This window comes from Castanea sativa, chromosome 6 (assembly GCF_040712315.1).
Source record: "Castanea sativa cultivar Marrone di Chiusa Pesio chromosome 6, ASM4071231v1".
In the NCBI taxonomy this organism is placed as follows: domain Eukaryota; kingdom Viridiplantae; phylum Streptophyta; class Magnoliopsida; order Fagales; family Fagaceae; genus Castanea; species Castanea sativa.
Window position 1 is genome coordinate 60,400,975 of NC_134018.1, and position 144,179 is coordinate 60,545,153.

A 144,179-nucleotide genomic window follows, 5' to 3' on the forward strand; every position below is an offset into this window, starting at 1 on the left:
TTTCACGTGCAAAATAATAATAAATGAAAAAAAAATTACTAAATTTAAAATACTCAAAAATAGAAGTTAAGTAATATTAATACTAGATACTTAAGTTTACACAAATCAAAGTTCACAAATGATATTATTACCGTAAAGATTAGATGATTTGCCGTTAAATACCAAAAAATGATGTAGTTTTAGTTTCCAAAAAATTAAAAAATTCATAAAATATTTAAATATATATATTTACTTTTTTATTATTTTTTTTAAATTACAACAATAAGTGGCCATAAGGCCCATAGCTTGTGGCATTCTCAAGCAACAACAATGCATTTCTTCAACTCCTATCATCTTGTATAATAGTAAGTTTTTTTTTGGTTAGAAAATCTAAATTGGTTTTAAATGAATTGAAAGTAGTTTCAAATGATATTTAAATAGAATAGTTAGAAGTAGTTTTAAATTCATTTAAAATGGTTCTTAAAAAGATTGAGAATAAAATAGTTTTAAAATTGGTTGAAAGTATTACATAAATATAATTGCTTGTGGGCTGGGGCCAGGGTTTGAGTTCAAATCTTTAAGTGAAAGTTTCACAAGCATATACACTTAGATTATGTTAGAATAAAATTTCTATCTTGTATAAAAATAAAAAAGTATAATAAATTCTATTTGAGATTTAAAAAAAAAATGTTTTACAAGTTTAGATTCATTCATTTTCATGCAAAGACACCTAACATAACATTAAAAACGAAGGAAAATATTAGAACCACAACTTTTTCCACAACTACAACGTGACAAGTTATGAGTGGTAGAGAAAAAATGTTGGGTTCATCACGTAGGCCCACACCTCTATCACTCACAACTCACCACATGGTAAGTTGTGGCAAAAATCGTGGTTCTAGCATTGCTCAAAGATAAAATGACACTTGTATAAAATTAAAATCAATTTAAAATCTAAAGACACTTGAAATCAAATTAGAATGCAATTAGGACACTTAGACTAATTAGTAGAATCTAATTTGGATTTTTGAATGAATTTTCTCTTTATTATATTACTATATATAACATGAGGTAATCCCACATTGGAAATGGTGAAATTGACTTAAAAAGACAAAGTTACAATTATCTGATTTCAAAAGTTTGCTGGATTGATTCTCCAATTTGATGACAACTCGAGCAATTATCAACCAAAAATCTATCAAACTTTTTGGTTTGAGGAAGGTAAGGGTTTGCACAAGTTTAAGCCAGTTGAAGTGTAAGCAAGGTCAATCAAAGTTTTTGTTTTCTGTAAAATTATGCAAAAAAATGTGCCTTAACTTGGATTTGATTGTCATTACTATCTAATAGCTGTTTTAAACCCTATTTTGAAAGTAATGGCTCTTCAATTGTTCCAATTCATTTTCTATATATGCATGTTTGTCCATATTCAGAATTCTAATTAACAAAAAACACAAGAAAATCTTGAGAATTCTCTAGAATTGCTATTTATAGAATTCGTAGGCTTTATTGTATCTTAGAGGTGATTTACCAGTAACCAATTAGTAAACTCTCTTCGAATGAAAGCAAACATCATCTCAATAAAAACGGCAACATAGCCAGACAAATGCTACAAGACCATTAATAGTAAATAGCTAACTTCATAATGCTTAAATTCAAAGGGGCAAACAAAATTAAGAACGATTCTGAACCAAAGAGCCATTGATGCAGAGGATTTCCATTACTTATGTACATTACAAGCAGCTCCCATGCTGCTGAAAAGTCTATAACCACAAAAATAAGATTTCCAGAACCAGCACAATGAATCAATGGCCGGATACAAAACCAATACCCTTGTTCAGTTCAACGATGTAAACTTCAATTCGGGTTTTAGAAGTCACTACTAATTGGCAGTATATTGGCTGCAAACCAAACTCACAACACAATGGAGAAACGTCACCACCATCTTTCATCAGAATGAAACTACTGACTTGGGATGGGTTGAAGATTGCAACTGAGAAAGAGCCGTATCACTTTCCTCGTTCTCATCAAAAGCTATTGGTTTTCCGTAAACAGGCTTCCTGTAAATTGTACTGTTATATAATCAGACTGTCTATGAAGCAAATTTAAGATATTAAAAAAAATGTTTTAAAAACTTCTGAACTTTTTAAACAGGAAACCAGAAAAGGAAGCTGATGAAAGCTTTGGTAACTGTTAAGCTCTCAGCTCTTAACTTAGTCTGTTTTAAATGTTCGGGAATCTTTCATTTATTTTTTTTGCATTCACAGAAGCTTCCCATAATTATTTTACATTATATACAAATGACATTGAATATACTTATTGTTAGTGGTGAAATTAACTTCTGACTTACTACTACTTTGAAATTAACATGCATATATAGAAAATGTAACAAGTAAAGATTTTTAATAACATCAGCTAACAAGAAAACGAATATTCTTTTAAGTTAAGCCAAATTCTTGGCATAATAGTGGTATGTACAGTCTTTAAGTAAAAGGCCAACAACATAAACATCAGTGTTATCATACAAAACCTACATTTAAGAATGGGAAACTTTACGATGATTTATACATAGAATATGGAGTTACCATAATGCAAAAATAGGAATTGGTATGCCCTCCCCATACATATCACAATTTACCATGGTAGTCAAAAGCAAACCAAACAGTCACCTAGCGGCAGCACTAAGGCTATAAGGTGAGGCGTATTTCGAGCACTGAGGCAAGCAAGGCACATGCCTTAAACAATGTTTAGGGCGGTAAGGAAAAAGTTCAACCGCAACAAAACAAAGTATGTAAGTAACAGAACAATAAGGCTTTTATTTGATCAAAAAAATTAAACACAGCTTTTAAGACCATAACAAACAAAACATTGGTATTATCTTTCTTTCATTATTCTATTCTCTCTCTCTCTCTTTGATTTACAATTGGTAGAAGCTTGTTGCAGAACCTATTGTTGGATTATTAATTTATAGAAGCTTGTTGTAAAACATACAGTTAGATTAATTAATTATTGAAGTTTTTGTAAAACCTACGGTCATATTACTTAATAGAGCCTAAGTTGTGCCCTACTTTCAAATTAATTAATAGACCTAAGTACTTCATGCAAGATGCAACACATGTTAGAGACTTGATTGTAATATTTCTATACATTAGATAAATAAGTGTATCGAAATAAGTATATTCTATACATAGATAAATATGATTTAAGTTCTACATATATATTAACAATATTTAGAATTTGGCAGCTCACATCAATAGAGTTAATGCTATTTTGACACCTTACACCCCAGATGATACAAGGCCTAAGCAACTTAAGGTCACCTTTTGCCTATGACTACGTTGCAATTTACGTTCAAAAGCTACCAGCAGTATACTTTAAATTACAGTCACACAGTACACATCAAAGAAGGAAGCTAGCATATCTTTGAGTGATAACACTCTCTTCAGACAAAGCCTTTTCTAACCTCTCCTCAAATGGCGTAGCGTGCCAACTCACTTTCTGATCCTGCAAAAACAACCAGCATAATGGGATCCCAAATTCGACCAATAAATACAAGGAGGTATGTCTTGTGGCTTCTTTACTTTCAGCTTGAGGCCTTTGAAATGAAAAGTCAGAATGGAGATCATAGATAACAATATTACCTTCAAGATGCCTGCCAAGAGATTTGTAGCTTAGTGGCATAGCCTGCTCTCCTCATTAGATAACAATATTACCTTCAGGATACCTTACAAAAATACAGATCAATCTCTAAAGTATAGAGAAAAGAACCTGTACCATCAGTTCCATCTCAACCCACTGAAGCAGCCATGTCAGAAAGGTCCTCAGAGCCAGATGTGCCCACAAATGGATCATTTTCCATATAACCTTTTAACAGCAATAAGCTCTCACCATCTACTTTCAGACCTGGCACATGTTCTTCAGACAAAGGGGCACAGATTGCCTTAGCTGGTTTCAACCCAAGATCTCTCATCTCGATTAAGAGATTAACAGCTGAATTAGAATTGTGTGATCTACAAAAAAAATTACATAACCTAAAGTAATTATTGCAGCTCAGTTCTACCCTTGCATCAATCATCTCTTGTAGCAACTGTATCACCATTTTAAGATCTCTTTCTCTACAAGAAATATAGAGTATTTCATTATATGTAGATGCATTGGGAATTATAATGGCCTCCTTCATCTGGTTATACAGGGTGCAAGCCTCTCCAGTTCTACCACTCTTAAGAAGTCCATGGATAGCAACTGTGTTTGATACAGCATCGAGTGGATACTTCTCTATAACTGCTTTCCTAAATACTCTAATGGCTTTATAAAGTTTACCAGCCTTTATAAGTCCATCTGTAATTACAGTATGGATGTAAGCATCCTGACCAGGATAATTCACAATGATCCCGTGGTAAACATTAATTGCTTCATCAATTCTTCTGGCTCCACATAGTCCACTTAGTAATCCAAAAAAACCATATTTATCTGGTGTAAAACCTCTATCAAGCATATCATTATATAACTCAACAGCAAGTTTCGGAAACCCCGCTTTACAAAAATAACTTAGAAGTGCATTACCAACTACTAAGTCTGCTTCTGTGATAAGTCCATGGAATAATTTGGGTAAGAGAGAAAATCTCTTAGACAAACATATGGTAGATAACAAAGAATAGAATGTATAAGAATCAGGTGCCAATTTTTTGTTTCTAAAATTTACAAAAACATCAAGCGCATCATCATACCTTCCAATCTTGGAGAAACAATCTATTAATACGTTACAAAGAACCAAGTCAGGGGCATACCCTTTGGATTTCATGATATTTAAAACGTGGAATGCATCACCAACCATTTTTGTTTCCATAAGTCCCTTAATTAAAGTAGTATATGTTACAACATTAGGAGGACAACCAGTCTTACTCATCTTCTCCAACAAACTACATGCAATATCAATTCTATGCAACCGGCAAAACCCATCAATGAGTATACTCCAAACATTCACAGATATTGGAATGCCCAAAGTAACCATTCGACCCAACACTTGATATGCCTCCCCTAGCTTACTCAACTTGCAAAAACAATTCAACACAATCTCAAATGCCTCAACATTCGGATAATACCCCATTCCCAACATCATTGTAAAAACCTGCCGAACGCGAACCAAATCATTCAACTTACACATATTACACAATGCAATATTAAATGTCAAAAAATTAGGCAACTGGGTTTCCTTCAAAACCTTAATGGCTACATCGACACGCCCAATCTTGAACAATACATCCATAATTACATTACGTGCAAACGTGTTAGGCTTAAAACCAAAGTAACCCATTTGCTCAAAAGCCTCAAAAACCATGTCATACATTCCTCCACGCCAATAAATCCTCAACAAAAGCAAAAAAGTTTGTGCCTTTGTAACACACCCAATACTCTCTAATCCCCTAACAACCCCTCCAATAGTTTCACACCGTTGCATAAGGCGGTTAACCACACCAACCATGTGGTCAAACGCAGTCGTATTATGAAAGTAGTTGGGTTGCTTAGCACACCATAAAAAGAAGCTCAATGCAATCAAATCAGAAGTGCAGTTCAGTAAGGTGGAATGTACAATCTGATGAGTGAGAGTGATAAAGGGATTGTTTTTCTCGGGAAAATGTTGATATTCCCGGAATTTTTTACTCTGGGTAGTTGGGTTAGTTACACATACCGTTGCGGAGGAGAGAAACCGAAGTGGCAGAACTGAAGTGATGAAAAGGCGATTTGGGGTTGAGTGTAGCGAACTCCACCTATAAAATCTCTACAACATTTCCAGGAAAATTTAATTTTTCCAGAAACCAAACGCGGAATAGGAAGCGAGTAGAGTAGAGAGCTGTGAAGGGTTTTTGAAAATCTCTGTAAAACTAAAACCCTACAGAAAAAAGAGAGAGATGATGGATCGGGTTACCAAAGTGTGTATTTGGTTCCGGGTCTATGGATTGTCCTAATGGTGAATTCTACTGGGCCTCAATGAGGTGAATTTTAGGCTGGGCCTAGTGGGTTGTGTGGGCTTTCAACTAATGCACACGAACCCACAATTGCATATGGTCTACGCAAGTACGCAAATGCATATATTAATTTTCATTCCATTCTCTCTTCCCAAAGGGCAAGGGGCAAGTGTGGTCTCCCCATCTCTGCTTCAACAACAACCACTCTTCTTCTTCTTCACTTTAAAAATTGCTGAACAAGTAATGATAGATTTGTCAAAATTCACATTCAACAAAAATATATTGAGTGAAGCTGTAGTTATTGATTGTCAAAAAAGTTTGTAGCCAAAATTTTTCCTTAAAAAAAAAGAATAATGACTCTTTAACTTTATTTATCGCCCTTATTATTATTTCACCATTTCTTTTTCTTTTTCTTTTTTCCAACAAGGGAAAAAATAAAATAAAAATATTACCATTTTTTATTTGTTATGAATAAATTCTAAATGACTTGCCCGTAAAATAATTATTTTATTATTAAATTGATCTTACTCACTTAATAGGGTTCGATAAAATTTCAAGCATGCATGAATACCTTACACCCACCCATATAATGTACATGACCCTCCAAATTTATCTTTTCTGAAGTATAGACCAATTTATCTTAACAAAGGTTCATTCCAAAATTCTTTAGCAAAGACACGACCTAGGTTAAGTTTCAATCATGTCTGCAATGCAAACCACCAATGAAAATGAATATGAGAGATATATGGGGGTATCAGCTATGGTGAGACGTAGTCAAAAATCTTGTACCGCAATGGCATGACATGATCTCTCTTTTTTAAAGATAATTGGGATTCAAATCACTCTCTCATATTATTGTAACTATCGAATTATTAATGTAAAAAAATGGAGCTATGATGGGATGTAGTAAAATATACTGGCAATTTTTGCAACAACCAAGACTTGATTGGTTATCACTTAAGACAGCAGTGTTATAATGTTTTAAAGAACTTGTCATTAGGGTTCATGTTATAATCCGTAATTGTTAATGTAACTTGCACTAGGATTATGAAAGAGAAAAACAACCATTGTATTGTATTGTCCTCCGTTTAATGAATTTTTCCCCCTCTTGATCTGCTGATCCCCTGGGCAAAGCAAATCAAACACAAACTCGCTGTTGACAAACTCGAGTCTTTTTGTTTTGTTTGGGTTAGGAGATTTGCAACTCAGCTGCTCGTACAGCAGCAAAAATAGCAATGAACTCCAACTCTTCCTTCTATTTTAACAAAGACAATCTGCCAGTGGTCTTAGTCTCTGTTCTGTTCTTCTTCTATGAATGACATTGAAGCTCATCAATATATATATTGGCAGCTACAAACCAGTTGTATGCGCCTGTGATTATTTTTGTTAGATGATTCCTACAGTAGCTTTTACATAAATACCTTCAAACAAGAAAATGCATGTAGCATGCATTTAATGATTCTCACTATACTAGTTTATTTTTCCATTGTTTTGGCTTATTCATAGGAAAAAAATTCAGCCAAAAAATGTAATGACTTGGTGAAGCTATCAAAGGCTCATTACAAACTATACCACTAGCAAAGTTTTGAAAATCACTGGTTGCATTTTAAAATTTTTTATTTTGATTTCCATTTTTGGGTTGGGATTATCTATCTTATTGAAACTTAGGGTCCGTTTGGATACAGCTGAAAACTGAAAACTAAAAACTGAAAATATTGTAGCAAACTAATTTTTAAATGTGTGAATAATGTGGGACCTATTTTTAACAAAAAAGTGTGTAAACAGTACATAAACAGTACGTAAACAATATTGTCAATGGGTGAAGAGTAACTTTTGTCCCCTTAAAAGCTATAACGTTGCAAAAAAAAAAAAAAAAATTCACAAAACATGGATGCATTCAGCCTTATCCAAACATTCACTTAGAAGGCAAATTGTAAAAAAGAGAAATGAAAATGTATCTCATGTATTTGATATATACATCTTCATAGGAGGCTAGCTATATGTTATGAAAAAGGTAATACATGTATTGGATCTAAGGGACAATTATTGGAGAGGGAGAAGGAGAAAGGGGTACTTTTTTTGACAATCCAATCAACAACCACAATGAGCGCTTCTTCAGCCATATAGCCTATAGGTGAGGAATCATCAGTAAATGGAATAATAGATTAAAATTGGTTCCTTAACTGAAAGTTGAGAGTTCAAACAAACGATTAAATTGTAAGTAGTTTCTTCTACACGCCAGAAATATGACAAGATTTGAAAATGATTAATTGTTTTTATCCAAATTAATAATATCCTCCACTAGCAAGTAATTAATAAAAAAGTGTGTGAACATTACAACAAAGAGTATTATTCTTTCCAAAGAATCTGCGTGGAAGAAAATGTTTTCCTACGTACTTTTGCAACTTTCCACAAGCATGGGCTTACCAAACGTGTACTCTATATACATGCATGCATCAATTATAACTCAGATTCAGATGTTCATGCTATCAGGACAATACATAGACTAGAATTAAAGACACACCATCCGTATATATGTATACATGTCTAGCTGCAATCGATTTTTGGGACAAAAGTCGAAATTATATAAAACCACACCTTCATGAATGGGGCCATGGTGCTTTGAACATCCAAATGAATTATTGAAATCATTTTTATGAAGAAAAGGCATATATTGTGGAAAAGTGTGGAGTCCCACAAACTTGGCTCTTAAATTATAGGGCCTACTTTTGAAGGCAAATTAAAGAAGAAATTGACCAAACGAATGAGTTATTTTGGACTTCTCAGCCAAGTTCTATTACAACAATCTGACCAATTGAGATTTTCTCTGTTGCCACTTTGGAGCTCTAGATAGAACTGCCAATAATGTTGGTCTAATGCCATTGGGAATTAATTCAATATGGTTTGAAATTCTATACTCTGGAAAAGATTACTTAACTAAGATATATAGCCAGGTAGGCATTGCGAATTTAATTAAGAGAAAGATTGACAAAATTAGAATACAAAATGTGAAGTAGAACTTATCTCCTTTGATTCCAAAAAAATTACATGTGAACAAGAACCATGGAAAAGCACAGGGGAAGGAATTAATGTAAAAGCCCTTTTCAGTGTGGCATTTTGTCACCAAATATGACACATTGCTTAAAGATTGAGAGTGAAAGGTTAGACTTTAACAGTAGATATTTATCTTTAAAGTCATTGTATAATAATGATGTTTTTGTTCGTATGCAAGAGAGAGAGACATGGAAGCACTTTCGACTTTATAAAAATCTTCTTACCTAGTTTGGCCAGCCACACTAATATTGTGAGATGCCTCCCCATTTCAATGGTTTGGTTATTTTGCACATACGGGGAATTCTTGCTATGCGCGTAAAACATTTATCATGTATGCAATTATATATGATGCACGTAGTTCCTCCATCTCCATCTCTTTGCCTGGTATTTTCCCACATGAAATGAGACCATTTTTTATTTAATTACAGTCAAAGTGGAGTAACGCACCAATATATATATGTATATATATAGCGACATAATTCTTCTTATGATGACCTCAACAACTTATGAATTTTCTCCTGCTATTATGATCTGTTTTTCTTTCACATGGCCCTCAAGTTCCACGCGTGCTTCCTTACATAATACTTGTAGTTTTTTTTTTTTAATAATGTAATTAAGTCAAGTTTTTTAATAAAAGATAGTCACTCGTGTACGGAGAGCGATTTTTAAAGTTTAGGGTTTATTTTATTTTATTTTTTGAGAAAGAAATACACACGCAGGCCCGAGATAGAATGAGTGAAATTCTAATTCCAAACTAGTTTAATGCTAAACTTTTTCCATATGTATAATTTGATAGATACAATGAAAGAAAAGAGATCGGTGAAACTACAATATTGGTCTCTCAAGTTTACCATGTGTGCGCAATTAGTCTCTCAAGTTTGAAACGTGCACAATTGATCCCTCAATTTTTCAAAATGAGCAATATAAGCTATTTTACTAACTATCATTAATGGTGTTATTATGTGGCTAATAGAACAATGACTTGACATTTTATTTTAATGATGTGGAATATTTTTAATTAAAAAATTACAAATTAAAATTACACGCCAGAAACATTATTTGCCAAATTAAAAAAAAAAAAAATTCTACCAATTGTAAACACCCAGTCACGAGACAGAGAAGGGAAGAGAGGGAAGAACAAGCCCTAGCAGCCGCAATCATAGATTAGTTTTTTCCAGTTATGCAGGTGGTAGTGCAGTAAATAGCCCGAGTCAGATTCCAAGAAGACAGCCTGTGATTGTGTGAACTTTCTGATGGAGTCGAAGTCAAAGATGGTCACTGGGAATCCTATGGAGTAGTCGACACCTGAGTCGGTTTGGATGTTGGAGATGGCTTGGAAGAGAGTGCATCTGTTTGTGGAGAAGTTCAGGACTTGGCCTGGTGGACATGTGCAGAGGGTGGTGTTGTAAACAATGGAGCTTGGAGGACATGACATGTTTGTTTGTTCAGATGAGATATTTGGGTCAGATTGGAGAGAAAGTGTGAAGTGAACATGTTATGCTATTCACCGGGCTGGGTGTTTTTTTGTTTTTTTTTTAAGTCGTGGCTGGGTGTTTACAATTGGTAGAAAATAGTTTTTTAATTTGGTAAATAATTTTTCTCACGTGTAATTTTAGTTTGTAATATTTTAATTAAAAATATGTCATATCATTAAAACAAAATGTCAAATCATTGTTCCGTTAGTCACATAAGTAACACTGTTAATGGCAGTTAGTAAAAAGACTTATATTGCTCATTTTGAAAACTTGAAGGACCAATTGCGCAAGCTTTAAACTTGAGGGACTAACTATGACACAGGGTAAACTTGAGGGACCAATATTGTAGTTTCGCCAAAGAGATTTGAACCTAGTAAGTCTTCATTGAAAACCCTAAATGGTAACTACTTGACGTACAAGGTTCTTAATTCCAAAAAAAAAAAATCTTGACCATGAAATAGATATGATCTCTATTTCCCTTAAACTAAGGAGGATATCCCATCTCTAAGATATAGGGTGTCAAGATTTCATTTGAGCTCGGAATATAACAACAAAAGTTTAAAGCTTGACATAAGCTGTAGCCTGATGGCTAGCTTCAGAGTAACCTTATCTTGCAATATAATTCAGTACTTGAGCTAAACATGACAAAGCTTTGTTGTACTGCTGCGAGAGAGCTGCCGAGCTAGAAAAATTGGGTGCTATCATATGGATTTTTATCGACTAAGTTCAAATCTCAGGATTCGATTCTGGACAAGTGGTGGAAACTACTAATTAAGCTGGAGTACAGTAGGGGTAAAGGGAATTTCTGGTGGACTAGTGACTCGATGATAGAGAGGTTGCCAAAGAGAGAGATGAATGTAAAATTAATTATAACTGATCATTTGTTAATGAATAGTGTCTCAATAAGGGTAGACTTAGAGGTACTACAAGTTGTTAAGCCTGATACAAACCGAGTAGGTGATATTAACTATATTTGTTGTAAAATTTTGATTTGTTAAGCTTGATGTTGAAGTTTTAACATTGTTAAAGTTGTGGAAGAATAACAATATGAACAAAAAAATTGAATTCAATATAACTATATGGATAAAATAAAATTTGAAGCCCTGAAAAACTAGCAAAGAGAATAATAGCCATGAATATGTTGTTCACATGAGAGGGAGAGAGAGAGAGAGAGAGGATCTTTTCCAAAATAGGCTGGAAAGAAGCTATAGTGCATCAGACCTTTTATTTTATTATATTATTTTTTTAAGCTATTACATAGCTTGATGAATGACTATTAAGATCCTTTTGGTAAGGAATAGTTTTTAAGTTATTTTTTTTTTCTAATTTTGAAGAATATATATTTTGAATAAATAGCTATTACTTGTAATAAGAATACTGTGGGGGGTAAAAAGATCCTGATGGGAATGTGGGTCTTTTGGGCCGTGTTAAGGAAGGCCGATCTGCTCCTGGGTTTAGAATTTGTTAGTACTATGGGTCGGCCCATACGCCGAGGATCCAGCCGAGGGTGAACTTACCCTCGGATGGACACCGAAGAACTCGAGATCTCATAGTAAAGATTAGGGGATGACACGGTTAAGGCCAATGGTTAAAAGGGGTGAACCCTAGAATGCCCCAGAAGCACCGGTGTTGGAGAAATGTCAAGGATAAAGGCTGCCACATCCGCATTAAAGACCCTGCACCTACTACCCTGGCCGCATTAATGGGGAAGTGACACCTGAACAGTGGAAGGGAAACTTCTGGTTACTATTCAAAGGCACTGAGAAAAGAAATATCTAGGTTAAGGGGGAGATGGGACAACACGTGTACAAAGTATCAAAGGGAGGAGTATTTAAGGGGCAACCTAGAACACAAAAGGGGGGACGGACTTTTTGTAACCTAAAAAGAAAAGAAACAAAGATAGAGATAATATAAGAACAACTCTCGGCTTATGTCCGAGGAAGCTGATTTACTATATTCCTTGTTGTTTCCAAGTATTTGCAATCTTTAGTTTGTCATTTAATCCTCACACGCTTCTAACCTGGGTTTCAAGCCCACACTCTACAAATTCATGTTGTTTAAGGCTCATTGGGCCTGAGCCCATAACTGTTCTTGGGACCAGGTGCAATTGTGCACTTACAAATACGACCAAATAATTATTTCTAAAGAGTAGTTATTCAATTTTGATTATATTCAACGGTGAAGTGGTGAACTTATAATGTTTCATTAAGACACGTGCATATATATTTTCAGACAGTGCATCTAGCCTATGTTGAAGACTTTGTTTGGGACTCATAAATATATTCAAACTAGTTTCAAAAAAGTTTTCTTTTTATATATAATGCACTTTCTTTTCTTTGAGAAAAACATAACAAAAGTAAAAATTGAAGAAAAACCTTAATATATTGTTCATAGATGACAAATGTAATAGGGATATCTAATTTTTAACCCTGAAATCTGCAATTGTCATTTGGTCTATATTTCTAATCCTCCAAATGCAAAATAAAAAATAAAAAATAAATGTTTTGTTATTGAAAAATAAAGAATGCTTCTGTTAGAGAGATTCACTTAGGGCACGTTTGGTAGATTATAATAGACATTGTAATGTAATAGATATTCCAATGGTATAAGTACTGTTCAATTATTTGGTTATGTTTTTAAAACTAATATAAGTTTTAACTTTTGATATGTATGACTTCTTAACCATACACGTGATTAGTCTCTTGGAATTGGAGTAAGCACTAAAAGACTTTTTAGATATTGAAATCTATAGAGCATTTATCAAACTACTTGATCAAATACAGAGAAAAACTAAGAAAACAAAGAAAAGAAAAACTAAGAAAACAAAGAAGGGAAAAAGAAAGATAGAGAAAATGAGGAAAGAATTACATATATAGATACAAATCTGTTAGTTGTAGTAGTTGTGTACCTTTTTGTTGATGAAAAAGAAAAGTACAGGAAAAAAACAACTTTATTTTGCTATCACTAGAAAAGTAAGCCAAAGTGTTGTGACCCAAATCTATGAGACATGAATTTAGATGCATGACTAACTTGCTAAACTTATATAACTCAATAAATATAATTAATTCAAAATAAATTAAAACTCCAAAGAAACAATACCCTTAAAACAAACCTCTTACAAAAATCTAAACTCCACAAATTGGGAATAATATCCACTATATAAAACATGAATTACAAAATAAAGGTAACTAAAATTCTATAAGTCTTCAAGCAATACTAAAGTTGCCTACAATTTCCACACTTTACCTTGCACCTTACAAAGCGATCCAAAGTGATCCAAAGGTTCTATATTCCCAACTACACTTTAATCTAAAAACAATAATTGATGGAGTGAGCCACACATCTAGTAAATAATTATACACAATACACAACAAGATAGAGTCAAGTAATGCACGATTATTTTAATTTTCACAAACTCACTCAATGATATCAAATATAATTATTCCAAAATATATAATGAATCACTTAATCCATATGTAATCACATCTTAAAATCATTCGAAAACACATACATATAATTGATTAAAGCACAGTGTCACATATACACATCATAAATTCTCACATATAATCCTATGAGCGGATGCAACATCTAACCCCTGCTGGTGAGAAATCAACACATATTCTCACATACAATCCTGTGTGCGGATTTACACATATATCTGATCAATTCTAAAAATACTCATTTTGAGTCACATATCACAAAAAAATATATATACAAAATAGAATAATTTTCTTAATATTAACAATTATTTCAGATATAGAGATATATCGAATATCACAATATTGAATTGAAACATAATCAAAGTATGTTTTACTCTCTTAGGAAATGAATAGGAACTGAAGAGTTTATATAAATATTTTTATAATTCTTGAGTAAGTTTGAAAACCCAATTTGCTAAAAGAAACATCTTAAATACTATTTGAAAAATAAGAATATGACTTTGAAATCACTTAGTTTTAAACAAGCTTAAAGAACAAGAACCTTTATAGAAAACTTACTTTGAAACTCAATTATTTTCTGAAAATAGTTTAGTTTAGAAATCATCTTTTAAATGAGATTTAGATGTTCAAAACTTTATTTAAAATCCAATTTTTCTCTTTAAAACACTATTTAAAAGTCGAAGTTTCAATGACACAAAAAATGCTTTTGATAAACTTTAGAAAACGTAAGCTTAAAAACATAACTTTTGAAAACTTTTGACTTCTAAGAACCTAAAGCCTCAAAACACTCTTAAATAGGACCTATAATCAATCATGGAAATTACTTAATATCCTCCACAAATTATAAAACTTATCGAATAATTCAAACTGACTCATTAGGAAAATATTCTGCTGAACTAATAACACTTTTAACACTAAATTAAAGTTTCTCTACCCAATAATATTCTAACCAATAATACATCCTTGCATTAATTGAAACTCATTTTACCATGAGGAAGGCAGTAGCCAAAATATCATTGACCTATATTTTAATATAAAACTCCAAAGAAAAAGTTAAACCATCCTAATATATATAACCAAAGAAAATGCTAATTCGCCCTCATATATATATAATCAAAGAAAACATGGCAAATCTATAGGACCTAATATTCACAAATCCGAAAGAAGACATGATGGCAACATTCACTTGTTCTAGGGATCCACAAAGGACAATGTGAGAGCCATACCCACATAAGCCAATTCCAAGATTTAACATATAATCTCAATGGGTTTAACAACATAACCTCAATAAAAACGGTGGCAAAATCATTGACTTGTTATGTGTGTGTGTGTGTGTGTGTGTGGAGGGTAAAAGTGCTTGAATATGCGTTTGGGCTTTGGGCCTAATTAGTTGGTACAAAACCTGTTCAATCAGGGTCTCTAGGCCCACAGATTAGTCCGCACTATAGTGATCCGAGGAGTTGTCCGAGGAGGAGTATTTTCTCGGATGGGCCCAGCAAAGGCCCTGAGACTTGCTAAACAGTTTAAAGGCAGAATTCTAGAAGATTTATTGGATAAAGGTGTGATCCAAGCACCCATTAGAAGCAAGAATGTGTGAGAAATATCTGAGGAAAAAGCTGCTACCACTGCATTAAAGGCCCTGCATCTACCTCCCTGACCACATTAATGAAGAAATGACCTCCGAACAGTAAAATTCAGTCTTCCAGCTATTACTTAAAGACTTTAAGAAGGTGGTAGATGAGACAAGTGTCTAGGAGGAAGATTTGTATTACACGTGAATGAAACAGAGAAGAAGAAGGATATAAGAAGATGAAAGGGGAAAGAAGAGGGGGATCTCTCTTCTTCTTGGAAAAAGAACTAAAAATTATAATCTCTTGCTTAGAAAAAGAAATACTATACCGATTGTCCTCGGCTCACGTCCGATGAGGGTTTTTTTGTTACGTCCATCTATTACTTGCATAGACAGCGGCATTCTAGCCTGTTGTTCAATCTTCCAACATCCCAAACCTAGGTTTCAAACCCATACTCTACAAATTTCATTGTATAAGGCTTTTTGGGCCTGAGCCCATCACTTGTTTTTGGGTCCGGGAACAAATTGTACACTTACATAAATTCTTGAAATTATTTGGCTCCAATCTAGGATTATATATATGTATATATCCCAATGAAAATGTAACAGGCACACGAGTTAAGATTTGATCCATGACTTTGTTCATGGATACACAGTGGCCAAATCAAATCATAAAAGTATAATTAAAATTTTAGGACCGAATCTAACCTTTTGAACAATCTAACATCACAAACTAATTCCAAGATAAAATTATAACATTTTAATTCTTTGTTTTTAACAGTGAGAAATCATACTTTGAATAATTTGATTGCCTCTTCAATTGTAAATGCTCTAAACTCCAAAGAAAAACACCACGTAGCCTATTTAGTGATGAAACTCTTCTTATTAAAACCCTAATTTATCTTTTCCTCCACCTTACATTTTAACGCATCAGAAATGTGGGCTTGGTGGGATAGTGGGCTAGAGTTTAAAACCCACTTGAGCTTATCTCTTAAGTCTCCAAGAAGCCCATAAAACATCTTCCTCTTTTATTTATTTATTTATTAATTTAATTGCCGCACTAAATTGTATACACTAAAACTTTAATTTTCTCACCTATTTGGTAACACCACAAAATTGTCTACTCCCATCTTACTATTCACACACATATAGTACCTCAACTCTATATTAATAATGACAATGACAGTGATGATCATAAAATCAAATCGAGGTATTACACAAAGTCTTGGAAATTTTTTTTTTTTTTTTTTTTTACGAATGAGCAAAAATTTGAAACTTTTTTTTTCTTTTTTATAAAATTAAATCTGTTAAGAGTAGTGTTATTGACACAACACTTTCACAACAAAACCTAAGTGGCAAGTTGTAAGTTGTTAAAGGTAAGAAAAAAGTGATGTTAGTTGTGTATCCTCATAAAAACCAATTACAAATTGTCACTTAATCTTTATTGTGAAAGTAGTATTAAAATGATCATATTCAAACTTATATCAACTGAGTTTAAACAAAATTTAAAGTGAAGAGGTTGAAAATTTTATTTGAGGGACAAAAAGAATTATTTAAAATTATATATATATATATATATATAATATTATGGCCAGGTCAAGGGATTCATTTGAACCCCTGGCCTTAAGGTAAAACTACCCCTAGCTAGAGTAGAATTCTATCCGAGATCAAAAAAAATTATTAAAAAAAACTAAAGCAATAATCTCTCCCTCTCAAACAAAAACCAAAAAATTAAAAATAAATTTCTCCCTCTCTAACACCTTAGTAGTTATTATTTTCGTCAAACTGAAAAGTTGACATTTTACATTTCTTGTACGGTGACATTATCCCTCTCCACCGTAATTTTGATTTACCTAACATTTGTTTCATTTCAAACTAAGACGTTGTCCTCTACTAATGACAAGCTCAACAACTATTTGAAAATGGACACGCGAAAATACTTTCTTTGTCATGGTTTTTATTTATTTATTTATTATATATGTATTGATTTAAAGTAGACAATGATGTTAACTTTAAAAATATTCAAGTTTTATGATAATTGAGTTCTATAACAAATGTAAATATAATTGTATAAATAAGATATTCTAAAAAAAAATTTTGAAATACAAAATTTTTTTTATTCAAATTCTATAACCAAGTGAATGAACAAAACTAGATATCATATTATAAGATCTATTATTTCCAATAATATAAGTATTTTTTTCTTGGCAATATTAACATACCAAACGTTACCTCTTACACTCAAGTATGTATTATATGAAACAGTTTCATAAGACCTATGTTTCAATGACATGCGGGTTCCACGCTGATAGGACCCACATGTCCTTGTGGGATCCACATGTCATTGAGACATAGGTCTCTTGAGACCGTTGTATTCAAGAATTTTCCCTTACACTCAATGGTTCAAGTCTCTCAACAACAGCAACAACAAAAAACTCAATGGTTCAATGGCATGATTGTAAATTTTAGTTACTAACAAAATAATGCCTATATGACATCACACAAAAAAAAAAAAAAAAATGTATGTATTTTCTGCGAGTCAAGTACCATTGCACATCGCTACTATGGTTAAAACTTCAAACAAAAATTAGTGGGTTTTATTTAACTTAACTACTAAAGTCTCTCATCATCAAACAAAATATCTGAGGTTTGATCACCGTCTACATAAAAAACTAATATTGTCTTGGCTTGATAATAAAAAGCAATCATCATAGAGCAGACACAGTTTGTTTAAAATACTATTGTATCTATAAAATAAAAAATAAAAAAATCATATATACTTTTCATACATTAATGATAAGAAAGATGATCTTCAAGTCTTCAACCGCTATCTCATGAGTGTTTACTTGAATCCTTCTCTAATAAAATACCATCCAATAGAATTTGTAGATATAAATTATTGTGTAGACCAAAGGGTGGAAGCATTTTCAAAAATTAGTTAAATAATAGGGATAGATTATGAAATGCCAATTAACGAATGACACAAAAGTTTGAATATTCTGTAATCCCTTACTGAGATTTATTGGATTAATTAGTAATATAATGAATCAAGTTGTTTACGAAGGACTCAATGTGAGGAAGAAAACTTATCTATAATTTTTTATTTAATAAGGACAGATTGAGAAGTGCCAAGTTGCAAAGGACACAAACGTTTGAATATTTTGTACTCCTCTATTGAAAATTTTGGGATTAGATGAGATTGTAAACGAATCAAGCAATTTATGATGACTCCACTCGTGAAAAAGTTTGTTTATTTAGTAAACTAGCTACACTCAAGTTCAATTTAGGCTTGGCTATTATATGAATCAAGCACAAATAAAATAATTTAAAAAATGAATATAAAACTTAATTTGAGTATGTCTAATATTATATGTTTATATATGTGCACACATATAAAATATATTTATATAAATTTGAGATTTGATGCCTAAATTTGTAAATAAGTTCATAAGATATTAAATTATTTGTTCCATCTCATTTTGTCTAGAAAATCCAACTTTTTAAGCAATATAATCTAATGTGTTATTTTTAAATAAATAGGTACAAGTTTCCAAATTATTACTGTTAATTTAAATTTGAGTGAAAGAAGATTATTAACTTTTTAATTAGATAAAAAAAAGGGTAATTAAGAAAGTTAGCAATAATTTATTCAATGACTTTTCAAGAGGACACCCCAATATGAATGGAAAAGAAGATCTAAAACAATTATTGAAATTTATTGATATTTAACACAAAGGTCATTTGAGTCCGGAATGGACCCAAGAGACGGGCCCAAAGGGACTCATGTCCCCCCGGGCCTTATGAAAAAAAAATTAGGTATATTTTATGCCCCAAAAAAAAAAAAAAAAATATATATATATATATATATATATATATATATATATTCCCTTCTTCTAAGTAGATTCCCCCAACCCTCTAAATCATCAGCCCCAACCCATGTAAATCCTCAACCCAAAACATAACGAATTTTATTTAAAATAAAGTAAATAAAAGCCAATGGCGTTTTGTGTTTTTTTGTTTTTGTTGGTAGATAAATGTATTTTAATGTATTGAGAAACAATGATTTTGCGTATTTATTTTGGTTGATAATTTTTTTTTTTTTTTTTTTGGATACAAGATAAAATTCTACTCTAGCCTAATCTAAGTGTATATGTGTGTGAAACTCCATCCTGGAGACTTGAACCCCGACCTTTGCCCCCCACACCCCACAAACACTTGTACTTATGGAGTGACCATCATACCAAAGGTGTGCGGTGGTGTTGATAAATGCTTATTTGGAATTAATTACTCCGGCACATATAGCTTGAAGTTCTAGATCCGTCCTTGATTTGAGTAGATATTTGTTCATGTATCCTGGATGGAGAAGTATCTAAAACAATTTTGGTAAGCATCCTTATTTATATAATCCTCTTTAGAAATCATAAGACTTATTATTTGGTTTTATTCAAAATTTACCCTTAAAGAAAAACTTGAAGTCAAATTTAAGTCCTTTTATTGCAAAGGGGAAAAAAATTACTTAGGAAAATAACATCATAAAAAAAAAAAAGTTAAAATGACAAATTTTAAATTTATATATGATTAAAATGACAAGTCACAAAATTTAAATGACATAAATTGTATTTTTATCCAATAGTAATAATAATAATTCGCCAGCACTCATGAGATAAGATTACATCAAGGTGAGAATAGACAATTTCATGACCAAAACTGATTCTTTTGTTGGGTTCGCACAATTGCAGAGGAAGAGAAGCTGATTCTTTTGTTTGTCTATGAGAAGAAGGTTCTCACGGGCTAAAACAAAAATTTTCCAATATCAAATCAATGACTTAGACTTTTTCTTCAATTATTTATTTGTTTAATAAAGTAAGATCCTTTTCCTTGTATTGTTGACTTGAAATTTGGGATTCATAATTATCTCCTCTACAAAGGCCTACATTCTTCTGTTTTCTGGGCCACGTTTGAATACTTGGGTTTGACAGCATTTATTATTTTTGAAAAAAAGAAAACCCATAAGATTCGTTACAGGAATAGATAACAAATATGATAATGAAATTGATTTAGAAAATACTTTTTCTTTAAATATAAAGAAAGAAAAAAGTAATTTTTTTTTTTTTGATAGTTTCATGGAAGTTGTGCTACAAATTTCTTAAAATGTTTTATAAACAATTATTTTAAAGACCCTCATTAACAAGCTCTTTATTATTATAAAAAAATATTTTTTTCTAAAACACCCACCACCGAATTTTTTTACATGCCGTATGTGTTGATACAGTACTCACTGTTCCTGAAAACATTTGCTAGTGTGACTGCTTTTACTGTAAAATAAAAAATACTGCACAATATGCCATAATGAAAGAACTATTTTCTTTTTTTTTGAAATATTGCTAATAACTTTAGCAGTTGGACTGATAAGTTGTACTAAATTGATTAGAAAATCAGGACAATGTTTTTCCATCTCAAGCCACAACTTTTTTACTTCGAAAATTCTGGTCATGGAGTTAGGCTCAACTTTGTTTTGGAAATTTTGGTGGTGGAAAATTGAAATGAAAAATTTTCCATGTTTTTTCTCTTGTGTCTGGAAAATTATTGTTACCTTAGTTAGACCAAATCCAGCCTAATTTCTTATGTATTAGTATGATGTTAATGAAAATGAATTAATATGCAAATTGGGTCTAAAGTGTCTGATTAAGCTGGGTAGCTGACTCAGTCTTACTTTTAATTAAAAAGTGCCAAAGGTTTACAATAAAATTATAGCCAGTCAAGAAACCCAGCTGCTGTTTTAAAGGTTTCACTGTTTTTCTCTGAAATTCTTTTTTCTATTGTCATTATTATTATTATCATTATTTGGTTGAATATGAGTTCTTCTTTATACCAGAAAGCAGTACAATGTTTAAAACAAACAAGAACAATTAATCTAGAACTACCAATTACTTAATTATTTTTTCTAAATCCAATGAAGCTTAATTTCTTGTTTTCACATATTGATTTTAGTATTTTTGGATCTTAGTACAGCTACTTAGTCTCAACCTCACATCATGGAAATTAAATAGCTTTCAGGGCTCCTTTAACTCTTTCTTGGAATTTTGTTTTGATGGAAAATGTCCTTACAATTTACTCACAATCAAAAACAGTCGTGTCTAATATGGTGGCATCGCTGGCGTGTTGATCTTGATCTTCTTGAGAATAGAACGTTTGTCCATTCAAAGCTACTTATTTATTTCTATTTTTGGGTGTTTGTGTATGTATATTTTTTATATAAAATATAAATTCTACTTTAACTTAATTTAAGTGTGTATAGGTATGAAACTCTCTTCTGAAAACTTGAACTCCGACCCTTTCACCCTCCCCACACCACAAGCATTTATGCTTGCGTTTGTGTATGTATTTTGAATGAGAGATGCTATGTCAACAACATTTTCATAACAAATCACAGGTGGTTAGTTGTTATTGGTTCAAATTTGAATTTAACGCTAAGATGATTTTTTTGCCCCAACAATAACAACCAGTAACAACCTGCCACTTAGAATTTGTTGTAAAAATATTGTAAAAATATTGTGGACATATTATTTCTCATTTTGAATAGGACATATGACTATAAATCCAACTAAAAAAACAGATGTTTCTTCGCAACAAATTAAGAGCCTTTAAGTAAATTAATTACTAAAAAAAAGTATAATTAATTTCTAATTTTATCAGTGTATCATGCCTATTTTTATCTCAATCTTACCAAACTAAAATCCTATTTACTACTTTAATTATTTTCTATTTCTTCAGGAGTATTATTATCACATTATGGACGTTATATAAGTGTTCGCCTATTTTATTGAAGACATCTGGATAATTTTGGAGAGCTTGTTCTTTAAAAATTAGCTAGATCTACTGATCAATTATTACCCCTTTGATGAACTCAAATCATTCTTTAATTCACTGCACTATATGATATATCATAGTAACTAAGAGTCTAAGACTAATGAGAGTTCAGAACAAATCTGGTAGCCTAAACATGTAATTATGTTGCAATAAAATTTGCAAGCCAACCCTTTCTCTAAGTGTTTTCCAATCAAGCTATATTTGTAAGTTGTGACAAATCTCTCCTATAAATACATTACTATTTATTGGATGGAAGTATTTGAGAAGAAAGGTTTTAGAATTTATTTTTTGGTTTAAATTACTTGAATATAGTATCAAAACTACCATTTTTTCTATTTATAAAATTCGTAGATGAATTTAAACTAATTAATATGTGAATTTAAAATGATTTAAGTGTAACATGTTATTTCAAAATTCATAACACTTTTTTTTTTTTGGTTGAACATAAACCTATAGAACCCCAAATCTATGTATGTTGTTAAAATTCATATCAAGTAATAAAACTATTCATTTTAAATCCTCAAAACCAAAAGTCAATACAATTTCTTTGCATTGAGTTTGTATGCATGATTACTTTATGCTTTTTCCAAGCACATAATTTGCGGACCAGGTGCATTTTTGTCTTTGATTATTTGTGCATTCAACCAACTCTGAAAAAGAAAACTCGAAGAGTGCATTATTATTATAGAAAGAAAACAATCCCTGGAAAAGGCATGGTTGAATTAGGATCAATAAGCAGACTTATGATTTGTTACAATGTATTCTAACAAAGAAGTAATCATGTTTGTTTTTGGGTCTTTGTTGGGAGTCTCTGAAGTGTTTAGTGAAGTAACCGTGTTAGATTGCCTAACTTGTTTTATGCTTTTATTTTTCCTGGGGTAGGTAACTATCTATTTTTCATTTTGGTCATAGTAATACTTTTTTTTTTTTAAATTTCTTTTGTAGATAGGTCATAGTGCTACTAGGCTTCAAATTTTGCACCATTGTACAATTAGAATTAGATGTACCGTACGGATGTACTTGGTAATGTGAGTACTCTTTTTTCATCCTCGTATGACCTCATATAGGTGTCAAAATTAGAAGAGAATTTTCCAAAGAGGGAAAAAAAACTCTAGAAATTAGAAAACGTAAACCAAATGAGAATTGACCATATTCATTATTCACGTTCAAACTTCAAACCCATGTGGGTCAGAAATAATATTTTTACAATAATTTTATAAAAGAACTTAAATATATGTGTTTAGCAAAAATAAAAAGTCAACTTATTTTACTATTTAATTTATTTTTGTTATTATTTATAGTCCTATTGCATTTTTTGGTACTATTTATAAATCCTACTATACTATTTCAGTTAACTTTTACTTTTATTTATAATATTTTCAGTAAAAAAAATTTAATTTCAACAAAATAAACCAATCATAAACAAGTCCTAAGTTGTTAAGGATAAAATAATTATATTATTGATAAACTTGAAATGATAGTAAGCAACAAGTAACCATCTAGGCATTGTTATCACTTAGACTTATTGTAAAATTGTTGTGACCCGCCTTACAAATTTCCATGTATTAGATTACTTTTTGTTGCCTTCCGTATATAAACGTGTCAATAAAGTCATGAGCTATGGTAATGACTATTATGTCAGTATGTATCTTTGTCACGTCACTCACGTCACAATGATGTAGAAAATACGCATATTGCACGATAATCTTGAAAAGATAGGAACACCTGTTTCTGTGATGTGAATTGGTTAAAATTATGCCTAACGAGCGCATTGACAAATGACAATCAATATTCAATATGGCAGAATCCAAGAAAAACCTCTTTCTATTATGGTCACTAAAATTTACAAGAATTTTTTTTTTTTTTTTTTTTTGGTTAACTATGAATATCGCATAAAACTAAAATTAACCAATCATACATATTAGCTTTATTATAAGCTATGATTCTTTTCACCACAGGTGGTGAATTTAAAAATACAACAAAAGATGATAAACAGCTTCTTTTCAACTTGGTCATGCATTAGCGCATTAGTTAGCTTCTCAATAGGTATGGATTATTTACTTGTTGGGTATCGTCTTCAACAGGTTCCTGCAATTAATTAACAAAGGCTCTATTAACAAATTAGCAGTGTTATTGTTCATGAGCGGCACAACGCTTAACGCATCAAGTTTAACAATAAGATTATTTACAAGAACTAATTAAGTAATTACTAACTTGTGCTCTCAACAAAAACAATATGTGTGTGTATATATACATATATATATATATATATAATAGTTGGAAGAAAAAGAATTTAAACTAATATTTTAATGAATTATTTAAAAATGAAATGATATTTGATTTCAATTAAAATATATATTTTAGACTAATGATATGTAAAATTATAAAGAGTCAAAAATTTATGTGATGAAATCAACTAAAAGTTAAACATTTTCGGTTTTATATGCATATATAGGTGCATCCAATTAATTGGTGCCTACGTTAGTTAATTGATTATTTTAAGAAAATTTTGATACTAATTTTATAAAAAATATAAAAAATTATTAATAAAGTTTTTAAAAATACTTTTTAAACCAATGCTCTTATGGCATATATCCAATTTGATTCCTAATATTCAGAAAGTCAAGTTTATGAATTAATTATTGTAAGTTTGTAATATGACTAAGAGTTTTGTAATTTAGTAATATAATATGTTCTTTTTATTAAGAGAATTAGGGTTAAATTCCCTTTTCTTATTACTATAATTATTGAATTATGAAAAAACTGCCTAATAACATCCTTTCTCTCTACTCGATCAGTACTAAGTAACACGAATGAGTAATGTGTAGTTTTCTATTTTATTTTTTATAGGATAAGATCCTTGAAGTTTATGTATGATAATTATTTTTTATAATTGAATAGTTGAGTTAAACCCGTGTGTAATGTGTATCATATAAATTTTTTTTTTGCTGTTGATAATTTGATGATTTTAATGAGGGTGAGAGATTTAAACACTAATTGAAAATATCAAAATGTATCAATTGAGTTAGATGCTCTTGACTAACATTATATAACTTTTTTTTTTTGGGATGAATAGCTAATATTAAATAAATAAAGTGGTATAACATTATGAATTAATAATGATGAGAATACCTCTTAGTGTTTTCAACGGAAACATCTAGTATTTACAGCTCGCTCCTCCAACTAATGAATTATAAAATGAAAAGGAAATGACGAGAGTAATCAAAGTTAATTTTACGTATGGTTTTAAAAAAGAAAAAAGAAAGAGGTTCACACTTCACATAAACCTACTCACAAGTCACACCCACTACACAAGGTATCATCCAGGTTCAAAACCCACTCCCTAAACTATCAAATCATTACTCTATTTGGATATACGTTTTGAGTTTCACGTTTACTTTTTTCTTTTTTTTGCACGACAACTTTTTCATTGTTATGGTTACTGTTTATGAACAGTAACTAGTATTGTTCAGCATTGTGCAGGGACAAAGTTAATGTTCTGCACTGTTCACACACTGTTCGTGGGACCCACAAGCACTTTATTCAAAAAAAATATTAAAAATAGGTCCCACAGCACTATTTACACAATTAAAAATTATTTTACTACAGTGTTTTCAGTTTTCAGTAATAAGTTCTATCCAAACGGACCCTATAAGTACAAAGTTCTTGTGGGGTGATGAGGGGTAAGGGTTGGAATTTAATTCTTTAAAAGAGAGTTTCACACACATATACACTTAAATTATACCAAAGTATTTTTGTATAATATATATATATATATATATATATATATATATATATATATATATTGACGAGGGCAATCGAAGTTTTACATTTAGTTAAAAAAAAGGAGGGGGGGGGTGGAAGACAAAGAAAAAGAAGAAAAATGGTTCACATAAAGTTGCTCACACCCACCGCACGAGGTTATGACCATGTTGGTCACCACCCGATCCCATTAATGCATACGTAGCAGGTTTGAAGTCTGAACAGGTTTATAAGGATATAGTGATTTACTGTTGCCAAATTAGCGTTAGATACTTAGATTGTTACATTTAACTAACATGACACTTATTTTTTGAGAACCAATTAACATGACACTTGAACTTGATCTATTGGTGTTAGTGGGGCACGGGAATAATTAATTACGATAAATTAAATAATTCAACGACTTGATTTCGATTTTTTTTTTTTTTTTTAATGCTGGTGAGTAGTGACCAAGTCAAAATGAGAGTAATTTGTCCATTATTAAAACAACCATACATATATATTATTTATGTTGGAATATAAAAGAATTAGTACAAATGTACAATTTGTTAAGTGGTCAAACCCTACATCAGGTAATAATAAAAGCTCAGCAAGCGATTGATTTGACATTGTGAATTAATTTGCTCAAATCCACCAATTTGAAATCTTCTATTAATGTTATATTCAACCTATATATATTGTGAGATGGCGTGTTCTGTTGATCAAAAAAATCTCACAGTCCAAGATCTAAGTTTCTAACTGTTCGTACAACTTCAAGGAGAAAATTAGGCTGTCATTAAATCAGGGAATGTATAATGCCATTATTTAGTAAGACGATCAAATAAAGAATAGGTTGTACCTTTCACCTTTCTCTTTCTTGCACGCCAAATAGGTGTTACAAAGAGACCAGCTTAAAAAAAATTGATAGGGCACTTGGGTTTAGATCTTAGTTTTGAAAGTATGCATGTCTTGTGTGGCTTTAGGAGAGAAGAAGTGATACTAGACATATCATACACATTTTTACATAAGTTTTGTAAATTGATGTGTTTATTATTATTATTATTATTATCATTATATATGACATATATTTCATAATGATTGTTTTTTATCATTAAGCCAAAACAATAATAGATTCTTGAGGTAAACAGGATTTGAGCATGGGCCGCTCTAGTTATTGTTCAGGGGGTTCAAATAAACCCCCTAAGCTGGGCAAAAAAAAAAATTATATAATTTCCTAAATTTTTTTATTTGGCCCTTTTAATATAAAACTTTGAACCCTCTAAATTTAAATATTTTTTTAAAGCATATCTGAAATAAACTTGAATATAATCATCTTGACAATATCTTGGTCTCTTTAAAAAAAATAAATAAATAAAAACTCCAATGACAAACAAATTTGATCTAAAATATGGGGGAAAAAATAGTAAACCTAACAATGAAAGTATAAATTTGTTCACCTTAAATCTTTAAAAAAAAAATACTCATTTAGATCCGAACAAATTTGAAATAAACTAAAAAAATAAAAGTTTAGTGTATTTAGATCTCGTTTGGAGTTCACTTAAGAACAATAATTAATAGGTTTATTGTATTTAAAACAATAGATGATTTCAAAGATCCAATTTTAACAAGAATAATTAGTATGTTCATTGTATTAAGTAACAATATGCAATGAACTTATAGTCTATCTTATATGAAAAATGCTATGTTCACAACACTTTCACAATAAATCTGAAGTAGCAGATTGTTACTGATTGACAAAAAAGTAATTTTAGTAGTAGGTTTAAATTAAAAATAATAACAGCTTATCACCTAAGATTTATTAGGAAAGTGTTGCAAAAATGTTGTGGTATTTCTCATATTTTATTCTCTCGCTATTATGGACAAATTTGTAATAACAAAATCATGACGACCGCAAGATTCATTTTTTATTAAAAAAAAAAAAACATCTTACTGGCCCCTCTAAAAATATATCCTGAAGCCACTATTGGATTTGAGACAAGATCTCATATTTGATAACAAAAAACTTTGGATTCAGATCCTCTAGAGTTCCTAGGGTACTCTACCAAGTAGAGTTCATTAAATCCTAACCACTCTTTAATGATTTAATGGTCTAGATTTTGCCATGTCAGCATTTCATTAACAATCATCTTAATTGTTTTGTTTACAACATTATTTTATTATTTCAAGAATATTATTAATGAAATGCTGACACGGCAGAATCTAAACCATTAAATCATTAAAGAGTGGTTAGGATTTAATGAACTCTACTGGTAGAGTTCCCTAAGAACTCTAGAGGATCTCAATCCAAAAACTTTATATGTTAAACTAATCAAAACCCATAATATGTCAATTTTTATCTGCAATAAAAATTTATAAGATATTTATTTACTATATTATTTGATGTGATGCTAATCATATATACTATCATATCAGTTATAAGTTTTTTTTTTCTTCTAAAATAGTACTATTATCTTTTACACACCTGTGGAGAAATAAGATTCTCCACAGACAACGTGGAGTAAGAACAGAAAAAACACCCCTTTTCCTCAATAAGAACAATGGTGTTTCCAAGTTAGACAGCCCTTTTATTTTTCCAAGTTTGACAACCTAGTCGATAAAGGAGAGCCAACGTTTACGTTTGATGACGTAGTAGCCTTGATATTAATGAGAAATTGGTCAATGTGTCTTCTAGACATGATTTTAGACTAATGGTATAGCTATCAAATATTTTTCCAGCACTAATCTGTTTATGAAAGCTGAACTTTGAATTTTTCTCTATGCTAGTGTAAGTTAGCCTGCCTAAGTCAAAAATATGATGCCCACTCAGGTTGACTTTCCCACTTCTTAATTCCAAATTTCAAGGCCAATGTCTCATGATTTTTTACCTTCCACATCAAACCAATTAAACTATGAAACATTTTTAGTTTATTTTATTTTATAAATTCTAAAAGATCACATAAGAAAAAAAATATCTAAAAATCAAACATTTACTTTGTTAATTAATTCATTTAGTCATGAATTATCAGCAGACCAAAGACTTCTTCCAGACGGTACACCTTATAAGAAGCTTCTACTTCGACACTAAATGAAATCACAGCCCACAGGTAGAACTTAGAAGTACCAGAGAGATATGGAGGTGGCAAAAGTGAGTTCTACAGAAAACAATAACAATGAAGACAATGAAGTTATGCTTCCAGGGTTTCGATTTCATCCAACTGATGAAGAGCTTGTTGGGTTTTATTTGAGAAGAAAGGTGCAGAAGAAACCAATCAGTATTGAACTCATCAAACAAATTGATATCTACAAATATGATCCATGGGATCTTCCAAGTAAGATCTGCTAGCTAGCTATAGCTCTTATTATCAATTTTTTTGTATCGATTCATATACTACGTATAGTCTTCTTCTTTTTCTTTTTCTTTTTTAAAAAGTTTCAACTGTAATTTAAACTCAGGGCAGTTGATGAAGTTAACTGGATACTGCTGACAGTAATTTTCATCTCTTACACATGAACGTGTATATATATAACATAATATAACTCATCATCAAAGAAAGAAAGCAAGTACAACCATTGCTTTCATTTATTCTCTTCCCACTCTTTCACATCAAATGAACCAATGAAACCATAGGGTTTACATTCTCTATCTGTCACAAATTCCATAAAAGTATATTGTAAAACTAATTAATATTGTTATGTAATAATTTCAAAACCTTTATTTCAAAACACACATACAAACATATATATATATATATAGAGAGAGAGAGAGAGAGAGAGCACGATCATGAATGTTTAGAAGGCTCAGTAGGATTATCATTCAACTGTATATAAGATGTCTAGTTTTTAAGGGAAATATTTCAGATTTTGATATTACCCAATTCTGTTTTTGCGAAGATATTTGTATTTCCCTTTTCTCACTTTTTTTTTTTTTTTAAGATAATTATAATATACTACTAACCCAACCCTTTTTTCCTTTTTGAAGTCCCTAAGTATTTTATGCATGATAAGGTGTCAATTAAATTATAAGATTCTTGACTCTTTTCACTTGTAGTAAGAGGAAAAAAAAACATACTGAGTAGTAAGACATTGATAATATAAAGGGAAATATTGTTTTGCACTTGTTTATATCTACAATTTAAATTTACATAATACACATAATTAAAGTGTTCATGTGCAAATTTTAAAGGTGAAAAGAAAATCTCCTTCATTAAAATATGAAAGTGATATATAAAATTTTATTTAGAAGCTGCTTAAAGGAGTTAGCAACTTAAGTATATGCAATCACCATGATATATGAATATATATGTTCCATTTGTTTTTACTCTAGAATAAGCATAGGATCTAGGGGACTTAAGTAGTCTCTAAACACAACATATATTAAAGATCTCTACCTTATCGACCACAATGTAAGGTTCATGGAAAGCAAGCACCTGAGGCCACAACATTCTCCTAATGTTCTTTTGATTCATTTTAGTTTCAAGATGAGACAAAACTGCACGGTTTCTTTGCATTTTCCTGTTCTTGACATCAGTGCCACATGAAAGAGATGAAGAAATATTCCCTTTTCTTTCATATGCTAATAATGTCAATGTTATTTATCTTGATTCTACATGACCTACCACATTTTACTATCCAAGACCCAATAAATTTAGTATTTGTTTCAAGTTGAATTTGCTAGCATCTACAACTAACCTCATAGTTTAAATCTGTTGGCTGGCCATGACTAAACTAATATTTATTGCTTCCTATACATATTAATTTTAAATGTATCATGGACTGGCTTCTTATTGATCTTCTTTTGTTAAAATATGAAGAAGTTAGCACTGTGGGGGACAGGGAATGGTATTTCTTCTGCATAAGAGGGAGGAAGTACAGGAACAGCATAAGACCAAACAGAGTCACAGGATCAGGGTTTTGGAAAGCCACAGGCATAGACAAGCCCATATATTCAGTCCAAGAACCTCATGAATGCATTGGCCTCAAGAAGTCCTTAGTCTACTACCGTGGAAGTGCTGGCAAAGGCACCAAAACTGATTGGATGATGCATGAGTTTCGTCTTCCACCAAATGGGAAATGTAGCAACCTCACTAATGCCGATAGTGCTCAAGAAGCTGTAAGAATATTCTTCTCATTTATCTTATTACCCTTAAGTTTTGTTCTAAATTAGCTGCGCCACTTTCGCATTTTGTTAATGTTTTCACACCAAGGTATGCTTAAAAAGTAAAAAAAGTAGTTGATGTGTACCTTTTCCTAGTCGACAAGGAACAATATCCATGATTCGGGCGGGAAATATTTTACCATTTCAGAACTCATAAGTGATTATATATAGACATTTTGTTTTATTGTATTACGTCAACATAGATTTTAGTTTAAAATACATATACTTTTCAATCCTGGAATTTGACTAAGTTTGATTTTAACATCTCAAATTTAAAAATTGCAATTTAATCTAAGAAAAAAATTAGTAGGTGTTAACATCATCCTTACATTCATTTGCTGTTAAAAGAAATTGAATATGCGATAAAATGGGTGCTAAAGTCAACATAAATTGCATATATGATAATAATAAAAAAAAGGTTCTAATTTGGTTTTTGATTGAAGACAGGACAGTTGATTGTTTTTTATTATCAAATCAAGATACTAAATGATTCTTTATATAAGTGGGATTCAAATCTTATATCTCTTATTTGACAACAACATATTATACTAATTAGCTTAATATCTGCGACTATGTCAGTATGTCCATTTAAATTTGCCACATCCATGGACTCTTTTGTGAAATACAGTCAAACCGTTGAACCCATGAATCAAGGAAGAAACGTCTAACGTGTACAACTATTTTGATAAAATATTTGTCAGTTTCTGATTCTAAAGCAAACAAACACAGCTAATTTAAAAAAAATATCTCTTTAACTGTTTTGCAGGAAGTTTGGACACTTTGCCGAATATTCAAACGAATCCCATCTTACAAGAAGTATGCACCAAATTGGAAAGAGACCAGCACCAAACAAAATCCAACTGATTCAAGTCCTAAAACATGCAGTTTGGACTCTGACAACAGTGAACCATACATAAGTTTTGAAGACTCTGTTTTTCAACAACATAATGAATGCAAGCCGTATGTCCAACAAGTTGATGAAAGGAACCATTATTTTGTGGGTCATTTGAATACTCTAAATCAAGCTCCATTTACACCATCTTATTCAAGCTTTTGGAACCCAAGTGGTGATGATTTCTTTACAAAAGAAAACTGGGACGAGCTCAGACCAGTGGTTCAGCTAGCTAGTGATCCATCCTACGTGTACAACTGTAGATAAGTAGATGAGGAGGGCATTCTTACTTGTCTCCCTCTTTTTATTTTCTTTGTTTTTTTTTTTTTATAGTTTTTGGGGTGGAGGGGAGGGTGGGGGTTTGGTTTGGTTAACAGTAGTTATGAACTTTAATAAATGTCATGTTTCATGAGTCAGGTTAATTATTTAGTATTTATAGAGTACAATGGCATGATTCTTCCTCATATCACATCATAGTGTATCTTACTAATTAAATTCATAGTATGATCCACTATTCAAGTGAGAGAATGAAGTATTACGTTGTTGTATTCTAGGAATACATAATAATTTTCCTGTGATCAAGTTACATACATTTTAACTATACTTTCACAGCATTAATAACTTTATAGGAGAATATGTTTTTTTTTTTTTGTATTATAAAATAAAGAATATTGTGATAATTATATATTTCTATATGTGGTTTGGAATGGTTGTACTTTGCTCACCTGTAAAAATTATCACTTTACAGACTAGAGGTTAACTCCATAATACAACCATTACCCAATTTGTGTCCACAGTTAAAAGACACAACAAAACATTAGGATACACCATTTACACTAGTTGTAATTTACCATTATGCCAGAACACTTGTTATTCAGCAATAGCTTCTTAGAGAAATATATAAATCCAAGAGGCTAGATCAGATTTGTCATACTGCAGATAAATATAATCTTCACAAGAATTTTTATAAGGTAGCTAGTAGGTTAGGGATCTCACGAGCACCAAACTGTTGATAGAAAGGGAGTAAACTATTGGGTTAAGATAGCCTAACTAAACCCGGTGTACCCAAGTTGATTAATTAAGTTAAACTAGCTGATATCTCGTGCACGGTGCATTTTGATAAATTTTTTAAGAAGTTATTTATGACTCATTCATGAATACTATTATTATTAGTCATAGTTAATCTTTGAAATTTTGTAGTAAAACTAAATTCAAACTAAATACATTGGGGAAAAAATTTCCTCCAATTCATGCAACCAATAAATGTCATTAGATCACAGTTCACATTATCACCTACAAACTATTGATTCCTAGGTGTCTCTCTTGTATGATTTATGCTTTATATATAGATTCTATAGTGTTAATTTCTACATTTCTTACGCCACTAAAGTCTCTATATCAACACCTACAATTTTTACGTCAATGAAAGTAGCTTTTCATTGATTTCAAAATTGGCATGAGAGATAAAATTAAGGCACATTAACATTTTAATTTAAGAAAAATTTGATTTTCAAAGATCGTAATTATAATAGAGAGAAAATTGATAGAAGGATATCTTAATAAATTAGCTATAAAAATTGCTAGAATTTTCATGATACAATAATAGAAAAAAAAAATGCCATAGTGATACAATAACATCACAATTTAACCTCCAAATTTTAATTGAACTAAAAGTAACGAAATACCAAAAATACTACAAACCCTTTCTGTAAGGGCTAAATTTGGTTCCCAAGCCTACAGGGAAATAGGATCTTGGCCCAAAGAGCACAATACAGTAAATTTATAGAGAGTAAGCTGAAAAACTAGGTTATAATGAATCAAATAGCAGTGGTGAGCCCAAGTGAAAAGAAAATAAGAATGAAATTGCTTTGCACCAAGTAAATCGTCCTCGACACGTTCCGAGGAGACTAAATCTTATATATCTCTCCTATTCTTTTGAGTTTTGGTTACAAGTCTTGCTCCTGGTGCTACAATATTTTTCTCTCTCTCCTTTTTTCGATCCCCTATCCCTAGAGGTTTTCTTACATTATATAGCCCTCCCTAAACGATCTTGGCCATCCATTTATTAACCATCTAGGCCACTACTTGAGTGCTTGTCCCATCAACCACCTTTCCAATCCTCTTGTGAGTCGCAGTAGCTAAGGTGGCACTGTTCAGGAGTCTTCTCCACATAAATGCAGCTAGGAGGTTTGATGGGATGCATTAAATGTGGTGATAGCCACCAGCTCTTCAATCATGTCAGTGCTAGTGTAACGTCTCAGCTGTATTAAAAAAAGAAAAAAAAGAAGAAGAAGGTATTGGTCAAATTTTTTGGAGAACTTGTATACATTTATAACTTTAAATGCTTTTGGTAGATACGAATGGATCTAAAAAGTTATGGGAAAAGTACGAATTAAGAAAACTTTTCAATTTTCTGCATAAGCTAACTTCAATGCAAAATTGCAAGAGTCAGATCCAACGAATTTGGTAATATGATTATTTGTCTTCACATTTGTCCAATATAAATCTCCATTTCCTTTGGACTTAAAAATTAAACTTGTATAATTTCTATTTCAATATCTTTGGTTCCCTTTTTGAAAGGTATGTTAATTTCCAATATATTAAGTTCTTCTTATATATTTTGTTTATATTTTATGTATACATTTTTACTGATGTAGCATTCTAATGTATTTAGGCTGCTTTTTTCATATTATGTGCCAATTGAGATTTTTGGTTTTCCATATGATGCATATACTTGGTAAGTGTGGGGTACAAGAATTCCAAGTAAGGTAACTATGCCACGTGTCATACCATGGCCAAGAAGGACAATTACTTTGCCGAGAAGGCCACGCCTTCGGATTTTAGGATCACGTCATTAATACGTCTAAAGGAGGCCTTACTGTACAGAAAGAACTTTGAAGAAGGGGCTAGCTGTCACGCCCCAAACCCCAAAGGGTCCAAAGCGTGAGAAAGACATCTCAAGTACATGTAAATTTTTTACTTTTTGACAATTCATTCCACATAAATCCTATCAAGTATCAACATCAAGAATTATCATGATAATTCCATTGAATATACTCTCAAAGTAAGTCAAATCTCTAAGTATTAATTACAAGGACCATTGGCCACAAAAGAATAGAGGTCTGAATAACAATTACATATCAACTTGTCCCGTCAGTGGGAATACAGTCACAACCACTATAATATACAAAAAAATGAGTCAAGCCTATTCTAAGATGCACAACATCAAATAACTCAATTACAAAAGTTCAGTCTCCATCAAAAGTTAGTCTAGCTACTATTAGCCACCAAAAAGCTGTCTCAAAATATTGTTGCCTATTCTGAAAAGTTTATAAAAAAATAATAGGATGAGATAAAGCCCAGTAAGTAGCATAATTAATGGGGGTGGAGGAAATGCAAGTTTCATCTTCAATAATAATAATATGACAAGAATGATTAAATAATGAAATACAAAATTTCTCTAAGTAACTACCTTGAAACTATATACTATAATCTGTGAGCATCAACAATATAATTTTCAAAGCCATAATATCCAACATAAGATAAATTATCACATTAATATACCACACTATCATATAGACCTGTCAAAGGATCCACCCATTCACAACTGGCATAATATTGTCATCTTTGGTATGCAGACTCTTGGCCCCATGGATAGCAGCCTCACCCATACCCTCAAGGTTTTTCTCTCCCCCCATGGGTAGCAGAGATAGCTTGTCAAATAAGCCTCTCTTGCATGTGGTCTCTTGGCCCCATGGACAGCAGCCTCACCCACACACAATCGAGGAACATCTTCCCCCTATGGGCAGCAAGGAAGAACGCATCATCCAAAGTGAAAGGGCACTGACCTAGATTTGATTCCGTTATCACAAAGACTACTGAAACCAAATCGGGTGATCACCGAAAAATCACACATGACGTGGTGTTAAAACCACATAAAGCTCACAGGTTACATTACTTCCAAATACATAGTTTATATCTAGGTAATTTCAAGAAAATCTTAAATAATCTAACTTCCACAAGGTTTGTAAGGTTTTCAACTTCATTCTTGTCAAAAAGATTTTATATCAATTTCTTAATAACAAGACAAGATAAGCATCTTTAGATTTTCTAATATACCATAAAATTCATAATTTCCTTATCAAAGATTAAATAAAAGATGCTCATATTTTCCATGCCAACAATTCATGCCCTTCCCTAAATGCAATGCCAAATATGATGCATTTTCATATATAATAATATATAATAGGGTCACAACACAACACAACACTTTTAAGAAAACATATATCCATATATAATTTTTCAAAATGTGTTTGACCCAAAAACATCATTTATGAAATATGGTTATTTTTCAAAAATATTCCATTAAGAAGCTACTTACCTCACAACCACAAAAGCCTAACTCTTCAAACTCCAAGGAGATTAACTAGAACCTAAACAATATCAAGTAAACCTATCACAATAAATATAGAGCTTGAAATTGTATCTAGCCACAATTTAGGAATTGCCAAATAAACACTTAATTAGGCAGGCCTAGTATTTAACCTCATTAATAATATATACCACTTCCAAAGTTTCTCAACAAATTGATTCACAAGGCATCAACTCTAATTTATAAAGTTAACCCATTTAATATCATCTCCAACATTATGACTAGTTTCCATAAAATTTACACTACCTCATTAATAGACCCATGAAAGCAAAAATCAACATATCCTCCAAGAAAAGAAATTTAGAACTTCAACTAACTCCAAATAACCCAATAGTAATGGAAAAATTAGATTTACCAACCATCACATATTATAACTCAAAACCCCTAAATTTCCACCATAAATAACCCTTAGTCTCTGCTTTTATATATATATATATTGATGATTACATGCAAATCATGGAGACATCAACAAATCACCAAAAATACCAAATGCAGCAGAAAATAAATTTGACACGGTAATTTGTTGACAAATGGGAAAAACCTCTCACAAGGCAAAAACCCCATCGAGTGATTTTAGGGTCACCACTCCTAAGAATCTACTAATCAACAATCAAACGATTACAAATATAAGGAATCTTACCACTACCCTAGTTTATCCCGAAATACCAACCTATAGTAGAACCCTTACTCTAATACTCAATTGGACTTGATCTTGTAACAGCTTTCTTTCTCTTGATGCACAAATCCTTAATCTGTGACTAACCTTTTTGCACAGATCCCAATACGTGACTAACTCCAGCAACTTGAATGGATGTTATTGGTTGCAAAGTTCTTCACTTCATTAACAATGAAGATCAAGAAGCACTTGGTTAAAAAACCTTATGGCATACAAACGCAGTAGCTTCTCACAGAAAAATAAACTCTTTGGTCTCTGTATTCGTGTGTGACGGCTCTTAAAATATGCCTTATATATGTCTAAGGTTGTGAGTAAAGAAACCCTAAACAAATATATAAGTTTGAACCAAATTTCAGAATTGAAAATCTGAAAATTGTAATTCTCAATAGATCAAGCTTCTATCAAGCTTCTCATTTAGTCTCGATAGCGATATCTATCGAGTTATCTGTCGAGACTTAATGAAATAAATTTTCCTCACTCGTTTCTTCAATCAATCTTCATGTCTTTAATACGAACACTTGATATGCTTAAACAATATATTTCTTGACATATTAAACCCAATTTAAATCTATCCAATTACAAGTAAAGTGCATTTTGTCAAACAATTAGCCAATTACATAAAATATGACCCTAACACACACTATTCAGTTAACCATTATTAATAGATAAGGTGTCAATCTTCTCAACCAGCAACCCCTCCGCACATGCATAAAGAATGAGGAAAATGTAAGAGTCTTTGAAATTCCAACCGAGTAGTAGATTAAAGGAAGTGATCAATCAAATGGAGCTCCTCAAGGCTCAAGATATGACATGACAGAATGCCAGTACTCTCATAAAGCATTATTGGAGTGCATCTTAGTGCATTCATACATTGGCAAACCATTTATGGTGCACTATGTATACCATTGTTTATTGGCATAAATACACTTTTAGTCCCTATATTTTGACCCGATTTCTATTTTAGTCCCTAAATTTTATTTTTACCACTTTTAGTTCCTAAACCAATTAACGTTTAACATTTAAGTCCTTACCGTCACCCAACTAATAGAAAATGCTGATGTGGTAAATGGAAGGTACTGTTTACACAGTAAATAATGACGTGGCAAATAAATTTATAATAAAAAATTATATTTATTATTTAATAAATGCCCAGTCAGCATAAATAATAATCAAAAAAGATATTTTCATGTTTTTTTCTAAATTCTTTTAAAATAAAATAAGATAATTAAATTTAAAAAATTTAAACAAAAAATCAAATCTACAGAACGATATGGGTTTAGAGAGAGAAAGAGTGATCTGGATATGGGTTTAGAGAGAGAGAGAGTGTGTGTGATCTAGGACCAAAAAGGAGAGAAGAGAGAATAAACGATTTTGGGTTTAGAGAGAATCGCCTAGGGGCTGACCAAAATTGCAGTGGATGAGGGAATTGCCTGGGCTCTAACCAAAAAGGAAAGGAGAGAATAAACAACGATCTAGGTTTAGAGAGAGAGAGGCTGAGATGTGGCTGACGGTGGTTCGGTTTCTCCCTTGTCGACCAACTGCGAGCATGGATCAGAGAAAACAATGCTTGTTGGAGGCTTCGGTGCTTGGTGGGCAGCATGGATCGGAGAAAACAGTGGGCAACATGGCATCTTCCCCCTTGTGTGTGTTGTGAAACTCAATTCAGTGGTGGTGGCTGTGGTTTCCTTCCTCACCATTCACCGCCACCAGCCACCATCAAGGTAGCCTCCTTAATCTCTCCCTCTATCTCTTCTTTTCTTGGACTCACCCACTCGGTGCCTCTTTCTTTGTTTCATGATGGTGTAGGGGGTTTGGGTTGTTCAATGGTTCAAAATATGTTTGAGTTGTGATTGAAATTTGATTGTAGGATTTGGTGGTGATGGATCTAGTAGTGGTGGTGCTAGAGATTCGGGTTTGGTGTTGGTGGATATGGGTTAGTGTGGCGGATTGTGGTGGTGGTCATTGGGTTTGATGGTTTAGGTTTTGATTTTTGTGGAAGAACATAGCACCCATTTTTTATTTAATTTACAATTGATTTTTGGTGGAAGAATGTATACAAATTTTGAAATAGAAATTCTTTAAGTACTGTTTTTGTTATCTTGGTTTGTGTTCTTGTTATATGAGTTTGTGTTCTTGTGTTCTTGTGTTCTTATGATCTGGGGAAGTTTTTATTCTAATTGTGTGAATTTTTTCTGGATTTGTAATAAAGTTTAACTCTTATTGATCTAAGAATATGATTCATGTTCTGGGGATGAATGAACATGTTCTTTAGAAAAAATAATGAAAGAAATAAATTTTTTTAATTTAATTATCTTATGCTATTTTAAAAGAATTTAGAAAAAAAAACATGAAAATGTCTTTTTTAATTATTATTTATGCTGACTGGGCATTTATTAAATAATAAATATAATTTTTTATTATTATTTTATTCGTCACGTCATCATTTACTGTGTAAATAGTACCCTCCGTTTGCTACGTCAGTATTTTCTATTAGTTGGGTGACGGTAAGGACTTAAATATCACGCGTTAATTGGTTTAGGGACTAAAAGTGGTAAAAATAAAATGTAGGGACTAAAATAGAAATCAGGTCAAAATATAGGGACTAAAAGTGCATTTACGCCTTATTTATTTTGGGATGACTTTTTTGCTAGTCCAAAAATTTATATATATATATATAAGTTGAAACATAATATTTATTGTTACTTTACTTCTATTAAGCCTGAGTGTGTCATTTTTTCAGTCAATTTTGGTTATTCAGTCTAGTTAGGTTCCTTTGGTCCACTTGGTCAATTCCGGTCTAGTTTGGTCCATACGATCTAGTTCAGTTCATATAGTTCACTTTGGTCCATTCAGTTTATTTTGGTCTATTCGGTCAATTTGGCTATGATATCATTGACATGTTGCTCTTCAATCCATGATATTCCTTAAATATACAAAAATATGATAGAAATAACATAAAAAATAAAATTGGAAAACAATTAGGTCATATTGTTCTATTCTATATAAAATGATTGAGATGCTCGGTGTAATGTATATTTATTTTGTACTTTTTTCATATATTCATCTACATAAGCTTTTTACAAGTACTAAAAGTTCTTGAAATGGTTATGTTAAGTTGTGATTTTTTTTTTTTTTGTCCTTATTAAAATTCAGTAGGGGTGTTGGGGGGTCTTTCTCTTGGAGAGTTTAATTTAGACATGGCAAAACGGGCGGGTCGGGTCGAGTCAATTGGGTTTGCGGGTCAATCGAGTCACGGGTCAAAATGGGTCATTTTTAAATGGGTCAATCAGGTCACAAGTCGAGTCGAGTCGCGGGACGAGTCGAGTTGACCCATATTTTTCAAACAAGTTTATAAAAAATAAAAATAAAATAGATGCAATCTGTCAATTTTTTCTGAGTTCCTTAACTGTGATTAGATTTTCACTTGTGATAATATTACCACTTACCAATTACCACTAAACACTTGATACCCAAATTTGGTGCAACTCTTGTTTCAGCTTTCTAGAAGCTAATCTTGGTATAATCTTCGATCTGTTTAAAGTAGGAAGAGAAAATGAAGGTGGCAGATAAAGAATGACAAACTACAATGAAATACATAACATATTAAGTAAAAAAGAATAAGAAAATATTTTATAAGAATTACACCTCAATCTCAATTACTCAACGTTGGTAGACGTGGCAAAACGGTCGGGTCGAGTCGGGTCAAATGGGTTGCAAGTCAATTGGGTTGTCTGACCTGTTTTGCCATGTCTAGTTTAACTACACATTCATTACCCGTAACACAAAGAAACGACTTGCAAACAACTTTGACCAATTTCACCCTATAAACTTATGCAATGTTGTGCATAAAATCATATCCAAGACACTGCCAAACTAAATAAAACCAAATTAGCATTTGTCCTTGGTGGACAAATCTTAGAGAATTTGGTCATGGATTGGTGTAGGAAATCATCCATAGCTTCAAGGCAAAAAAAAGGAAATGAACGATTGTTGGGCATCAAATTGGACATGAGGCAAGTATATAACCTAATGTAATAGGATTTTTTTTTTTATCAAGGTAATAAATTTTTTTGGATTATGTGATAAATTCACAGCGTGGATTTACCAGTGCATATCAACTTCTCTATCTTGATCAATGGCTCTCCCCAAGGTAGAATTGATTCAAGCAAAAGTTTGTGAATATGCACTTTTAACTAAGAAATTTACATCCTTTGTCTAAGTCCATAACACCCTATCACCATGCTTGAGAACCCGAGTGGAATTCTCGGTATCATATCATATGTATCTTATGCAGCTGGAACTTTTGATTTAGAATATCTGGAGAAAATAGGCATTTGCCCCTTTTGCCAAAACTTTTCAGCAAAATGCCTCATATCTGAAACTAATTAGGAAAATGCCTCTGTTTCGAAACTTGATTTTCTAAAAATTAAGTTTTAATTTAAAACTCAATTTTTGGACAATCGAGCTATAACAAACTAAAAAAATTGGTACTCGAGTTCACCATGTGAAGTACTCGAGTTCATGGAACTCGAGTTCCTTGAAAAAATTCAAGTGGAACTCGACTTCCATGAACTCGAGTACTTTACATGGTACTTGAGTTCATGGAACTCAAGTACCAAAAAAAAAATTTCTAAGTCCACGTTCGCTATAACTTGATGTTCCAAAAATCGAGTTTTACATTTGAAACTCGATTTTTAAATAATTGAGTTTCAAAACAGGGGTATCTCCCTAATTAGTTTTAGACGTGGAACATTTTGCTAGATTTTTTAAAAAGAAAGGGCAAAAGCCCATTTTGGCCTAGAATATCTATTGTAATAACTTAATGTGTGTGCGCAAGGGAAGACTACACACTCAAAAAAATAGATAGGTTCTTGAAAGGTTCTGGATGCACTCATTAATAAAAATAATATTAAAAAAAAAACATAAAGATGTGGCATGTCGCAAATAAACAATTGAATTCTTGGAAAATGAACCAAAAATACAATTACTTGTCTTTGCTTGTCCAAGGTTCCAGTTTTGGGTATGATTCAGAACAAAAAATGTTCCAATTTACGTGAAGATGTTTTTCAATTGTCCAAAGAATATCGAACATCAACATGTTTGAGCGGTATTAGTAAATAATAATGAGATCGGTAACCTTCTATTGACGCATTTGGATGAATGGGGTGTGGTTAACCAATGTCTCTATAGAAGTTGGCATTGTATACAACTTCCATATACAATGTTGAGATGTTAACGAGTGTATCCAAAACTCTTCAAGAGCCTACCTATTTTTTTGAGTGTGTGTAGTCTCTCCTCGTGCACACACACACTAAGTAATTACAATAGATATTCTAAATCAAAATTTCCCGCTGCATGAGATATATATGATACTAAGAATTCCGCTCAGGGGGTCTCAAGCGTGATGATAGGGTGTTATGCACTCAGGCAAAGGATGTTAATTTCTTAGTTAAAAGTAAATATTCCCAGGCCTCTCCTTGAATATCCATTGAAACTTCCTCGCCGCATTCAGTGTAAGGCGTTTTGGTCATTCCACAAATGCCTCGCAAAGAAAAGAAAATCAAAGTTTGGATTCCAAAGGAAACTAAACTAACTCAGCAAGACTCAAAATGAAGATACTATCTGGTCAAAGGTCTTGCTTGAACGGATGTCAGTGGATGCACAAATGTTCAGTCATGAAACGGTTCACAGTAAGTCTAGTGTCCTCATAGTTCCTCCAAAAGCAAAGGATCTAAAGTTTATGTAGTGAAAGTTGTAAGGCCTGGGAGTGGAAATAAACAAATAGATGGTATTAGCTACTGTAACAGGAGATGAGAATGCTCAGAGAAGGGGAAGACATGCAAAATCTGGATGATTTCTTGGATGTCAATATTACTTTACAACATTCCATTGATGCTGCTTTGGTCACCAGGCAGTACTTTTAATAAGAAGAAAAAGAGGAATCAGAGACGAGCCAAAGGTAAGCAAACTATTACAATGTCATGCAAAGAACACTTCAAGTAGGCTGTTTGTACAAATATCAAAAAATGGTTTATTGAGAAGCTCTAGAAGTACACTTTATAATAACTGTCCTCCACTGGGAAGGAATCGAATACCATTACATAGATATCAGTTTACCCTGTTCATAGCTCAATCATGAAAGAAATAAAAGGAAAAGAAATAGGTCGGGAAAGTTCACATTTTCCTGTAACTGAATGTGTGCCAATCCCTACATTTGAAAATTTTTGTTTATGTAATTGTGGATATTTAATATCAAGGCTGATGAAAAGAGTTTGCTCCTTGTTCATGGTGGTTATTAACTGGTTGGCTAACAACAGGAATATCCAAGCTGCTTCCTTCAATCTCAGGAGCAACTTCTCTTACATCAGCTATCCTTGCCTCTGTTGCCTGAATATCACTCCATTCACCATCTCCAATTGGCCGGAGGTTGACCTGATCTGCTGCCACGTGGACTACACTCTCCCCAGGAACTGGGACTGCCCTAGAAACACTGAGACATGCTTTATCCACATTCTCGTCCGACAAGTCTACATGCTTTGTCAGTGGAAGAGTGTTATCAATACTTGAGCAAGACTCGGTCTTCTCCTCAAAAACTTGCTTAGTATCAATATGATGTCTGTTGAGAAAAAAATAAAAATAAATTTTGATTATTAATCCCGAAAAAGTAACAAACAATTTTTTCATTACTTTTTATACTATAGATTAACTACTGATGTAACTTTAATGGAAAATTTTGGAATCAGGAGTGGTCTACATGTAGGCCAAACATGCTGAGCCTTGACATGTCAAAAACAAGGGGGGAAAATGACTAAACTATAGCAATAGTTCCTCATATCAGCAACAAATGACATAATTGTCACACTATGTGAACTGTAGAGAATAATAACAATACAGGAGAAATGCATTATCTAGAGAGACACAGGTTATTGCTTGAACATGAGAAAAAAATAACATCTTGCATAACTGTTCACATTAACTATCATTTTGACATGATCATGCTTGGGAAATTCTTTGGGTGGAAGTAAAACTCGAATATCATATCCCAAAGTACTTGGTGAGACATATACACAAAATAAAAAATTTGAAAATGAAAATCATTATAAACTCCTTTTTTTTTCCATACTTTGTGTTTTGGTAAAACTTTATCCTTTTTCTTACCTATTAGTTCCACTTTTACATGGATGAGAACTCACATCATTTTCAATTTAGTTTACTTTAATTTTTAGTTGGGTTTTTTTCCTCTCCCTCTTTCTCCGGTTCTATTGCTTGATTAGTTGTTTTACATCAGTGTCATTAGTACTTTATCAAGTCTTTTTCCTGTAACAAGGGGCCTTATGTTAAGCAGAATACAAATGGGGTTGATCCAGAATGATCCTGAGTACTACGTGTATTGGATAAAAGGGTTAAGATGCTAAACCTTTGGAGTTGTGTTTGTAACTTATTTACATATGCCAGAAGCTCTTGCTTTTCCTTCACAGCAGCTGACTCTTTCTCTACTGCCTCCTTTATTCTAGCTTCAGCACCTGCCTCTGCAACCCTGACCTTTTCCTCTGCTCTCACAACAGCTGCTTCTAATATAACAACACGCTCTCTAGCTTTTGCAAGCTCAGAACGCCACATATGAGCCTCCTGATTAGCAGAGTCTCTCTGCTTGATCAATTGATCCTTTTCTCTACTCAAGGTCATAACCTTTTGTTCGTACTCTTTTAGCTACAAGTCAAATGAAAGCCAATATATAGAGAGACAATTAAAAAGTGACATCTAAAATCACAACAGCATTTTGTGCGAGTAGAATTAAATAATAGGGAGGTTAGGAGATATACATGGCCATTGGCACAGGATTCTTTTTAAGCTGTTTACTCCATATCAGGTTTTATCAATACTATGAAATGAGCAGTCAACAAAGTACCTTTGCCACACATGAGTCCTGCTGCTTCTCGGAATCTCTTTTAAGACGCTCAATTTCTGCACATGCAATTCTTCTTTGTTCATCCATTGTATGCGCTGCAGATGCAGCAGACTCAGCAGCTTCAGCTGTCTCAGATAATTTCTCAGCTATTTCTCTTATTGTTGAATCCCGTGCACGAAGGTCCTGAGCCAAATTGTGCAGTTCCTCATCCTTAACTCGTAGTGTCTCCTGCAAGATGTACTCACACAGTTAAAGAATCAAATCTAGGTTAAATTAAAGACCAAATAGACTTGCAGGATTAGCGATGACTTTAAAGGAATAAGCTTGGCAAGAAAACAAAAACAAAAGCAATATATATACATATAAGAAAGACTTAAAAGGGATAAGAACCCCAAGATGGTGGCAACATGCCAAGCAAGGCCAGGCTCAAACAGGACCATAACAACATCAACCACTAAACCTTGGTCCCAAAACTTTGGGTTTGGATATGGATCTTCAAAAGACTAGGGTCAGTCACATTTATTCTTTTTTGACATTCTATCCCACCCAAAATATCACTCTGTTACATCCAATATTTAGTACCATAGAGTATAAGTGGTCTCAGTATAAAAGGCACCTTTAAGGAGCCAAGCCAGCTTGACTTACACGACAACTCAAAATTATGGGACCCAAACACCTATTCGTTTATTCAATGACTATGCAAGACCAGCTTAAATTGAGGCGAGGGCATATCCACAAACGAGAAAATACACAGAAGGCCCATCACAAGGACATTCTTCATCAAACTGTTCATAAATTCCTTAGCCAAGGAAAATCAACATTAATTGCAGCCATAAAATATAGGATGACTCTACAGGATGCTTATATGCCTTTATCCAAACCCCCAAATTTTGCCTAGTCATCAAATAGCACCTAGCAATTATGCATATTTTTCCATTGCTTCTACTTTCCAAAGTTCAATAATAATAATAATATGAAAACAAAGAGTTCTCTACCACTATTCTACTAGAAGCTATTGCTATTTCTTGCTAAAGTTGTCTGCCTAGTATCATGCTTTCGGTGCACTTAATTGCTTCTTAACTGTACAACAAGAGAAACAAGGCTCTACATATTTTTTTTAATTTGTCTTCTAGATCAGATTTTATGTCTCGGTTTCAAGAAACTGGGTTTCTCAAGATAATCAATTTTTAGATTTTAATGAACATAAATTGTCAGATAGATTGAAAACACTATACACAACATAGAACTTCTTTTTTAGTGAATGAGCAGTATGTTCCTCTGTACTTTCATTTGTACCAATTTTGATAGTCCTAGATCGATCAATGTCTAATTCTATGTAACTTCATAAACTTAAAGTAAATCATCTGAAAATACTGAGAATATGAAGGCATTTATTAGGATAAAAATAATTTAAAGGCTGAGCCTGAGCACTCTTGATTTTGAAACCAATATTTCAAAAAATATTAATCTGAATACAACCCTTTTTTTTCCTTGTTTTGTTTCGGGCAAAGAGAAGGGGGGGGGGGGGATGTTAAAGTTTTTGTAACTCATGACTCATAAGCCTTGCAATGTCCAGGATCCTATGTCCTTCCAACCCTTCTTCTTCTTCTCAAGGAAAATAAAATTGCCACAAAGCCAGAACCAGTCAATTAGGTAATTTATTGGCACAAATAAAAAATAAATATTTGCAGTAACTCTATATCCCTTGAACCAATACAAAGGCATATACTGGCACGTCTTAAGTCTTAACTATTACAAATTAAATATTCCTTGTAGAAACATGAGAGAGGACATTCCCGCTATGCCTCCTAGATTTTTCCATCTATCTACTCAATGATCAGAGGCAGTCAAACAACAGCAAATGCATTTACAAGTGAATAGGAATGTACATTTCCAAGGAGGTTTTTTTTTTTTTTTTTTAATTACAAACTTGCATTTTCAAGTTTGTCAAACAATTAAAGAGAAATTGCAGGATATAAATCTAGCGTAACTGCAGAAATGACAAAATTATATTTCATCCTATGCACCTGAATACCAAATGAAGGCATTAATCACCATAAATATGTTATTGATGAAGTACAAAAGCAATAAGAGTCTGATCTTTATGTAAATACTATTGGATATGCAATCCATAACTGAAGTTAGGACATAGTATCACTACTATAAAATTGAAAGTGGAAAGTACAGGCAGAGTACCCTCATGATTGCTACATCGTCCATTGGACCATCAGTCGTTTTATTTGTCACCATTCCTAGAGCATTTCTTAAAGAAATCTGCATTGCTGATTCAATTTCTTTAGATGATTCGAGGGCAGTTGAATTGGCAGCAGCAACTACTGCTGCGACTGTTCCTAATTTTGCAGAACCATTTCCACTTAAGGAATTCACAGCCTCTTTATGGGCCTTAAGAACCAATTGTGTTGCGCTGAATGTCAGAAGGCAATGGGAAAACGAAAAATAAGTAGAGAAATAAACTGCAATATATGTATTTGATAATTCAAGCAAGAAGACAAGAACTCAAACCTAGCGAAGACAAACCTCATCAGCAGATGCTCATTTTATGAAAAGAAATTTAAAGAATAAAATTCAACTGTAAGAATTGTTCATTCATTAAATTAACCCACCTTATTATGTTACTTTCATTTTTATTAGGTTACTTTAGAACAGAAGAATAAATTTCAAGAAGCTTTAAGTAGCCAACATGATGTAAAGAAGAAAGAAGAACTCTCAAGGGAAAGCTCTAATAAAATATAGAATAAGATAACAGTAGAATCAAAAGACAACATTTCTTTTTCTTTTTCTTTTTCTTTTTTAATAAGTAAATCAAAGATAACATTTAAGTTGCAAGAAGGATCAAAGAATGTCGTAAATTAGGGGAAAAACTCAAATATAAAAAATTCAGTATCATTCTGAGCATGAAAATAGTATGATTGTGGATGCAAATGAGAATACATGTGGTGAACCCAATTAGTCTCTGAGAATTCATAGCCAATCACAAAGTTTTGAGATTAAGTCTTTGTTGTTGTATCATTATGAGCATGAAAAGTAAAGTACTCATAAATGCTCTAAATTTTCTCCAAGATGTTCCTAGTTGTACATTTAAGGATAAGAAACAATACAATAAAGAAAAGTGATCTTTTAAAAAAGTATCAATCACCTAATTCTCTCCTAAAACCTAACTTTGGCACCCAACCCAAATCTTGATCTTTTTTTAGGAGAAAAATTAACCTGGAAGGCTGTTGCTAGTTCCACACTTCATGAGTTCAGTGGAGGAAGGATCATAACATCATACAAGAGATAGAAATCAATCATGTCACTCCACTCGCACAACAAACATACGGAAGCGTGGACATATGAAAGGTCAAGGCACCTTCGGCGTGTTTCTTTCTTTGTGTGGACCACAGCTTGGGATAAGATTCTTATGGGTGATAATTTGCGGAATAGGAGTTTTAATTTTGTTGATTGGTGCACTATGGGTTGTTGTTGTGGGGAGACCGTAGACCATTTGTTGCTACATTGTGAGAGGGCTCATCGATTGTGGAGCTTTGTCTTTAGATCTTTTAGGATTTATTCGATTGTGGAGCTTTGTCTTTAGACCTTTTGGGATTTGTGGATTTTACCAAAATCGGTTGCAGATTTACTGTTTGATTGGTGGAATTGGTTGGGAAGTACTCATCTAATATTTGGAATTTAATTTGACTGTATTTAATGTGGTGTATTTGGAAGGAATGATGTCGGTGGACTTTTGAGCACATGGACAGATTTGATGACCAGTTGATTGCTTCATTTAGCAGTTCTCTTTTTGACTGGTCTATGGCTTAGGAACTCACATCTAGTGATTCTATCCATGTATTCCTTATTTCTCTCCTTTGTAATTAATTTTCTTTTTTCTTTTTTGTTTTTCTCTTTTTTGTCTCTTTGGTTTGCTTTATGCTTTTTTCTGCATAAAGCAGTTTTTTGAATATGTATCTTTCTTACTTACAAAAAAAGAGATAAACAAGTTGCAATCAAATCCAGACCATAATCTTACCAATAAGTCCGCTCACAACGTCCCCTATTGCTAATGTTTTTTTTTTTTTGATGAGTATCCCCTATTGCTAATGTTAGAAACCGCATTCCACTCAAATAGTTATCTGTTCCTTTGTTTAATAGTAAGAGAGGAGATGGGAGCAAGTATCCCTTCCCTTCTTTGGTTGTAGGGTGGAAAGGCAAGAATAAAGTAAATTACCAGCAAACTATGATTAATGATAGGAATCTGTTTATACATTGTTGAACATATCCCCCAAAATAAAAATTTTTAAAAAAAATTGTTTAAGACATTGTTGAGATTTTAAGAAATTGATAGGGTCAATAGGGAAGTAAAGAGAAACTCATTACAGTCGGTATCCTCTCCTTTCTATTTCCCCAGTTTGAGAGAACTGGAAAAAAGGGCTTTGATAGGGTACATTAAATCCCTTTAAATCATCTCCCTATCCGTCAAATACATCAAACAAGGGGAAGGGTAATATCCCAACCCCTAACCTTCTCCTTTCCTTCCCTTTCCTTTTTGTTCATCCAAATACACCTTTCAATTTGAAGAGTCGCTCAGCCTGAACCCTCATGGTTGTCTGCCTACTTTCTATTGAGGTTCTAAAACAAACTTAGGTTTTCACCACTAACCAAACAACAAAGCTGGAAGAAGTGATGCATCTCTTTCCAAATTCTCCCTAAATGACTGTATCCTTTCTTTTCAAAAACAATTGGGCAATTACAAATAAAAACCATCAAATATGTCAGACTCTCTCTCCCATAGTCTAACTTAATAATAATTTCATGGGACCAAATGATCAATGATGTTGGTTAATCTCTTTACTAGGGAGGCAACTTTGCATACCAACTATCCATCAATTTGCTAATATACATCTGCAAACTAAGAAATTATAGGATAAATCATCATAGAGTCCCTTGAACTGTGAACCCAACCTCACAAAAGCAAACCATCTGAAATCTGAACCAAAAAAATAAAAAATGTTCCCTGGTTTCGACTTAGAAGACAACTTCTCACAAAAATAAATTGTTGAGAAATTTCTTGTTGGATGGGGGGGTGGGGGGTGGTGAGGAGTTCAAATATTATTTGGTTGGGTGGAATGCGGTTTGCTCTCCTATTGCTAATGGTGGTTTGGGTGTAAGGAAGATAAGTACTTTCAATCAATCTTTATAAAATGGCTTTGGTGCTTTGATTTGGAAGACACTCATTTATGGAGATGAGTAATTGCTAAAAAGAATGGGGAGGATGGATTTTAAAACTGACTCAAGGGACACAGGGAAGTAGCTTGTGAAAAAGCATTCGGACAGGATGGGATGCGCTGCTACAACAATATGTAGGTTTTGATGTAGGGGATGGTCATCGCATGTGGCTTTGGCATGACACCTGCTGTGGGGATCATCCTTTGAAGGGTTTGTTTCCCGCTTTGTTGTCATGTTCCACAAGCAGAGGTGATTCATTACGAGGTATTTTGATTGGAAAAATGGCAGGGGAAATGAGAAGTTAGATTGTCAGTTTTCAAAGAGCTTTTAATGATTGGGAGTAGGATTCGATGAGTGCTTTTCTTACTCTGCTTCAATCTAGTACCCCTAGGAGAGATGGTTGCGATAAATGTATATGTGAGACTCTCCAAATAAATAACAGATGCACACAGGAATCATGACATGCTCATAATTATTTATACAATCATAGAAAATCATTACAACAGGCTCAGACCCCGTAAGAGGCTGCAAAAGGAAAGATCCAGAGAACTTACTTCAAGGTTGATACCCAAGCTCTAGCTGCACCAGGAGTCTCTGCACAAAGGAAGTAGTCTTTTTTCTGTGGGGTCCCAATATCTAATCACTCAAGTTAAGAAGCACATACATTTAGAAATTTCAAACAAACCCCAAAACGATCCTTTCACTTGAACTCCAAAATATTTTCCACATTGTTTAGAAAGAAAAAAAGAAGGAACGATAAATCAGGATACAGAAACAGCAGCCATCGTACTTTGGTAGTCCACTAAATCACATTAAAAAAACAAAAAGCATTAGTAATCTTTAAAGCTAAAACCCACTTGCACAAAGAAGTAGTTAAGAGTTCAATAAAGCAAAGTCATTCAGAAAACCATTAATCTTACTGGAAGTTGACAGGAGACACCGTAATCGTGCTATTTGCATCAAATATAATGGTTCCCTTGACAGTTGGCTCATTTCTCCTAATCCTAATGCAACCAAACAACCCGAAATATCAAAGATCAAAAAAATTGCTCCATATTTAAAGTAAAAAAAAAAAATGAAATGCAAGCAAAACAAATACTAACTTGTACTCCATTCTCCCAGTAGTTGGGTCCAAAATCACCCACCGCTCATTCCATTTCCTCAACTGTTGTAATGCACACAACTTAATTAGTTACGCAAACAACGAATCTTAAAGTGGCAATTCAAACATAAAATCATTCTTGTGTCAGTTCAGAATAAGCAAACAGCTGTGTAGTCAAGTAGCTGAACTCTTATTTACCCACTACACCCAACCAAAAATTTTTTTTTTTTCTTTTCAAGTAATATTTCGGTTAATTTACCTCAAACCTGAAGAAATTAGAGCTAATTACTAATTATAGATTCCAATAGAACATTTCTCAATTGACCCCAATTTTTTTTTTTTTTTTTTTTTTGAAAACTACGATTTAGCAAGCTAAAATTTAAAACAATAACAACAACAGGAAACAATCAAAAATTGAAGAGAGAGAGAGAGAGAGAGGATTGTACGGTCTCAGATCGTTTGAGAAGAGGGCCCTGCAACAAATTCCTACCGGACCCGGAAGCTAACTGGCGTTTGATCTTCTCCAAACTGTTCTCTGCATCGCCAGGTCTCTGCTCCATCCCCAAATTCTTCAAGTTAATACAAATACTCCAATAACATTATTATTTTGTGCATATATAATCTGAGAGAGAGAGAAGAGAGAGAGGGACTAACCGGAAGAGCAGCAGCATTGGAGGCCATGGAAGAAGTGGACTTTTAGAGAAGAGGGATCAGGATGTCAAATTATGGTAAAATGGAAGGGGCTATTTGCTATAAAACTCTCTTTCACTCACTTTCGATGATATTTCGGAAAAGCTAGCAAAACAATGCAGTGCAAGGCTGTTAGGTTTGTTTCATGGACTTGCAGGTGGTAGTTTTGGTTGTCTTTTCTATATTTATTATAATTCTTATTCTTATTCTTATTTAGCCCAAAAATGAAAAATCCTCTTCTTCTTTTTTATTTTTTATTTTTTATTTTTTATTTTTTGGAGCTGTTCTGTTGCGTTCGAAGATTTACCTTTGACTCGAGCGACACGAGCGATGCTGTACTTGTTAACGTCAATGCAACGGACCGTGTCCGAGTGTGAACTCTACCACGTGTACCATACCATATTCCGTTGGGTGAGTACTATTGGTTGAAAAATAGTATACTCTCTCCTTCTTCTTTTTTTTTTTTTTTTTTTATTCAATAGCTCAGTGTGAAGGTTTGAATATTAAATATATCCGATTAGAAATATTAGGAAGCTCAGCTAATTAGATTTTGTTTAAAAACAGCTTATTCAGTTCAAACTATAAAAAATTTTGTTAAAAATATTATAGATAAAACTAAAAAATAGCTGAAATAGTATTGTAAAACTCATGAATAGTATGAAAGAGTATAATAAGACTCATAAATAGTAGAAAAATAAGTTGAATAGTAAAAAAAAATCTAAATAGTAAAAAAAAACTGACTTTTTAAATATTGTAGGTGTTATTTTTGTAAATAAATAAAAGGTAGGAATAATTGCGGCTTTGTATTTACCGTCTTTCTACATATATATGTTTAGTTGAAAAGAAACCGAGGTAAGAGAATAAAATATATTAAGAACAATATATATATATATATATATTAGAAATATATAAAAGTAAGAGAAGAATAAATATTTGTATTTTCCAACATTTGTAGTAATGAGACAAAAAAAAGGAGGAATAGAAAATAAAATACATTTATACCTTATTATTGAAGATAGAAAGATACTATGTGACGAACTGGATAATTTGTGTGTCAAATTTTGGTGGGGTCAAGTAGGCAATGAAAGGAAAATTCATTGGAAGAATTAGGATAAGCTATCAACTTGAAAGATTGAGGGTGGTATGGGATTTTGAGATTTGAGAGATTTTAATTTAGCTATGTTGGCTTTACAGGGTTGGAGAATTATCCAAGGTGATGATTCATTTGTTATACAAGTTTTTAAAGCAAGGTGCTTTCCTTGGTCCTCTTTTCTTGATGCTAAAGAATCACCTGAATGTTTTTATGTGTGGAGAGGCTTGATGGTTGCACTACCTATCCTTTGATCGGGCTACTGTTGGAGAGTTGGAAACGGGTCTTCAATAAGTGTATTAGGGGATAAATGGATCCCCAATCACCCCACAAACAAAGTTCTTCATCCAATCCATGAGCTGATTAATGAGATGGTTGTCTAAGAATTAATTAATCCGGAGTTGTATGTATGAAGAAGTGATATGATCATGTCACTGTTTCATAGAGAAGATGCTGAAGCAATATGCAAAATTCCACTTAACCGAAAGGCTGTCTCAGATTCAATCATCTGGATGTACAACAAAAATGGGAAGTTCTTTGTCAAATCAGTATATAAGATAGCAAGAAGGATTCAAGGTAATGGAAATAGGGTAGAGTCTTCAAGGGGCTGTACTGGGAAAATTATTTGGCCGGTGTTGTGGAAACTTTGTATACCAAATAAAATCAAAGTTTTCGAGTGGAGGGCATGTAATGATATTTTGCCTACAAGGTTCAATCTAGCAAGGAGAACGATCATTAATGATGACAAATGCCCAATCTATACCAGGGATTTGGAGTCATCCATTCATGCCTTATGGGAGTGTGTTGTGGTGCAAGACGTGTGGGCAGGTAGCATTTTGAAACTGCAGAAGGATTGTTCAAGTTTTCGAGATATCTTACAGCTGATGGACCATTTGGTGGACAGGCTTTCGACAAAAGAAATGGAGTTGTTTTGGGTTCAATGTTGGTTTATTTGGAACCAACGTAATTATGTAATGTATGGAGGGAAGTTGAAGGACCCGACCAGCCTTAACAAGAGAGCAAGGGAGTATTTAGAGGAGTTTAAACAAGCTCAGATGCACCTAACTGTGAGTCCGATGGAGCAAACCAGCAGTGGAGTATGGCAGTCACCTCCACCTACGGTATACAAGTTAAATTTTGATGCAGCAATATTTTCAGGGATGGAGAAATCTGAAATAGGAGCAATAATTCGTAATGAAAAGGGCGAGGTTATGGCGGGAATGACTACTATTGGGCCGAAGGTTGATACAAGTGATGAAGCTGAACTTCTTGCGCGCAAAAGGTCTCTAGAGTTTGTTATGGATGTTGGATTCACTAGACTGATGATAGAGGGAGATAATGTCAATGTCATCCAAGCCATCTCTTCATCTGTGGCTAACTTTTCTTTCATAGGCAATGTGGTGGATGATGTTTGTCATTTGATCTATGATTTACAGTGGGCTGCTACTAGTAGGATTAGGAGGGGAGGTAATAAGGTAGCACATGTTCTTACTCAACATGCTAGAAATTTAGATGATGATTTGTATTGGACGGAGGATTCTCCTCTACCAGCATTGGAAGCCTTGTATCAGGATGCTTTATTATTAGGATTAAATGAATGAATGTTTCTTCCTCAAAAAAAGAAAAGAAAAGATAGAAAGATGAAAAAAGTGGTGATTGTATACTTTTATTCTCAATAGTTTTTTTTCCCAATTTGGAAGAAAAAAAATTTGTGAACACACTACGTGCTCACGACATTGCTGGCATGGATCATGTCTTTGTACAACTACTACTTGGGTTCGATATGATTTTTGTATATTATAACAAAATCTTACAATATTTTTTACAAATTGTCTTGTACACAACTTTAACTCAACCATACATTATATTGTTATAATTTTGTAGTTTTGTATTTTAGTCTCCTAGATAGCTTATGTGTAGATATAACTTTTGCTATTGCTCCAAAATGATAGCATCTCTTTTCTTCCTATTTGTGTCTCCTACCAGGTCGGCAATTATTAAAGATGGCTTTGCCTTTCTCTTTTGTCTTGATGTATAATATCTTTATTTATATATATTAAATTTTTTTATTTATTATTAGTACTTAATAAGGGTAAATAAATTTAATAAAATTAGCTGATATTTATAATCAATTTAATCTCTATTATTTTTAATTTACCATCATCATCGGTCAAAATTTAGGTTTGTTTTAGTTGTTGAGTTAATAGGTGTGTCTATCAAAGTTAGTAATTGATAAATTGAATTTATTTTGTGTTTGATAGCCAAGAAAGTGCAAGAAAATTAGTGATTTACCTTAAGGTGGCGTTTGGTATGGGGTAATATTTTAGGATTCCCATGAATGTTTAAAGATTCCCATGTTTGGTTGCAAATTACGCTAGGGAATCAGATGCCAGGGGAATCCTTAAACCCCTCTCAGTAGGAATGTGGATTCTCTTTAAAACAGGTGGGAATCCAGATTTTCAAACTTAAAAGAAATTGTATTTTTTATAAATTGACAATTTTAACCATTTTTCCTTATCATTTAAGCAATTAAGATAAACTATGAAACAAATTATCAATATCTTATCTCTTGTCTTTATCTTTTCCCGCCAAAACAACATAAACAGGATAAATAACTTTGCTAATAGTTATTTTTGTATTATTCTTGTCATTTTGAAATGTTAGATCACAGTTTTAATGAATGTGTTGCTAATTGATAGTTTATATAATGTTTTTTATCTATCTATTTAGAATAAGATATTTTTTTAAAGGACTAATTAATAGTTTATATATATTTTTTCATTATTTATTTAAAGGAATATTTTTTTTAATGGGCTTGGTACTTCACATTCAAATCTAAGGACAAAATGGGAAAAAAAAATAATTCATTTAAGATTCCTGGAAATACACCAAACATTATCATCTCACATTCCTGGGAATCTCCCAATGAAACCAAACATAAGACTAGCTACATTCCTAGGAATGTGATTCCTAGGAATCACATTCCTGAGAATCTAGATGCCAGGAGTAATGTGTATTCCCTGTACCAAACGCCACATAAGAGACCAAATTGACTACAAATTAAAAATAATAATGGCGAAAATGGAAGGAAGCCAAAACTGTAGGGATGAAAACGTTAAAATTTGCCTGAAAAGTTAAAAAAGAGAGAAGAAAAGAAATTAGCTAATAGACTCCCTATAATTTATAGCTACTTGAAGATAAAAAGGAAATAGCTCCACTCCGGCACATCAATTTTCCCGGTTCTTTTTAAAAACCCCAAATTTTCTTCCCCCATAAACCCTAACCAAATCCATTTGCCATTATCGACCACCTTTATTTCTCTCATCACTCACTCACTGTACAAACGCATAGAGAGTGAGAGAGAGAGAGAGAGAGTGAGTCTCAAAATTCAAAAAAAATGGCAGGGATTGTGAAACCGCCAGGCGAGTTCTCAATCACGCCACACAAAGTTTCGGTTTGCATTCTCCTTCAGATCTACGCTCCTTCCGTCCAAATCTCGTTGCCTTTTCCCTTCGCCTCCGTCGCTCAGCACAACCGCCTCGGCTTGTTCCTCTTAGCTCTCACCAAGGTAAAACCAAACCACCTTCACTTCAATCTCTCTCTCTCTCTCTCTCTCTCTCACTGTCCTTCAATTTCTCTTTGTTTTTTCTCAGTCGTGTGATGATATTTTGGAGCCGAAACTCGACGAGCTAATCAGTCAATTGAGGGAAGTTTTTGGCGTATTGAACCCTCGTTTCGTTGATCATTTAACAACTAGGCTTTCGGCTCTTTCGTCACCTGATGACTTGTTTAACTTCTTTACTGAAATGCGAGGTGAGTTGGTCCCAATTTTAAAAAAAGCAATGTGACTCATTTTTTTCAGTGTCTTCGATTTTGTGTACCAAATCACTCGTTAATTTTGTGTATAATGTTGTTTTAGGGATTCTTGGCGGCCCTGAATCCGGTGCTTTGGAAGATGAGCAGGTTATTTTGGACCCTGCTAGCAACCTAGGGATGTTTCTCCGTCGTTGTATACTTGCCTTCAATTTGTTAGCATTTGAGGTATTATGTTTTCCAATATTTTCTCCAGCTTCATTATTGTTTGGCCGTGAACGAAAGGTTTATATATATATATATATTTTGTAAAGGTTCTATCTTTAATTATCTACTGTGGTTCTTCTATATTGTTAGATAATCTGATGTGTCCTTATCGACTACAATTGAAGCTCAATGTCATATTTACTGTTCACATTGAGATATTCAGAGAAGGAACCTTCCAACTTCCACTACCTCTTTAACCAAAGATGGCACCTATGTGAAAGTGAATCTTGGCTATTAAAACTTAAATCACCATAAATTTCAAATATAATTACTATCTTGAAGACCGCTTATATTGGATTGTTGGATTAACGTATTAAAAAAAAAAAAAAACTATTGTTGGATTAATTAATTTACAAAAGCTTATTTTAAAACTTATTGTTAGATTTATTAATTTATAGAAGTTAATTGCAAAATCTATTGTGAAAATGATAAATAGAGCTTAAACCATGTTAAGCATGTTTTGAAATCAATTAATATATTTCTTTGTGCAACAAATGATTATAATATTTCAATACATTAGATGCATATGATTTTAAGTCCTATATGTATAAAAAGTGTATTTAGAATTTGGTGCTTTTATTTAATCAGGCTAGTGCCTTTTTGTGGCCTCACGCCTTGTGTGATACAAGGCCTTGGAGCCTTAAGGTTGCCTTTTGCCTTTGGCAACCTGAGTTTGCCAATGTATTTTGTTCCCTATCAATTTGTGTGCTTGTTGTAGGTAGTCTTTCAGAGTGATGCAAGGTCATATAACAACAGATAAATTTAAAGGGAAGGATTATTAATTATTTACATGAATTATGGCAAGATATTCACCAAATAGTTTTGTTGGCTGACCAATATTTAGGTTATTTGAAAAGATATTATCCTTTCTTAGGGTTCTTTTAATCCAAACCCAATTTAATTTTGAAAAATTGAGGCCAAGTTTATCCATAGATAGGGTTGAATTCTGATTCTTCCTTCTGAGTTGAGGTCAAATTGTGAGGACTTGTTCTGTCAAGTGCCTGTCAATTTCTAACTTGTCTTGTTAACTCTTCACAATAGTTTTTTTTTTTTTGATAAGTAATAAGTTTTATTGGTATCAAAAAGGAAACACCCTAGTACACAGGGAGTGTACAAGGGGACAACAAATCAAATACAAAAATTGCATGAATCTAAGAAATCAATAAAAGAAGGGAATGATTGTTTTTGCAAAACAAACAACCAATCTAATAAAGTTCTAAAAAAGAATAGCTTGAGGTCCGGAATAGATCTCTCAATATCTTCAAAACATCTACTATTTCTCTCCCTCCAAAGACACCACATTAAGCAATGAGGAACAATGGACCATATATAACCATTTTGATGACGACCAAAGCTGCCTTGCCAACATCCTAACAGCCCCAAAACAGTATGCGACATAACCTAAGTTACTCAAAATAAACCCAAAACCATAGACCATAGATCCATAGCAACGAGACAATGAAGGAAGAGATGGTCAACCGATTCACCATTACTCTTGCATATGTAGCACCAATCCAATATCCACACCTTCCTTTTTCGTAAATTATCAATCGTCAAGCATTTCCTTAAGGCAGCAGTCCATACAAAAAAAGCTACTCTAGAGGGAATCTTCTGCTTCCAAATACTTCTCCAAGGAAAACCATAGATAGTAGGGCCAACTAAAATTCTATAATAATCATTCACCATGAACCCCTTATCTTTGCTAGGTATCCAACACATCTTATCCTCACCAAACCCCCTTATTGAAGAACCATATATGGTTTCCATGAAGCTTGACATAGCCTCTAATTCTCGAACATGCACACCCCTAAAGAAACTCACATCCCAAAAAAGGATTCCATTGGAGGACTTCATAAGCTCAGCCACACTAGCCTCCTTATTCCTGCAAAATCTGAACAAGTCAGGATAGCTAACTACAAGAGATGTCTCTCCACACCAATGTTTTTGTCAAAAATTCACCCTAGACCCATCGCCAATATCATACAGAATATGGCGTGAGAAAGAAGGCCATTATTGACTGATACTCTTCCATAAACCATCACCGTAAGGACCATTAACAGATCTGGTACACCCCCCCCCCCCCCCCCCCCCCCCACGCACACGCATCCATATTTCATCTCTATCATTTGTCTCCAAAGGGCATCCTTCTCAATCCCAAATCTCCATAACCACTTCCCAAGTAGAGCTTTATTGAAAAGTTTTATCTTCCTTATCCCTAATCCACCCGAAGAAATAGGAGCACATACAATAGCCCATTTAACCAAATGAATTTTAGGTTCATCACCAAAACCGCCCCATAAGAAATTCCGCTGAAGTATCTCAATTCGGTAGCCACACTAGCAAGTATAGGAAATAGAGATAGAAAGTAAGTTGGTAAATTAGATAGGGTGCTTTTGATTAGAGTGACCCTACCTCCCTTTGATAAATACAAGCGTTTCCAACCTGCTAATTTTTTTTCCATTTTCTTCAGAATTGGATTTCATATGGTCTTATCCTTGAATTTAGCACCCAAAGGAAGACCCAGGCATTTCATTGGAAGAGAGCCCTGCTTGCAGCCAAGAACATTTAGCAATAAGTCAATATTATGCATTACTCCAACCGGAACCTATTCAGACTTGCCCAAATTTATCTTTAGTCCCGACACCGCCTCTCATATTGGCAGATCACTTGCCCAGATTTCTCCATTTCATTTAGGGGAAATACCTTCTTGTCCATTTATCTGGTAAACTATGGTCTCTCGTATTTCATTTACTCTTTCCAGAATATGCTGAGATTGGAGGCTTGAGGTGCTTTTGAAAATCAAAGCTTTTTCCTGATCAAATGCCTAGAAAAGTAAATCCTGGTGATCTGCCACAAGAGACCCTTAAAAGGCATTTTTTTTTTTTCCAAGCATAGGCATCATATGCAAGAGTTACCTTAAATGGCTAAGTTTCTTACTGTTGAAGCAGAATCTTGTGATAAAATGCCATTGCATTTAATTTAAGAAATGGGGTCGGCTACCTCTTGTTTGATAGCCATAGGTCCATCTCGCCTCCAATGGATTAAAAAAATCCCCCTCCCAAGTCCCAGCTTTCTACGCCAATGTATATCGTGCAAAGCTTTAGCCAGGTTCTGCCCTCATTTACCTTTTCAGGTTCTTTTCTTCTTCAAACATGGACACAAAAACATGTATACTACACCCACCCAAAAAAAATGGAGTTGAACTTGTTATATGCAAATTACTTTTTCTTGTCAGTGACAAGTGGTAAGCATTCTGCCCTTTCAGTTGAATTGACAGGTATCTTAGATTGCAGTTGGTCAACTTTTTGACTTTTAACAGTCATGTTAGAAACATTTCTGAAACATGTACATGCTAACAAATCTCAGTATCAGCATGAAACAACTTTAAATTTCACTTTTTGCTCTAGAAATCTGCCATTCCCAATTCATAATTGTATCACTTCTTATGATTGCTTAGACGGTGGCAATAAATGCATAGAGATGACAGTCAATTCCTCTTCCTCCATGCTTTATTCAAATTAAAGGTGGTCACTTGTTTTCCTTCTATCACAAGATTACTTATCTGTTACCGTACATCTCTTGAAAAGATGTCTAACTGCCATCTGCATCAAATGCTTCAAGCTAAGTTGGTGTTTTTTCTGGATAATAATTTTATGGCCCTAAAGACCTCTTCTATCCAAAGTTAAAAAATTATGCCAAAAAAGCAATAATGTATTCTGTTAGAATAGCTGAATTCTTGATCAGCTGATAGTACTGCTACTGATGTTAAAGTATGGTTGAGGTTTGCAAAAAAAAAAAAAAAGGTTGCAAAAGAGGCAGACAGGAAGGCAAAAAGAAGAAGAAGAAAGGAATGATGTGCATTGTAAAAAAAAGGTTGCTTCTAAAAAATTCTTAAAAGAAAATATGATTCATTGTTTAACAAAATACAATAAATTTGTATATGGTAATAACTTTGTGTATTTCTTATTAATTTAAGTTGTATCAATTGCCTCTTTTAGATACATCAGTCTTAATGCTAAATTGTATACTTATTTATTTATTTTGGACAGTTGGGATTCTTCAATAATCTTTCCTTTATCTCTCTCTCCTCTCTTTATTTTTGATCTTTTGTTTTTTTAAGAGCAAGGTGGAGAGTGAGGTTGTGGGTTTAAGGCCTACTGAGTGTGTGTGTAATACTATTAAAAAATATTGTTGTTACGTTTTTCATATCTGCTTCCCACTGGTTCACTTTTTGTATTAATTTAATATCGGATGCAAACTGGAAAAGCAATGGAAAGGATTAAGAGCTAGAGCTATCAATAGTTGACATTAACTTTTGCACACATCATACCATCCTTGGTATTATTCTTTTCCTGCTCTCTAAGTTATTCAAATATTATTTCAAAAAAATCTATGTACTTACTTTTTCTCCTTTTTTTTTTCACTTTATTTTTTCTACTTCGTAGTTGTGTTGTAATTTAAGCCTTTATGGGACAAATAGAATGTTGGATATGTGCTTTACTTCTCTCTTTCCACTTTTAGGATAACATCCTTGGTTTTTATTTTGAAGTGCAGGGTGTGTGCCATCTTTTGACAAATATAGTGGTATATTGTAAAGAAGCCCTCTCAAGTTGTGCTTCTTATGAGACAACGTGTTTTGAAGATTCCAGTAGTAATTTGGAGGCCTTTCCAGAATATGAAAACATGGACTTGGAAAATTTTGTCTTCAAGAAAGTTACTGAAGAAATTGAAGCAAGAAAAAGGGCTAGTGAGAGAGTATCGTTTCATCTTCATGCGCCAAAAGCACTTTTTGATTTGGTTGAAGGTATAAACACTTAACTTTTTACTAGTAAAGCCTGTACAGATGTTATAAAAGCATAGGCCATAGAGCCCCTTGCCCCTTTTGTTTGATAGCAAACTAGTAAGAAAGTGAGCTTGTGATGATAATAGAGAATCAAGTAGTTAATTTTCCTAAGATTGCTTTCAGAACGTATGCTATGATTGAATTATTGCATAGTTAAGCTAGTAAGACCCTAAAACCCTAAACCCTAAATTCTAACCCTGTGCATAAGAGTCATTGCTTTTCACTATTTTGGTGCCTTGATCTTTGCCTTTTGGTGGTATTTTGATTAAACCATGTTTTTTGTTTTGATCATTGCTAGCATAGTTGTATATATTTTGTAAAGCACTACAGAGTTGTATAAAATATAATGTTTAAATTTTTTATGTTATTAGTTGATTATCTTGTTGCCAATTGATAATTTTGTTCAAAATAGCAATGTAGAAAATGTAAAGAAATTGGAATAGCCTATGTAGAATTTGAAATTTTGAACATACAACTTTTGTGCAATTGCATGATACTCTAACCATTTGAGCTAATGGGACTTTTTTGATTATTTGTGATGAATCTTTCTATTAGAAGCCCTTATACGTTATATTCAAAAACTGTGTGCTTTACTTCAGTTAGGCATGCACTTATGCTTTGTGTCGAGGTTCTAAAGGGCCTTTGTTTTTTAGTGTGCCTAATGTTTTCAACAACTTTGTTTATAATTGTTTGAAGTTGATCGTGTTAGAGTTGATTACATGAAAGAACCTGCTATGACATACTTGCTAGATTACATTTTTTTTTTGATAGGTAACGAAAAATTTTATTAAAAAAGAAGCCAACCTGAGTACATTGGGGATTATTGTGGGGGAAAAAATCAAAAATCAAAAATCAAGAACCAAGGTTATAATGATCAAGTAAAACAAGAATGGAAAAACAAGAAAAATGCAATAGAACCACACTCCAAGTCTCCAAACAAGGAGAGTATGGCAGAAGAAAGATTTAATCTCTAGCAAGGATTGTTCACATCCCTCAAAACATCTAGCATTTCTCTTACTCCAAATACACCACATCAAACAATGTGGCACAAGTCTCCAAAAGCCTATATTGCGATGACGCCCAAACTTACCTTGCCAAGACTCAAACAACTCAATTACCTCATGTGGCATAACCCAATGAATTCCAAACAAACAAAAGACCAAAGACCACAACTCAAATGCTATGGGGGCAATGAAGAAGAAGATGATCCATCGACTCCCTGCACCTCTTACACATATAGCACCAATCAAGAACAATAATACACTTTTTGTGAAGGCTATCAGTTGTAAAAATCTTCCCTAAGGAAGCAAACCATGTGAAAAAAGCTACCTTTGGAGGAACCTTCGCTTGCAACACCATTATCCAAGGGAAAGAAGTAACTTGGAGGGTAGAAAGAAGCATAAAATCCTCTAACCTCAAAACCTCCACTCCAAACTGGTTTCCAAAAAACCTTATCAGGGCCAACCTCCCTCATAGTCGAAGAGTAGACAATGCCCATAAACCGATCAAAAGATTCTTGCTCCCAATCTTGAGGTGGACGACGAAATTGAACATCCCAATGAATCCTTTCACTAGACTACCCCATAACCTCCACCATTGAAGCATCCCTTGCCCTAATAAGACAGTAAAGTTCTAGAAAGCCTCTTTGAGCATTCAATCCGCACACCACACATGCTTTCAAAAATCCACTCTAGTACCATCACCCACCTCATACCGTAGGAGTTTAGAAAAGTTCAACTAGCCACCTCTAATAAACTGCCTGAGGCTAATACCATACGTACTTGTCACCTTTTTCGTGCACCAACCACCTCAAACATTTCCATATTTTGCCTCTATAACCTTCCTTCATAAAGCATTTGTTTCTATGCCATACCTCCACAACCACTTGCCTAACAAGGCAGAGTAAATCTTCTCAACCGTCTTGTACCTAGCCCCCCAACTTGCACAAGCCTACAAACTTTAGCCCATTTCACTAGATGTAATATAGAATCACCACTAATACTACTCCAAAGAAAATCTCTTTGTAATTTCTCCATGCGATTAGCCACCTTCTCATGAATTGGAAGAATGAAGAGAAAATAAGTAGGTAAGAAGGATAAAGTACTTTTAATAAGAGTTACTTTACCCCTTTTAGACAAATAAAGCCTCTTCCAACTTGCTAGTCTCCGCTCCATCTTCTCTATAATAGGATTCCATATTGAGAGCTCCTTGAACTTAGCACCTAAAGGAAGACTCAAATATTTCAAAGGAAGGGAAGAATGCCTACAACCCAACAACCCCACCAGATCATCCAGATTGTGCACGTCTCCAACTGGAACCAATTCTGATTTCTCCAAATTAATTCTTAGATCAGGGTCAACATCACAAAAATAAGAGTGTCATTCGCAAATAACAAATGAGACACCATCATCGAAGTACCAGCCATATTGCATACACAGAATCTTAAAAACTGACCGGTAGTTGCAGCCACCCCCAACATACGGCTCAATGCTTCCATAACAACATCAAATAGCAACGAAGATAGCGGTTCCCCTTGTCGAATCCCCCTAGAGCTTCCAAAGAAATCCGAAGGACTACCATTAATCAGAATGGAAAACGTAACAGTAGAAATGCAGCACACAATCCATTTCCTCCACTTCTTTGAAAACCCACAGCGCTGGAGCATATACATTAGAAAACTTCAATTCATGTGATTATATGCCTTGTCCGCATCCAACTTACACAACACCCCTAGAATCCTTGTCTTTAGTCTACTATCAATACATTTAGTAGCAATATTTAGAGAAAGAGAGATAAGATATCAATTTGGTGTTTTCTACTCTCTTGCTGAAATCATCCCAAAGTTGTTTAGCCATGAAATAGGATGCCTATTGTTAAAATATCCCCCCCACCCAAAAAAAAAGCCCTGAAAGAAGTCATTAAAAACAACCAAAGATGACAGTGTCCCTGATGCAGGTCAGACCAGAACTTTGCAACAAAAAAGAAAATAAAAAACAAGAAAATAAAGGATAGAACCTGGGAGTCAACATCTAGGCTTGCTTGGAGTTGGCACCAAGCGGCAGAAAACCACTAGGAGTCGGCATCAAACCAAAAAAACCAAAAGGATCTTTCATTCATCAAAATAATCTCCCCTTTGACTGGAGTACAATACTTGCTTATATAGAGATACTAGACCCTAATTTTGTGGTGCAGGAAACCCTAATTGTCTTGTCATAAAATAACCCTAACTTAAAAAAAAAGTACAAATAAACCTAGTCAAAATTCTAGGGCCTAAAATAAAATACAATTGACTAGCAAAATGAAATAATACTAAACTAAAGTAAATATCTCTTTCTGTCTCCCTCATCACTTTCTGATGCCAAGATTGTCTGCCAATGGTTGCACCTCCCTCCACCTTAGTATTTTGGATTACGTACATCATGCCTGTTCTTTAAAATTTGATGTCTTATGTCTAGAGGCAAGGAAATGGTAATAGTGCATTTAGCAATCTAAACGTGCAGATATTGAAGCTCCTGCTGACCCAAAATCCAAGCACAGTGACAAAGTTGGAGAGGCTTCTCCATATGTGCATCCTCCGAATTATGCATTAAAAGAATTTGAGCCCAATAGTGGAATATTCCTACGAACAAACTGGCAGATACAAGGGTACTTACAAGAGCAGGCTGATGCACTTGAAAAGTAAGTGATATTCCTAAATTAAAGTTTTGTTTGTGAACTTATGAAGTTGCACTTTAGGTTGTACTGAATCTCAGTTCTCAATCCTTATTCTTGTGGCAGGAATGGAAGCTCTTTCTCTTTGAATGCTTTTGAACTTATTTTAAGGCAGCTCCATAAATTGGCACCAGAGCTTCATCGTGTAAATTAATTTTCATTCTTTAGTAATGCTTTTCTTTTTGGTAATTTTCTCCTACTCTCTTTTGTTTCTTGCACTTTTAATATGGTGCTGCTGCTTTTTTTTTTTGCTGGATTATGATGTAGGTTCACTTCTTGCGTTACTTGAATAGCCTTTGTCATGATGATTATTTTGCTGCTTTGGAGAACCTTCACCGTTATTTTGATTACAGGTAAATCTGGATTTTAGCTTGCTATTTAATTTGTGAATGTTATACTAGGTAAAATGCCTCTATCATGGCTAAAATTTTCATGTTTTAATCTAAATATCTATAATTTCAAACTGAAAATGGAGAGCTGAGGTCTGGCTGCCTGGTGTACCTGTATTGAAAACAAGCTTCTGCAAAATAAGTTGTTGTCAGATTGATTTTTAGTGTTTCCATAACTATTTGTATGTAAGTTTTAGTGGCATGGCTACTATGGCATGGCTACTATAAAAAAAAATCAATCTGACAACTTATTTTGCATACAAATAGTTATGGAAACACTAACTAAAAATAAATTATCTAAAATGTAGTCTATATTTGAAATTCTATATTGCAGCAAAGAATACATCTCTAAGAATTTTTTTATTTTATCAATTTTAACTTTTTTTTCCTTGTCTTCTTGTTATAAATTCAGGTTTAAGAAAAATGAACTAATCTGAAAAAATGTTGGCACAAAAGTGCAGGGACAGAAGGAATTGATTTTGTTCCTCCTGCATCTGGTAGCAATAGTTTTGGAAGATATGAAATTGCTTTATTGTTTCTAGGGATGATGCATTTTCAGTTTGGGCATCCAAAGCAAGCTTTGGAGGTGAGCATGTGGAATTCATTTCCCTTCCAAAATAACCCTCTTGCCCATTTTCTGTACCATTTATGAAAGTAGTCTTGTAGCATTCTACTTTAAACCCCTGCAATTGGTTGACAATTGTTTTTCTTGGTTCTGTTTAGGTTTTAACTGAAGCAGTTCGTGTTTCTCAACAGGTAATCTCCTTATTTATGTAATTAACTTTATTTTCTAGATTGTAGCCAATGAGCTCTAGCTCAATGGTATGTTCTTTCCTTGTAAGAACCGGATGGAGGTTAAGATTGTGGGTTCAAGACCTGCTGGGTGCATGTACTACTGACCAATAAAAAAAAATTACCAGATTGTAATTTATTGGACTCTTGCATGAGTATATCCCATCTGCTTTTAGCTTTTAGAGACTTTTTGTTGATAGTTTGGATCAGTTGATTGTTAAATTAGCTTTTGAGAATGGTTTAATATTATAACAAATCTCAAACAATGATAAAGCATATAAAATCCTAATCTTTTTAGTGAAAAAATGGAGAAATAATATAGCTTTAAGTTTCAAAGATTCATACTCATTTATTCAAAAAATTGGGAATCAGTTGAATTTTGTTAATTTTAAATTAAGCGGCTCAGCTAAAGTAGAATTATAGCTTCTGGTTTTATGTGAATATTGCGGTATGTATATAGTAATAAGGGAATTGGCTTTCCTCTTGGTAATGTGGTAGATGCAAGATCAATTCGATGTCAGACTGTGATTTTCTAGTGTTTAAATTAATGTTAAATATGTAATGTTCGTTTAAAAGATGCGGAAAATAGCTTTTACCTGAGCATATGAAACAAGGGAGCGGGTTCATCCCCATGGATTGTAACTTGAAGCTCAATTTGTGCATTCTATTTACAATATGATGGGGGATTATTTGTCGCAAAGCACTAGGCAATTGTATTCTTTCTTATTTCAGTTATTTGTTGCACAATGAGGGCTGATTTATCTCAATTTGTGCAGCTAAGTAACGATACTTGTCTTGCATACACTTTAGCAGCTATCTGCAACTTGTTGTCTGAAATTGGGGTCTCAAATACAGCTGGGATACTGGGGTCATCATTCTCACCTTTGACCAGTATAGGCATTTCGCTTTCTGTCCAGCAACAATTGTTTGTCCTCCTGAGAGGGTCTCTAAAGAGAGCAGAAAGTCTAAAATTGAAACGATTGGTGGCTTCCAATCATCTTGCAATGGCTAAATTTGATTTAACGGTAAGAATTGGAGTTACTATACTTTGTGGATTATCTCATTGTAAGCTTTCTTTGTATCTCTTCCCCTGAAATTGGTAGTGATAATGTATTTCTATTATGAATTATGTCCTCGTGAAAATAAAAAACTATGCATGAGTTACAGCTGCCACTTAATCCACTTTGTGTTAGTGCTATAAATTACCTGTTTATCCATCATTTCCTTTCTTCAATGGCAATCACCTAATCCACTTAATGTACAAGTTCCCACTTCTATGGGCTCTGGGATGGGTGGTTGGTGGTAAGCAGCCTGCCTTACTGCAATTTTGGAGAGACTAATTCTCATACTTGAACCTGCAACACATTGGTTGGGCAGAAGGCTCTTGCCATCACACTAAGGCGTCAATAGCAATTACTTGAGCACCTACAAAAGGCTTTCATATATAAGAAATATGGGACATGATATTTCCCCTATGATTTAGATTGTTCACAACTCTTTCTCCCAGCTCTGACCTTTGCTTGCCAAGAGAATTGTCTCTTTATAATTAAATAAATTATGGAGAAAGTGGTCCTTCTCAGGTTCAAATAAAATTACTTTTGAAGAGTCAAATGATTGAATAGTTTTGCTCTATGTGATGTCCATAAGGAGCGGTAATTGATTATTTTTATAAATAGATTCCTGCAATATTGAGATATTACTAGTATGTATTTTTTTGTCCTCTATAAAAATAAAATACTATGCATGAGTTACTGTAGCAACTTAATCCACTTTGTGGTGATGCTTTAAACTTAAAGTAAATGTTCATCTGTCATCTCCTTTGATCAATAGGAATCACCCAAAATGGTTCTACTCAATGCACAAGACTTGTTTTTACGAGGTCTGGTAGATATGGTTGCTAGGTAGCATTGCCCCAAGTTGGAGAGTTTGATTCTCGAACTCAAACCTACAACAAATTTCTGGGTAGAGGGAACTTGCCATCGCACGAAGGTCTATCCTTTGATTGATAGCAATCACCTAACTGCCCAAAATAAGAAAAAAAAAGAAAAAGATTACAAGTAAGGCATTTCAGCAGACCATCCTATCCTCCTCTTCACATTGAATCTTTACTATAAACTATTCATACAAGAAAATTCCTTGGATTCTAACTCCTTTGAAATGCCAAAAGAAAAGATGGATTCCACAGTATTGCACCAGTAGAAACATCCAGTAATCTGCCTGATGCAGGAGGCAGTGAGAAAGATTTATTATAATATATGTATCAAGGGCAATTTTTTAATTTCTTAATATTCTAGAATGGGCTGTGGCTATTAGTCCATTGGGTCTTATTGAATTCTTAAGACTAATTTGAATTCCAAAAGGACATATGCAACAATATATTTCTGTTTCTTGTTGGAGCAGTGTAAAGTGTAAACCACCCCTGTGATTTTCTAGAAGTTACCAAATATGGTAGCTTACAGGCTAATTGAAATTAGCCAAATGTGGATTAATTAATATGAGATAATGTTCAGGGAACAGAAATTAAATAGAAAGGAAGCATTAATGTTTTCTATGATTTTTTCCAAATATTTCCTTATATTCATAAATGCCCAATTGGAAGGGAATGCTCAGCTCACCAAATACTGGCATTTGCCACTATGTTTGCATGTGTATGTGCACATGCCCATTATGCACATATACATAAATACATACTCTATTATCTAAATGCAAGATATGAGGGATGCGTGAAGAGAATATATGTATCATATACTGGGAACAGCTTCATGCAAGAATGTAAATAAAATGTTAGGGTTATTTTATTTTATTTATTTTATAATTTTTTTTTTGTAAAAATTCTTGTGCATAAATGAATGGGTTCCATGGTTTTGCACTGGATTAACTGTTTCGTGTACTTAAACATGTTTGTACACTTAAAAACGTTAAAATCAATAGCTTTTATGGTTTTGATTTATTTTCAATTTAAGCATGGGGAATGTTTTTGGGAAGTGCTACTGAATCATTGCTAGATTAATAATTCCATTGAACTTTGATAAATTTTAGGATTAGGAATGTTGTGATATCCATTCAAAATGTGTGCCTCAAATTACTGTGACACATTACTTCATGTCATGTATATATACTCTTTCTGAAGCTATATTTGAAAGAAAACCCATATTTTTGGATCCTTGTGACTTGATGAGTTACATGTTAGAGAGATTTAGGGAGTAGAATGGAATCTTATTTCTAATGGTTTTATATTATTGCATCTAGTAAATTGAAAATGTTCTACCATCATGTGCAGCATGTGCAAAGGCCTCTAGTATCATTTGGTCCTAAAGCTTCCATGAAGCTCAGCACATGCCCCACTAATGTTTGCAAGGTAACATGAGGCATTTCATGATTATCATTTGTCTTTTGTCCATTTCAGATAAAATTCCAAATAATTTGATTTCTTAGTGCTGTTGCTTTCTTTTTCTTATTATGTGTGATGTTTGCAGGAATTGAGGCTAAGTTCTCATCTGATTAGTGAATTTGGCTTTGAAAGTTCAACAATGACAACTGATGGTGCTTTTAGTACTGCCTGGCTTAAGAATTTACAAAAGCCATTGGGTTCAGCAATTTTGTCCCAAGAGAATGGATCTGGAAGCAATGAAAATGCTTTCCAGTTTTGTGTGCAACCCAGTGCAATTCCTGGATCTGTATTGCAATTAATAGGTTCTTCATACTTACTTCGAGCCACTGCCTGGGAGTTATATGGCAGGTGATCTTTACTCTAGACCCTGTTAGTTCTTGTTCGTTTTTGTGCTTATTTAAATTTAAAGGCTTTTGATAATTATTAGAGAAATAGGAAAACATGGAATCCTACCCTGATTTTTAGTTGATTTCTTAGCTGCAATTATCAGATTGATATACTTCCTTGCATGCAAGCCCTCCCGTGCTTGTGCATGCACAGCCACACTTCCACATATTACAGGAACATAGGAGGCATCTCTATTTTCTTGGGGAAATCCTTAGAGTCACCATTTCTTAGATAATAAAGACTGGACATTGCGGGTAGAATGTGGCATTTGATAGAAACTAGTGAAAAATTCATTTTAAATCCTATAGTTTAAAGGGTGTAACAAATTAAACCCTATAGTTTTGAAATGTAACAAATAAAACCTCAAAGTTTTAAGAAGTAACAAATTAAATCTTGAGGTTTCAAAAAATAACAAAATAAACCCTATCCTATGTTAAACCCCAAACACAATCTACTTCAATGGGGTGAGGTTAAATTTGTTACCTTTTGAAACCTTAGGGGTTAATTTGTTACTTTTTGAAACCTTAGGGTTTAATTTGTTAATTTTTGAAATTTCAAGGTTTAATTTGTTCTTTTCAAATTATCATTTAATTCTACTTATCAAAAAAAAAAATTTTGTTCTTTTCAAACTACAAGGTTTAATTTGTTACACTCCTAAACTATAGCTTTAAAAACATAATTTTCTCTAAAAACAATGTAAACATACTTGCAGCTTATAATGATAACATTTTGAAACCTTGAAACCCGCATCTATTTCTAAGTTTTGATTAATCCCAACAAGTCCTCTAAGGGTGTGTTCTTTATGCAAGAGTTTGGAATGAGAATTATAAAATCTTGGGAAGTTGTGAAAATTTGGTTGTTCCTTTGACATAATTTTTTAGAATTACAATTCCCATGACGCGCAAGATTTCAAGTCCCACCTTTTATGTAGGAAATTTTAGTTCGTACAATATTTTGTACTTGTGAGAATTACTAATATGATACTTAAATTCATCTTTTCACTCTTTCCCTATAAAACTATGTAGAGTAAATTTTAGATTTTTTTTTTTTCACCCAAATAGAATGTTCCTCAATGTTCAAGGGTATTTTGGTTATTTACAAAACTATCCATAATGGTCCAACATTATTTTTTAGTTACTAAGTGTGCGTTTGGCATGATGAAATTTGCCATCTTATTTTACTATTTAGTTTTTTTTTACTATTATTCATGGCCCTGTTGCATTTTTTGGTACTATTCATGGGTTCTACTGTACTGTTTCAGCTAACTTTTACCTTTATCTATAGTATTTTCAACAAAAAAATTTCAGTTTCAGCAAAATAAGCAAATCTCAAACAGACCCTAAATGAGTGTGTACAAGATTATTTTAAATGATTGAAATATACTTTTTTTTTTTTTAACAATTCAATAGGGTGAGTGGATTTGAACCCTAGATGTTTTTGTTAGAAACATTAGAATGTGTCAATTGAGCTATAAGGCCTTGGCAGTTGAAATATAATTTTTTTTAAAAATTTTTTGTTACTTAAAATATGGAATAATTTAAATTCCTAGTGTTTTTGGACAATATAAATGTCAACTCTAAGGAATTCTAATTCCTGGATTTTAAACTCAAAAATATATAGCTCTCAATATTTGATATTCTCAGTGACTATACAAGTTGTAATAAATTCAAAGTGATGCTGTGTTTGTGTTCTTAATTTTGTGGTTATAGGTTTGGGAATTCTTGGATCCTTGATATTATTTCTGATATCCTTTTTTTTTCCCCTGTTGTTATCAGTGCCCCTCTTGCTCGAATAAATGCACTGGTTTATGCAACTTGCTTTACTGATGCTTCAAGGTAATCTTTAACAGAAAGTATCACTTGGTCATCCTGTTCCCATTTTTTTGCCGTTTCTCTCCTAAATTGTAGTACCTCTTTTTTTCAACACAAATGTTATTGGACATGAGGTTTTCCCTTTTTTGGGCTGAATGTTTTTAACACGGGTTTACCTTACCTTTTCTTATGTATCCTCAGCTCATCTGATGCAGCATTAGCATATGTGAAGCTTATTCAACATTTAGCAGTTTTTAGAGGATACAAAGGTCAGATTGAAAGCTTATCCAACATTTAACATGAGATTGCATTTTCTTGGGATAGTGTTCTTTGTTGATAGACTATTTTTTGTGAGAGATTGTTAACATTCAGAATCAGTTACCTTGTGAAATCCGTATTGTATAGTTACTTGTTTGGAATCTTTGGATAAGTAAACAATTCTCATTAAATGAGTGCAACTGGGTGCAACCAATGTCCACGTGGGTATACAAGAGAAAATTTAGTAAAGTTCTTTTAATTCCTTTGAAAAGCATATTTTATGGTTTTCTAAAGCTCTAATCTGAAGGGTCTGTGAAAAAGCCAAATTTTAGCTCATGTAAGAAGCTGAATCAGATTTGATGAAATCTATATATATATATATAAAAGTTGAGGAAGCACGAGGTTTTGCCAAGTGGTGCATTCTATGCAAAGAGAATTGAAATATTTTCAAATTCCATATTAGAGATAAGAACAAATTAAATGTTGACCTTTTGTTTTATTTAATTCAATGTTTCAAGACTTTTCCTCCCTCACACATACACACAAAACTATTTGTATTTTAACTCATCATTTTCACCTCTTGCACTTCTACCTCTTTATATATATCTACACAGAACCTTTCATGCCATCCTATATCAAATACATGTAGACCGAAAACAATGTCATTTACCTTCAATCATTCAACGACACCCACCTAGCTCTAACATTGTGTCTCATCTAATTTTAACCCGTATGAGTTGGCTACAACCAAGGAATGGGAGCTTGCATTTTATATCGAGTGACAATGACAATTACGATTTTGATGTTAAGGTTGAACATTGTGGATTTGTGGGTTTTGTAAATGATGTAATTGACTGTGAATATTGGGGATGTGTATTTTGTTTTAGAATTAAGGAGAAAGAAAAAGACACAATCTATATAAACTTTTATTCTATCATATACCTCCAAAGTTGTTGTTGTTGTTGTTTGTTTGTTTGTTTGTTTTTTTTTTTTTTTTTTTCACAATTGAATAATTATAATGGATATGTGTGTGCAGTTTAGAATTGTTGCTTTTTATGATGAACTCATTAGTAATAAAGTTTTATAACAATTATGCTATAGTACATTTACAACATTCTCCAAAACCATTTTACATAAAATATTACAACATTATTCGTGCATCGCACAAGTAACTTACTAGTTATAAAATGGCTCAATTGCCCTAGCTATTTTCAATAAATGCCACACCTGCCTCTCTATATGCGAAAACTTACTCCCACTTTGCTTCTTTCTATTGAAGAGAGGGGGAGATCCTTGTTTCATGTTGTGATCGTGGACTGATCAGGTTTGTTGTGGGGAGGTTCTTGGAGGGAAGAAGAGGTTGCAGAGATGGTGGTGTTGTGTGCCAGTGTAACAGTGATGGATGCTGACAAAGGCCAAATGAGATATATCCCAATCTTGAAGTCCTCCCTCACCCATCATAAGTTGTGTTTGAACATTACAGACCCTAATGTTGGGTTAAGTGACATGCCTGGGTTGCTTTTGACCTCCATTGTCACTTGAGTTTTGGGTTGTTTTCTTTGAGTGCACAAATCATGTGCAGGTGAGAGTATATATTAACTGAATTTTATCAGTTGGTTGGTGACTTTGAGTAAGCCTTTTTATTTATTGGTAAGTTGCACGTGCACTGGGTGGTTTTTTACAAGGGGAGGAAGTGCTATTGGAGGTAAGAGTCCATTAGCACCTTGACGCAGGACAAAATTGAGGAATTTGCGTACGTGTGCTTGTGGTGGGTTTAGGGTTAGGAGAATTTGTAGGTTTTCATTTATAGTTGTTGAGGAGAAGGTTATGGGGTTCTGTTAGGAATTAAAAGATAGTTTGATGAGTTTCTTGATGGCTATTTGGTAGAAGAAAGTTAGGGTTTTGATAGGTAACAGGAAGGACTTAATTTGGGGTTTGTAAGAAAGAAAAAAAAAGAGACAATTTATGGTGTTTAGGGGCTGTATAAACAGTACCCTTGAACAACTTATTAAAAAAATAATGTACCCATGAACAGTACCACAAGAAGAGAAAAAGAAAAGAGAGAAGAGAAAGGGAGGAGAATAGGAGAAGAACAATAGGGTTAATGTGCCCTATACTCTATCACTCATTTTATTTAATTCCATTTCCTTGCAGTATTTATGCTATATTTATATACTCTTTTGTGTACTAACGGTAGGACTTCTATTTGACTATAAACTAAAATCCTAATAAAAGACTTAAATTGGACTCTGAGAAAATAAAGCCTAAGACATGGATGGGACAATATTAAGTGATATAGCAGGTGTGAGGTTGGAGATGGCACTAAAGTTAGTTTTTGGCTTAATGTATGGCTGGGGAAGAATACTTTCAAAGAGAGATATCCTGACTTGTTTTTATTAACAAGAGATACTGAAGCCACGGTGGCAGACTATGTTGAGCTCACACATGAGCAATGTTATTGGAATCCAGTGTTCATTCGTGCAGAGTAGGATTGGGAAGCAGATTTAGTGACACATTTGTTAGAAGATCTTTACATAAATAAGATCTGTCCTGGGAATGAAGTTAGTGTGGATCCCTTCGCCAACTAAAGGATTCTAAGTGAAGAATTATTATAAGGATCTGAGGGGGAGTGGTGGAGATTTCCTGTGGAATAGCATCTGGAAAGTTCAGGTTCCCCCAAAGGTGTCTTTCTTTTGTGGTGAGTGGCGTTAGGGACGGTTTTGACAATTGACAATCTAAGGAAGACACGCATTATCACTCTAAAGTGGTGTTTCATGTGCAAGAAACATGGGGAGGATGTAAGTAAATTGTTCTTACATTGTGTGGTGGCTTGAGGGATGTGGTCTATGAATTTGAGTCTTTTTAAAGATTCTTGGGTAATGCCAAAGTCAGTGCATGATTTGCTAGCCTAGCATGTTGGAAGAAGCGGTTTGGAAGAAAGGTAGTGGAAGGGTTTGGCAAACTGCTCCTTTGTGTATCATGTGGACTATTTGGAGAGTGAAATTCTAGGTGCTTTGAGGGGCAAAAATCAAGTGAGGCGAAGCTGAGGTATCTATTGCTGAAGACTTTATACGAATAGGAATTCGTAATCTCTGACCTATACTGTTGAGGGGTTTCCTTGAATTCCTTGATTCTTAGAGTCTTTGTTTACTTTTTCTTTTTCTTTTTCTGTAGTGCCAGCAGTATACTTCTTGTGTGCTTGTGTAGCTCCTCTCTCTTAATTTTTTTTTTGTCAATAAATAAATTGATTGGAATTACATATTTGCCCCTGACTACAAAATTGATCATAAGTAATAAAATAAAGACTCAAATAAAACCCTGTTTTAACTCTAAAAGACTCATGCCTAGATCTTTAAATCCACATGACTGTTGCTTCAATTGGACTTCACTAGTGCACCGCATAATATAACTATTCAATAGGCAAATTTGCGAAGTAATTTCCAATCAATCTTCTATGGCTGCATCACACCTGATAAAACCTTAATGGTGGATAACCTTAGAAAGCAAAAAAATGGTATAGTAGATTGGCGTTACTTGTATAAGTGGCTAGAGGGTGGGACCACATTTTCCTGCAATTCATCATTGCTACAGATCTTTTGTCACTTGTTTTCATTTTGTCTTGGACTTGAGGTTATGCTTGGGATGGGTGTGTCAATGGTAACATGTTGGGAAGGGTCATTTATTGATCATTGGGATAGTTTGATCTAAAATTTAGTTCCCTTATGTCTTAGATGATATCTATTGGAGAGAAAAAATTCTGACATTTTATGGCCTTTGTGATACTGTCATAGTTTATGATTTATGAGTTTGCTTCACAATTTTGATGGTGGTGTCTGTTTTCTTTTCTTAACTCCTTTCTTTAATTTTTAAGAGTTGTTGAACTTTAAAATTTTAGTTTCTTTTTTTTTTTTTTCTTTTTGAGTCCTTGTTTACTTCTGGTGGCCTTTCTTTTTATTAATAAATTCTGATAATTAATTATATATATATATATATAAGTTGTTTTAATAAATTTTTATTTTTGTTTGTGCATAGTGTGAAAAGGAGGTGGTGCCCTAGAGTTAGTAATTATCATTTTTTTTTTCTTTTTAAAGCTGGTAAATTTACTTGTATTGGACCTTGTTCAAAATTTCTTGTGTTTTTGCTATATTTATTTATTTGTAAGGCTGTTTCTTGTGTGAGTAGCAACTTTCTTACATTCATAGATGTGAGCATATAAGTACTTTTCATTCTTGATGAACTATATTTTTTGTTTCTCTATATTTCTAGAGGCCTTTGCTGCTCTGAAAATAGCAGAGGAGAAGTTTTTGTCTGTATCAAAATCACGAATCTTGATGCTAAAATTGCAGCTGCTCCACGAGCGTGCTTTACATCGGTAAGTTTACCATGTGCATTGTTTTCATGATTTTTCAATTTACATACTGCATGCTAATTGTTAACATATGTCATGATATTTGATGTAAGTTTAATATTACACTCATGTAGAGGACATCTGAAGCTGGCGCAACAAGTATGTGATGAACTTGGAGTTTTGGCATCATCTGTCACTGGTGTGGACATGGAGCTGAAGACAGAAGCAAGCCTTCGCCATGCTCGTACATTGCTTGCTGCAAACCAGTATAGTGAGGTTTAGTATTTCAATACACATAAATTATTTTCATAGGCTTGTGTGGTCCATATACCATATTTATAGTAGAGCTTCTTTTTATTATGCAACCTACAATAAATTTTGCTGTAGCTTGTATTAGATTCTAAACATCAAGTCTAGTAGGGAGACCAATTGAAAAGATGGATGTGTTGTACATTGCAAAATACAAATTAGTAATGACCTTGGTATAATTACTAAGTAATAGTATGTCCAGTATAAGTATGTAAGGTAGAGTTATAAGTAATAGAATGTCCAGTATAAGTATGTAAGGTAGAGCTATAAGTAATAGAATGTCCAGCATAAGTATGTAAGGTAGAGTTATGGTAGACATGAAAATGCTATTCAAACAAATAGAGATGTTGGTTAGAGTTTCTGGATATCTAGTCATGTCAAGATGATGTGAGTCAAACCAATGCAAAGTCAAATTGATGCTTGGTTTGGTGAAAAAATAAATTGTACAGCCTAACATGAAAATTAATAATCCTGCATGATCTATTGATGTAAATATTTGATCTATTGGTGTCAAACCAATGTATTTGTTTTTTTTACCCAGGGTTCTTATATGTTTAATACAATGCTATTTGCAGGCAGCAGCAGTAGCACACTCCCTGTTTTGCATGTGTTACAAATTTAATCTACAGGTTGAGAATGCCACTGTTCTTCTTTTGCTTGCTGAAGTCCACAAGGTACACTGCTACATTTGACTATATCCTTGGAGGTTAAGGCAGATTAAATAAGCTCACTATTACTTAGCAAAAACAAGCTGACTGTTTTTTAAAATCTGTTTCCTGTTGTCACACATGCAAATGAATAAAAGCACAACCAATTTTTGAACAGTGAACTGCAGAAGCAGCCCAACCAAAATTGCATATGTAAATTTAATAATAATAAAACTTAACAAAGTAACTTGGCAGCCCTGCTAATGTATGTTGATTAGAGCCCATTGCCCACCAACATTATTCTGTGGAAGTGTAAGATAATACAAAATTAGTACAAACATCATTCTTTGCTGTATTGTGTATTTTCTTTATTTTAAATCAAGATAAACATATTTTTTTGCTACTTATTATTGCTTATAAAATACTTTTAGGCACGTTTTCAACATTTTGATGCTGTTTATTTATTTTTCTAAGTTAAAAGTGACATGAATTATACCAAATAATATATTTCCAGTAATTAATGTCTCTCCACTGTATCATATGTGTTGTATTGTATACATGTTTTGTGTTTGTATTGGGGCTTCCTAGATTTTATATTGTATTAACAAATCTTAATGATTTGAACAATCATGGTGTTTTCACCTCTCTCCTCTCGGCCCTGTGGCTCTGGAGTTATTTGTCAATCTTCTATTTTACTATGATTTTTCTCTTCTAGTTTGTTTTGTGTTTGAGTTCTCTACGGGTAAAACATTTCTTAATTTCTTTTTGTCAGCGATCAGGAAATGCTGTTTTAGGTCTACCATATGCATTGGCAAGTCTCTCCTTTTGCCAATCATTTAATTTGGATCTTCTCAAAGCATCAGCCACTCTCACACTGGCTGAGTTGTGGCTCTCACTTGGATCAAACCATGCAAAAAGAGCTTTAAGTCTTATACAGGGGGCTCTTCCTATGATTCTTGGTCATGGAGGTTTGGAGCTCCGTGCTCGAGCCTATATTGCAGAAGCAAAATGCTACCTCTCTGATCCAAGCTTTTCAGGTAAGTTAGGTCTTTCTGCTTTTAATTTAAAACATCAAAGCAGTTAAGAACCACCTTTCTCCCCCCACAACCCCACCTTTTTTTTTTTAAACTATTCTTGATAAAATTTGAAGAACTGATATATTATGTGTTTGAATGGTTATAACTTTGGTTGCCAATCTGATTTTTTCTAGATAACTATATTAAGCTTTGTTTGAACTTTGCATTAAAACACATACTATCATTCAAATATGATTTCTGTTTTGGCTTACGAGTTACAACAAGCAGGAGAGGGGGGACTTGAACCTAGAACCAGGCAGTGCCCTTAAGCCACAAGGCTCTTGGCCTTACAAATACAATTTATTCTCCAGTAAATTGTAATAGTTGCTAGTAAAGGTTATAAAAGCTACCTATCAGGTTATTGAAGCATTAAAAACTGTTTTTTCCCTCTTCCCCAAATAAAATAGAGGTACATGATTACTTGTTGAATGATTTCAAGTGTGAGAAGTTTTTATGACCTAGACAAAGTCAGAGATGTCACACGATGGATATGAAGTTTGTTGTCATACGATGGACATAAACAACTAGAGGAATGATTCTTACTATGAATAATCTGTGGAAGAGAAATATTTTTATTGTTGAGTGGTGTTGCATGTGCAAGAACAATTGGGAGTCTGTGGACCATTTGCCCCTCCTGTGTGATTATGTGCAAGTCTATGGGTTTTGTTGTTTGGAGTCCATTGGGATATGCCCAAGTGGATGGTGGATTTTCTGGCTTGTTGGAAGGGGTATTTAATAAACACCATTGTGCTGATTCATGGGGGGCTATTCCACTGTGTTATGTGGACTGTTTGGAGAGAACGAAACCAACGTACCTTATTCCTTATAAGGGGTTGAGCATTGGTTTGTGGAGCTAAAACTATTTTTATTATGTTCCATTTGTGATTAAATGACTGCTTTGAGTTGTCACTCCTTTTTTCATTGGAACATTTTCTAGATTTATGTAAGTTTAGATGACATTTGTAGCATCCCCATGTACACTGCCTGTGTACGTGGGGAGTATCTTTTTCGATCTTTAACAAGTTTTTTAATTACCTATTAAAAAAAGGACTGAAACACACTGAAGATCTTTTGTTAATTTCATGTCAATTAATGTGCATGTACCCTCATCTTTAAATGCATGCAGGAGTATCATTACTAGTATTATTAATGGGATGGAGGTTGAGGTCATGGATTCTGAAGACCCACTGGTACATGTGTAACTTATGAATTAAAAAAAGAAGAAGTTGTGTGATCAAATAAAACTCTGCTGTTTCTAAATGCAATTGACATATCAGGTCAATTTTGCCAACTCGTCACAGGTTCTGCTTTTCGGGGCTGTGGAACTATTCATACACTTGGTCTCATCACTCATGTAGCATTATATACTTTACACAAATTATTCTTTTACCTGTATATATACTTCACACAGAATACTAATCACAATGCTTTTGTAGATAAACAGTGTGGTGCAACATTTTGTTCATTAGGAATGCGTATTTTATCTGCCCTTGCTTTGTTTTTTTTTTTTTTGGGTTAAATTAAACATTATTTTTAATTTTACTGAATTAACACATTTAGAATTCTGTTCAATTCTTTCACCAGTTTCTGAGAATTCTGAGGTCGTACTGGATCCTTTGAGTCAAGCTTCTGTTGAGCTTCAAGTGCTGGAGGTAAAATTATCTTATGATTTTGAGAAGATCTATGCATTTGTTAGCCACTTGTGGGGTTTTCTGTTTTATCTTGAATTCTGTAAGACAGCATGGTTTGGAAACCTAAAACTGTAATTATGCTGTATCCTACAAATATTGAAAGCTGCAAGTATAATCTTTTTAAAATTTCATTTTGTCCAGTTTTGCTGAATCATGTAGATTAGCCATAGGTGTGATGAGGTGAAATATTGTTTTAACATATAGCAGTTCAAATACATAATTTTTCAGACTTTTGATGTTGCACTTGCGTGATCTTGTGGCCAAATATAGTGAGAGTTCGACAGACCCACCTTTTAGACTTTGTTCTTCAGTTTGTGTTGAGTTTGAAGTTTGTGCTTCCAAAAACTAGAAAGGAGCATGAGGCTTAAATTAACTTGAGATTAATTTGTAATGTCCTTCCACCATCCAAGTTAATTTCCAAAAATATCAGATTAACCTCAAATTCAGATGCTGGTTGGTGCTCACAGTGTTTTTTTTTTTTTTGTGTGTAATTAAGGATATACACTGCAAATGATTTCATAGTTTAGTGTATTGATTGCAGAATTTTGATGTTTGGGGTGCACATTGCAAATGCCCATTTAGATGTAAATGACCCAAATAGAAATTCTTTTTAGCTTGTACATCAAACAGTGGTTCAGGATGTTGTATCTCTTTTTATTTTTGGTTTTGGAGTATTTCAGTATGTTATATTTCTTTGGTTTAAAATTTAGATCCAGTGAACCCCTGGTGAAACTAGAATGTTAGATATTCCTAGTTAAATCCTCCAGCTGATCATGTATCTGCTGTGTGTCTTCACTAAAGTTTCTTTCGTATGGATTGATGCTTTTTTCCCCCAAAGTTTGGTTTGTACAATATTCTCAAATATGATATGAAAATTCCTATTGTCTACAGTATCACGAATTGGCAGCGGAGACTTTCTACCTAATGGCTATTGTATTTCACAAACTGGGGCAACTAGAGGAAAGGGAAGAAGCTGCAAATTCATTCAAGAAACACATGATGGCTCTTGAGAATCCTCTAGACGATGAAGATCCCCTATTCAATGTCTTATGATGAAGCCAAAGTTGTATATTATTCTAGACAAAGCCTGTATAATATCCATGATATCGGTAGCGTTCTCCCAGTTAAAGTGTCTAGTTGTAGATATGGAAATATGATGGTTTTATGCGTGGGGAGAATGAGTGCTTCTCTATTTGTTTCTTTCTTTTTATTCCTCAGGTATGTTCAGCCTTGCACCATGTTAATTTACAGAGTAGTTTGTAGGGCAATTAGGCTTTGATTATTACGTTGAAAATTTTGTCAGCATTTATGTAATTCGTGTCCTTGTAATTGTTTTTTTAAGGCACTATAGAAATTGGAACAGGTCTATCGTGTACCATATGAATACAAATCCTATCTCACTTTTTGTGTTCTAGTTAATGCTCCACTAATATGTTATGTATTCGTTAATTTACTGTTCAGAGCAATCATTTCATGATTATTAAGAAGTCGTACAAGATGAGCATCCAAAACCTCTTAGAACTATAATGGCAATATTGTAATCGGAAAAGTGGCTGCTATATCTGCCTTGCATGTCATGTATGTAGTGTTTCTTAGTATGTCACATGTGGTCTTTATGAGTTGATCGCCTAGAAACCTTTTAAGCTCGTTTGTGGCTGGACTATTTATAGGATTATTATTTAATCTCGTTCCTTCATTAATTTTTGGGCCTCCTCGTGTGCACCCATTTGGGATTTCTTTGTTAATGCAATATTCGGAGCATCAATCGGTCGAGGATAATCTGAAAGAGATCTGTTTCCTTTAATTTATGTGAATTTATGGTGTGCTTGTTTCTAAGAATTTTTTTGAAACTAACTATAAAAACCAAACTATTTTATTAGTTAGCTAAGGTTTGAAACTATTTTGGAATTCGAGCGTGAGACACTTGAGTATGAAACTTGAGTGTGAAATACTCGATTTCTAAGTGCAATTTCAAATAGCAAAATCAAGTCTAACTAATTAAATTGTTTGAGAGATTTGATTATTTAAAAAAAAAAATCACTTGTTTCCATATCTCAAAGGACACTGTCATACCAGAGTAGTGGCGCACTAACCTCCTTTTCTTTTCTGATTGCAATTTTCTGCATCCACAGGTTTTTTGACAGGTGTTGTTTCTATTGCATAATTATCTTGCCGTGGAAGGGGGGTTATGGAGGACTGCGCCAAAGATTGTAAATTTGGTAAATTTGTTGAGTTGGAGTTTTAATAGTTGAGTTAACTTATGTCTATTTTTTTAATAATTAAATGATTGCCAGATAATTAAAAAAATGTTATGTCTTCACTTTGTATTTGGCTAGACAGCTGATATAATTTTTAGAAAATTTACAATTAAATTACATTTTTTTCTGTATTTTCTATACATGCTTAAAAAAATCAATAAAATCAAATATAAAGAGCTATATTATCAATAAAATGTTTAAATTTTAAATTTGACATTATTTTCTTCGACTGCTTTGCAGGTTGCAATTTAGGGGTGTTTTGGTTCGGTTTCGGTCGGTGTTTGGTTTTGGGCTTGGAGTTTAGGCCAGTTGGGCCTTTTGGTTTTTTTTTTTTTTTCAAAAAATTCTGTTTAGGCTTTTAAAAAAAAAATGCAGTATTCAAGCCACTTGTTTTATGACCCTTTTGTGCTCTAATTAAGCCTATTTTAAAAACCTGTTTTGGGCTTATTTTAGGAACCAATTGTGGCCCAGATTCGGGCCTTATCTATTTTGGCCCATAGCCATCTATAGGCCTTTTTTAGCTTTTTGTTTCGGCCCTTTTGCCCCGGATTCGGGCCTTTCCTATTTTGGCCATTTTTGGGCCTTTTTACAACCTGCTTTGCATTTTACATTTCATAAATTGCTTTTGCTCAACATAAATCTAGAAATACACATTATAGTAGATTCATAAAAAAAAAAAAATCACAACCTATTACAAATTCATAAATCCAAAAATACAACACATATAGTAGATTCATAAATCACAACCTGTCATAAATTCATAACATGCTTTAGAGCTTCTATTATACTCATTAAAATACACATCACATATTCAAAAATAAAAAAATAACCTGTCAACATGATATAACTTGTCAACAATACAATTGCACAAGCACAACCTGACAACACAGATTCACAAATCTAGAAATAATCTAGAGCAAAAAATTTCTCTAGTGCTCAAAGCCTCAAATCTGTAACTTTTTATAGGCAGTAGGCACCTATCAATTACAAACAAGATTAAAAAATAAACTGTACAAGTCAAAATAAAATAACTAGTGCAGATTTCGTTACTTCATTAGTAAAATGTCAATGTACACATATTGTCCATGTGTCAATACTTACATAATAGCATTATAGCCAAAGACTCAAAATAATTTGGCCATATGTCAATGTCAATGTCAATGTTAACATATACTGTCCATATTTAATATTTGGCCAAAGACTCAAAATAAATTGGCCATATGTCATTGCCTATTGCCTAATATCCTATATTTTTCTATGTATAGGCCACTGTCGAAGCACAAAATAAAAGCCCATATCTATATATCTATACGTAGGCCGCTGTCTACTAGTGTCTAATAGCAAAAAGTGTAAATATCATCAATACCACCCGTCCAAAGAGCAAAGAGCAATCTTCAACCATCAACGTCAATAGGTGCTGGTGTGGACATGCCTAGTTCCGATGTTAATGTAGCATCACTCACAAGTTCTACAAACAAAAAAGGAAAATAAACATAAAAGTCACTTGTACAATAAAACAATATATATGCCAATAATCCAAGACATGCAATTTTTTTTAATAATAATAGGCATGTAGAATTTTTTTTAATAAATAAAGAAATTAAAATTAAAATTTTTTTCATATAACAAATAATAGTCATACCTCCATCAAGCTTTTCAAACTCCTCAATATCATCCATGGCAGCATGAAGGAAGATTGGAGCCGATGAAGGACGGAGCCAATTTTGACCACAAATGAGGGCTTCCACCATAAGTGGAGACAATGTACTCCGGAAGGGATCAAGGACACGACCAGCCGTACTAAAGGCAGATTCTGAGGCCACAGTGGATACCGGAATTGCAAGAACATGTTGTGCAACTCTTGAAAGCACACGGTATCGTGGAGAAGTAACCTTCCACCAAGCCAAAATATCAAAATTATCATCAAAGACATCTTCACAACTCTCTAACAAGTATTTATCAACCTCTGATTTGGTATTTGAAGAATCAATACCCTTCAAGTGCTTCTTAAATCCCATCATCCTCATTGCTTTCGCATCAACCACACTAGAATCATCTCCCTCCATTGATCCACTTGGTTTTTGGCCTTGGGCTTGTGTAGCAACATTAGCACTACTACTCCCTACTTGATTTTGAGCATAAGCATTATACAAATCCGCCAAACAGTCTTTACTCTTTTTGCCATATCAACAGCCTTTTGGTTCTCATACAAAGTACCAAAACAGTACTCAAGATACCTCATCTTGTATCGAGGATCAAGAACTAACCCTACATACAACAAGTGATTCGTATTATCAAATTTCCCCCAATACTTTTCAAATTTGGTCTTCATGTAATCAACCATTTTTTCCAACAAATAACTATCTTTTTCATACTCCAAGTCAATTGTGTCATGAATTGACATGAGCTCCAAAAAGTAAGAATTGCTCGTAACATTATTAGCACCTGAAAACCGTAAGGTTGCATCATAGAAAATTTTAAGAAATTTCGAAAAGATCCTAATTTTTTCTCAATCCACATCATCCATTCCCCAAGCAACCTCATGTATATCATTTCCATCTTCCTTTTCTTCCTCTCTAATTGTCATAAGATAATTTGGATCTTCTTCCTCTAATCTCTCAAAAGCCTTTTGATACTTCTCATCCTTCTCCAACATAATATAGGTGTAGTTCCGCCTAGTGGGCACATCTAAGCATAACTGACCTTTAAACTCAAATTTCTCATTCTCCGCACATAACTTAAATGTGTTTTGTCTTTGTGGAGATGATCTCACATATCACACAGATTTCCTCACCTTAATTATTGTCTCATCCATTTCAACTAACTCTTCACGAACAATTAAGTTCAAGATATGAGTACTACACCTCACATGCAAGTATTTATGCCCTAAAATTGTTGCATTCCTATGCTTAGTCTTTTTTTGAATAAAAGAAATTAGCCCACTAATAGAAGCAGCATTATCGACTGTAATAGTTAAAATCTTGTCTATCCCCCAATTAAGTAAAGACATCTCAACCGTTTTCCCAAGTGTTTCACCCTTGTTGTGCGGAGAAGAGATGGAGATTATTTGTGTAAGGAGGCAAACTGATCCAGAACCCAAGGTGTTAACCCTATGACCCAATAAGCCCAAAATAATAAATTTGTTAGCGAGTTGGTTTGATGTTGAATGTTCAATGAGCCCAACATGAATCACTGTTGGTTAGTTTAATCTAAGGATCTGTTTGGATTGGGCTGAAAATTGAAACTGAAAAACACTGTAGCAAAATAATTTTTTAATATGTAAAAAACACTGTTCACGCCTAAAATTACTGTTCATTGGCCTAAAATCACTGTTCATGGCCAATGAACAGCGACATGTGCGTGTCTAGCAAAAGAAAAAAGAAAAAAAAAAGGGGCTAAAATGCAGACGTTGAGCGTTTCAACTCTATCCAAACCCACTCTAAGAATGAAAGTAAATAACAACTTGAAAAGAAAAGTTCTCCTCGGTCAAGTTCAAGCATGATATGTTGTTATATATTTCTCAGACTTATACAAATATTCAAGTTCTTGGTTACAAAGAGGTTTCTCTCTTCTTTTTCTGATCCCCTTTCTGTAAGGGACTCTCATCTCTTCTATACTTCCCCCTTCCTCTCATCTTGACCTTTCATTTGTTGATCAAGTAGCTCATCTTGTTGATACTTGTCTCATCAGCACATTCTTGAAGTCCTTGGTGGGTAGCTGTAAGGCTAGAAGTCACTGTTTAGGCATCATCTCTACATTAAATGTGGCCAGTTGTGTGCAGAGCATTCAATGCGGTGGTAACAGCTTTAATCCCAAATATTTCTCAATTCCCTGTTGATTCTCCTCTCTCCAAAGCTTATCCACCTTTTGAGCATGGCTGTTCCCCTCCTAGTACTTGTTGGGTGATCGAACTTCATGCTTCCATTTTGTTTCCCAAGGAGGTTTGTTTCCTCGGACAATACCTCCTGCTTGTCCTGACTAGCCCTTGTCCTCGGTTCGACGACCCACTTGCCTTTACTAACACTTGTTTGTCCCCAGGCTCAGTGACGTTCTCGGGCAAGGCCCATGGCCCAATACCCTTATCTGAGCTGTTGATTTCCACAATTTGCTATGTGGGAAATTAAGTAATTAAGGTTGACAATCTACGATATAAGATATTAGTTTACAAAAGTTAAAGCCTCAAAACATTAATAATAAAAAAAAACCATTTATGATTTTCAATTACAATGAGTTTTTATTAGCTTAATATTTTGAAGTCCTTTTTTGGAAGTGAGATAGATAGTGTACGTATTACCCATTTTTTCTTTCCCTTATCTTTTGAACCTCTTCTTATCAATTTTTTTTTTAATAAAAAATGCTAAAGGTACTACAAACTGATGTAAACTAATATATTAATGTATATTATTAGTGAGTTTTGACCTTCTAATAAGTGAATATTTTATTTTATTTTAATTTTATAATTGATGACACGTCAATTTGTTTAGTTTTATATAATAAAATTTGTAGTATTCTTAATATTCTACAATTTTGAGCCTTTTATAATAAGGCATGAGTTTATTTATTTATAAAAGAAAACCATTAAAAAATGCAGGTATAACTCATAAGTGACCTAAAGTCTTGAGCCACCATTGGAATGCAAAAATCACAAGTTTTAAACAACATAATTTGGTCTAAGTGGATGGAGGGGGAGTAGAGGTAGGAGTGTTTATGGTTCAGTTGTTGTAATTATTGGACAATTTTTTCACTGCATTAGAGGGGTCAATTTCCCCTTCACTAGCTCTGATGATGACTGTTGGAGGTCGGTTCTTTGGTTTTCATCGGTGCTGTTTTTGTCGGATTGAAAGTTAATTGCACTATATTCCTCCATAAGAGAGAGAGAGAGAGAGAGAGAGAGAGAAGAATATGAAAATCTAAGTTCTAAACCCATAAATCTTATATCTAAACCCACAGATCTAAGATCTCAATCCAAAAATCTAAGAACCCAAAACCCTAGATCTATACACTAAAACCCACAACAAATCAAACCCGCATTAGATTTTCTTTGATTACAATGACAGGGAGAGAGATTTGACACCTGGTTAGGCGACGGTGGAGAGATGAACCACTGGTTAAACCACGACAAAGAGATTTAGCACTTGGGGGTTAAGGTTTGGTTGGTATCAGTTCTTAACACTAAGATCGAGGGTGCCATCGAGAGAGTTTAAGGTTTTGAATAAAAAAATGAAGATGAAAGGGTAGGGAGAGATAGAAATTTGATGATATATATTGGTTTGGTTCAGTTACTATCGGAATACATGATCTAACTTTGATGAGCACACTGCATTGGCGTTGAAACTAGCCATCTTCTCCAATCACAAGTTTCAATTTGGTCAGTCGGCTTGTGGAGCAGTGCGGTTCAATCGGTTTTGGGACAAAAGGTCAATTTGAGTACTCTCTTATACTCCTTTTCCCTTCCCCATGCAATCCGACCATCAAACAACACAAATACTCTAGCGTATGCATTGGCTAGACAAACTTCGGAAGCTTGTGACTTAATGTTTAGTCGGAGGAACTCCTATATTTACTACTTCATTATTTCAGTTAATAATACAACACTGCCTTCTTATTAAAAACTAGCCTCACCACATATGCTTCGCGCATGTGATGGGGTTTTTTATTTTTATTTTTTGGGTTTGTTGTCAAAATTTTCCAAAAAATAAAAGAGAAAGAAGCCACTAAAAATCATATACAATAATCAAAATCATATGAGCAATAAAATGATTAAAAAAAACACTAAAAGAATTATCTTGTAAGAAATGACTACTCCTTCCTCTAAGAGAAAAAAAGTTTTTCTTCTTCTTTTCTTTTTAAAGATTAAACAGAGAAAGAAGAAGAGAGGTACTTATTTATATTTGATTTTAGTAACTGACTTGCTATTAAGGGATATGGATAAGGGGTTATGATTGAATTAAAATAAGTTAGCTAAAAAAACTTACGTGAGATGAGAAAGAGATAGAGTGAAAAAAACTATTTTGTTTAATTTATCTAAAATATAGAGTTGTTTAAATTAGCAATTTTATATATCTAAATTTATTATTTAAGTTTTCTAAATATATAAATTTGAGAGTATTTTAGTATGCAGAATGTTAAAACCAAAAAAAAAAAAAAAAAAAAAAAATCCTATTATAGTAATATTGATTTCTCAAAAAAAAATTATTAGTAATATAAATATAAATTGGTAAATAAATTCAATCTAAATTAGTGTCCCCACTCCCCCATAAGCCTAAAAGTCTAGAACCCAAGAATAGGAGTCATTGCTTACGACCGTGATAAACCTTCCACGTCTTCCGATCATTATTCCATCCACAAGCAAAATCTCAGCCCATGTTGACCATAACGCTTACGTGCGGACTTCACTCGCTTAATCCAATCTGTCCAAAGACTCCAAACCTGCATTCCAAAACTAAACTCCACCATCTCTATTTAAACCCACTCACTCTCCACCATATCACTCTTCCACCACCATCATTTCCCGAAACCAACAACCAACAAGTGGAGCTGCCACTGTCTTAGAAAAGGCAAAGTATCGTTATAATTTTTTTTATAGGAGAATTATAAATTTTTCTTTGGTTTAAAAAAGAGAAAGATTATTTGCTATGTGGCTATGTGGGAAATTAAGTGATTAAAGTTGACAATCTATGATAAAAGATATTAGTTTACAAAAGTTAAAACCTCAAAACATTAAAAAAAAAAACAATTTATGGTTTTCAATTGCATTGAGTTTTTATTGGCTTAATATTTTGAAGTTATGATAAAAGGACTACAAATTTTACGATAAAAAGCATACAAACTAATATACTAATGTATGTTATTAGTGAGTTTCGACCTTCTAATAAATGAATATTTTATTTTATAATTGATGACACGTCAATTTGTTAATTTTATATAATAAAATTTGTAGCATCCTTAATATTCTACAATTTTGGGCCTTTTTATAATAAGGTGTGAGTTTTTTTTTTAATATTATTTTTTTAAAAAAACCATTAAAAAATGCGGACATAACTCATAAGTGGCCTAAAGTCTTGAGCTGCCACTGGAATCTAAAAATCACAAGTTTTAAACAACACAATTTGGTCTAAGTGGGTGGAGGGGGAGTAGAGGTAAGGGTATTTATGGTTAAGTTGTTGTAGTTATTGGCCAATTTTTTCACCACTCTATAGGGGTCAATTTCCCCTTCATCGGCTTTGATGATGACCATTGGAGGTCGGTTCTTTGGTTTTCATCGGTGTTGGTTTTGTCGGATCGAAAGTTAATTGTACTAGATTCCTCCATGAGAGAGAGAGAGAGAGAGAGAGAGAGAGAGAGAGAGAGAGAGAGAGAGGAGAATATGAAAATCTAAGTTATAGACCCATAAATCTTAGATCTAAACCCACATATCTAAGATCTCATATAAATACCAAAACCTAAGATCTAGACAACAAAACCCAAGATCTAAAGATTCTAAACCCAAAACCTTAGATCTAGACACTAAAACCCACAACAAGCCAAACCCACATTAGATTTTCTTTGATTACAATGAGAGGGAGAGAGATTTGACACCTGGTTAGGCGGTGGTGGAGGGATGAACCACTGGGTAAGCCACGATAGAGAGATTTAGCACTTGGGGGGTTAAGGTTTGGTTGGTATTAGTTCTTAACACCCAGATTGAGGGTGCCATTGAGAGAGTTTAGGGTTTTGAAAAAAAAAATGAAGATGAAAGGGTAGGGAGGGATAGAAATTTGATGATATATATTGGTTTGGTTCAATTACTATTGGAATACATGATCTAACTTTGACGACCGCACTGGCATTGAAACTAGCCATCTTCTCCAATCACAAATTTCAATTTAGTCGGTTGGCTTGTAGAGCAGTGCGGTTTAGTCAGTTTTGGGACAAAAGGTCAATTTGAGTACTCTCCTATACTCCTTCTCCCTCCCCATCCAATCCAACCATTAAACAACACAAATACTCTAACGTATGCACTGGCTAGACAAAGTGACAAACTACAGGAGTTCCTCCGATTTAATGTTTAGTTGGAGGAGCTCCCATATTTACTACTTCATTATTTCAGTTAATAATACAACACTGCCCTCTTATTAAAAACTAGTCTCACCACATATGTTTCATGCGTGTGATGAGGTTTTTATTTTATTTTATTATTTTGGTTTAGTGGCAAAATTTTCCAAAAAATAAAAGAGAAAGAAGCCACAAAAAATCATATACAATAATCAAAATCATATGAGCAATAAAATGATTAAAAAAAAAACACTAAAAAAATGACCTTGTAAGAAATGACTACTCCTTCCTTTGAGAGAAAGAGATTTTTTTTTTTTTTTTAAAGATTAAACAGAGAAAGAAGAAGTGAGGTATTTATTTATGTTTGATTTTAGTAACTGACTTGCTATTAAGGGATATCGATAAGGGGTTATGATTAAATTAAAATAAGTTAGCCAAAAAAACTTACGTGAGATGAGAGGGAGATAAAGTGAAAAAGCTATTTTGTTTAATTTATCTAAAATTTAGAGATGTTTAAATTAGCAATTTTATATATCTAACTTTATTATTTAAGCTTTCTAAATATATAAATTTGAAGGTATTTTAGTATACAGAATGATCAAATCCAAAAAAAAAAAAAAAAACTATCATCAGTAATATAAATATAAATTGGTAAATAAATTCAATCTAAATTAGTATGCATTTGAATTGGCGTCTGCATCTCCACGTCCCACGTTTCACCTTTTTTTTTTTTGAAGTGTGTTTCTCAGTTTCTGTGGTTTTATGTCACACTAGTGGGTTCCGTTTACTATTCACGGGACTCATAAACCTCTTTTTTCAGTAATTTTTTCATTAAAAGTAAGTTTTACAATACTATTCATATATTTAAAATTTTTTTTGTTACAGTATTTTCAATTTATAACAAAATAAACAGTTTCCAAACTATTCTAATCCCCAATAAGACTAAAAGTCTAGAAGCCAAGAATAGGAGTCAATGAGCCATTGCTTTCCTTGATCCCTCCACGTCATCCGATCATTATTCCATCCACAAGCAAAATCTTAAATCTCAGCCCATGTTGACCATAACGCTTACGTGCGGACTTCAGTCGCTTGTTAATCCAATCTGTCCAAACCCACATTCCAAAACCAAAACCAAACTCAAACTCCACCATCTCTATTTAAACCCACTCACTCTGCCTCGCAAACCCAACGTCACCCGAAACCAACAACCAACAACCATGGGCAACAATCCGGACGAAACCAGGTTCAAACTCGTCGGATTCTCCAACTTCGTCCGGGCCAACCCGAAATCCGACCGTTTCAAGGTCAACCGGTTCCACCACGTGGAGTTCTGGTGTACGGACGCCACCAACACGGCCCGAAGATTCTCATGGGGCTTGGGCATGCCCATCGTAGCCAAGTCGGACCTATCCACGGGTAACTTGACCCACGCGTCCTATCTCCTCCGCTCCGGCCAGCTCAGCTTCCTCTTCACCGCTCCGTATTCTCCTTCTCTAGCCACCATGGAAAACGTGGCCCCCGCCGCCACGTCCTCCATCCCCACCTTCGACCGCGGCGCGTGCCTCGACTTCGCGTCCAAGCACGGCCTCGGCGTTCGCGCCGTCGCCGTCGAGGTCGACGACGCCGTTTCCGCCTTCCACGTCAGCGTCGCCAACGGCGCCGCGCCGGTCTCCCCTCCCGTCCACCTCGACGAGGACCAAACCGCCACTCTCTCCGAAGTCCACCTCTACGGCGACGTCGTTTTGCGCTACGTCAGCTCCAAATCCACCTCCGACTCTCTGTTCCTCCCCAAATTCGAGGCCGTGGACGCGACCTCATCGTTTCCATCTCTAGATTTCGGAATCCGCCGTCTAGACCACGCCGTCGGCAACGTGTCCGATCTCGCCGCCGCCGTGTCCTACGTGAAAACCTTCACCGGATTCCACGAGTTCGCCGAGTTCACGGCGGAGGACGTCGGAACGAGCGAGAGCGGATTAAACTCCGTCGTTTTGGCGAACAATGAAGAAACCGTTCTGATACCGATGAACGAGCCGGTGTACGGGACGAAGAGGAAGAGCCAAATACAGACGTACCTGGAGCACAACGAAGGAGCCGGAGTGCAGCATTTGGCACTGGTGAGCGAGAACATATTCAGGACGCTGAGGGAGATGAGGCAGCGGAGCGGAGTCGGGGGTTTCGAGTTCATGCCGTCGCCGCCGCCGACGTATTACAAGAATCTGAAGAACAGGGTTGGGGACGTGTTGACGGATGAGCAGATTAAGGAGTGTGAGGAGTTGGGGATTTTGGTTGATAGAGATGATCAAGGGACCTTGCTCCAAATCTTCACAAAACCTGTTGGTGATAGGTATTTTATGCAACAACTAATTAACTCTTTTAACTCTATATACTCTCTATTGCTGCTGCATTTTTAATTTGTTTCCAAACTTTAGAGATTAATTTCACATTTTGAACCAAAAATTGGAGTGAAAATTGAAAATGAAAGTGTAGATTGTGTTTTGAATGTAGTTTTGGTGGTTAATTTTGTATGTGGTGGTTAACATGGTCCCAAGTGTAACCTTGGCTGGTAATCTTTTTGCATTGCTTCACTTTTTTTATTGAAAAGGTGAAAAAGAGAAAAGAATGTAAATTGAAAGAATAGAAAGTTATGGGCTTTATTTTTGCTTGATTAGATGGATTTTTGAGGAAGATTTTGAATTATTTTTGTGTGGGGTCAAAAACACCATGAAAAAAAGAACAAACTAGATGATTAAGATCGACACAACTGATTTATAAGGACAGAGAAGGTAATTTACAATGGGAAGATTGGAGAAAGATTGATGATCAAGATGGGTGAACTGAGTATGTTTCATTAAGAAATGGCCTTAGCTGAGATACAAAAGATGAACTTAAGCTATTACATAGTCTTTCCTCTATCTTTTTCTCTTATAAAACTGGAATCCCCTTCTTCTGTGGATCTCAGAGGGAGCTAGTCCCATCAGACACTTCTTCTCTTACTTTTTGATCATGAAAGAAGAATTTTGGGGTGTCCTTACAGTTCAGGCCGGTCATTTATCATTCAATGCGGTTGACATTAGTTAAGAACATCTAATTAATGCGGAGGTAACTATTGCTTTAGGCTTTGTGCTGTTTTCTTAGTGTCCTTGGCGTGAATTCTGGGCCGAGTTTTCAAACTCGGCAATACTGCTGAAGCTTTCCCTGGCTAAGGGATTCTCAGGTCACCTCGGCCTGTAGCTTGGGTGATTCCGCTCTTCTTTGGCCTTTGGGCTTATGATACTGAGACTTGGGCCTAATCCCATCCTCTTAAGTTGCTGCTCCAATAGTCTTTCTTTGGCCTGCAATCCACGTGGTGTAGATACCCCCTCCCACAATTTTCTTATCTATTTCTTTTGGTTCTTTTCCTTTCTCTAGTGGTGATTGGTGAACCAAACATGGTGGCAGAGTTCACATGTAGTTGGGATCTAAACTTGTAATAATTATAGCAATTTCAACATAGTTAATGTTTTTTTTAGTTGTTCTGTTTTGCCCTGTTTACATTATTTTGGATTGATTGGTTTTGGTTTATCATATGGACAGACCAACCATATTCATAGAGATAATTCAGAGAGTAGGATGCATGCTCAAGGATGAGGAAGGGAGGGAATACCAAAAAGGCGGATGTGGAGGATTTGGGAAGGGTAACTTCTCCGAGCTCTTCAAGTCCATCGAGGAATATGAGAAGACGCTTGAAGCCAAGCGAGTTTCTGAACCAGCTGCTGCATGAGAATATAGTCTTTGATGTAATGTTCATCCACAGACCACAAGACTATTTTTCTTCCAGGAATAAGGTAGTTGCTGGAGCCATGGTTGGTTATACTATTTTTACAAAATTTGTGGACAGATTCTAAGATATTGTCATGCATGTAAGCTTCATGTGTCACATGAACCATCAGTTCAATGTACAAAGACCTGAATGCTGAAATATGTTTATATAGATTATTTAGTGTATGCATTTTGGCTGTAATTTTCGGCAACTTAAATGAGGAATAAATTCTGGAAATTACTTCTGTATTACATGTTTTGTATTTGTCCCTTGGAGAATGCACAATGATGTAAACAATATCTAAATAGATGTTTAGCAGCAGTAGTTAATATTTCATTTTTGGCATGAATTGAGACTGGAGGCTAATTGGCAGTGATGAAATTGAGTGTTGAATAAGGCATGGTGTATTTTGCTGGTAGTCCATTAGGGTATGTTTAAAGAAGCTACTAGAGCTCTTGTCCTAGAGGTTTCTTGCTACTCGGTGCCAATTGCCTAGAAAACCCAAAGGAGGATAGGTTGGCATCTCCAAAGGAAGGGAGAAAGTCCATCTTGTAAGTGAAAACAAGTGTAATTTCCAACCAAGTAGATTCAGTTCCCAAAAAAAAAATAATTTAAATTTAGGTGTGAAGCATGTCAATCTGGAATTGGTGGTACGTTTTTGAAGAGAACTCATAGGATAGGAGTGAGAGAAGTGTGGAGCAATTCGGAATATGTAATGGCAAAGAAGTTGAGGTTCGAAGGTTGTAGCAAGCAATGGTAGAGAGGTAAAATTAGTACATATGCCCATATCAAGTTCCAAATAAAAACAAACTCATTTGGGATTTTTCTAACACTGCACGTTCAGTAAGCTAGTAGGTACTGAACCCCAACTAGTAGTATTACTATTAGAGCATTCACAGCAGTGGAGCTAAATAGCTATATTGCTATTTTAGCTCCACTCAAACCACAAAATCTCATACACAGCAGTGGAGGCAAAGCTAAAATTTTTTAGCTTTGCGCTACAGTGCTCATGTATCAATACATGAGCACTGTAGCTGAAAGTTATAAAAAAAAAAACTATTTTATTCGGGTTTGATTAAAATAATTCAAAGCCTCTCTCTCTGTCTCTGTCTCTGTCTCTCTCTCAGTCACTCTCATCTCTGTGCTCTGTGCACTGAAGCTTTCATCTCTCTGAACCTCATCTCTCCAACTCCGAAGCTCGACGTCACCGACCCACCGCCGATCAGCCTCAGACTCACGTCGCCATCCGCCTCAGACCCACGCCACTGATCCGCCATCCGCCTCAGACCCACGCCGCCGATCCGCCATCTGCCTCAGACCCACGAGTAGAGCGATGAGATCGAAGCCAAGAGAGATGATTGGCGCAAGTCTCGTCGGCCGGTACCGAATCGGACAGAGTATCGGGCATGGGTTTCGGTTTGGCTGTGTTGAATCCACTGTGTTGCCTTGCTCCGATTTCGATCGTGAAGGACCGAGCCACGCCGTTGGCAGCAAAATCGGGCGGTCCGTATCAGTTAAGGCTCGATTCGTCAGTGAAGACCATGAAACCGTGCCCCTCGGTGCAGGTATCGTCCACCGATACTGAATCGGACAGAGTATCGGGCATGGGTCTCGTCCACCGATACTAAAATCGTGCCCCTCGGTGCTGTGTTGATTTTTCTAAGTTTTTGTTTTGTTCTTCTTCACTGGTTTTGATGGGATTTGATGGCACGGTGGGTTGTGGTTGTACAGTAATCAAGTAGAAGATGAAAAAAAAAAAAAAAAAAAAAGAAGAGAGGAGAAAACGAGAGGGCTGGAGGCAGAAAGAAAGAGTGAGGGTGGGTTTGGAGAAAGGGGAAAGTAAAGAAAAAAAAAGGAGTGGATGGAATGGAAGATAGTGTGTGGTGGACAAAATGCAAGAGAAAAAAAAGAAAAAAAAAAAAGAAAGAAAAGAAATGGATGAAAGAAAAGCAAAGAATAAGACATGTCAATTTAAAAATATTTTTACAATATTTTCACAATAAATTTTTAAGTAATTAGCTAATATTGGTGAGTAAAAATATAATTTTAGTGGCGGGATCAAATTAGAATTAGTAACAATTTTCCATATAAGATTTTGTTATGATTCTTGTGAAAGTATTGTAAAAAATATTGTGGATGTAACATTTTTTTTTTGAAAAATATAATTCTTGAGAATAAATAGAAGAAGAAGAAAAAATAAAGATTGTTGCGGCGGCGGCGGCGGCGGCAGTGGTAGTGGCGGTGGTAGCAATTGCGGTGGCGGCGGCGGTAGTGGCAGCGGTTGCAGTTGCGGTTGCGGGTAGTTGTGATTGTTGTTTATTGTAGTAGATATATTATTTTATTGTATTGGATATATTATTTTATTGTAGTAGATATATTATTTTATTGTGATGTTTATATTATTTTATTGTGTTGAAAGTTTAAAAATAGATCCTGAGCGATGTTTTGTAAAGTGAATAGGTAAAATAGATAAAGTAACTTTTTGTGGAGCTAAAAAGCTAAATTTTTAGCTCCACTGCTGGGGATGCTCTTACTCATACAACTGATACAGGAATCCTTATAATTCACCAGAACAAAGACAAACAGGCTTAATTGGCAAGAACAAGCAAACCCAGCTCTGATCATTGATACAATGTTAGTGAATCTAACCCAAAAACTGGATCAATAGAGAGCCCAACTTGTACATAGACGTATATAAATTCCGAAACACAACAATCGGATTCAGTTTGACAGTATGATCCAGTTTTGGAACTTGTGTATTTCTTTAGAGAGAATAACAAAAAATTTCTTCTCATTGGCTTTTAATTGATTTGCAAAATCAATCAACAAATGATTGAAGACAACACCAAAAGTTTCTACTCCAAGAAAATCAATAATGTACTTTGATGTGAGATGTATGTCGTTCCGCAAATAGATTATATTGCTTTCAAATTTACTAGATACAGTTGTAGCTTGAAATATTTTGGAACTATTGCATAACCACAATCATTGTCAGTAGGGTGGTTGTCCTCCACATTATCTTTCACCATATTACGAACAAGCTTTGATATCCTTGGTGCTGAATAGAAAGCATGAAAAAGTTTAAATCCATAAAGGGCTCATTCAATGCAGAGGATAAAAGAGAGGGAGATTATGATTTTACGGATTCCGTACCAAAGAAAATAAATTGATAGTAATTTTATCAAAAGAAATGCTAATAAATGCTTTTAAGACATCGATAAATAATCCATTTAAAGAAAGTTTTGATGGGAAAAGAAAAAAAAAATTAATGTTTTCATTTCTCATGAAAATGATGTTAAAATTTTCCTAAAATGGATTATAAACTAATGCTTTAAAGTACTCGTTAGCATGACTCTTTTATCAATAATAAACTTCTATTTTGATTACAAATTAGGCATATTTAAAACCTTTGACAAACTTATTTTCCAAGTAAGCATTCCTAAACATATTTTAATTGAAATAGTACCATAACAGAACTCTAAGTAGTTGACTACAAAGGCCTTAAATATATCTGAAATTAAGAAAATAACATCCTAACCCGTCAATTTTCGTAAAAATATAAAAAAGTTAGCTCCATATTTTCTCCTACGTATAGCATGAGAATCAGACATCACACGCTATAACATATCACAGAAACTTAGCTAGAAAATTTTTAATCAAATAATTCGAGATGATCTGAGTTGCTTTCTCTGAAGGATGGAAAGAATCCCAAAACACATATTTATTTGCATCTGAGCATGTAAATGGACTCTGTGGATCACACATGTAGCTCATCTCAAATAACCCAGTGCCACAACATCCCACACTCGCAACATCGAACCCTGCAACCAAGATCAAATAGTTCTCAAACTTGGCTAAAAAAGGACTAACTTAAGACATCTCAAATTTAATTTCAACTTGTATTAATGCATGCTTTTGCAAGTTTATTTGATAATTAAATAGGAATAAAAAAAAAATACTCTTTTTTTTTCCTTTCCTTCTTTCTAAAATTACTAAAATTTTCTGCTAGAACAATAAACAAGGAAGTGGTAAATAATTTGTGGCTTAATAATGATTTCCCAACTGACATATTAATCGCCCTTGTCTTGGTCCCATTATGGCTATTCATAACTCTGTATCTTAAAATAAATATATTGTATGTAAATTTATTGTTCAGTTCTCCATGGTTGCCTACAATAGTAGTAAGACCATTTAGGAACTAGCATAAAATAAATCATAAATGGACAGGCCAAGCCCACAGTTGTTTCTCAAAGCAATTATTAATTGAATATGGCAGGCTTTTAACCCCTAGCCCACAGTTTTTTTTTTTCACATAAAAAAAAAAAAACATCAAAGTGTGTCTATAAATTTATGAAGTTAGAAAGTTGTTTTGGTATGATCCAAAATAAGGAATAATGAAATAAATGTCAAGAAAAAATGAGTAGGAAGAAAAACTAAAATAATGTATACGAAATCAAAACTTACCAAATGTAGAAGGCCTCTTAACGATTTGCAGAAAAATGTCATATGCATTTGCAAACACTAGTTTAAGACCAGGAAGCTCCTTGTTAAGCTTTGCCACCAAACTCTTCAATTTCCCATTAAATTCCAAGGCTACATTGTTATATTCTGCCACACAATCATGATCGAAAATGTTTACTGTTCTCTCCAATGGCAAACACCCCATTGGAGGAACCCCAGTTAAGGATATTTTTCGAGCTCCTAGACCATGAATTGTGAGAATGAAATTATTGGCAAGTCCGATTAGAAAATCCTGGTACTGTTCGACTGTGAATTGGGATTGTCGGTTTGGTAACGTGTAATAGTTCTCAAGGAAGTCGTTTGTTCCTACACTGATCAAATATAAAGATTCACTTAATATTTTTTTTGCCTTCTCATTGCCAACATACTCTTTCAATTTCTTTTGGTAGTCCTTGTAGTACTCCACTTCCTTCCAGAGAGGTATCACACCCTGAAACAGGATAAATTACATGAATAAAACTTATTTGTTTATTTTTTTAGATAATCCGTTGATATAACTTATAACAAGGGAGATAATAGGATGTGAGAATTTAAACCATAAATGTTTTTTTCTTTGAAAACACGAGGAGGTTGGGCCGTAGGGATGTGACTGGGTTGGGTTGAGGAGTTTTTTTCAATCTGACGACTTGACCCATACACACCCAACATGGAAAAAAATCCAATCCAACTCAACCCATCATAGAGGATCCAACACAACTCACATAGATCTGGTTGGATACGCACAATTGAGCACCCTTCCAAAATAAATTTTTTTAAAAAAGAATTTTTTTTGGAGAAATTAAAAAATAAAAAGTTAAAATGAGTGGATAAGGGTGGGTGATGTCGGCAAGGCATAAAGTACATAGTATAGTTAGCATATCTAGACTAATAAAACTATTATTAACCATGTATATATAGAGTCCGTTTGGATAGAACTTATTTTGCTGAAACTGAAAACTGAAAACTGAAAACACTGTAGCAAAATAATTTTTAAATGTGTGAATAGTACTGTGGGACCCATTTTTAATGAAAAAGTTGTTAAAAAGTGAAATTTGTGGGACCCATGAACAGTGCATTTGTGCACTGTTCATGGCTGAATAGTCAAACACTGCGGCTGGGTTAAAAAAAAAAAAAAAAAAAAAGGGAAGCAAAACGTGGACGTGGGACGCAGACTTGGATCCAAACGCATTCATAGTATAGTTAGCATATCTAGACTAATAAAACTATTATTAACCATGTATTATATACTTTATGACTTGACGACATCACCCACCCTCATCCACTTGTTTTAACTTTTTATTTTTTAATTTCTCCAAATTTTTTTTTTTTTTTAAATTTATTTTGGAAGGGTGCTCAATTGTTCGTAAATTAGGCGATGATCCATGGGTTTGACATATTTTTTAATTTAAAATTTTTAATTGAGCATTAGAGCAATACTAATACAAATAAGAGAAAATTTATAACCTAATACACATGAGCATAAAACCAAACCAACGCAAACTAATTTTTAGTGCTTCAAAGTTAGAAGGATGTCATATATTTATATCCCAACTCAGTTGTTGAACAAAAGAGCAAATAATAAAATTATATAACATATTTCTTAAATATATATTAAATATAGGTGGGTTAGGTTGGATTATATGAATTTGTGAATTTGCTGACCAACACCTAACTTGACCCATCGTAAAATAAATTTTGATAATCCAATTCAACTCACCAACCCTTAAAAATCAACCCAACCCGACATGTTGGGTTGGATTGGGTTGATTTTGGCTGATTGGCAAGTTGGCTATACACCCCTACCAAGAGGTATCAACCAGTTGAGCTACAAATACACTCACATATGGACTAAAAAAAAGTAATACTCTTTTTTTGCAGAATTTGGGAGATGTGATTGGTAAATCTTATCTCCATTTTTTTTAGAGAGGCTGATTCCCAAACTCAAATTCATGACCTATCACTTTTGATGGAAGACATTTACCAAAGCCCTTACATATAGACTAATGGGTTAATTGTTGCTATGTAGAATTTGATAAATAAGGCATGAGTGTGTGCAGTGCAATGTGATGTGCATATTGATACTTACACACACACAGAATTAACATGCCAAATTTGTTGTCAAGAGCCTTGTAATTCAACTAGTTGACACCTCCTGCTATTTCCAATGAAAGACATTTAAGATTCAAATCCCCCCACCACTAACTCTTGAATTGAAAAAAAAAAAACAAAAACATTCAAAATTTGTTAAGGTTTATGTATTGGAAAGTTCATATGGGTACTTACTAGCACATCAGAAGTGGCATTATCATAGCCAGTTCCTGCAGAAGCAAAGCAAACTCCAGTAGCAAAATCTGAGATATTATAAGTTGGATCCAAGTAGGCAGGTATTGTTGGCTTGAGTCCAAAAGCCTCGGAGATGAAGTCAGGAGGAATCCGGCCATTGGAGAAGCGTCCGGTTGGGCGGCCGCCAAAAAAGTCACGACCATAAGGCACGAAGTTGCTCTTGGCAATCGTTGGAATCTGGTTATTGTTACCCGAATCCACAGATGAATCTCCAAAAACTATGACTGCTGGAACTTTAGCTTTGGATTTTCCTAGTAGTACTAGGATTTGGATTAAGAACAGCCATGGCATGTAGATGTATGCCATCGCAGTTTTTTAGTATCTCAGTAGCTTGAAGCAACAATAGAGATTGTATATGGAAATGGTATGTGGGAGAAGAAATGCTAATAAATTTTTGCATAAAGGAAATAAGAATTTGGTTGGATATTGACCTGAAAAGTTTGGTGGTGTAGTTATTATTGCTTTTAATTGTGAAGTACCAAGGTCTACCATCATTATGAGGTTGTGCAGGGCTTAGCTATCAAGATATCTTGCAGTAATGTGCCGATCATAGTCGATGTTCCCAACATTTGGAGTTCATATTTATGGTACGAAATGTTGAAGTCAAAAAGTATTTTGTGAATTTATTTTGTGTGTGTGTGTGTGTGTGTGTGTCTGTGTGTGCATGGTTGCGTGTGGAAAAGGTTAGAAATTACTACACTACAATATATGCAGCCTCTGGCCTAGAGATGGCAATTTTTTCTCGCTTCGCCTGACCCATCCCTCCCTGCTTCGCCCCGTGCGAGTTTTTTCCGGCCCCTCAAAGGTGATGGGGAGGGGATGGGGCGAGATTTTAGACCCGCACTACGGGGCGAGATTTTAGACCCGCACTACGGGGCGGGGATGGGTTTACACTTTTTAAACTCACCCCGTCCCACCCCGCGTTAATAAGAATTAAGTTGTAATTTTTTCATACTCTAAAATCCTACTATTTAAACAAAAATATCATCAGCTTATTTTATTCTACCTAACGTGGTTCTACCTCTCTTTTCTCTCAAGCAAAGTTGGAAATAAGGTACCAATTTTAACTTTTTTTTGTTTTGTTTTGTCTTTTCATTCATGATTCATATGTCTTTCTCAACTTACTTTTCATCATTAACATAATATGAGATTTTTATGTCATACTATGAGATTTTTGTTGTGACATTGTTTTGTTAAACATTTAAATAATATTATTTAGTTTTTGCTAAAAATTAGTTTGATTTGATAGGATAAATTTATTTATAATTTCAAGTATATTTTTAATATTGAAACATGTCATTTTATTTGAAAAAATGGTAATAGTTATAGGAAAAATTAACAAGAAATAAAGTTTTACGGTGTAGAGTGGGGCTTCGCGGGGCCTTAAGGGGCGGGGATGGGGCAAGAAATTTTCCCCGTCATGCGGGGCGGGGCGGGGATGGGGCAAGAAAAATTTATACGGGGCGGGGGTGAAGATCCCATCCTTCGGCCCTGCCCCGCCCCGCCGCATTGCCATCTCAAGTCTGGCCCCTTGCTGCTCCACCCGGTCCCCCTTGGATTTCATGCACTTTACATGGAGGAATCACTTTGCATTTATTGAAACTTATACAACCTATATGGTTCGTTGGGTAAAAAAATAAGCTGTAAACTATAAAGTGCTTCTTGAAAAAGCAGTTCCCTTTCTACTTTTTTTTTTCAGAAAGCATGATTTAATTCAAAATTTTGTAGAACCAATATATATAAAATTGCATCAAATGAGCCTCTATAATAAATAAGTACATTAAACTAGCATAGAGGTAATTTATCAGGAGGCTTAGGGGGTGTTTGGATTTCATGTTTCCATAACTTATAACTCTGTTTCCATCACCCATAACTCAAAATGGTGGGATCTATGACTGAGAGGCTTGTTTGGATTTTGTTTCCAGTTATTGTTTCCATTACTCAATTCTCTGATTTTTGAGTGATGAGCTATGGAAACTAAGAACACATTTTAGGTGTTTTCGGTTTTCAATGGCATTTTCGTAATTAAACACACACTAGGGACCCACCAGCCGCAACTTTTGACTCACTTTTTTTTTTTTTTTCTTCTCCACTTTTCTTTCTTCTTTCTCTGTTCTTCAGTTCGTTCTTTTTTTTTTCCTTCCCTTTTGCCTTTCTCATCTCAGTTTGTTCTTTTTTTTTTTCCTTCCTTTTCCCTTGTTTTTCTCGCAGACCAATGGAGATCTTCAAAATACACAGAAAACCCCAACTTAAAAAAAAACCAATAGAAGTGAAAGTGAAATCCAGAATAAAATTAAACATGCATAAATATATTCCAAAACAAACCCAGGTTTCTCAATCATAAAAAAAAAAAGCAAACTCAAATCTACCCAGGCCATTGATGTTGATGTTGCTGTTGCTGCTGTTGTGGCTATGGTGGGTTTCAGAGTTTTTAAGGAGCGGAACGTCGAAAACGATTGGTTGCTGCTGTTGTTGTTGTTGTTAGAACTTGGGCACCTCAGAAACGGGCCAGCCATGGTCTTTAGCTCCATGACCAATTTGACCAGGGCCGCTCTGTCTAACACACCCAGACTCGTTGCTAGCTGAGTCAAAACGATCAAACTCATTTCAATCTATTGGACCACGAACCACACAGAGAGAGAAAGTTTGAGAGAGAAAGTTTGAGAAGAAGAAGAAGAAGAAGAAGAGGCAGAGAGATTTTTTTATTTTTTGGGTGGCGTTTAATATTGTTTATTTGTTGGGTGTTTGGTGGTTTTAAGAAGAGTGGGTCCCACAGAAAGTACAAAAAATTGGGTGATGAAATGCTGAAAATATTTGCCAAACGGGTGGGGTATAGAAATTGGGGTATTTTGAGTGATGAGTGATGAGTGACAAAAATTAAGTGAGGAGTGATGAGTGATAAAAAAAAAAAAAAAAACAGGGCCTTAGCTGCACCAATGTTTTTGTTTGAATTTATAACACTGCTAGGAACAATGAAAAAGTTAATAGATGCCCTAAAAATATTTGTTAGGAAAATATATATATTTTTAATTATGAGAAAAGAAAAAAGTAATTGTTTTTTTATATATAATTTTTTATATTTTTCATGAAAGTAGTATAAAAGCTTTCTTAAAATGGTACATTAACAAATGCCTTAAGACCACCTATTGACTAGATCCATTTATTATTTGATAAAAGTTTTTTTTTAATAAACTATTCTATGATGAAAGTTACTTAAAGACAAAAGATCAATATAGATGAGATTAAGTAAAGATCAATATAGATACTTAAAAGACAAAAAGTCATATATGATAGGAGGTTAAGTAAAGACAAAAAGTCATATCTCATGAGAAAAAAAGCCATATAGTTGAAATTTAAAATGGTACATGTGGGGGTCCGAGGACCGAGTATGCATTGTGGGGGGTAGAAGACCGAGGATGAAGTTTAAGAGTCGCAGTGTGGGGGTGCCAATTCCACAGACCACAGGCCACGAGCCCGACGAAGAGGGTTGCTCGGGTGGATGAAGAGGTATGTCAAAAATACTCTGAGGCGTACCAAGTGGAGACCAGAGGTCAAGGGAGGAGTTTATAGCTTGGGGTAGCCTGTAGCCTCCACATCGAATGCCCTACACCTAGCCTCCTGGCTGCATTAAATGGTGGACAATAGCTTTATTAGCTGCATTGATGAGGAGGTGACTTGAACAGTGCAAGTCATAGCTAAGAAGGCTCCTTCCACCACCTTCTTCAAATAGAAAAAGAGACAAGAGTCATGAGAGGAGACTGGTTAGGTGAGAAATGGATGGTTGAGATGCGAGGAAGGGAGGAGTATGTATATGAGAAAGAGGGACTGCAGAAAGAGACCGAGAAAAATATTTAAAAAAAGAAGAGAGAAATGAGAAGAACATGATGAAAACAGTGGAGTGAACAGTACTGTTCATATTGTAGCTTTAGCCTCCTCGGGAAGGCTTGTAGAGGGAGATTGGTTCACTGAATATACGTATCTTTCCTTTTTTTCTTTCTTGTCCGACCCTCAAACTAGGCCATTTCTTTGTTGTGTTGTTCCCTCTTTACAAATTCTTTGTTTTGGGCCATAGACGAATTAATTTAGCCATTGTTCTAAGTGGGCTGTGGGCCTTAAGATTTTCTTGCCCTTACAATTGGCGTCGTCTATGGGAATAACAAAGCCTAGTGGATCTGTTCTAAGTGTTCATGGCTAATGTTGGCCAGGACAGGGAAGAATTGGTTGGTTTGCAAAGGGAGAACCAATTTGTTAACATGGAGCGAAGGAGAGATAGGCACTGCACCCCAAGTGTTATGGTGGGGTCTTACCACACTGAGCGCACTGAGTGGAGCCATTCGAAGACTGGAAGTCATGTTTCTCATGACCAAGAGACACGCAAGTTTCAATTAGAGATAGATCACTTATGCAAGACTTTGAAACGCAGGGAGCGCGACAGAAGGAGTCCTTCTCGCTTATCAAGTGATGGCTCTAAGGATAGTAGGGATCTCACGTACCGTCACAGATCCAGAACCCTGTCTAGTGAATCTTATTCTACTTCTTCTCTTAGGGATAGGTTGAAGAAGGGTGGTGATAAGTGAGGGAAAGGGTCTTCTCACCAGGGCATGGGGAATGATGCAATGAGTAAAGCCCTACGGCAGATTTCTAAGTCACCTTCTGTTAGGAGGATCAACAAGGCCAAGCTCCCTCATCATTTTCTCAGCTAACATTCACCATTTATAATGGAAGGACTGACCCCTTGGAGCATGTTAGCCACTTTAACCAGAAGATGACAGTTCACTCAGGTAATGAGGCTCTGATGTGTAAAGTTTTTCCTTCTAGCCTTGGGCCAACAGTCATGCGTTGGTTTTGTTAGGACATATGTGTTTCACTTGTTTAGAACATATGTCATTCTTTTATGTAATTAGCTAATCCTTTGACAAAACGCACTTTACTTGTATTTGGGTAGATCTAGGATGTATTTAATACTTCAAAGAATATGTTGTTCAAGTCTAGTATTAAAGCCATGAAGATTGGACCAAAAAACAAGTGAAGAAAAGGTGTTTCCTAAAGCTGGACACCTGCTCGACAGATAGCTATCTATCGAGGTTTAATGAGGCTCGACACCTGATATCTATCGAGGTATCTATCGAGGTTATGGAAATCAGAATTTTCAGATCTGATTTTTGGGTCAGGCTTTTGTATTTGTGTAGGGTTTCTTTTCTCATAACCCTAGACATATATAAGGCTTATTTTAGAGGCCGTCACATAAGAGAATACAAGGAGAACATATGCAAAAGGTGACCGAAGCCTTATTCTCTAAAAAAGAAGCTATTGTGTCTTTGCGCCTTAGGGTTTTGTAACCAAGTGCTTCTTGATCTTCATTGTTGATGAAGTGAAGAACTTTGCAACCAACATCCTTCTTCCTTAAGTTGGTGAGTGAGTCACGTACTGGGATTTGTGCAAAGGAGTTAGTCACGTACTGGGATCCATGCATCAAAGGGTGGCGTTCATATATTGAAGAGTTCAGAGGTTCTGAAGCGGTAGAAAATTTTTGCTGTGAGTTCATCTACGGGAATTGTAAAGTCTAAGGACAAAGGTTTTGTACTAGATCTGAAACTTCTCTTTACTATAGTAGATTGCTTTTCGGGAAGGTTTTTCCCCAGGTTTTTTACTGTGAAACTGGTTGGTTTCATTGGTTTTCCTAGGTCATTATATCTTGTTTTATTTACTTTTCCGCTGCATATTATTTGTGACATGATATTGATGTTTGTTTGTTTTAACAAGTTTATTCATAATAAACCTAATTAACAACTTGGGTTAAAAACTTGTTAATTTTATCAACCGGGGTCTAAATTTCCCAACAGGTTTGATGCCTTGGAAGAGGGATCAATAGGGTCTTTTGAGGAGCTGACAAGGGCATTTAGGGCTAGATTCTTAACATGTAGCAAAGTCCTCAAGCTAGTAGACTCGTTGCTACCCATGGCGATCAGGGAAGGGGAGATGCTTAGGACGTATTTGGATAGGTATTGGAAAACTTATAATGAGATAGATGATGACTTTGAGAATGTGGCCGTGAAGACCTTTAAGGTGGGGCTCCCTACTGAGCATGAGTTGAGAAAATCGTTGACAATGAAAACTGCTTCAAACATGCGCTAGCTTATGGATCGCATAGATAAGTATAAGCGGGTTGAAGAGGATCATGTGCAGGGTAAAGGCAAAGCTAAAATGTTCCTGGAAATGAGGGATCCTTGGGGAGGAGGATATCAGGATAATCGCCCCAGAAGGGATTTCCCTAACTAGACGTCATCCACAGGGGCTCAATTGGTCAATTCTTTGTTAGCCGGTGTATCAAATACTGGAAAAAATACAGAATGAGCCATACTTCAAGTGGCCCAATAAGATGGGTGGAGATGCATCTAGGAGAAACCATAGCCTCTATTTCTGCTACCATCAGGATAAGGGGCACACCATGGAGGATTACAGAACCTTGCGTGATCACCTGAATCAGCTAGTGAAGGCTGGGAAGCTCAACCAATTCTTGCATCAGCCCGTGGGACAATTTGGGCATTCAGGAGCTGAGTTGCATAGGGACAATGTTCCTCGGCCAGCATTGGGCACCATTAACGTAATTTTTTCCAAGCCAGGAGGTGATCTCGAGGCATGTTCTAGGGTCATGTCTGTGGGTGAAGGCCTTGATGTGGAGGCCAGAAAAGGGAATGACCATTCCTACCTTGAGTTTTTCTAAACAGGACAGAGAGGGAACATGTCAACCACATGATGATACCTTGGTAGTTACTATTAAGATCGATGGATATGACGTAAAAAGAGTCCTAGTTGATCAGGGAAGTGGAGTGGAGATCATGTACCCAGATTTGTATAACAAGTTGAATTTGAGATCCGAGGACCTGGAGAGGTATGAGTCGCCATTGGTAGGGTTCGATGGAAAAGTGGTGGTCCCCCAGGGAATGATTAGGTTACCCGTTTAAGCCGGGGATGAGGAGGTTCAAGTTAACTTTATCGTCGTTAAAGCTTATTCCCCTTACATTGTTATCCTGGCTAGGCCATGGCTCCACGTAATGGGTGCGGTCTCGTCAACTTTGCATTTGAAAGTTAAGTATCCTACCCAGGGGAAAGTGGGAGAATTACTTGGTAGCCAGGCAATGGCTAGGCATGTTTGGTGTCTACAATTACCTGGCCTCCCGTGGATCCTAGTATGAAGGCAGGGGAGGAAACTTCATAACAACTAAAAGGCCCTGTAGATGGACATGAGGCCAGGGCGTGTAGTGAGTCATCCGAGGACCTTGAGAGGGTGGTAATAGAGAAGGACAAGGAAAGGTATTTTCAAGTGGGGTCTTAATTGCCAGATTTGGAGAAAGCAGAGTTGGTGAGGTTCTTAGAAGCCAACATTAACGTATTTGCTTGGAGCACTTATGATGTCCCAGGGGTTGATCTTGGGTTTATTTGTCATCAGTTGAATGTTAATCCCGAGGCTGTGCCATGCAAACAACCTCCTCGGCGCTTGTCTAGGGATCACGCCGAGGTAGTAAGGGTGGAAGTGAATAAGTTGAAGCAGGCTGAAGCTATTAAGGAAATCTTCTATCTCGAGTGATTGGCCAACACTGTGGTAGTTAAGAAGAAGAATGGGAAGTGGCGAGTCTACGTAGACTTCACTGATCTGAATAAAGTTTATCCAAAGGACCCCTTCCCCAACCCTAGGATTGATTAGTTGGTGGATGCCATTGTGGGGCATTTCTGGATGAGTTTCTTGGACGACTTCCAAGGTTCCATTAGATACTCTTATCATTGCCCGATTAGGAGAAGACAACTTTCCGTGCTCCTAATGGAAATTACCATTACCGAGTGATGCCCTTTGGTCTTAAGAATGTGGGATCCACATATCAGAGAATGGTGATATGAATATTTGAGTCGCAAATAGGAAGAAATATGGAGGCTTACATCAACGATATGGTAGTAAAAAACAAGCGCGTGGAGGATCACTTAACAGACTTAGGAGAGATATTCACAGCGTTAAGAGAACACAAGTTGCGTTTGAATGCCTCCAAGTGTTCTTTTGGGGTTAGCTCGAGAAAGTTTCTAGGCTACATGATAACACACCAGGGAATTGAAGTCAATCCTGAGTAGATCAAGGCTGTTAACAGCTTACATCCTCCTTGGAACCCCAAAGAGGTGTAGAAACTGATTGGAATGACTGCAGCTTTGAATAGGTTCATCTCTCGATCCGTGGAAAGGTGTCGTCCCTTTTTCCAACTCCTTCATAAGTGGAAATATTTTCAGTGGACCAAGAAGTGCATAACGGCCTTTAAGGACCTCAAATAGTATTTATCCAATCCTCCCGTACTTTCTACGCCCGAGAAGGAGAAGGTGTTGTATGCATACTTGGCAGTCTCGGACTATGCTGATAGTCTCGTCTTAGTTAGAAACGAGGATGGAATTCAAAGGCCTATCTACTATGTTAGCAAATCTTTACAAGAGGTAGAAACGCGCTATCTACCCTTAGAGAAGGCAGTGTTGGCTATAGTGCATACCACGAGGAAGCTCCCTCATTACTTTCAAGCCCACATTGTGGTGGTGCTCACCCAGCTCCCTTTGCAAGCTCTTTTGAGGAAATCAGATTACACCGATAGGATTGTTAAATGAAGAACAAGGTTGGGAACCTATGATGTTAAGTACATGCCTCAGACTGCCATAAAGTGGCAGATCCTTGCAGACTTTGTGGCTGAGTTCACTGAGGGTAAAATCAGAAAGGAAGAAGAGATTATGGGGGTGATGGTCACTTCAGCCATCATTGCTCCCCCGTGGGAGGTTTACACGGACGGAGCGTCTAATCAATGGGGGGCAGGAATTGGGACTGTGTTGGTTACTCCCGAGAAGTTGATAATGGAGAAATCATTACGGTTGGATTTCCTATCTACCAATAATGAGGCCGAGTATGAGGCCCTTCTAGCAGGAGTCGCAATGGTCAGCAATTAGGAGGAGAAGTAGTGGAGTTATACTCTAATTCTAGAATAGTCGTGGGCCAAGTCAATAGAGATTTTGAAGCTTAGGATGAGAGGATGCAAGGGTACCTTACCAAGGTGCAGTGCACCCGGACCTAGTTCAAGAGTTTTGTATTGAAGCAAATTCCTAGAGGATAAAATGCTCACACTAATTCATTAGCAATGCTTGCTACCTCTCTGGGGTCTAAACTGCCTCTGATTGTCATAGTTGAGGACATGGTTAGCTCTAGTCTCATAAAGGAACCCGTGGTCGGGATGCATAGTATACAAGTGGGACCAAGTTGGATGGACCCCATAACAACTTTTTTGAAGCAGGGATTGTTGCCCGAGAATAAGGCTAAAGCGGAAAAGGTGCAAAGAAGTGCTCCCCGCTATTGGTTATCTAGAGAGCAGAACTTGTACAAGCGCTCTTACTCAGGACCATATTTACTATGTGTACATCCAGAGGCAATGGAGCCCCTGTTGGAAGAGCTGCATGAGGGCATATGTGGGAGTCATACAAGTGGCAGGTATTTAGCTCACAGGGCCCTAACTTAGGGGTACTGGTGGCCGAGCATGCAGAAAACCTCTTAAGACTATGCTAAAAAATGTGACTAGTGTCAGAGATATGCGTCGAATATCCGTCAACCAGGGGGAGTCCTAAATCCACTGTCCAACCCTTGGCCATTTGCTCGGTGGGGCTTGGATATAGTCGGACTTTTTCCCCGAGCTATTGGTAACTGAAGATGGCTTCTTATCGGCACAGACTATTTTACTAAATGGGTGGAAGCTGAGCCACTTGCTAACATTAGAGAAGTAGATGCTAAAAGATTCGTCTGGAGAAATATTGTCACTAGGTTTGGAGTTCCACATACACTGATCTCGGATAATGGCCTTCAATTTGATACCAAAACCTTCAAGTGATATTGTGGGGATTTAGGGATCAGGAATGGGTATTCTACATTTGCCTATCCCTAGGGAAATGGTTAGGCCGAGGCCACCAATAAGGTATTAGTGGCAGGATTGAAGAAAAGGTTGGAGGATGCTAAAGGAAAATGGGTGGATTAGCTGCCTCATGTGTTATGGACCTATCTTACTGCACCCCGTAGATCAATAAGGGAGACCCCTTTTTCAATGACTTATGGGGCAAAAGCTGTGATCCCCTTTGGGTCAGGATTCCTAACCTTGAGAACTGATCAATTCAATGTTGAAAAGAATAACTGTTTGCTCTTCGATAGCCTGGATGTCGCCGAGGAGAGAAGAAAGGTGGCCACAGTGAAAATGGCCTGTTATCAACAAAAACTTAAACAGGGGTATAATAAGGGAGTGAAGTTGAGGCCATTAGCCCCAGGAGACCTGGTACTAAGAAAAGTAGTGGGAACAGTAAAGAACCCAGCCTGGGAAAACTGGGTCCTAACTGGGAAGGATCGTATAGGATCATTTCCATCGTTGGAATTGAGGCTTATTATCTTGAAGATTTGAATGAAAATGTAATTCCTCGTCCATGGAATGTAAACAATCTATGGCTTTATTATTATTATTATTATTAATACAACTTCTTTTGCCACATACATTTTGATTACGTTCGGTTCCTCTTGTTCATATATGTATTGAAATAATCAACTGGTGAAATATTCTAAGTGTTAAACAGAACCTAGGCCTTGTCTAGCTCCTCGGGTCACAAGCCTAGGGTAAATTAACATTATGATGAAATATTCTAAGTGTTAAATAGAACTTAGACCTTTTATAGCTTCTCGGGTCACAAGCCTAGGGTAAATTAACATTATGGTGAAATATTCTAAGTGTTAAACAAAACCTAGGCCTTGTCTGGCTCCTCGAGTCACAAGCCTAGGGTAAATTAACATTATGGTGAAATATTCTAAGTGTTAAACAAAACCTAGACCTTGTCTGGTTCCTCAAGTCACAAGCCTACGGTAAATTAACATTATCACGAAATATTCCAAGTGTTAAACAGAACCTAGGCCTTGTTTGGTTCCTCGGGTCATAAGCCTAGGGTAAATTAACACTGTGATGAAATGTCCAAAGTATGGGATAAAAGTTAGACTCGGCATGGCTCTTCAATGTCCAAATGAAGGGCAGAGTGATCCTTGCAAAGGGGTGCGTATATTGATAGTAAGGTAAACTACCTTGGGAATTGCCTCAGACTTAGCACTTGGAACTGGTAAGGTTATTTTTGTGATCCCAAGCCCAATTTAATGTAAGTATAAGTTTGAATTTTTGTTGAATTCTATGAGTCAATTTGTTAATGATTGTGTAAGCCATATTAGATTAAATAGAAGGGTAAAGAACATGCCACTAATAAGTTATAAGTTAGAGTAATGAAAGTAATATTAGGGAAGTACGAGGTTGTTGAACATAAACTAACAGGTATAATTTAAATAAGCAAAGACACATAAAGTAAATTCTAGCTACTTTTTCATTAATGTATAAAAACTAAGTACAAATGTATAGACAGAGGCATCTAAAGCATCAGATCTTGAGAACAAAATTGGTTGTCTGATTTGTAAAAACAAGGTGGAGCTAAGTGGAGGCCTCTTTTCCTTTCCCCTTTCCTCTCCTACTCTTTATCTTTCTCCTTCTTTTTCTTCTTCTGCCAAGCTACGTCTGTTGCCTCTTGCATTTCTACCTCTACCACGTCATCTGGTAAGGGCTTTTCTTACCCTTTGTCTTTGGTAGACGCAGCAGAAGGAGTAGCTGTGGTATAGTCCAAGGAAATAGGGGGAGCGGAGTTAGGATCTATTGGAAGTTGGGGAGGAGTGGGAGCTAAACGCAAGGCTAGGGAAAGTATATGTTATCAGGAGCCCTAAGCTATAAGTCGGTGCTAACTCCAACAGCATTTAGGGCTTGGCCCCACACTTCTATGCAGAAGGCTCAAGCGACCTTTCTGAGTTAGGCAGTGAGGCTTTCAGATGCCTTGGTCATGCATGTGTCATAAGCTGCCTGTTTGGCCTGGGACATCTCTGCCTCTTTGGCCTCCAGCTTTTTCTTGGTTTGCTTTAACTACACCACTGTGAGGGCGATCTTATTCTCAGCTTTTCTCTGAGCCTCCAAGGCCTCAAAAGCCTGTTTCTCATAGCCCTTGAGGGCGAACTCAGCATTCCTATGAGCTTTTTCCACCTCGGTGAGTTGGGCAAGAGTCTCCTAAAGCTTCTTGTCCACTTCTACGTGGGCCTTCTCGGCAGCCACCGACTTACTCTCAACCTTCCTAGCCAAATCTAAGGAGTGGTCTACACACTCTTCGGCCATGAAGGCAGCTTGGATAGCCTACAAAAAAAGAAAAGAAAAAAAAGTAAGAGGTTAAATTTTTACAAGTTAATGTCATAAATTGAGGAATGTGATTACGTAGCTTAGCTAAGTCCTACTTCAAGGAAAGGAAGACCTCACGCTTCCTAAAGGACCTTAGCTTTGCCATATCTTCTGGCAGGCATAAGGCCTTCTCCAAAGACTTGGCCACCAAGCTTGAGCTTCCCTTTTGGGGGTCCTTCAAATTGGCATCATCGAGCACTGGGTTGCTAGAGTTGAGGGTAAAATGAGGCCTCCAGATGGAGGGCTTTGCAGGCTGGTCTCCCCCAATATCGTTGGAAGTCCTTGTGGAGGAGGACTTTTTCTTCTGCCCCCTCCCTGTCCGGGCATCTTTGGGAGGGGGTTGGTGGGAGGATTCGGTAACCTCCCCTTCCTCGGCACCCTTTGTGCCTTTGCCTCTATGGGCTCTTTTTCTTTTCCTATCTGCCACTTCGACGGACGAAGTGTGCGTGGCAGTAGGAGTCAGCGTTCGCAACACCACCGCGACGACTGGAATGTTGCCCCCAGCATGGGCATTAAGCAAGGCCATAAGGTCAGGGGTCTTCTCTTCAAATCCCATGCCTTCTAGGACATTTGTGGCCTTTTGATCGGAGCTGGCTTGTGCTAGTGGTAGACGATGGCGTGAAGACCTAGGAGCATCTTCGGTGTCTTCCTGTTGATAGAAGACTTCAAAGTCTTTATCAGTGACTTCCTGGGGGGTAGGCTTGAGTGTGGACTCTTTGGCCTTGTCGTCCGATGGGATGTGGGGCTTTTGTGAGTAGAGGAGCCGGACAGCTAGTGGTGCTGGTATTTGGGCATCCTGAGTTCTAGCCAGGGGAAGTTCGGACAGAAGGAAGCCTGGGACAGCTACGTCAATTAAAGCCATTCAGGGGTCTCTAGCCTTAATGACATTTTTCAAGCACTGGAAGCGTTTGGTGGAGGGTTTGTATCCAAGAATAATGTGAGCAGCTCGGAGCCGGCCATCTTTGTGCAGAAAAATCTCAGACCTAAGGATCCGATTTAGGTTTGTAGAGTTGACCAAGTGCATAGCAGGAGCAGTGTGGTGTTTGTCTATCAAAGAAGAGCAATGAGAATGGTGAGAAGATGAGGCAAAGAAAGAAAGAAAGAAATTTTTTACACTAATGAAAGTAAGCTACATCCTATGTGCATCTATGGTCCTCGGGAACCCTACTTGGCTCCCCTTTTTGGGTGGGACAATGTAGTTCATCGTGCCAGTCTCCCGAGACGATGAGGAAGTCCTCGTCCATACCCTTACTTGAATCAGGTAGGTAGGAGGTCAACCTAATGGAGGGAACTCTACATTTTATGTAAAATTTAGTTTTTCCCCCTTTCTGGCAGCTGTATGCCCAATTTACATCATGCCACATAAGATTGGTCCCCATTTTTCCTATTCAGCATGTCTACATACCCGGAGACCTTAAATACGTTTGGGGAACATTGGGTGGGGGTTAACCTATAGTTCAATAAATAATCTCTGGTAACCCTTCACGTGGGAAGTTCCATCCCACCTTCAATGAAGGCGATCATCGAAATGACGACGGACTCAGGAGGTCTGTACTTGACCAACCATTCACCATCTTCATAGTGTTGGATTTCAACACCGTCTGGAATCCTATATTGCGCCCTAAACACGACCATAGCCTCGGGAGTATCTACTAACTTGGCATATCTACCTATAGTGTTTTGTGGTGTGAAAAGAACAACTTGTGAAAAAGAAAAACGTAAGGATGAACACACCTACGAGTGACGGAAAAATTCTCCTCAGGAGCTTGCCTCAGTCTAGATTGCAGAATGCGTGAATGAGCTCTAGCCAGCCCCAGGTCTTCCTTTTATTGGAGTAAAAATTGGGCGGTAAATTTCCCGCTCATAAATGAGGGGCGATAAAGACTGTACAATCCTGATCAAGCTGTAGAACGTGGGAGACAAGCAGCCACCTAACGCCATAAATGTGAGATCATGGATTTCGAAGCATCAGGAGCGTGCTGGAAGCAGGTGAAAGGACGTTACCACGTGGGAATGCGCGTGGCATGTGTAGAGTTGGTACGTAAAACTAAAACTTCGCTTTTACCTTAGAGTTAATAGCAAAAGTTTTAGGGGCCTATTATGGGGGCCCGAGGACCGAGTATGTGTTATGGGGGGCTGAAGATCGAGGATGAAGTTTAAGAGTCATAGTGTGGGGCGCCAATTCCACGGCCCATGGGCCCAACGAAAAGGGCTGCTCGGGTGGATGAAGAGGTACGTCCAAAATACTCTGAGGCGTACCAAATGGAGACCAAAGGTTAAGGGGGGAGACTATAGGCCTCTGCATTGAATGCCCTACACCTACCCTCCTGGCCGCATTAAATGGTGGGCAACAATTTTATCAGCTGTATTGATGAGGAGGTGAACTGAACAGTGCAAGTCACAGCTAAGTAGGCTCTTTCCACCACCTTTTTCAAATAGAAAAAGAGACAAGAGTCATGAGAGGAGACTGGTTAGGTGAGAAATGGATGGTTGAGATGTGAGGAAGGGAGGAGTTTATAAACGAGTAAGAGGGACTGCAGAAAGAGACCGAGAAAAATATCCAGAAAAAGAAGAGAGACACGAGAAGAACATGATGAGAATAGTGGAAGTACTGTTCATGTTATAGCTTTAACCTCCTCGAGAAGGCTTGTAGAGGGAGATTGGTTTAATGAATATACGTATCTTGCCTTTTTTTCTTTCTTGTCCGACCCTCAAACTGGGCCATTTCTTTGTTGTGTTGTTCCCTCTCTACAAATTCTTTATTTTGGGCCATAGATGAATTGATTCAGCCACTGTTCTAAGTGGGCCGTGGGCCTTAAGATTTTCTTGCCCTTACAGTATATTAACAAATACCTTAAGACCACCTATTAACTAGACCCATTTATTAATTGATGAAAGTTTTTTTTTAATAAACTATTCTATGATGAAAGTTACTTAAAGACAAAAGATCAATACATATGAGATTAAGTAAAGATCAATACGGATACTTGAAAGACAAAAAGTCATATATGATAGGAGGTAGTATACCTTGTTTCGGGTATATATCATCTCTTTCATGGTAGGTGGGTTCTATACATCTTTGTATTATGAACTTGATCATTATATGTAAGTTACTTTAATATATCAAGAGTGAGATCTGTTATCACGGTTAAAACCTCAATATATTGGGTAACTACACGTAGTGTTGAGGAAATGTATATTCTTAAAATGAAATCCATAATAATCTCTTTTTATAGAGACACGGAATATCCCATTGAGATAAGTTTAATGGGAGCTGATCATTCAACGTTTTGGGCCTAGCCACTTTAGTAAAGAGTTACTAAAGTTTTTATTTAATGAAATTAGATTTCATAAAATATATAAATAACTAAAATATTAAACCAGTGACTCAAGGAATAAAATAGTTATTTACAAAGTCCAAACTTAGGTACAATACTTAGGTGTTGTTTATTAAGTTTCTATCTTAAAATTCAACCATATGTAGTACTTAACTAAAAATATACTATCCCATGAGAAAAAAGTCACATGGCTGAATTTTAAGAAGGGGAACTTAAGGAATATTACTTAAGTACTGTACCTAAATTTTGTCCTATTTATGAAGTGACAGTTTATTATGATTTTGTTCATTATGGATGTTTCATGCAGGGATTATAATGGGATAAAATTTATTAATAAGTCCTAGATTACAATTATATTTCCATAGTGGTAGTTGTTATATAATTAATGGTAACTTTGAGCTTATCAAGAGTTGATGAAAGCCTGAAGCTCGTTAAAGTTGGAGTCTTATTTGTTCTTTTGGTCTTATCTCAAGCCAACCACTAGAACCTAATTGGATTGGTCCAAAAGACTAATCCAGTTAAATAATCAATTATTTATTTAATAAAACTTATTAAATAACGTAACTATCTAGGCAATCAAAACATACATATGATTATAATTAAGAAGAGAAAACAATTTTCTCTATAATCTTTCTTGAACACAGTTTTCCGTGAGTAAGAGAATGTATTTAAGAACTGATTAAGAGACCATATATCTTGGACACTGTAGAGAGGGAAAATTCCCGACCTATCACAAGCTGACACATCATACTACCAAGTCCATAAAATACAACCAATTACAAAGTGCCACGTACTGCTGCTAGATTTTTCCATCACTATTCAGAAACCAATAGAAATTTGCCAAGTGTCATTGAAATAAAGGCATGAAACGCATCAGCATGCGTAAGCGATGACACAAGCAGCCCTGCACGTGTAAGCGATGACACAAGCAATCCAGTACGTGTAAGCGATGACATAAGCGGACCAATCAGGCTGTGACATGTGTCACCAATCAGACTCCGCCACGTGTCGCTCACCCACCCCCAAACTCCTATAAATAGAAGCCTTCCTAAGACATTTGGGAAAACGGAGAGAAAAAAGAGATCTTGAGTTTAGAAATCCAGAAGCTCTGCCGGAATCAAACCCCGAAGCCTCTAGGAATTTCAAGAACTTTAACCTCGAATACAGACAACATTCGAAGCAAAGTCATCCAAACTACTTGTCTAGATCTCAAAGGTCACTGGAATCAAGCTCAAAAGCCTCCAGAAACCTCAACAAACCACAAATTGGTGAAGCTCTACGGATTCAAGCCTCTAAAGCCCCGAAGAACTTCCACCACAAACCTTCAAATACGAAGAACAATCGAAGAGGAATCATCCAAATCATATTCCTAAATCTCAAAGTTCACTGGAATCAAGCTCAAAAGCCTCTAGGAACCTCAACACACCATAAATCAACGAAGCTCTACGGAATCAAGCCTCTAAAGCACCGAAGAACTTCCACCACAAACCTTCAAAGACGAAGAACGCCAAGAACACGAAGAACGCGAAGAACACAAAGAACAAAGAATTTCTAACAAGCTCATAGCCAGAGATTCATTGTAATTCCGTTTTAAAGATCTTCGATCCATTCTTCAGCTAAATTGAAGTACATTCGGTGTTCGAATCAAAATCACATCACCATAATTCCAATCAACAAATCTTTCAAGGAGATCGAATCAGAGGATCATTCTTTTGTAATTACAGAGAATTGTACCACATATTCATCAATACAAATTCGCATTTATGAAACTATTTTACTTGTTTGATTTATTTCGAACTAAGAATTTAGTCGTCTACGGACACCATGTGAAATTGGGATGAAAATTGAAGGTCTTCTAAAGATACTATCTAATTCTTGTTTTTAATTTTTACTACATCAATATATGTAAGTTTTCTATTCTTTGTTCTAGAATTCAAAGTTGTATATTATCTCTTATGAATGAAGTAGATCATTGTATTACTTCCACTGCTTGTTTGATATAAAATGCAAAACTATTTTTTGCAACATCTTGATCATCATTCTCTTCTATGTTTATAGCCTGAGGTCTAGATCTCCGCTTAATACTTGGGAATTAAAATTTTTCTTTACTATTTTACTTTGTACTTTGTAGGCCAGTGTTCTGGCTGACAAATCGCTTGGTTTACAATCTTTTCTTTAAAGGCTTAGAAAAATTTTCCCTTCTTTGGGGCTTTGGTCATTCTTTCGTCTTGGTTGGCAAGTTTTATGATTTGGTCAAAGAAACTTTTGGGATTTTTTTTTGTCAGTTTTGAGATAAATCCGTCTTGGGACCATTTTTAATGCTATTATCAAGACTCTTATTTTTAAAATAATCGATTAAGAATCTAAAAAATTCTTAATTATCCAATAGAATTAAACTATCCTATTCATGCATGTGAAGCCTTGTCCTAGGCCTAAGTCAATGAAAATTATGAAAAATATGGCACATGATGCATCATAATTAATCCTTTAGGGAGCCAATCAAAATTAATTAACTACATTCACATGTGGCCTTAATCACAAGAACATCTACGGTTAAAATCTTGAATAAGCTATATCTTGCAATTGTTCAATTCAAGCACATAATATGTGGTTTTTGTCATTAGGATTTCTAGATTCATATTCAATTAAGTATTTGAAAATTCAATGGTTAAAATTATGATTTTGTGCTTATATTATAAAATGATGATTTCGTCCTGAAAATGAGGTTAAACGAAGCTGACAAAATGGTTTTCTACAATTATAAGTTCTTATAATTTGAGGTATAAAGTGCAAGTATCCATATAATTTATGGCTGAAATCTGCACTTAATTTGTAAATAATTTTTAACGCTCGTTGTGATGCCCCAATTTGGCTGTCCCTCACCGCATCCTTTTATGCTTGTGCTGTCTCAGGAAACCATGAAGGCAAATCTTGCTCACTCATGTTTGATAATTGTTCTTCATCAAATTCCTCTATTGGTGAAGCTAAGCAGCTCTTTTGGCAGTGCAGTTAGGTTTATCCATGAAAGCATAAAAAACATACTGTAAAACTTTAAGGGAATTCTCCAAAGGTCATAAACGCCATCAACTCTAAAGCTATTTATTGATTTTACTACGAAGAGCCAGATAGGCTTCCGTTTGATCATTATTAACCATCAAGTCAGCGTATCTTATGATAAATACGTATAGAAACCTGCCAAATCAAGAAAAATAATAAATAAATAAAACTTTGAGACCATTGCTGCAGAATATAAAAACGGCATGTGACTGTATATATCAAATCTTTTTTGTTTTTGAAAATCAACTATATCAAATTATATATAATGTATTAAGTCAACTTATCTTTCGATAAATAAGTTCAATGCAAGGGCGGCTTGAGAGATTCACTCAAAAACCTGTCAAGTATGCCATCATCCCCTATATATAATTATATCTAATATTTTCTTGGGTCACTTATTTTGACAACTTTATTATTATTATTTTTTTATAAAGAAAATTGTCTGCAAGACTACGGGTGGGTTTGAATAGAGAAGTTGGCGTCTGCGTTTGGGATTTTCACATTTCAGACTTTTTTTTTTTCTTGCACACAGATTTCAACCAGAGACATGGTGCATTGTTCATGTACTTTTCAGCTTTTTTTTTAATTAAAAATGGGACCCACGACACTATTCATATATTTAAAAATTATTTTGCTACAGTGTTTTCAATTTTCAGTTGTATCCAAACGGACCCTACGTGTGCGTTTGAGTATTTTTTTTTGAGCCGAAAAGTTTGACTTTTCCCGTGAATAGTGCACGATGTGCACTGTTCACAGACCCACAAATTTCACTTTTTAACAACTTTTTCATTAAAAATGGGTCCTACGGCACTATTCACACATTAAAAAATTATTTTGCTACAGCATTTTTTAGTTTTCAGTTTTCAATTTTGAGTTTCAGCTACATCCAAACGGACTCTACAACCTTGTTATTGGAAAACCAAAGTGCCAAAATTGCTCCTTACTATATATAATGTTTTTTTTTTTTTTGTTTGGAGAAGCCAGATTACAGACCTAGACAATTTATTCAAAAATAAACTCAAACTCAATGAACATCACGGAGAACTAGAGGGGCAATATCAGATGGCAGATCATGCAGCCAAACTTGAGCCCCAGCAACTAACTTAGCCTTCTTAGTGAGAGCATCAGCAACCGTATTACAATGACGACTAACATAAACAAAGTCCACAAATTGAAAAACTGCAGAATGCATTCAAATATCATCCAAAATGTTACCAAAACTAGCCAACGCACCCACACCGTGAAGAAGAGCGTTGATGATGACTGCAGAATCACCTTCAAACACAGCTCGAGTGATGCCAATTTCCAAAGCAAATTGAACGGCCTTCAAGCACGCCAATGCTTCTAAATCCGCCACTGAATGGGCCATGGGAATGGGTGAAGACAGAGCACCTACAGCCTCCCCTCCATTATTACGAACAATGACACCGATGCCCGCCAAACTTGAGCAGCGAAACACCGCGGCATCGAAATTAACCTCGAAGCAATGAGGATCCGGAGGGCGTCGCTGCTGCATGGGAGAAGGACGGGGTGGGACAGGCTCCTCGGTCTGAGCTTGCAGGAATTCTTGCAAATAACTCCCTACTTTACTGCATACACTAGCCATGGGCAGAGGGGGGCGACCAAATTGGACTGCATTATGTCTATTCCAGAGGAGCCACACAATGATCACAAAAATCTCTGCTCTAAACTCTTCTCTGTTGAACAAGAAACTCGCTAATAACTCGCTGAATGAGGAGGGATGTGAAGGTGCAATTTGATGAAACCACTCCATCGTTGACCACACTCCAGCAATGACTTCAGAATACCAAACCGCGTGAAGAGCATCTTCAGGTAGGGCATTGCACTGAGCACAACTCGCACTAGGAACGATGTGGCGCCGATGAAGATTAGCCATTGTTGGCAGGGCATTGTTACATAATCTCCACACAAAATGCTTTTTTTTTGTTGGGGACTCGGAGCTGCCATACGCCCTTCCAGAAATTTTTCTGACATTTCGGATTTGAGCTACCTGCACTAGACGATATATCACACGAAACCAATATTTTATAAGCACTACAAGTCGTAAACATACCAGTTGGCGTGTGCGCCCAAATAATGTGATCTTTAGGGCATCGAGTACTCAACAGAATACCCAATATAATGTCAGCTTCATGGGGCAGAAACGTTTGCTTCACTTCCTCTGTTTTCCATGTTGCTCTGTCCTGATCAATCAAGGAGCTAACTTTTGCATCCGGGGCCAGTGAAGGAAGAGGTGAGATGACTGAACAATTTGCACGTCTAGGCAGCCACCTATCATCCTTAATTCGCACAGCCTCCCCTGTCCCTATGCGCCAAACCATCCATTTTCTAATCACATTTCTAGCACCAATTATGCTCTTCCATGCATAAGACTCTAAACTAGAATCTTTTGCATCTAAGATGGAGCAATCTGGAAAAAAATCGAGCCATGAAAACTCGATGACAAAGAGAATCAAGATTATTAATCAATCTCCACACTTGTTTAGCCAATAAAGCATCATTAAATTTCTGAATTTCTTTGAACCCCATTCCGCCAATTTCTTTGGCCTCACATAATCACTCCTATTTTACCCAATGAGTTTTCCGATGCTTTCCACTATATCCCCACCAAAATTTGCGAATCATGCCCTCCAAATCCCTAACAAGCCCCCTTAGGAAGCTTAAAGCAACATATGGTATAAGTTGATATTGCCTGAATAATTGACTTAATCAGAACTTCCCTACCCACCTGAGAAAAAAGCTTTTCTTTCCACCCTTGGAGCTTTTTCCACACCCTCTCTTTGATGTAAATGAAGCTTTGTTTTTTGCCCTACCTACCAACGCTGACAATCCCAAATATTTTTCAAATTGGTGAATAGATGGGACACCCCAAACTTGTTGAATCTGGTCCTGAACCTCCTGGGGTGTTAGAGCTGAAAAATATATTATTTTTCTCACGATTAATTTTTTGGCCCGAACCCCTCTCATAAATATTTTTCAAATTGGTGAATAGATGGGACACCCCAAACTTGTTGAATCCGGTCCTGAACCTCCCGGGGTGTTAGAGCTGAAAAATATATTAGTTTTCTCACGATTAATTTTCTGGCCCGAACCCCTCTCATAAATAGCCAGGATATCAAGAATTTTCTAGCATTCTGCTTCTTTTGCACTATAAAACAACACACTATCGTCCGCAAAAAATAAATGTGAGACTTTTGGGCCATTCTTGCAGATAGCCACACCCCAAATATGCTCATCTACTTTAGCTTTATTCAACAAGCTTTGCAATCCCATGGCACACATAAGAAAAAGGTAAGGTGACAGAGGATCACCTTGGCCCAGACCATGACTAGGTTTGATATTACCAACAGGTTGCCCATTAAGAAGCACAGAATAGGAAACTGTATTGATGCAAGACATGATAAGAGTGACCATCCTTTCCCCAAGCCCAAGAGGTCTCATAGCTCACTCCAAAAATTCCCATTCGACCCTATCATAGGCCTTACTCATATCTAACTTAAGAGCCATCTGACCCACCTTCCCATTTGTTTTTCTTTTAAGATAATGAAGAGTTTCACTGGCTACAAGTACATTATCCGAGATGAGCCTACCTGATAAAAATGCACTTTGAGTTTCTGGAATAGCACTGGCTAGAAATTTTTTTAGTCGATTCACCAAAACCTTGGATATCAACTTATAGATCACATTACACAAACTAATGGGACGAAAATTTGCAACTCTTTTTGGGTGTTTTATTTTTGGAATTAGAGCAATAAAAGTGGAATTAATTGACTCAGGAACCACACCAAAATTAAGAGCATTAAGAACAACAGATGCCACATCACCACCCACAATATGCCAGAAAGACTTATAAAAGATAGTGGACATACCATCAGGTCCATGTGCAGTCAATGGGGACATTTGATCAATAGCCAACCTAACCTCATTAGCATGGAAGTCTCGGCCAAGCAATCCAGCATCCTCCTTAGATATGGCCGGGTGAATGCCACTCAAAATCTCATCAAAACCTGAAGGATTGGAAGTAGTATAGATGTCCCTAAAATAATTCAATGTTAACTGCAAAAATTATAAAATTCAATTTGTTATCTTGTGTTTATAAAAAAAAATACATAATATTTTACAAATGATATATATTCGCACACTTACTCTTTTTAAAAAAAAAAAATTATTTATAGGATTTTGACTTACACCGTCCACTTTTGATAACTATACTTTTTTACTATCAGGCCAAGATACTAATTGATTTTTGGTTTAGGCAGAAATTGAATCACAGATCTCACATTCAACCATTAGAGATTTTATCAGATGAGCTAACGGGAACCCATTATATGCAAACATATTTAATTAAAAGCATTTGCATAAGTTTGTCTAAAAAATCCTGTCTATTTTAAATAAGTATGGAAACTAATCCTCTAAGTTTCTGGCTAAAATGCAAAACTGACCCTCTAAGTTTCTTTAAATTTCATTTCAATCTTCTAACTTTCAAGTTTATTCAATTAAGGTTTTTTCATTAACTTTTGTTATAAAATAGATAATTGTTTATTGGCATAAATGCACTTTTAGTCCCTACATTTTGGCCCTATTTATATTTTAGTCCCTACATTTTCATTTCACTACTTTTAGTCCCCAAACCAATTAACGCGTGTTATTTTAGTCCTTTCTGTCAGTCAACAGACAAAAATAACTGACGTGGCTAACAAAGGGATTAAAATATTAATTAAAATCCACCGTGGCACTCAGGCATGGGTTTGCCGCCCCTTTATTTCACACATGACCCCCACGTGACCACCACTACCCCGTAAACCCCCCAAATCAGTACCAGAAACCCTAAACTCCCAAAATTTGAGCTTGGACCTCCACCCACACAAGTAAGCCTCATCTTCCCAAACCACGATCAAAACAAACAATCTTCGAAGCCCAATGGAAGCAAGCTCTTCAACAAGTTCTAGCGTGAGGAGGAGAGCACAAATGATGTGCTGCTGTAATAAAAAAAAACCTGTCCTAGTTGTGGCGTGGACAGTAGACAACTCTGGCAGAAGGTTCTATGGTTGTCCAAACTACTGGGTATGTCAATTTTAGTAAATTTTTTGAGTGGGTTTTAGTTAATTTCAGTATGTTGTTTCAATTTTTTGCTACAATAGTTTATGGATTTTCATTTTTCAGAGCATTATCTGTGTTTCAAGTGGGGCGAAAGTGTAGGTTCTTCCAATGGCATGATGATGAGATATGTGAAAGTGGTAAGGTGCTTATCCCACAACAAAGGCAAAGGATCATCAAACTTAAGGCTTGTTGAGTTCTAAAAAATCATGACACAAGGCCCAAAGAAGTAGCACATTGGGCCAACCCATGAGACGTAAAATTGAAAAAAAAGGGATTGGGCTCACAAAAAGAAAAAGATGGTAGGGCCGATGGATTTGAGGCCCAAGATATATGAAGAGGTAGGATTTAGGGTCCATAAAACAAAGGGAAGAAAGAAAAGGAGTCAGCCCCCCAGAATCAGAGGACCAAAAGAAAGTCCAGTAGAAAGGGGCTGGGTCGGGATCCCGAAGACTGCCAAGGGCTTGGGATCTCTGGGGTGTGCAGCACGGCCAAAGTGGGATTAAGATAGCTCAAAGGGGAACCAAAAGGCACAAGGAACGAAGGACAGATGTGTCCTTCTTAAGCACTCAGTGATGTAGCATAGAGCCAGAGGGCTTGGAGAGCAACAACTCATGAACAAAAGGTCGGTACCTCGAGGAACCCAGAAAGAAAAGCCATAAAGGGAAATAGCTGGGAAAACCTTCGACTCGGCAGATAAGGACTTGGCTCACTAGGAAAAATGACAAAAAGGGAAGGGTGGCCAAAAAGGCTAAGTTTGAAAAAGGGAAGATAGAGAAACCTTTGAAAGTCAGCTCCCTTGAAGGCACCTCAGAATGGAAGGTTAGCAAGGGGCTTTTGAAGGAAAAGCACCAAAAGAAGAGAGCTATGAGAAATAAGGAATGGGTCGGCCACCAAAGCTGCTAGCACGTTATAGGCTCTGTTATCTAGGAAAGCAAAGAGAGGGAACCAACGGTACCCCGGAACCCTGAGGTGACGCTATAAAAGGAAGAAGACAGCAACAATGAAGAGGGACGACTGGAGCAATAGTGAAATCTTGATAGAATCATAAAATTCTGTCAAAATTCTAAGAAAATAAGGAAATATCTCCCGGTATTCCTAAAATAGCCACTATAACACATACTTGGATTCAAAAGGATTCAAAATTTTCAAGTCTCAGAGGTTGAGATAACCATCTAAGTTTGTAATTTTTGAGCTTATTTGGACCTTGTATCACATTTTAGTGAGCACATTGTAATTCATAATTAAGAAAATTAATGGAGTATTTCTTATTGATTTGAGAATCCCTAACAATTATTTTGTGTGTTTCTTTGTTACATTGCCCTCTTTTGCTGTTTTCTTATTGTTCAATATATATATATATATATATTCTCGCTAGCTAGTGTATGCATGTTGTAGGAACCATGCCCTGTGCACCACTTGGTTTGTAAACAGCCCATTTAGCTGCAGTGAACCAAGCGCAGTCCCTTCAAACTACAGCAAGAGGACCTCGGGATCCTTGCTTAAGCTTGGGCCTGGACGCTGTTCAAAAATTGACCATCACAAGGCTGAGCTTGTAGACTGCAAGGAGAGAGAGAAGTTTTTAGTTGTAGTTGTGGCACTGTTAATGGTGATATTTGTAGTTCTATGTTTGCTTAGGTAGGGTTGCTGTGGTTGGTAGTGCATGTAGGGTTACAATGTTTATGTGTAGAGGGTTGGCAGTGTGCTTTATTTTGGTAGGATTAGTTATTAGCAATGACACACCTGCTATTTATTTTGTACTATTTCTGTTGAGAAATAAATGAATACCTTTCTCATTCAATGTGTGGATGTGTGGATTGGAAATAGTAGGATTGGTATTGGTGTGTAACATAGTCCCTGTCGAATGATGTTGTACATAAATGTCCTTGTTAAACCATGTAACATAATTCCAAGAAAGCACTACTTAACATACTGCCAAGTGCATACAACAAATAAAACTGGTATTATTAGATAACATATTCCAACATACTACCAAACTTAACCCAAACATCTTCATAGTTATCATTAAAAAAAGCAAAAGTATGTTTAAAATAACAAAAGGGCATTGTTCAATTGGTAATCTTAACCGAAACAGCAGGGCATTGTTTAACTAATACCAATTATACAAAATAAAGGCTTGGCTATAATTATACAAAACATAAGCCATTTATCAAAAGATAGAAAACAACATGCTATTCATTTTTTTCTTTGTAGCATGCCTTGATGACTGACTCCCAGCAAACTTGATAGCCCCTGTGTATTTAGATGCATTCTTGGAAGCATTCAAGGTCTCTAATGTGACCATCGTTTTCCTCCTTAGTCTTGGAGTTGGACTGCTGCCTAAGTTGGGTGGTGCAATTAGATTGGAGTTGGGCTGAACTGGATTGGATGATATTGTGGGGGTCTGGTGTGCACTTGGGTTGGATGAAAAGTGCATGCTGGTCTGGTCTGGTATGGTGAACTTGGGCTAGATGAGAAGTGCATGTTGGTCAGGAATGCTGCACTTGGGCTAGATGAGAAGAGCATGCTGGTTTAGTATGGTGCACTTGGGTTGGATGAAAAGTGGATGCTGGTCTGGTATGGTGCACTTGACTTGGAAGAGCTTGTCCATGGCTGAGGAAATGCACAAGGAGTGAAGCTGTGCATGCTGGACTAGAATGATGGAAATGGATTGGGAGAGCTTGTCCATGGCTGAGTTGTTGCACTAGGAGTGAAGCTGTGCATGCTGGCTTGGGATGATACAAATTGCTGAGGTGGTGCAAATGGGGTGGCTAAGCTTGGTTGAGCTTGCGCTTGTCCTGTTGGTTGATTGATGTTGGAAGAGTTTCCGCACCTTCTGGTCTACAAACAAGAAATCCACATTTAATATGTAAAAACTCTCACACATTTACTTGACAGATATGGTAGAATGTTACCTTATTGGCTACACTGGTTCTATTTGTGGTACCTAGTAGGGAAGAGTTTCCTTCAATCTCACACTTGCAACTTCTTTTATTGTGTCCTATTTTAACATAGGCCTTACACTATTTGGAGACACCAACTCTCCTACCTGCTGGTTTATCGGGCTCCATTGCTCTCTTCTTCTTGGGCCAACCAGGTGGCTTTCTTTAGATAGGAGGCTCAACAGGCTCTCCTACCTGCTGGTTCACCAGGCTCCCTTGCTCTCTTCTTCATGACCAATCACTAAATCTGTCATAAACATGGCATCATCATCATCAACTATCAAATGGAAATTAGCTCTCTCTAGATCATTACCAGGCATTTTATATCAAAACCTGCTCACAGAGGTGTATCCAAAGTCCTTGCATATACTCTCAATCTCTGTCTTGGACCACCTAATAGGGTTATAATTATCTACTATATCCACTTTATCTCCCATGTATTTTTGAGGGTTATTAATAAAATACCCACCATGATGCACAGACAAGCTAAATAGCTCACTCATGTTGCATGCAAAACACATATAAACCATTTAAATAATATTGACTACATTCCAAAATATCTCTCATTAGTTAACAAAATATCACACATTAATTATTTGCCAAATCAGCACTCATCATTCCACAATCCACCTCAGATGTTTCGAATTATATAATATGGTAATGCACATTATCTTCAACGTTGTTTGGAAAGCACAAACAAAAACATAGTAAACAACAATGTCATAAAAAATAGACACATGCATGGCTCAGCATTTTAACAAACACATGTTAACATTATATATCATAAAATCACTTTAATAATGACTCAGCATTTTGGCCCACTAATTCGGTATACATCACACACAAAATCAACCATTATCTTCAACAGGGATAAATAGGGACCACATTGGAAGCCATAAAGAAACACATGCCCAGATAAGGACCAACAAACAGTCAAAAGTCACTAAACAAACAAATTAAAGTCAAAACCAAACAAGGAATATACAAAAGCAACATTGTGGCCCCTACGCATAATATAAAGCTAGCTATATATAAAGACATACACAGAGAGAGAGAGCTAATACATGTGTGCTTGGTTTCAGTTCATAGAGATGGAGATCTCACTGCTTTTCTCTTCTCTGTTATTCCAAGAAAAATGGGTTTAGATATATATATTTCTGGGTTTGCTTGTCTGCAATGGTGGTTTGTTTATCTGCGATGGTGGTTGTGGTTTAAATTTTTTGTCTACGATGGTGGTTTGTTTGTCTGCTATGGTGGTTTGATGGCTATCTCAGATCGAGAGAGAGGTGGACTAATTTGGTTTAGGGGTTCACAGAAAGAGAAGGTGGTTTGATTTGGGGGTTCACATGCAGCACAGGTGTTTGTGGTGAGGGTCACGCGTGACATAAAGGGGCGGGAAACCCATGTGGCATGGGTGACAAGAGCCACGGTGGATTTTAATTAATATTTTAATCCCTCTGTTAGCCACCTCGGCTATTTTTGTCTGTTGATTGACGGAAAAGACTAAAATAACACGCGTTGATTGGTTTGGGGACTAAAAGTAGTGAAATGAAAATGTAGGGACCAAAATGGAAAAAATGGTCAAAATGTAAGGACTAAAAGTGCATTTACGCCTTGTATATTAGCAATTTTTTTTATAGGGTTTTAACTTACAACTTCCACTTTTGATAATTGTACTCTTTATCATCAGACCAAAATACCAATTGGTTTTTGGTGTAGGCGGGGATTTGACCACATATCTCTTATTCAACTATTAGAGTCATTATCAGTTGAGCTAACAGAAACCCACTATACGCAAACATATTTAATTAAGAGCATTCGCATTAGTTTGTCGAAAAAAATTTAGTCTATTTTAACATAATAACCTACTTTTTTCTATTTTACACAACTACTTTTCAAAACTACCTACATCGGATTATCTATTTTATACTCTATTTTATTTAAATAAGCATTTTAATTTTTTTATGTTATATGAAATCTCTCGCCTTTCATTATCTTAGATCTTTCGTCTCTCTCTCCTCTTGAGTCTCTTTCATCCAAAACCCATACACTCACACATATTTCACATACGAATATTTCATCTCTCTTTCCTCTCGACCTCCATATGCAATGATGGTGACAGAGGCTAGTTCATATTTGTTGGTGACAACATATGCAAGATTGTGAGGATTTGGGTTAATGGACTTTTCATTGATGGCTGATTTCAGGTTTTTCTTTGATGGTTTTGGGTTGATTTTTTGTTTGATTTCAATTGATTTTTGGTTTTCCGTTGATTTTTGTTGGTAGTGGTGGTGGTTGGGTGGTGCTGAGCTGCGGTGGTGGGTGGACGATTGATAGGCTGTCTTATTTAGAGAGAGAGAGAGAGAGAGAGAGGCATCCCAAACCCATACACTCACACATATTTCACATACAAATCTTTCATCTCTTTCTCCTCTCGACCTCCATATGCGGTGATGGTGATAGTGGCTAGTTCATATTTGTTCATGACAACATATGCAAGATTACGAGGGTTTGAGTTTGGGTTAATGGATTTTCCATTGATGGTTGATGTCGAATTTTTCGTTGATGGGTTTGGGTTGATTTTCTGTTTGATTTCAATTGGTTTTTGGTTTTTTGTTGATTTTTGTTGGTGGTGGTGGTGGTTGGATGGTGCTGAGTTGCAGTGGTGGGTGGACGGTTGATCAACTGTCTTAGAGAGAGAGAGAGAGAGAGAGAGAGAGAGGCTTGACTATGAGAGAAAAAAGAATAAAATATTGATTTACATAGCTACAATAATCGTGTATATTTATACGACTACTGTAGCAAATGTGGAAAATATTGATTTACATAGGTACAATAACTGTATATATTTACATGGACATTGAAGCAAATATGTAAATATACACATTTATACACCCACTGATCGATGTAGGTATTTTGGGGGGGGGGGGGAATGTGTAAATTTGACCACTTTTTCTATAATATACTCATCCATGTAAATGCTCTAAGGACAAGACTTAGGTGTAATGCATTAGATTCTCCAATTAAATTTATCACTTGTTTTTTTTGACAACTATTTATGAGTAAAAAATATTATCACTTGTTCTACTCCAAGATGTTTTTGCTTTGGCTCATTCCTTTCATTGTGTTAAGTTCTCTCATATTTGTAGAGATGGTAATTTTGTAACTAACAACCTAGCTAGACATGTACGTCATGTCACTAGTTTTTCTTTGTGGATGGAAGATGTCTCATCGCACACATTTGTTGCTTATCAGGTAGACTTGCCTATTCCATAATAAAATTTCCAGTCTTCTTTCTCAAAAAAAAAAAAAAAAAAAAGTACCAACCTTAAAAAAGAGTCAACAAAATTTCAAAGTCTTTCACTCTATTACATATTGCCTTTATTATTGAAACCATCAATGTATAATTCATTTTATGGTATTATTATTGATTCCATCCCATAGTGAGATCTCAATAGTACAGCGAAGATAGAATTTAAGATTATTCTAAGGTATACTTGTGTTGAAGAATAGTTTTAACTAGGGAGTTAATTTCGTACTGGAGGCTGTACCGGTTTGATCAGTGGTACAATATATTTTGGTATCGGTCAATATCAGTGTACTATTTTGGATTTACCATTATTTTTTATATTTATAAATATATATATATATATATATATATATATATCTATGTACGTGTGTGTCTATATAATAATAATAATAATAACAAAAGTTTTTTTTTTGAAAGCAAACTCAATATCATTTAATTAGAAATAGAATCCAAATACAAGGCCTCTAAAGTCGGGGGTGGAGAGTCCTCCAACCAAACAATGTCCTCACCTAAATGCTTAGCATAACGAGCTAAGGAATAGGCTACTCCATTGGCCTTACGACTAATACAATTAAATTCCACATATTGCAAACCTCTTGCCAAACAATGAATATCATTATAGAAGTTTCCTAAGCAGGATAGGTTTGCTCGGCCTGAAGAAATAGAACTCATGACAGTTGTATTATCCCCCTCCACCAACAAATCTGAAAAACCAGCATCCACGGCGAATTCCAAAGCTTTCCTACATGCCAAAATCTCTACCTCCTCACTGTCCTGAACTGCACCACCCTTCGACGACAAAGCAGCCATAACCTGACCCTGATCATTTCGAATAATAACACCAATACTTAAAGCTGATAAGTTCGCAAATATTGCCGCATCAAAATTGAGAACAAATAATAATAATAATAATAATAATAATAATAATAATAATAATAATAATAATAATAATAATAATAATAATAAAAGTTTACCATAAAATATTAGATTAATTCAGAACAAATTATTCATGGTTTTAGACTTTAGCATCAATTAAAATAAAAAAAACACAATATAAAAAATAGAAAGCTTAATTGTTCATTGCATACTAAGAAAACAAATAATACTAATAAGTTAATGCAAATAAGTTACCATTCTGCCCTTACAAAAATTCAAAAATTACAAAAAAAAAGCTCTTTTTTGTACTGGCTGGTGCACCTGATACCAGCCGGTAATGCCCGAAATAGGCCGGTACATGGCTGGTATAGTCGGTATTTAAACTAGTACAAAACATTGTTACATACTGGCTGGTATCAGTACGGTATCGATTACCTTGGTTTTAAGTTTGCAGCCTAGCTAAGGCGTGCCTAAGATCTTATATTTTCTACTAGGTATAAGCTTGCCTAGACGCTGAAATTACTAGCTATGAAAGTATTGTATTTAGAAATTGAAACTCCAACTCTTAAATAAGAAGAGTTGGGCTTATGTCTAGTGGCCAGTTTCACTAAACATGTTGAGATGTGGACACGTGTTGAATTTTATATATGTGTCCGTATCCTAATGTGTCCAGTAAAACTGGCCACTGGACAGAAACCTTTCCTGGATAAGAATGAGTGAGTACTGAGTAGGATTGCAGCCATGAAAACAGTAGAAAATCATTCCTTGATGTAGACTCTGCATGCATGTCAACCTAATCTTAGGCAAGAATTAGGCTTTTAAAGGGCATATCTATATATAATTTAAATCTATATATGTGTAATTGTGTTGTTTTTAATTGTACCGTGCATATGTACAAATTATACACTAGTTTTTATAAAATCAAAGCCTTGATTGAGGTCTTAATTAAAGATGGTCTTGTGAGTGACAATGGTCCGTAGTACTGTTTTGATTGTCACATATATATTATATTAATTTACTAGTGTAAATATCTATTTTAGATTAGTTGAACCCTTGCCTATAAATAGGTTATTCATTCTTCTGAAAAAAAAAAAGTTAATTTATTTTGAGCCCCCAAACAAAAGGAGTTAAGTGACACAAGTGGGATTTGAGGTTCCAAACCAATCATAATCCCTAAATTAATCGCTTATTATTTAGGATCTGAGATTCAAATATTTCAAGATCTTCGTCATGCTTCTACTAGTATTCCTCGCTCACTCCTTTCGTGCGTGCGTTCATTTCCATGACTAAAATGCAACTACTGCTTAAACTTTATTAATATATAGCGAACACCCTTTGGATCTGTGCCAGGGTTATGCATTATCAATAGTGCAAATCATTATAATTTAATCACCAAAACAGTGGCATGCTTGCGCTCCCAACAAGTCACTAATAATGAAATTATGAAAAGCTTTAGATATATATATTTGACATGTTAGTTTATGGTATAGGTCTAACTCCGCACTTACTTTGTGCGCAAACTGAGTCTCTTATTTGTACTAAAAATCTAGGATTTAGTCTATTATATATATACTTATGTTTTATTGTAATACTATATTCTTATATAATAAAGATGTAATATTTATGAGTTTCTTCCGTATAAGAGTATAACCCTTAAGAGTTTCTTTTGTATAAGAGTTGGTCGTCAAGGTTGAACCACGTACGTAACTCTCATGTTCTTATGTTCCTATTTTATTTTTCATCTTCCGTATCTACTCTAGCATATCCAACATGGTATATATCAATGCTAATATTTAACAACAGTTAACATAAAGTTAACATAAATATTTATTAGTAGAATCTATTTGAACACAAAAAATTATTAAATGTAAAATTATATGATCTCTTATATAAAATATGACAGTTTCAAATTATATAATGATCATTCATATTATTATTATTATTATAATAAAAGAAATATTTACAAAGAGTTGACATTATTTATAAGAAAACGTTAAAGTTATAAACTATTTTACAAACTACTAATGTAGTGGGTGATTATTAGTAAATAAAAAAGTTATGTTAGTAGTAGGTCTAGATGAGAACCGGTATGAAATTATCACATTAATTAACAGTTTGTAAAAATATTATAAAATAGTTTGTGCTTGCAACCTTGCTCTTATTTAAATTGTGAAACTCAAAATTCCTAGCAAAATATGCACTTAGACAACATGCTTTTATTTATTTATTTATTTTCTTTTCACTTTTATAGAATTGTTATCTTTGTAATTACCTTTGTTGCTGGTTGAGGACATTTATATTCTCTCTCTCTTTTATTGCCACTCGTTTTTTTATTTATTTAAGAGCAACTACATCAGCTCATCTATAATCTTTTAAAATAGAAAAAAAAGTACCAATTTTACACATTATAACCCAAAAACCACCCACATCAGTCTTTGTAAAAATTTGCAAATATTCATCATAGCCGTGTAAATGAATAGTAAATGTGCATATATGCACGGTTACTGTTCACCGTGTAAATGAATTTTTTATTCTTTTTTATTCTTTTCTCTCCTCTCTCTACCTCTGACTCACCTCACTCTCTTTTTATTTATTGCCTTTCTCACCTCACTCTTATCGATCAACTCTCTCTCAAAGCCGATCAGCCTCTCCGATCCAACAATCCGATCAGCATCTCCAATCAAATACAGCGGTGATTCCGACAGACCATGAAAACAACGGACCATGATTCCGATCAGCCTTTCTCATCTCCGATCACATGAAAACGACCGGCTTTCTCGGCGGAACATAATCCAGCGATCCAAGGCCTTGACTCAGTAAACGCTGGTGATTCCAACGGGTTTGTTCTATTTGATCATTGATGGTGGCTGGTGGCTGGGTGTAGGTGATTTTGGGTTTGTGTTGGGTTTGTAGGTCGACAGAAAAGACGGTGGTTGGCTGGGTGTGGGTGATTTTGTTGAAGGATGGGTCATGGGTGTGGGTGTGGCTCGACAGAGAAGACGAATTTGTGAGTTTGTTTCAGAGAGGAGAGAGAAGGAAATAATAAAAAATATAAAAAGAATGAATATTTTATTGAATAAATGTGTAAAATAAATAAACTGATGAGAGCATTTTGTAAAAGTGGATGTGTAAAATACAAAAAAATATATTTTTTCTTGTAAAATAAACAGAAAATTTGCAGAATTGATGTAGTTGCTCTTAAAAGTCTCTTCTCCAAAGTCTATTCTATACAATCTAACTAATATGTGATGCAAATGTCCGGTCCTTGCGCATCTTAATTAGGTGTGTGAAAGGACAATTATTTTATTAATTTCAGAAAGCACGCAAGGTCTTATATCGTCTAAATTTATTTTGTTTGGGTCAAACCTATAATTTTCTTTAATCTACATTGTTAAACTATCATTATTTTAAAATAATAAATTCTAGTCTTTGAATTAGGTAATAAATTTAGTTTTTAATTTAAAATATATAGAAACTATATCCTTTGAATTAATTAAATAATTACACTCATGCTATAAAGGCTACGCATGCATGATCAAATGACAAATGCAGTTCTGTGGTCTAAATTGGATTTGGGAGCATGGGAGAGAAGGAAATATGGCCTCCTGCGATCTACCGGAGATTAAAAAACAAAGAGACGGAAAAAGATGAAGTCCGCAAAGGGTATGTGCCGGTGCTTGTAGGCAAGGGTGCAATTTTGGAAAAGATTTTTATTCCGACCAAGCTGCTCATGCATCCTGACATTGTTGCTCTACTCAAGAACTCAGCTGAAGAATTTGGGTACCAGCAACATGGGTTGCTGAAAATTCCATACGATTCTGAGAGTTTTAAATTATTGGTCAAGAACATATCGAAGCGCAAGTAAGCAAAGAGAAGGGTATGTATATACATATAGGGTTCACTATCCCTTTGATAAAGGAAATATATTTTAGTATGTAATAAGCTATTAAGCTTGATATATAATATTGATCCACTTTCTAGTACTTAAAGTTTCATGAGGATAATAGATTTATCGATATGGTAAGCAGTTTTTTTCCCTTTCAGAAGGATTTTTATTGCGATAATTGGTTCATTATTAGTATGAATTCCCCACACACAACATATGAATAATATAAATTTTACATGAATTATTGATCGATGTTTGTATGTACAAGCCTTCTATAATACTCATTATTATTATTATTATTATTATTTATAATTCAACAGTTGAGATGGAGAGATTTTAACCTTGAATATTTATGTTAGAAATATCAAGAAGTATCGATTTAGTTGTAAGGCTCTAAGTTCATCATGATCTTTATATTACCAAATAGTTATTATAGATTTTTAATTTATTGCTCTAAATGAATCAGGACTTTTTATTAGTTCCTAAGACTATCCTCTTCATACATATATGTAGCATATAATGTTCAAGGCTTTTGTTTTCCTTTCCTCCTCTTAAAGTTACTTGATCTTTTTTTGCTAAAAAGAAAAAAAAAGTTGCTTGATCTTTTCCTCTTCATCCATGGCAATATTTGATTTATATACTATTGCAAAATGTATATATCCAATACAATTTTTTTTTAAGCATACGTTAAAAAAATGGTGGGAGAACAAATAGACATTTTAAACGTTTTGATTAATGCTTTCAAAATGTATTTTCCAATACTTACATAAATGAGGAAAATTCTTAGGTAGTCCCGGAGTATAGTGAAATTGTGTTCCCTCCTCTCACATTCATAGTGGACCCCACCATGAATCTAATGAGCGGACCCCATTATGAATGTGAGAGGAGGGAGCACCATTCTCTGTACTCCAGGAGTACCTAAGAATTACTTGATAAATGATAAGTAGCACCCACCTAAAAATCTTGTTTGGCCGATTGTTTTCTAAAAATACGTCTTAAAAATCTTATCTCAAATAATTGATTAATTGTGAAAAGTGAAAACTCTCTCTCCTTTCACTCTCACCTTGTTGTCTCCCTCTCGTCAAAACTCTCCTTCGAAAATGAACCCATCTTCACTCAACACACCCATCTAATCCGAAATCTGTATATGTTCTACCTCTCATGGATCTGCAGCCAACTATTTATGGTATTGCCATTTGGAGTAATTCTTCGGCTTTGATTTGTGGATTTTTGAAATGGTTGGCTTTATATATCATTGTTTGATATTGATATCGATCTTATATATACAAATGGGGTGAGTTTAAGTTATACTTGGTGTAACTTTATGTAATGTTACACCACCCAACAACTTCTTATTAAATTCATATTCTAAAAATTATATTGTTGGATTATATGTTCTAAATATGGATATCAATATTCATGCCAATAAGTTGTTATTTACCATTCGATCAATAAACTCATATTTTAATCATTATTTTAAATTACAAAAATTTGAATTTATACAATTGATTGATGACATGACTATTTATGTTTAATCATTTTAAAATTTCACAAGCATGGAAAATGCACGAAAATAATGTAATTCAAGGAAGGATTTGTTAAAATTCTAATTCAATTAAAAATATTAAGTAGTGTAATATTGTTTAAAATTACGCCAGGTATAACTTGAACCTAACCCATATAAATGACATAAATCTTAATTGAAGAGTAATGATCAATGTTTGTATGTGGCTATGTACAAGCTTTCTGAATAAAACTCATCATTATCTTTCTTACCAAATAGTTATTACTTAGATTTGTAATTTATTGCTTTAAATAAAGGTAATCAAGATCGAGGATTTATTGCTGACCCATAGATTTGATAATAGATATGAATATTTTGAAACATTTAATGGTATAATTTCTAAGAAATTCAATAATTAAATAATTATAAATAAATTTTATTTCTAACCTTAATTGTAATCTTTCTAGTATTAAAGAAACATTGGACCTTTTTTTTACACATTACTAATAAAAGGTCAACTACCAAATAACAAATACATAAACAAAGTTCAAATCTCAAAAGTTACAACTCACAAATACCAAGTTCTAAGTTATACACAAATCAAATAATTATGTTTCAAACAACACCACATACACACTTGCCTTTTATTAGTAGTCTAATCTCTTTTCTTCTCTTTTGTCTTTTGTTATTCTGTTTATTAGGTTAAGGTGACGACTAATGACTGATGACTGACGTGAGACTTGATTAGGGTTTTATGTGTGTGTGTGTGTATATATATATATATATATATATATATTTTTTTTTTTTCCCTTCTATGTCAATTTGGGCTAGGGCCACTAGGCTAATATGTTTATTACACTTTTTTTATTAGTTTGGGGCCTAATTTGGGCTCCATTTGGAGGCTTGAAAAAAGCAATTTTTTTTTTTTTTTCATTTATAGTACATGACCTTTAGTATCGCTATAAGATCGAGATTCTATAAGATCCTAAGATACATATTGAGATCCCATACAAATTTCACTTTAGTAGAGACCTTAGTGAGATCCATGAGATTTTAGGGATATAGAACTATGATGATTCTAAGATCCGGGTCCGGATACTAATAACCATGCTCTAAACGAATAAATATTTTTTAGGTTCTTAAACTAACCTCTTCATATGCATAGCACTGGGGAAAATGAGTTTTTGCCTTTAATTTTTAAACTATGTAGCAATTTGTCCATGTTTTTAAACTATTTAGGTGTATTTCCCTGTTTTGGAACTCAATTTTTTGAAAATCAAGTTCCCCTTATAACTTGAGTTTTCTTATTACTGATCAGTATTTCGAGTTTTCTTATTAGTGCTAATCGGTATTAATTGGAAAATTATTAGTATCGATTGGTACTAATTAAAATCTGATTAATACCAATTGGTATTAATTGGAACCTAAATAATATTGATTGGTATTAATATGTTTTCCCTTTAGAAAATGCTGAAAAACCTTTACGACTTTTTAGTAGTAACTTGAATCACATTTTTGGCCCTGCAAACATTGAACTTTGGTTTTCTCTATTTCTTGAAAAGTTGTAGAGAATTAAATTTCCTTTCAAAAAGCACCAATCCTAAATCAATTGGAAATATAAGTAGAAAGTTATAGCCAAAACACTAGACAGGTGCATAAGATAACTTAGAAATGGTAAAATCGAGTTTTAGGGGGAACTCAAAAATCGAGTTCCAAAAAGTGACATGTTGCTATATAGTTTCAAAAAATGGATAAATTGCTACATAGTTTAAAAATTAAGAGCAAAAACCCATTTTTCACCGTAGCACTTGTTTAGAGGCTTTTATTTTCCTTTTCTCGTCTTAAATGTATTTGACTTTTTTTTCCTCTTCTTCCAAAGCAATATTAAACACATATACTATTGCTAAATACATCCAATGCAATTTGGAAAGAAGAATGCGTAAAAATTCTCTCCATCAATCTAGCTATTCACCTCAACTCTCTTGAGCATTAGCATTTGATATCTACAAAAAAAATCTCATTTTACTATCTCAAAAGTTGTTTTATCTATTATACCATACTATTTTACAACACACCTAACATCTCATTTCTTAATTATCTCATCTATTCATTAAAATATTATTTTCACCAACTCTTTCTCTCTCTTCCTCTTCATAAAAAATAATTAAAATAATGAAAAGGGAGTAAGGACAAGACAGAGATGAGAGAGAGTCTAAATAATTAATGATATTTAGTTTTATAATCCGTGAATAGTAAAGTTTAAATGTAGAAGTATACTATAGCAGGACTGTAAGAAAATTTAGCGAATAAACACCCGGGTAATGCATGTATTTGGTAGTTTGAGGCCAAAAAAATAGGATATCCCAAGTTTACAACTTTGGATGCTAATGCTCGCTTCACGTTTCCTTCAATCCACGTTTACAACTTTGGTACTATTCATGGGCCTTGTCTATTTTGGGCCCGAGGGAAATGGGCCCATTGCGTGCACCGTACACTTATGATAATTGCCGTTGGAGCAATTCTTCGACATTGATTTGTGGATTTAGAAAAGGTTGGATTTATATATAATTGTCGGATATTGCTAAAATTATTTAGGGTAAAATATTATTTTCGTCCCTAAACTTTTACAAAATTTTGTTTTTCAACATTAACTTATAAAAGTTTGTTTTTCAACCCTAAACTTTGCAAAATGTTATACTTTCATCATTCTGTCAATATTCGTTAATTTATGTACTATGCGGCCTAACGGTGTTACAATGAGACAAAAATACCCCTCACTCCCAATGATAGGCCAATAGAAACCAGATACATCCAAACTTCATTGTAGCAGCAGCGATTGCCTACCCAGACATTGCCGTCTTAGTCCTTTGCCTTCCCACCCCTATCCCATACTCATTGATCTGCCTTACCTTGCCTCACTTCCCACTTTGCTTTTGGTAGGCGAAATTCTATCTTTTTTTTTTTTTTTTAGGAATTTCATCAAGCAACTTTGTATTTCGTCAAGCATACAGTTGTTCTGCTCTCTGATCATATAGTTGTTATTTGGGGGAGGGGATTTCACAATTGGACTATAGCACTAAGGTTTCACGTTGGATATTTGATTTTAACCGTAGAGCTCCATTGAGATAGTGAGGGGTATTTTTGCCTCAATGGAATATGTAATCCATATGTGCCAATAATTGTTTGCCAAGTGTCCATACTCTTTAATATTAAATAGTTCAGTTTATGTCATATATCATGTTAGCATACTATTAAGTCACGTAAAACATAAACTAACAAACATTAACAGAATGATAAAAAGTATAACATTTTGTAAATTTTAATAACGAAAAACAAACTTCTAAAAATTTGAGGATGAAAAACGAACTTTTATAAAAGTTTAAGAATGAAAATGATATTTTAACAAATTATTTATTGACTTTGACTTTCATCACCGTATTTATATGTTTTATAGCCTAAACTATTTACACCTAAGTAAAAACTCTTTTTCTCATTATTTTTCTACTTCTCTCCCTAACTATGTTATTTTATTAATTGTCTAACGAGAAACACAACAATAGCATCGAATCATTGGTTTAAACGTGGAACTTAACTATTTGCTAATTTTAAAAACATAACAAATAAATGTATAAATTAAAATTTATTATTATTATTATTATTATTATTATTATTACATATCAGTTTGTAAAGATCGTAACATCTCAATAGTTTTATTTTTTAATTTTTACATTTCGCAATAGCACCGAACCATAGTTTTCCAGATAAGAAACCGACTAAAAAAGAAAAAGACTTTGGCTTTCTAAAGTCCAAACGCAATAGAAGGAGGGAATAGAATTTAAGAGCTAGCACACTCACTGTTTCACCTAAAATTGGAAAGTGTGAGACAAAACACTAGTAAGCACGTGTCATTTTTCCTTTTTTAGCACAGGATATGGTCATACCCTACGCATTATGAAAATGACCGGAGGGAAAATCATGTGCATCTTTCGGTGTCCTGTCTAATGTCGTATGGCACTGGTTAATTAAGCAGACCATTCTAATTGACTATTCAAGCAAAGACCATTCTAATTGACTAATTGTACGCTTTCATGTGGTCTTTCAATTTACCCTACGAATTTCTGCAATATTAGGTTCACGTAATTTTCATGGTGATGGCGATGTGAATGTCTAGGTTGTTCCCCATGAAAATTTTCATGGTGATGGCGATGTGAATATATAGGTTGTGAATGCATACGTTGTTCCCATGAAAATTTTCATGGTGATGGCGATGTGAATGGATAGGTTGTTCCCATGAAGAGGTTGAAGTTTATGCAGGCCTACAGTACAGATCCGTTAAATATATATTAAATGGAAAGTGCTTAAATTACTATTAATTTTTTTTAATTTTTTTTTATACAAGATATAATTTCTATTTTAACTTAATTTAAGTGTATATATATGTGAAACTCTCTTTTAGAAACTTGAATTCCAGTCTTTGCCCCCAACACCCCACAAGCATTTATACTTGTAGAGTGACCATTACACAAAAAATGCGCGGTGATACTATTAATTTAATTTTAGTACATCATGTATAATGCCATGTTATTTATCAGTTTTACATAACTAGTTATACAACACATTTTACACATCATTCTTCTTTTTGGGATATATCAAATTAAAAAGGGTAAATTATAACTTACCCACCTGTGGTTGGCTAAAATTTAAGTTACTTACCTGTGGTTTAAAATTTGACACTTTACCTATTTGAGGTTTGATCAAAATTTAAATTGCCTACCTGTAATTTAAAATTACATAATGCAAGTGTGGTGATCAGGGATAGACCTAGGATTTCAAGCTGGGGGGGGGGGGGGGCGGAGATAAGCGAATTTTTTTTTTTTTCAAATACGCATCTATATAGTATTAATAAACTATCAACCAAGACAAATACCCAAAAATTATTGTTTTTTAATATATTAAGATACAATTATCTACCAACAAAAACAAAAGACTTGAAACACTATTGTTTCTTAATACAATCATCTATGAAAAGGAAACTCGACGCTTTTTCAAATCTTCAAAATCATCTATGATTAAATCCAAATTAAATGTCGAAGCTATATCATTTTCAATGTATAACATCAAAGAGTCCGTCAAAAAATCATTTTCCATTTTGCTTTGAAGGTTAGTTTTAACAAATTTTATAACTAAAAATGCTCGCTCTGTAGTAGTAGTAGAAACTGGAAGAGTAAGCACAATGGAGATAAGCGAATATAAACTATCTTCGCTTAGCGGAGATAAGCGAATTTTTTTTTTCAAATACGCATCTATATAGTATTAATAAACTATCAACCAAGACAAATACCCAAAAATCATTGTTTTTTAATATATTAAGATACAATTATCTACCAACAAAAACAAAAGACTTGAAACACTATTGTTTCTTAATATAATCATCTATGAAAAAGGAATTCGACGCTTTTTCAAATCTTCAAAATCATTTATGATTAAATTCAAACTAAATGTCGAAGTTATATCATTTTCAATGTATAACATTGAAGAGTCCGTCAAAAAATCATTTTCCATTTTGCTTCGAAGGTTAGTTTTAACAACTTTTATAGCTAAAAATGCTCGCTTTGTAGTAGCAGTAGAAACTGGAAGAGTAAGCACAAGTCTCACCATTTTATAAACAAGTTTGTAGTGTTTTAAATTTCTAGTTCTCACTAACCATTGACACAACTCAAATAAACTTTTTAATTTTTTGAACTCTAGATCCTGGACTACATTATGCTCAAAATGATAAAACTCCTTCTCCAATACTTGTTTGTCATAATCTGTGAAATCTTGAGGATATAAATTCTTTACCAAAAAAAAAGATCAATACTTCTGAAAGATTTTAATGTCTCTCGAGGTTCTAAATTTGAGCTAAGCCTAAGTAA

General features: G+C 34.8%; 7 protein-coding genes, 1 long non-coding RNA gene and 1 pseudogene across 10 annotated transcripts in view; 5 read left to right on the plus strand and 4 right to left on the minus strand.

The window, feature by feature from the left end:
* Positions 1–1,659: 1,659 nt before the first annotated feature.
* On the minus strand, positions 1,660–5,764 carry LOC142640341 (putative pentatricopeptide repeat-containing protein At1g16830; annotated as a pseudogene).
* Positions 5,765–29,188: 23,424 nt separating this feature from the next.
* LOC142640954 (transcription factor JUNGBRUNNEN 1) lies at positions 29,189–32,830 on the plus strand. Of its 2 annotated transcripts, none has more exons than XM_075815293.1 (3): positions 29,189–29,421; positions 30,904–31,202; positions 32,014–32,830. In XM_075815293.1, exons 1-3 carry the CDS (start codon positions 29,223–29,225, stop codon positions 32,404–32,406), a joined length of 891 nt encoding a protein of 296 aa, XP_075671408.1. In that variant the 5' UTR covers positions 29,189–29,222; the 3' UTR covers positions 32,407–32,830. The 2 variants fall into 2 exon arrangements, with proteins under 2 accessions (XP_075671408.1, XP_075671409.1); XM_075815294.1 differs by having other exon boundaries at positions 30,907–31,202.
* A 10,447-nt stretch (positions 32,831–43,277) lies between these two features.
* Positions 43,278–52,357, minus strand: LOC142640382 (uncharacterized). 2 transcript variants are annotated; one of them, XM_075814439.1, is made up of 10 exons: positions 52,139–52,357; positions 51,931–52,053; positions 51,486–51,547; positions 51,303–51,386; positions 51,153–51,184; positions 50,937–51,018; positions 47,353–47,581; positions 45,157–45,384; positions 44,665–44,957; positions 43,278–43,863 (listed from the first exon to the last, which is right to left on the minus strand). In XM_075814439.1, the coding sequence occupies exons 1-10, from the start codon at positions 52,163–52,165 to the stop codon at positions 43,500–43,502; spliced, it is 1,524 nt and encodes a 507-aa protein (XP_075670554.1). In that variant the 5' UTR covers positions 52,166–52,357; the 3' UTR covers positions 43,278–43,499. The 2 variants fall into 2 exon arrangements, with proteins under 2 accessions (XP_075670554.1, XP_075670555.1); XM_075814440.1 differs by having other exon boundaries at positions 51,931–52,035; positions 52,139–52,333.
* A 4,104-nt stretch (positions 52,358–56,461) lies between these two features.
* On the plus strand, positions 56,462–82,411 carry LOC142641725 (anaphase-promoting complex subunit 5). Its single transcript, XM_075816202.1, has 20 exons — positions 56,462–56,832; positions 56,918–57,077; positions 57,184–57,305; positions 61,899–62,148; positions 65,688–65,865; positions 65,965–66,043; positions 66,166–66,251; positions 66,744–66,873; positions 67,011–67,043; positions 67,856–68,104; positions 70,360–70,437; positions 70,556–70,818; positions 72,633–72,692; positions 72,870–72,937; positions 77,193–77,298; positions 77,409–77,550; positions 78,159–78,257; positions 79,003–79,267; positions 80,891–80,958; positions 81,889–82,411. The coding sequence occupies exons 1-20, from the start codon at positions 56,662–56,664 to the stop codon at positions 82,048–82,050; spliced, it is 2,769 nt and encodes a 922-aa protein (XP_075672317.1). The 5' UTR covers positions 56,462–56,661; the 3' UTR covers positions 82,051–82,411.
* LOC142641726 (uncharacterized) lies at positions 79,278–80,765 on the plus strand. Its single transcript, XR_012845447.1, has 3 exons — positions 79,278–80,496; positions 80,608–80,660; positions 80,743–80,765. It is a non-coding gene; the product is annotated as an uncharacterized LOC142641726 (long non-coding RNA).
* A 9,929-nt stretch (positions 82,412–92,340) lies between the features above and the next one.
* On the plus strand, positions 92,341–95,339 carry LOC142639233 (4-hydroxyphenylpyruvate dioxygenase). Its single transcript, XM_075813373.1, has 2 exons — positions 92,341–93,633; positions 94,863–95,339. Exons 1-2 carry the CDS (start codon positions 92,342–92,344, stop codon positions 95,047–95,049), a joined length of 1,479 nt encoding a protein of 492 aa, XP_075669488.1. The 5' UTR covers position 92,341; the 3' UTR covers positions 95,050–95,339.
* Positions 95,340–98,443: 3,104 nt separating this feature from the next.
* On the minus strand, positions 98,444–102,331 carry LOC142641104 (GDSL esterase/lipase At2g42990-like). Its single transcript, XM_075815489.1, has 3 exons — positions 101,872–102,331; positions 99,553–100,039; positions 98,444–98,909 (listed from the first exon to the last, which is right to left on the minus strand). Exons 1-3 carry the CDS (start codon positions 102,235–102,237, stop codon positions 98,716–98,718), a joined length of 1,047 nt encoding a protein of 348 aa, XP_075671604.1. The 5' UTR covers positions 102,238–102,331; the 3' UTR covers positions 98,444–98,715.
* A 5,979-nt stretch (positions 102,332–108,310) lies between these two features.
* On the plus strand, positions 108,311–109,519 carry LOC142640303 (uncharacterized). The gene is made up of 4 exons (XM_075814367.1): positions 108,311–108,535; positions 108,660–108,823; positions 108,971–109,067; positions 109,382–109,519. The coding sequence occupies exons 1-4, from the start codon at positions 108,311–108,313 to the stop codon at positions 109,517–109,519; spliced, it is 624 nt and encodes a 207-aa protein (XP_075670482.1).
* A 34,178-nt stretch (positions 109,520–143,697) lies between these two features.
* The window catches only part of LOC142640304 (uncharacterized), a 1,888-nt gene continuing 1,406 nt past the window's right edge, over positions 143,698–144,179 (minus strand). The window contains exons 4-5 of the mRNA XM_075814369.1: positions 144,125–144,179; positions 143,698–143,894 (exon numbers count right to left, since the gene is read on the minus strand). The exon at positions 144,125–144,179 is cut by the window's right edge and continues 452 nt beyond it. Of these exons, the coding sequence (XP_075670484.1) occupies positions 143,698–143,894; positions 144,125–144,179 (252 nt within the window). The remainder of the gene's footprint in view (positions 143,895–144,124) is intronic.

What these genes read in the sequence shown, in the direction of transcription:
- LOC142639233 (XM_075813373.1), top strand. Translation starts at nt 92,342, where the DNA reads ATGTTGACCATAACGCTTACGTGCGGACTTCAGTCGCTTGTTAATCCA. An exon ending in ACAAAACCTGTTGGTGATAG is followed by an intron (nt 93,634 to 94,862) that starts GTATTTTATGCA and finishes TCATATGGACAG; the next exon opens with ACCAACCATATTCATAGAGA.
- LOC142641104 (XM_075815489.1), bottom strand. Translation starts at nt 102,237, where the DNA reads ATGGCATACATCTACATGCCATGGCTGTTCTTAATCCAAATCCTAGTA. An exon ending in ATGCCACTTCTGATGTGCTA is followed by an intron (nt 100,040 to 101,871) that starts GTAAGTACCCAT and finishes ATCCTGTTTCAG; the next exon opens with GGTGTGATACCTCTCTGGAA. An exon ending in TAAGAGGCCTTCTACATTTG is followed by an intron (nt 98,910 to 99,552) that starts GTAAGTTTTGAT and finishes TCTTGGTTGCAG; the next exon opens with GGTTCGATGTTGCGAGTGTG.
- LOC142640382 (XM_075814439.1), bottom strand. Translation starts at nt 52,165, where the DNA reads ATGGCCTCCAATGCTGCTGCTCTTCCG. An exon ending in GTGTCTCCTGTCAACTTCCA is followed by an intron (nt 51,185 to 51,302) that starts GTAAGATTAATG and finishes AATGTGATTTAG; the next exon opens with TGGACTACCAAAGTACGATG. An exon ending in ACGATGTAGCAATCATGAGG is followed by an intron (nt 45,385 to 47,352) that starts GTACTCTGCCTG and finishes TACATCTTGCAG; the next exon opens with GAGACACTACGAGTTAAGGA.
- LOC142641725 (XM_075816202.1), top strand. Translation starts at nt 56,662, where the DNA reads ATGGCAGGGATTGTGAAACCGCCAGGCGAGTTCTCAATCACGCCACAC. An exon ending in CAGTTCGTGTTTCTCAACAG is followed by an intron (nt 67,044 to 67,855) that starts GTAATCTCCTTA and finishes CAATTTGTGCAG; the next exon opens with CTAAGTAACGATACTTGTCT. An exon ending in TGGCTAAATTTGATTTAACG is followed by an intron (nt 68,105 to 70,359) that starts GTAAGAATTGGA and finishes CATCATGTGCAG; the next exon opens with CATGTGCAAAGGCCTCTAGT.
- LOC142640954 (XM_075815293.1), top strand. Translation starts at nt 29,223, where the DNA reads ATGGAGGTGGCAAAAGTGAGTTCTACAGAAAACAATAACAATGAAGAC. An exon ending in TGATCCATGGGATCTTCCAA is followed by an intron (nt 29,422 to 30,903) that starts GTAAGATCTGCT and finishes TAAAATATGAAG; the next exon opens with AAGTTAGCACTGTGGGGGAC. An exon ending in CCGATAGTGCTCAAGAAGCT is followed by an intron (nt 31,203 to 32,013) that starts GTAAGAATATTC and finishes ACTGTTTTGCAG; the next exon opens with GAAGTTTGGACACTTTGCCG.
- LOC142640303 (XM_075814367.1), top strand. Translation starts at nt 108,311, where the DNA reads ATGGGTGGAGATGCATCTAGGAGAAACCATAGCCTCTATTTCTGCTAC. An exon ending in AGATCCGAGGACCTGGAGAG is followed by an intron (nt 108,824 to 108,970) that starts GTATGAGTCGCC and finishes TATCCTGGCTAG; the next exon opens with GCCATGGCTCCACGTAATGG. An exon ending in GAGAATTACTTGGTAGCCAG is followed by an intron (nt 109,068 to 109,381) that starts GCAATGGCTAGG and finishes ATTTGTCATCAG; the next exon opens with TTGAATGTTAATCCCGAGGC.